The sequence below is a fragment of the Perna viridis genome, chromosome 11, assembly GCF_037379345.1.
Source record: "Perna viridis isolate PV_CMFRI_1.1 ecotype Kerala chromosome 11, ASM3737934v1, whole genome shotgun sequence".
Taxonomy (NCBI): Eukaryota; Metazoa; Mollusca; class Bivalvia; order Mytilida; family Mytilidae; genus Perna; species Perna viridis.
The window spans coordinates 21,388,367-21,518,615 of NC_142455.1; the positions used below are offsets into that span (position 1 = coordinate 21,388,367).

The 130,249-nt window shown below is 33.5% G+C and overlaps 4 protein-coding genes and 1 pseudogene across 5 annotated transcripts; 3 read left to right on the plus strand and 2 right to left on the minus strand.

The window, feature by feature from the left end:
• Positions 1 to 7,081: 7,081 nt before the first annotated feature.
• On the minus strand, positions 7,082 to 13,018 carry LOC148603331 (uncharacterized). Its single transcript, XM_088552329.1, has 7 exons — positions 12,860 to 13,018; positions 11,827 to 11,910; positions 11,082 to 11,163; positions 9,830 to 10,041; positions 9,153 to 9,239; positions 8,833 to 8,869; positions 7,082 to 8,101 (listed from the first exon to the last, which is right to left on the minus strand). The coding sequence occupies exons 2-7, from the start codon at positions 11,873 to 11,875 to the stop codon at positions 7,966 to 7,968; spliced, it is 603 nt and encodes a 200-aa protein (XP_088408455.1). The 5' UTR covers positions 11,876 to 11,910; positions 12,860 to 13,018; the 3' UTR covers positions 7,082 to 7,965.
• Positions 13,019 to 21,162: 8,144 nt separating this feature from the next.
• LOC148603332 (F-box/LRR-repeat protein 4-like) lies at positions 21,163 to 42,495 on the plus strand. The gene is made up of 15 exons (XM_088551926.1): positions 21,163 to 21,435; positions 22,191 to 22,281; positions 24,043 to 24,172; positions 25,577 to 25,669; positions 26,116 to 26,476; positions 26,992 to 27,062; positions 31,911 to 31,980; positions 33,095 to 33,207; positions 34,061 to 34,170; positions 35,584 to 35,713; positions 36,956 to 37,048; positions 38,424 to 38,531; positions 39,527 to 39,613; positions 40,033 to 40,137; positions 42,226 to 42,495. Exons 1-15 carry the CDS (start codon positions 21,196 to 21,198, stop codon positions 42,353 to 42,355), a joined length of 1,932 nt encoding a protein of 643 aa, XP_088408052.1. The 5' UTR covers positions 21,163 to 21,195; the 3' UTR covers positions 42,356 to 42,495.
• An 11,263-nt stretch (positions 42,496 to 53,758) lies between these two features.
• Positions 53,759 to 69,750, plus strand: LOC148603333 (uncharacterized; annotated as a pseudogene). Its single transcript, XR_015916666.1, has 6 exons — positions 53,759 to 54,274; positions 57,679 to 57,858; positions 60,722 to 60,987; positions 61,473 to 61,720; positions 64,580 to 64,836; positions 67,216 to 69,750. The product of XR_015916666.1 is annotated as an uncharacterized LOC148603333 (transcript).
• A 3,108-nt stretch (positions 69,751 to 72,858) lies between these two features.
• On the minus strand, positions 72,859 to 108,614 carry LOC148603334 (NACHT and WD repeat domain-containing protein 2-like). The gene is made up of 7 exons (XM_088552118.1): positions 107,823 to 108,614; positions 98,856 to 98,944; positions 84,760 to 84,876; positions 83,170 to 83,373; positions 82,547 to 82,691; positions 79,131 to 79,687; positions 72,859 to 77,914 (listed from the first exon to the last, which is right to left on the minus strand). The coding sequence occupies exons 1-7, from the start codon at positions 107,998 to 108,000 to the stop codon at positions 74,147 to 74,149; spliced, it is 5,058 nt and encodes a 1,685-aa protein (XP_088408244.1). The 5' UTR covers positions 108,001 to 108,614; the 3' UTR covers positions 72,859 to 74,146.
• A 4,963-nt stretch (positions 108,615 to 113,577) lies between these two features.
• LOC148603335 (uncharacterized) lies at positions 113,578 to 115,239 on the plus strand. Its single transcript, XM_088551432.1, has one exon. The coding sequence runs from the start codon at positions 113,578 to 113,580 to the stop codon at positions 115,237 to 115,239; it is 1,662 nt and encodes a 553-aa protein (XP_088407558.1).
• Positions 115,240 to 130,249: the final 15,010 nt, after the last annotated feature.

Genomic DNA, 130,249 nt, shown 5'->3' on the forward strand with positions numbered 1-130,249 from the left:
AACATAATTAACTAAAAAGCTATTTTGTTTTTTTTTAAATACATGTCATATGTTATATCATTAATTTTGTGCCGTTCAGATTAGGACAAATCACACGCCTTTATAAGCGCGCTAATATTGAGCCAATGGCAAATTATCTACAACGCTACACATCTAGTGTCAAAGCAAACTGTCTTTCGCAGTTTTTCACGAATTGATATATATGTATTATCAGATTCATATTTTTGTGCATTTCTGTATAAAGTATCTTGTTAGGGAATCTTGGGAAGACACTAAAACAGAGAAAATGAATAATTTTACTTATTTCTCCTTTATGAATGAGTGTTTTTAGATATGTATCGTACTGAAATTTAATATATTAATCTTTATTTCTGTGTCCAAATCAATGTTATTAATGTCAAGGTCAAAACTTTTCAGTTCTATTAAGGGGAATAGCTACTACTCCCATTTCTTAATTCATAATTTTATAATTTATCAGTAGTTTAGCATGAGTTTTAGAAGTCGTATTTTTCAGGAGGTATTAGAGTTATGTCTATGTCAGGTCTTAGGCTTTATGAAAGTCACACATAGAGTTTGTTATGGGAATTGGGGTCAGGTCTCGATTGTTACTTGTTCGGGTTCAGGGTTATGACTTGGGTCAGTGTTAGATTTAGATAGTTAGCGTGCGGGTCAAAGAACTAGGGTTAGAGTGTCTGGTAAGGTCCAGTGTCAAGAAATTTGTTAAACGTTAGATCTAGGTTCGGGTTAGGATTAGCGGTATGGTTAAGTAAAGGGTTAGGCTAAGGTTTATGTTTAGGGTTGGGGTCAAGCCATGTTATTTGTCTAGAGTTAGGTTTAGGGCTATGGCCAATAAATGTGAGAAATAGTTTATCGATTAAGTTACGGTTTGAGAAGGAGATACACAGATCGAATAAAGTTAGTTGAAGGAAAATGGTTATGGATAGAGTTAGGGTTGAATCTTCAGAATTGCGCAATGTTACTTGTGTCTATCGCAGGTTTTGTATTGGTTAAGACAAGGTGTTAGACCTTTATGTGATGAATGTAATTGTTAAGGCAATAACTATCTAGTGTTAAACCTCATGTCATGTTAAAAGCTTAGCGTTAAAGATAGAAATAGTTTAGGTTACAGTACCAGTATGGGATAAACTTCCCATTTTACGGTGTATGGGGCAATGGGGATTGGGGATGTTGCAATGGGACATGGGAAATGGGGGATGGGGCAATGGGGAATAGGGAATGGGGTAATGGGTAATGTGGCATTGGGAATGGTGTAAATGAATAGGGAAATGGGGCATTGGGAATAATTTTGATTGGTCAATCAAACAAATTGTTTTGCCTTTTTTCGCAAGCAACGTACATATCATAATTCCATGACAGCAATTAAAATAATTTTTAAACAAGATTGTTTAAGAGTAATTTTTTAATTATTAAAGGTGTCGCAGTTCATTATTCATTGACATTTGTTTTAAATATTATCCGGGAGTACATTTGTTATTGATTGAAAGTGTTCGCGCTCATACGATTTCTAAATGTTTTTTTTTTTTTTTCAAAATTTATACTGAAATAATCTTGTGTCGGAGACACTCTTATGATTTTAATATTGACAAATTAAACACATTATAGTCGGCGTCACATAAATAACATACTGTTAAAATTTGAATAAAAATATTTTCTACGACTTTATTGACACCTACCGTCGTTTAAATTGTCTTAATTGACTTGCTCATTCGTTTAGCCAAACGGCTTCTCCCTAAACATTGAATCGTTAAATTCCGGTCAGATTTTAATTCTAGGTGGCAATATTTACATTGTAAAAAGTCGGCCATGTTTACAGTGATCGGGTTGCTAGGAGATGTTGTTTACGTTTAAATGGTTTGTCCAAAAACCGAAGAACCCAGAATGCAATTCGGCGTTATTTCGGATATCTCGGATTTATTTTACGCGAACAACGTATAATACCGAGAAGTTGATCAAGCAGACGATTGTCACCGGAGTTCGACGGGAACTTACGCACTTCGTTTGTAAACAAATCGTCCCGTAAAAACCAACATGGCGGATATTAGTATGGGATTTTCCCGTAAGGATTTGTTACGCATGATTTAAGCTAATAAGCGACTTGTTTTTGAGAAGCTGTTTGGCTAAACGAATGAGCAAGTCATTTAAGACAATTTAAACGACGGTTGGTGTCAATAAAGTCGAAGAAAATATTTTTATTCAAATTTTAACAGTATGTTATTTATGTGACGCCGAGTATAAGCAATAATAACAAGACCATTTAAAAAAATAATAATAAAATGTTTATTCCTTAGCTTTCAATTGGCAGAAATATGTCGTTCGTCGCAACTCCGAAAAAATAACAATATTGCCGTTTTTAATATTTCATACAAGAATTTTAGACCATTATTGAAATTAAAACTGTCCGCATCCTAACAATATGCAGAAATGTGTCATTTTTAAGTAATTGAACTGAAATCAATATGTCACAGCCATACATACGATGCCTATTTTGACAATTTTAACTTTTTAAACCATAATATAAGGCCATAAAGGTAATTTCAAGTATTCGCACTCATTCAATTTGCAAAGAACTATCTCATTTTCAAGAATTTGGTCTGAAATATATATATCACAGTCATCAACAACATATTAATATAGACAATTTTAACATTTTTTTACATTAATTTTAGACTTATAGGTATATTAAAGGTGTTCGCACACATACAATCTGCAGAAATATGCCATTTGTGGGAAAGTTGACTGAAATTGATGTGTCAAAGCATCACACATGATACTTTTTTGACAATTTTAACATTTTAAACAATAATATAACACCAGTAAGGAAGTTTTAAGTTGGCATTCATTCAATTTGCAAAAAAATATTTCATTTTAAAGAATTTGTTCCAAAAAAATATGTAATACAGCCATCAACATGATAATGATATAAACAATTTTAACATTTTTGCAATAATTATAGACTAATAGGTATATTAAAAGTGCTTTCACACATACACTTTGCAAAAATATGTCTTTTTGAAGATTTTTGACTGAAATGTGAGTGTCGCAACCACCAACCGGATACTAATATTGCCATTTTTAATATTTTTTAACAATAAATTTTGGACCATTATTGAAATTCAAATTGTTCGCACCCATACAATCTGCAAAAATATGCCATTTGTGGGAAAGTTGACTGAAATTGATGTGTCAAAGCATCACACATGTTACTGTTTTTGACAATTTTAACATTTTTAAACAATAATATAACACCAGTAAGGAAATTTTAAGTTGGCATTCATTCAATTTCCAAAAAAATGTCTCATTTTAAAGAATTTGGTCTAAAAATATGTATTGCAGCCATCAACATGATAATGATATAAACAATTTTAACATTTTTGCAATAATTATAGACTAATAGGTATATTAAAAGTGCTTTCACACATACACTTTGCAAAAATATGTCTTTTTGACGATTTTTGACTGAAATATGAGTGTCGCAACCACCAGGATACAAATGTTGCCCGTTTTAATATTTTTAACAATACTTTTGGACCATTTTTTTGTAATTAAAATTGTTCATACTCTTACAATTTGCAGAAATATGTCATTTTTGAGAAATTTGATTGAAATAAATGTATAATGTTTATTTTAACAATTTTAACATTATAAACAATTATTTAAGACCATTAAGGTAATTTTTAGTGTTGACACTCATTTAATTTGGAAAAATATCTCATGTTCAAGAATTTGGTTTGAAATATATGCATAACAATAATCAACAAAAACCTTATCTGGACAATTTAAAAATTTTTAAGATTAATTTTAGAAATCAAATTCATTCATAATTTATACTTATATCTATATTTTTAAGAATATTTTGCATGAGTATTTCTTATGCAGCTCGGAGTGTCGATAATACATATAAACAATGCAATATCGCATGATTTCGGTAATTCTCGAACTCGCCGGCGAGATTCTAAAATCAATATTGATTGCACAAAACTCTTTGCATCCTTATTCATTATATGTGTTTGATAAAACATTTACTTTTCTTTTTCTTTTCGGAATTGGGAAAGGTATTTGACAACGGGAAATAAGCCGATGCAATGGGGTGGAACAATGAGGAATGGGGCTATAGGAAATAAGGTAATGGGGCAATGGGTGTAGGGCAATGGGGGATGGGGCTATGGGGAATGGGGTATGGGGCAAGTGGGAAGTTTATCTTATACAGGGACTGTAGGAGGAATGACGGGGAAATTGTAGGTGATTAGAGTCAGTAGAGTAGAGACAAGTGTCGTTGGAGTAGGGAGTCGTTAGAGTCGGGGGGGGGGGAATAGTCAAAAATCGTTAGAGTCGGGAGTAAGAGTCAAGAGTCGTTAGAGTCGAGGTTACGAGTCAAAAGCCGGAGTAAAGAGTCGTTAGAGTCAAGAGGCGGAGTCAAGGGTGCACTATACAGTTACATTAAGGCGCACTATTTCGCACACCAAGTTACCCCGGTCAAATTTTGTAAAACTTAAAATTAAAAACAAATTGATTTTCAAAATTTTTGGGACTAAAATTGTGAGAGAATGAATCAAAAAGGGTCGTAAGTCCAGCGCCCTAGATTACCCAGTGTAGCGAATAGAGTCGTCACATTCTGAGACGTTGTATAATATTGATTTGTTCTGACATGCATCATTAATTTGATCCTCTATCCTACATAATAACACCTAGATGAACTGTCCCGTACTACCATACATCGTGTACTAAGTTACAACCCTAGATCGTTGGGAATTTTTCAGACCCTTATATATATATATATAGATATATAAAGACATTTTTTAACAAGTAAAGACACGATTCACCTTAAGAATGGACACTTGTTTCCTGCATTGTCATTCAAAGGTAAGATTGATAAATTCAGTATTGGTGTTTAACGCCAAAGCAGCAATATTTCAGTTATATCTGGGCGATGAACATGAAAAATGGGATAGGACACAAGGAAAATAAGGTCGACTATTTTTTTTGCCGCTGGAAATAGGGAGGTTGGGTAGGCCAGGCAGTTTAGCCTCATGTGGTTCCCACTCCTATCGAATACAAAAGCAGGATTTATCAACGTGAGAGGAACGTGGCATCTTTCCCAACACGGTGCACCTATATGGTTTACGGTCAGGTTTTCCGTATTATGACCTGACGACCCAAGCATGTCGCATGCCAGAGGTACACCATTCCAATACCTGGGGCACATAACCCAGTTTCTCTGTGAGCAGAGCGCCCCCTAACCCCAGACCAGGATACTATATAGTCGCCTTTTACGACAAGCTAAGTACTCCTGCTGGTCTATTCTTTTGACACCTGTACCAGCACGAGGCCGAAGATAAGAAGTTAAGATTTTAAATGGATATTATCAAAGGCCTGCTACGTCTGACAAGACTTGATTACGAACCTTCAATTCAAAGATGACTAAGTAAAGTTTATGAATGACTTTATTAAAGGTCAGAAAGATACAAGAATTAGAATTAATCAAGGATGTCAAACGAGTGTGGAATATTCCGCATCATTGAGTGTCCCATTCTATGAAACCAGAATAAAAGTTATAGTATTGTTCGATAGTGCGGTTAAATTAATGATGGGAGTTACAATAACAAATGCTCTGCTTCACATAACATGCTAGGAGTTGTCATGCGGTTCAGATAGGAAAAGTGCCTTTTTAGGATACATTGAACTGATGTTTTATCAAGTCAAAGTTCCGCAAAGAATAGACGTTTGTTGTGGTTTTTATGGTGTCCGGGTGGAGACTCAAAAAGTAAAGCGAAAAAAAAAATAGATTAAAAGTCAATAGTTACTGTAACAATAGCTAAATTGACAACGGATGCAAGTGTTTTACAACGCTCCGGTTCGAAACTATGTTTGGTTTTGGAATCTGGTATTGACGAATAATTTATGTGTTAATAGTGACACTTGGCATGTATTCTTTACTTTACTTTCTAAGCTAGATACCGTGGTATTAAAATTGAAATACATTGATTTCCTTTTTTTATTTTATGTTTCGCATCGTTTTTAACGATCCATCACCCCGTAAGAGTGATTGTTGACTATTATTTAGACGATTATATATATATCGTCTCAGAATGTGACAACTCTATTCGCTACACTGCTCCATCGGATCAAATTGATACAGGGAAGATATGTAAACGTATAGATAGGTCTGAAAAATTCCCAACGATGTTAGAACTGTCAACTTTGCGAAGCAAATATTTGGTCGTTCCCTCCGCGGGACTCGACCTTGTACCGCTGTGACATCTATGGCAACACCGCCTGCACTAAGTCCAGCGCCCTAGACCACTCGGCCAGCTAGGCTATATAAAAATATAGCTTTCGCTGGCCGGGTCATTCCTCCTCGTAGGATTAATCTAGGGTTGTAACTTAGTACACGATGTATGGTAGTACGGGACAGTTCATTTAGGTGTTATTATGTAGGATAGAGGATCAAATTAATGATGCATGTCACAACAAATCAATATTATACAACGTCTCAGAATGTGACGACTCTATTCGCTACACTGCTCCATCGGATCAAATTGATACAGGGAAGATATGTAAACGTATAGATAGGTCTGAAAAATTCCCAACGATGTTAGAACTGTCAAATTTGCGATGCAAATTTTTGGTCGTTCCCTCCGCGGGACTCGAACTTGTACCGCTGTGACATCTATGGCAACACCGCCTGCACAAAGTCCAGCGCCCTAGTTCTAACATCGTTGGGGAATTTTTCAGACCTATCTATATATATATTGGTTTTGTTTTGTTTTTTTTGTTTTCTTTTTGAAAGGAACTTTGTTGTTATTTTTGATTTTGGACTAATTTTTTTCTAATAAACAGAATGAGGAGGTCATTTAGTTACGACAAAGTTCGGTATCTTTATTTTGTTTAGAATCATCATGTTAATATTAACTAGATTATCTCTTTTAACTTTGTTTATAATTCGAAGTGCTATTTGTGCTGTATATTTTCCATTTATTCATTATACTATGATCAACTGGTTTTTATTTTAGGTGCTCTAGGTACATATGTACACAATGGCCCTAACAGTATAGAATCTCTATTTGTTTTTGTTTTTTGTTGTTTTTTGTTTTTGTTTTGTTTTTGTTTTGTTTTGTTTTATTTTGTTTTTGTTTTTGTTTTTGTTTTTTGTTTTTTGTTTGTTTTTGTTTTTGTTTTTTTGTTTCAATTAATATTTTTCTTCGATAAATAATACTTATAAATCTATAAGGAATCGATATAACGAAGGTGAATTTAAAATTGACAATTAACAGAGAATCGATCTTACTTCTGACTTCTTGGTACAAAAATGTATATAACTTATGTGGATTTAACTGGTTAAATATATTAGTATGCTGACAGTCTAAATGAGACAAATGCAATATCAAAGCGATATACGCCGGTATACGAAAATTATTTTTTGTCAATAAGAATAGATTAAATATGCATTTTTAATCCCATTTATATGTTTTGCACAACATTTGTATAAAAATGATGGGTCGATAACTGGGATATATCATTCATAAAAAGTACATTATTCAGGACAGCATATTTAGATTGTTGAAGTTTGTTGCTCATATGTCCGGATCGAAACACCACCTGCAAACCTTGATAAGAAATTAAAGAAAGTTGCATAGAAAGGACACCTTGTGATCTCATTTTGACGGCTAAATGTTATAAGATATCAAGTCTTTTTGTCTTGGTTTATTAATCATTTTAATACCAACATATGGCAAGGCGTATTTTAGTAGGTTACAGAATTTTTTTCAGCGAATTATAGGACCGGAAACTGATAAAAATTAATATATCCATTCGAACGTCAATGCAGTTTCCTTATAATATGGATAAATCGTTAGAGCATTTAAGCGTTAAATGAAAAATATGTAAGATATACGATGAATAATATTTGCCATAGAAGTTATATTCATAAGATATCTTGAAGTTCAACTAGCTTTGCTTATTAGTTTCACTTTTATCAACTTCATTATCCTTCTGTGTTTCATCGTTTGCATGTTGTTTCCCGTGTCGTCTGTATCTAACCGATTCTATGATGGAGTTTTCTGGCTTTTTAACTGTCTTGACACTACAATCATGAGAAATATTTTATATTCTTCAACTGTCAGAAACACAAAAAATTAACTGTGTTTAAGGATGATTTTAAACCCATCATATATCTGTTGTGTTATCATTAAATTCATAAAAACACATTCGCGATATTGATTTATTTTATCTTCGTTTTGTTTTGTTTGGTATGTTTTATTTACTGATTTGTTTATTTTTTGTTTTTCATTTTCTATTTATTTTTGTCGGGGAGGTTTGTTTTTGCTTTTGTTTTGTATTTGTTTTGTTTGCATTTCTTCAAATGATAATATTCTTTTGTAAAATAAAAGATGTTTTATGATTATCAACTTAGACTTTTTCAAATATACAGGACATGGTCCTAAAAAATGCAGATCAAAATACTGCTCAAAAGCACTATCGTTACGTACAAATATAGCATATGTAGCCAGAAAAAAAATTTATAATTCGTTTTTATACCGTGAATCACCTGTACTGTCAGCAGTGATAGAATTTCATATGAACCGGTAATTATGTTGTCAATCGGTGTTGGCTTGTGTTCATCTTCCAAGTCCTTGTAGGTTCCATTTGTGGTTGTGTTTTTTGTATTTTTATTTTTTGTTGACCCTGAATATTCATACATATTGAAACAAGTTGCTCAGAAATAAAATGTACTTTTTAATCAGCCATAAGAATAATGACTTTTAAACCGAATAATGGGGGATGTAACCCAATTATAAGAATAAACTTCAATACCTGCCGTTTACTCTTGCTTGTTTCAAATCTTCTATTTCTGGATATAATAAAAAAAACAGAAAACAAAACACATTGAATTATATTTAGTTTTTTTTCAGAAACAGAATATTTACTAAGGAACAAAATAAAACAAAATAGAGATATCGCAACTCCAAGTGCCAATAATGCATTTTTGTCGAGCTCTATATATTGTATATATGATGTGCCGTGCCATGAAGGATTCTGACCGTGTCTACTGGTGTCATTGGAATCTTATGGAGAGCAGAATGAACACTATTCTATAGTCATTTTTTCTAAAACAAACAAAAATTAAGCCTTACCTTTCTTTATGTAGATAAATAATGCTGTGGTGAATAGGATAACAGTCACCAGCACTATACCAATGATTCCAACCAATACACTTGTAACTGTTGGCAATGAACAACAGTAATTAGTTGGATAATCATAGTTTTATATATTTCATTAATGTGATCCTTTGTTATTGCATCAGCAGGAGTAATCCCCATCCAAGGTATAGACATGATTTTTAAGTGTTACCGACGCTGCTTTATGTGGTTGATTTAAGATGAATACTCATTGTACTTAACCAAAATGCGTAAAATTCTTTTTCCCTTCAAAGACGTTCGATGAATCCTAGAGATAGGTAAGAAGTGCAGCATAAGACGTGGAAAACAAGCGTATAGTACTTTAGGAGAATTTTCTTATAAGTGAGTGTTTTATCTTTTGTCACCTTTTTACACGTAATCAACAAACGTTGTATCACTCGAATTATGATTGTAATAGTCGCGGGTTTGTCAATACCTTTAACTTCAACTAGGCAAATCATGTGTATCTTATGCAATTTTTAAAAATTTGTTTTAGATTATGTTAACCACTCTCTCTCTCTCTCTCTCTCTCTCTCTCTCTCTCTCTCTCTCTCTCTCTCTCTCGCCTATACATCTATCCATTTCATCTATCTATGTTTTGTAACTAAAGCATTCTAAAGATACCAGCCCACCTGACACATGTTGTAAATCTGTGTTTGAAGAAACCTGTGCAGGCATTCCCGGTGGACCAGTTGGGCCTGGTCGTCCTGCATCACCACGTTCACCTTTCAGTCCGTTATTACCGCGCAGTCCACGTTTTCCCTCTTTTCCAACAGGTCCACTTGGACCTTCATCTCCATTATCACCGCGGTGTCCAGGTAAACCAGGTAGTCCAACCGACGGTCTAGAAAATGTATATACGGATCTTTATGGAGATAAGATCCCTTTCTATATTTCGTTAGTTATAGAATGTGGAATGTCGTCAAAAAGCAGTTTGAGTAAACCCATACCTTTATACAGAAATGTTTTACATACATATAAACTTTTACAAACCAAATCTATTTTGACCAGTAATACACAAGTAAAAAATATATGTTTATGCAAAGTTAACCTCATGACCTCGTACATGAACGTCTAAATAAATCTTAACTATCTAATTTATCTTCTTTTTATCAACAGTCACATTGAATAGCATTACTTATTATAAGGCGTGTATCTAAATCTGAAAAGTACAGTTAAGGTCAATCGTCTGAACATTTTTTTTACCGCCGATCTTGTTTTCAGTACCTGATTTTTAACCATTCATTATATTTTCTTCACTTTCCCAATCCTGTCTCTTACTTTTAAGTAACAGCCTTCGCAAAATCAGAGAGAAAGGGTTTAATGCATTTATTTTTTGTTATTCGATGGTATGACTTTTCAGATCAATTCTATATAAAGGATATAAGAATTTGGAACTGTGCAAGAGTTATCGTTGTAAATTTAGTTGATAACAGAGAGGAGTTATAGATTTCTAAAAAGTATTGCCTATGTAGACCATTAAAGAATAGTTGTTCCGGAAATCCTACATCATTTGAAAACAAACAAACCTTTGATTCATATATAGTTGGAAAGTGTTTCTATAATAATATATCGTACATTTATACATTATTTGTATTATTGCGAATTTAGTGTGCAATTTAATCGATTTATCACAGAGCACAGCCTTGTAAAAGCAAATGGTGAAACGAAATATCTTTTTTTTTAATTTGCAAAGTTTTCTTCTATCACTACTTACTTGACATTACATGGTGATTGTATTACTTTCGTCTTTGCAAATTAAAGTTTTGTATGCAGAGAAAAATCCTATTTTTTTAACACTTTAAGCCGAATTCCCGCAGTAAGTTTCGACCTGATTTACTCACGGATCTTCATCTCTGTTTGGACCTTGTGGTCCTGGCTCACCTTTGGCTCCAGGGACTTAATAGTCCCTGATATTCCTTTGGGCCACGGAACCCAGGTGGTCCTCTTTGACTCTCAACACAATCTATTAGTATACAACAATGTCAAGTAGTCAAATGATATGTACTTTTGAAAAAAAAAAAACAATAGAAAATTGAATAGCGGAGGAGTTAGGAATTGAAATTTTTAGTAACGTCTGCGGGACGAATGAATGTTTGTTTTACCCCAACAAACGTATAATGTTTATAATAACCGATCAGACTTTAACGTATACAACAGTGTATTCCAACTTGGCATGAACACGTGACGAATGAAAACTCACAAACACGCGTTCAAATTTATTGACTTGACATGAGTACCTTCAGTCGTGAGGGGTCTAAATATAAGTGTAAGCAAGTCATCAAGGATATTTATTAACTACTTAAACCTGAAGGGATGTCAATATCAACTGATTATTGTACTGTTAAAATGTTACAAAAATAAGTTAAAATGTTATTTTGTAATCTTAGCTTTCATCTGAGCATTTAAAAAGGTACTAGTGATAAAAGTATACGTTGAATTATGAAATAAGAAATAGGTATTAAGTAACTGGTTTATGATGTATTAAGAAATGCTTTTGTTCTTCATAATAGACACGTCATATGATTTCGATAAGTAAAAATGTTTCTTTGACCATTGACGTCTTCCATTGGCCAGAAATCACAATTATAAATAATGTAGTAATGTACCCAGAAGTCAAACTACTTACCAGGTAAGAGGATAGTGATGACTAATATAACTATCTTGATCATCGTCATTAATTGCCCATCCAACAACAGACTTATAACAGATTCTATATTCAGTAAATAGACTTGAGAATATTAAAATTAATGTTGAATTTGATCTGAAATCAGTTTTGCTGTCAATAACACAAGAGTTAAAAGCTTTTAAAGTAAATCTAAAGATAAAATATGATATCGTGTTGATCGAAAGATCTCTGATTTCGATGAAATCTTTCCTATCATTTGAAAACAATTTGCAATATAATCCACCTAAACAAATTGTGGACACATATGGTTTAGAAAGTTTAAAATCAAGTTCTTGGAGTTACGTATCATCTGTAGGAATACTTCAATATTGTATAAGGGGACAAAAACCAGACAAGGAAAACAGATAAGCACAACAAAGAACACAAAGCAACCAAAATAATACATACAAAGTAACAAAAGTAAATGAGCAACTTGGACTCCACTAAAAACCAGGAGCATGGACCAGTAGGTTAAGCGTCCTCTGCTTTTCTAGAAACACCCGTCGAGTTGCACATAAAAATCAAGTCCGGAGTAGACGAAAGAGAAAAGGAAAACTATGACACGTTGAACAAATCAGTTTTCATGGTGCAGATGGATATATCGTAACGATCCACGAGTTCATGATGACGACCATAAAACTTCTATAGTGATGATTTCAATCTTGTAGCAAATAACCCTTTTCCAGAAGCATAACTGTAAGAAGTCCAGCGCGATACAAAAAGTCTGTCTAGTTACAGCAGGCTCTAACAGTAGTAGTTGAATGTTGAAAGTAGTAATATCTAAATTAAAGCAATTAAGCAATTATGCAGAATATGTATAAAACGACTACGTTGTCTATTCAACCACATACGCAGTATTTTTGCCACCTAACGTGTTCATTTTCTTTTAAAGTCAATTATCCTAAACATGCCTAAATACTGTTTTTCAATCTGTTACCACTTCTCTTTTAAAATTTAGGACCACTTAAATTATGATAAAAGTAACTATACTTACTGTGATGTGTTGTATATTATAAATTCAGTGTCTATTGTACACATATAAGTAATATAAGTCGTAGATTTCACACTCATCATAGATGTACTTTTGACATAATAGTGGTGTAAAAAGTTAATTAGATTAAAGATCGTCGTGACAAGTATTACTTGTGAATTTGAAGAGTCCAAATTTAAAATATACTTATATACAACTTTTGAAATTATACAGTGAACAATGTTTTTGTGAGCAAGGAGATTCTCAACTATTTCGACAATAATATATATTAATGTGTTCTAGATGAATATTTTAATTGCTCTTTATTATATAGATTGCAGTGATATACTAAATGTACTTTGTATTAAAAAAATCGATAATTCACTGTAATATAAATTCGGTAATTTCAGTCTCGAACTTTCTCCCGCCACAACGTCACAATATGTGTTAGTATGTGATTTTTTTCACATAATTGATTGCCTTGTGATATCAAAGTCAAATTCGAGCGGTTTTAAAAAATGTTAATTTTCATTTTATAGTGAGTTTCATCAATATCAGATATGATTTCCACTACGTCCATGTTATTTACTATGTTAACAGCATGGTACTTAGTTGGAATCAATTACTCCGCACTAATATGAATTGGGTTTGACACGTGTCGGGGTCCGGGAGTTTCATTATTGTTGCTAAATTTTCTACCTGGTTAAACTCACTTGCAATATCGCGGATGCCTCTGGTGGAGCAACATATGCTTATTCTTCCGGCGCACCTGATGCCACTTTTGTTTTTTATTTGAGAGGGGGGAGTTCATATTCTTAGAGCTTTAGTTTTGCTCGTGACGTCTTGTTTCCCTTATGTTTAATCTTTATGTGAAATCATTCTTTTTTATTCGGTTCGCTACATTCTGTATGTAGATCGTCTCTGTTTTATGTTCATGGAAGGGTTTAAGTCTGATTTTTTTTACTTAAAATTAGACTTTTGCTTATATAAGATAATGCGTTTTCTTCCAAACACGTCAAAAACAAAGTAGTGATGCATTTTGATGTAAAAAGTGAATATGTGCAAAAATGTTTATGATTATGATTTTAGTATCAAGAATGTTTGACCATAATGTTTGACCATCCCCTCATTGTTCAACTATACATTGTTTCTATCATTTCGTCAAATACAATACACGTCTCATACTGTATTCCTATGCCTGCTCAGTGTACCAAATAATAACATTACAGTGGAATATGTTTTAATTACACACAATTTATCCCTTGGAAGCACTTCAGTCAAATCAGTATTGATATAACATATTATTTAGTTGAAAATGTGCTTATTGTGCCAACAAAACCATTATTTTTTAAGTATATCCACTAAATGGAAATTGTAATTCTGTTTTTGTTTCTTTATTTTGTTTTGTTTTGTTTTTGTTTTTGTTTTTGTTTTGTTTTTGCTTTTTGTTTTTGCTTTTTTTTCACAGAAATGTCAGAAGGAAAGGAAAACATAGCTTAATTTTATTGTTGAAGTAGATCCATGCCTGTTTTTTAACTTGTCTGTTTCACAAAGTAGTTCACTATTTATTTAGTAATTCAGAAATAGAATATATTTGAAGGAAAAATGGAAATAATAGATATGTACATTCGTAATTTAAAGTATCAATAATGCATTTTGTCAAACGTCGAGTTGAATATACATTTCATACGATGAGGACATAACTTTCCGTATGCTTAAACTGGTCTGCAGCTGGCATGTCAGTTAACTGCTAGTAATAATTTGTCTGTGCATTTGTGTAACGTATAATCAGTTTCTTTAGTTACGTTTAACAAGGGACTGACCTTTTGGAACTTTTTTTTCTACAGTGGCCAGTTTTATAAAGGGGTGGGTTGTGATCAGACCAAACTACTTTAAACCCACCCCATTTTTTGCGTCTGTCCCAGGCCTGAAATTGCTGGCCTCTGTATGTCTTGTTTCGTTTTCTCTTTCTGTTTACTTTGATATTACTTGAGTATATACAGGCAACTTTTTGGGGCCAGCTGCAGCCTGCCCAATGGTTTGAAGGTTTCTTCGTCGTTCATTGAATATGCACTAATTGTCTTGAGCTAGCATTTTTCATCCAGGTGGGATTGTTGTTTCTTTGACATATCAACATATCCAGTCTCATTATTTTGCAGTAACAGGGGGTAGCGAAGATTCAGAACTTGTCTATTGGTGGAATGAAACCTTAAGGAGAAAATTATTATGTTTTATTTTTTCTATTTTCCTAACAGAATTGAATTGAAATTCACTTATTTCATTGACAACCGGACTTTTACTCATATCAGATTTTTCTGATTGTGTCAGTCGAAAACAATGGCCTTTTGAACTACTTGTTTTTGGGAAATTACTCGGTTTTTTTCTGTTTTTACGTTTTGTATTTAAGGCAGTTTACGGTATCACCCCACCTGTCACATGAGGTAAATTTGTCTTCGAAGGAACCAGTGCTGACAATCCCGGTAGACCAGTTGAAACTGATCGTCCTGGTTCGCCACTTTTTGGTCCGACATTAAAGTTTTCTCCAGATTTTCCTTCTCTTCCTATAGGACCTACATTACCTATACGTCTACGTAGTTCATTTGGACCAGTTCGTCCAGGCCGCGCTCTGCAAATATGAATGCAAGGACCATTTTGGTTTATATTCCCACCCACGTTATATATTATATGAGCCGTAGAATGCAATATGCCGTCAAATTGCTGTTCAATTACTGTAAATCTGTAAATTATCTTTTCCGCGATTTCTGTAATAAATCTACTTTCACAAAATTTAAAATATGCTTAATTTCTCCAAACTGTGCCATATTGTTATTCTTCGAAAACAAAATTCACTTCAGTGTTATTTTTGCGCTACAGCTCTTATCGTTAAAGGCGGAAATAAAACTACCGCGAAAATTTCACGGTTTACAGTTACCCGTACCTCTATATGTCAATATCAATCATAACCGTTGTACACGTAGTCCATCCTTTATTGTTGGTATACATTTTTTCACCGATGCTGCAACCGTAATTATTAATAGGATGATTAATTGGAATGAGTGAATAACCAAAATGTGATCACGAGTGAATAACCAAAATGTGATCACGAGTGCCGAAGAACGCCTAGATTTAATGCGTGTGCAGAACTTGTTTCGCGCACAAGTTATGGCAGGTTTCATGCACCCTACATTTAGAACATTATATCATATTTACCATAGAAACCAATGCTTTTTAAGTATGTTATAATCAAATGTGTAAGAAATTATAGCTTGTGTTAATATACTGCTTTAATCAGTGTGGGGAAGTCCTTAGCAACCAAATATGCTGATTTTGATCATGTGAGATGCGACGTCATGAAAGTTCCCTTAGTGTGAACCGGTATTTATCGGTACATGTAGTGTCAAATTTCAAAAATCACCAATTTGTTTTCACTTATCAATAAGTTAGTCAACCGAACAACCATTTAATTTTACGTCAGCAATATAGTGGAAAACGAAATTAAAGAATATAATGAAAAAAATGTTCTTTTTTTTCTTTTTTTTTTGTGTTTGCCTGTTTGTTTGTTTGTTTGTTTGTTTTTTGGGGGTTTTTTTTGGATAAGAACACCTACAGTTCAGCCTCGCAGGACAAATAAAATGTCGATCAACAATTTCAAGGATTTGAACAAAATCTTCTTTGATATATTTAAAAGACAATTCTAACTAATTAAAACGAAAATCATTCACTTCATCAAACATATGGTTTTACGTTGACGTCATTACGGGAGAATAGAAAGGAAGTTCTTCGTAAAGTCCTCGCTAAAGGTCCTAAATACCGCGAACCACGCACCAGATTTAATTACAACTTTAACATTCTTTTGAATATAAAACGAGAATATGAAGAGCTTGATTTACTGGGTGAAAACTGAGAGGTATTTAATCTTGAAACGAATGGGAGGTCAATGTGTCAATACTACATCAGTTTCCAAAGATCCTAATGTAGCCAAAACATTGTCTTCTATATATGATAAGTATGTTGATGTACCAGCAGATAAAGCCCAAACAACATTGTTTCTGTATGCAAGATCAAATGTTTACATAATTCTCGGAGCGCGATGTAGACAATTATAGTAGGAGTACGACTTATACTGCTACCAAACTCTCTAAAGAAAAAATGGTTGAAATCACAAGTCCGTTTTATCCTCATCTGGTCTCTTTACTAAAGACGATGATTGACATCTTCCGCCCATGAATTGAATTCCAAAAATCAACAAGAACAAATACAAACAACGCTTCATACCTGCTGTCGTATAGAGGGTATTCAGTCACGTTACTTGTTACTTCCATAGTGGTATCAATTCAATGTGGATCCTGAAGAATTCGAAAGATCTTCTAGAAACCCTTTATTCAAGATCAGAATACAATAGGATTGAAACCTATGATGTGTCAACTCCTTATACTTCTATACTAAAAAAACCAACTCAAACACATTATAAATAGTTGTTACTCTAAAAAAAATACGCCAAGATACAGATATGAAGAATAAATTGTGTTTCCTCTAATCGCGGACCTATTCTTTCACTCTTATGAGGCTGAGGATGACATTATAGCTGACATGTTCCAAAAGAAGGAACGATCCGTTCATCTCAGTTTTCCCTATATGGATAGCGTATTATCGTTAAACTATATTAGTTTAGGGGATTTTGTGCATCGCATCTACCCCCAAACAACTTGTGATAAGGGATACAACAGACATGGTGAAGTCAGCCTGAATATCTTGACCTACACTCAGAGATTAATGGTAAAGAAAAACTACTGAACAAACTAAAAGGCAAACGCGATAGCTTCACTCCAACTTTCAACGTTCCTTTCGTCTGCGGCAACATCCTTTCAGCACTTGCAAATGGAGTTTTCTATTTCAACTAATACGTTAGCAGTCTTTTTGTACCGCACTAGATTTCTTTCAACTCATCATGAATTCGTTTGTTTGTTTGTTTGTTTGTTGGGAATTACCACCCCAGCAGCAATATTTCAGCTATATTCAGGCGATGAACATGAAGTGGATGATAAAATGAACATGAAATGATGATGAAATGAAAAATGGGATGGGGCTAGGCGCTCTGCCCACAGAGCAACTGGGATGTGTGCCCCAGGTGGTGGAATGGGGTGCCCCTAGCGTGTTACATGCTGGGGTTGTCGGGCTATAATACGGAAAACCTGACCGCAAACCATAGTGGTGCACAGTGTTGGGAAAGATGCCACGTTCCTCGCACGTTAAAGAACCCTGCTGTGGTATTCAATAGGAGTAGGAACCTTTGCGCTCCGCCACAAGAGGCTGGATTGCCCGACCCTACCAGCCCCTTTTTATCTTGTGGCAGTCAAGATTTTTCGACCCTATTGTTCTTGTGTCCCATCCCTTTTTTCATTTCATCATCATCATTTCATGTTCATTTTACCATCCCTTTCATGTTCATCGCCTGAATATAGCTGAAATATTGCTGCTCGGGTGTTAAAACCCAACAATCAATCAATCATAGATTTCAGACATAATAGAGCACCATAGAACGATTCTGCTCCGGCGAAAGGCCGAGAAATGAACCCTACCCTCTAACAAAATCTCACTTTTTGGGGGCAGCGGAAACTCATGACCTCTTTTTTTCCAGCTCTCCCATCATTATTTTTTTTTAAACTCTGTAACAGAGAGTCTCATTTTAAAAGCACAGTCACGCTACTTGCAGATGGAAACAAATTGAGCTTTCCAAACTATGATTAACACTCCCGGAATCAATAAAGCGGAAACAGGACCAATCCCGGACAAGTTCGGATGCAGCACGACAAGTGATTAGGGAGATAACTATGTATATGACACTAGACTACAATAGAAACTATTGGATTAAGCAACTTAATAACAAAAATAAAAATATGCTGCCTTTTTTAGGTATATCATATTTTACAGAATTTGCATGATTATTACAAAGACCACTATTTAACATGTTGGTAGGTAATAGAACAATAGTACATTATTTATTGTTGTTGTTGTCGTTGTTGTAAAGATTTTTGTTCTAAATCCGATAAGTTTGTTATCAATTTAGGTGATGTTTTCAGGCATAAGGATCGAGGAATTGTATATGGACGGAGTATGAGCGACGTCGAATTGTAAGACCAGAACAATGAATGGCTAAAAAAATTCTGGCGGAATGACGACAATTGTCGACACGAAAGTAGAGGATTGAGCAAGGGCGCGGCGCTTTTTTGTCTTTTGATACGTCGATGGATACAAATTTATATTTATTAACTTATTTAATAATGATTTAGAAATTATTGGCTGTGCAGAAATGTATTAAGCTTTCCCAGAAGAAAATCTTACACGTTCTCCTCACAGAATGGGACTTCGCTTATTAATGGAGTCCGAGTTGCTCTTTTGCTTTTGTTACTTAGCATGTATCATTTTAGTTACTTTATGTTCCTTGTTGTGTTTGTTTTCCATGTCTGGTCTTAATTTTGTCCCTGGATTACATTTTTTTATTACACCGCTAGAACCTTGGTTCCTTTGATTACGCTCTCAAAGTGCTTGTTGTGCTCAACAGGCTGTCCACAACAGGTAAATACAAAAGAGATTTAAAGATGATAGATTCACAGCAGATTTTGTTTCTATATTACTGATACGTTTGCTACTGATAAGATAAAAAGAGCGCGGGCATGATTTACGTGTCAACAATGTTGATAAAACTATTGAAACACAAATACAAATCAATATGGAGTTGATTTACCACTCCCGCTTTGTGTGTATGACCCTATGTACGTAGTACGAACTGCGTGTAAATATCAATGGGTTTTATCAAAGAAATACCTAGAAAATTTGAACATGGACAGGCAGGGGCGGATTCAGGCGGGGGCGTGGCGGGAGTGCGCCCCCCCCCCCCAAAAAAAAAAAAATTTGCAAAGCATGTATTGTCAGGGGTAGATTTAGGCGGTTTTAGGTTGAAACTTTAATTTCTCGCTAATTTTACCACAAAGATATCTACATGTACATTGCATCCACTCTAGAAGAATACTTAAAAAAAATTATCCTCAAAAATTTTAACTTTGCGCCCCCTAATCTAAAATCCTGGATCCGCCCCTGGTCCGTTAGATCGGGTTGCAGCGTCAGTTAAGTCCATGGCTGTTTTACGAACTGCGTAAATATATCACTGAGTTTAGTAAGAAAAGTGAACAGAAGATCAGTTAAGTGCTTAAAATCATTCAATACAACATTTTTTTCAGAAAAGTTTGCATAGAAACAAACAAAGCTGTCAGTTAGTAACTGCTATCAGTTATAGTGTTATTTAATAATAATACTAGGTTCTCTGCTTTATTTCATACGCAAGACAATTGGTAGTTAAGTGAGTGAGTAAATTATTTATTTAAAAATGGGTAACTCAACTTGAGAAAGTCTAGTTGCCATTATGAGTCCCTGATTAAACAAAAGACATGATATATAACAATTGATCAAATATTTGGATTAAAGTATACGTTTTTTGAAGGCGCCTTATAAGTAATTGTTTACATCCCATATTTTTTGCCCTATATTGAATAACCTATATCAATCTGTACTTGCGACACACTTGAAGTATTGTTAACTGTATCACATACCGTATCAACTCTCTCCGTTGGCCCATTGGGTGATATAGGAGTCTCGGGTATATAGGTATTGCATGCAATACAGATGTTGGCATGCATATGTAATATTCAGTATATAAACATAGTGATGGTTACCAAATCATATCATTAAAAAATGCTCACAACTATTTTTTTTCTAAAACAAATTTGACGACAGAAAACTAAAGAAAATTTCTTGAGAAAAGTTGCACTAGGCCTTTTCAATCAATTAATAATTGTAATCCAGTTGCCTCACCCCACCCACCCCACCCCCGCCCCATAGAAATTTATAGTATTATTACAACAAAGAGAATGTAACGAAGCAATAAATATTCGGATGTGACAGTGAGTAAGAATATCAAAAATATAATATCCCCTAGAACTATCCAGATCAAATAGACCTAGTCACTGAAGTATGAATTTAATTTAACATTTTACTATATAGTTACTTACATGTGTATCTATTAGAACTATTTTTCGAACCATTCTCTGTTATAAGACTTTTTAATCTATTATATTTTCTTTAGAATGAAAATACGTGTATTTTCAATACAACTACAATTTGGTGCATTTCAATATTGAAAATGATGTTTTAGATAACTGAAACGATTTTGAACTTCAGATTATTATACACGTGACGATTCCTTGAGGGGGCGACTTGAGTATCGATCGGGAATTTCCGGAATAATTCTATAATACTTCGTACATGTCCGCTACTTTCACTTTCATGTTTACAAAGTGCTGAAAATGGCTGAAACAGTAACCGAATCCCCTGCCGAATCCAATGGTATCAAAGATAATACAAACACGAAATCAAGTGACATAAAGGCGCAGAGGCCTGTATTAGTTGCTAGATTTTCAAAAGAAGTTACTGATTTTAGTTCCCAATACGGCAGTGAGACAAGTATTTCATACACAGCGAGCAACTTAGCCGGAAGAAGCAACATATTCCCATCTTACGGCGATTTTACTCAAGCTTGTGTATTTGTAAGATATTTGAAAATTTCAGATTTTCTTGAACATGGAGTGAAGAATATACTGGTCAATGAGTAGTTCTCGCCAACAAGTGATTCTTGCAAACCAATGTTTTGTCCACTCATATTAAACAAGTTGAAGTTCATTCCCAAAAATTATGAGAAATCATCTGATATTTTACACTAAAAAATGAGCTACTATGCAACTATTTTCATTGAGGAATAATATTTTGGTGAGCGGATTGGCGCGAACTACTTCTGTCTTGAAAACAGTGAGATCTACTCTCTGACCAGTATGTATTAGTATTGTAGAGGAAGGGTTAACAATTTAAAGAAAAGTAAACATTATCATTATTCATCTAATATCTACACCTCCAACTGGAACATCAGTGAATTTACATTCACATACAAGTTAAGTTATGTACGTAGTTTTAAACTTTGTGTTTAAAACTTAAAATCTACATGAATGTGACTCTACAGTATTGACCATATTGACAGTACATATGTTGAAAATTAAATATAAATAAATATTGATAGCATTGATTAATCTTGTACTGAGTAAGAGTATACATGTATCTGTCATGTATCTATATAAATTAATGTATTATCTATTATCAATAATGCATAATTTCAGAGGACCAGTATGACATTTAGCAATAGATGGTACCAGGGTATACGTGAGTACCTTTACATGTATCTGTCATAGCTATGTAAAGTATATTCTGTACATTATAATACATATACATGTATGTCATGCATCTATTTCAGAGGACCTATGGGCCATGGTGGAAGTATGTACCATCAGCACCAAGAAGATTTAAAAGGACTCCTTCCAGTTTTGTCAGTGAAGATTATGTTGGTAATTTCAAAACCACTGATTGATTGCATATACTTATCTACTTCAAATCCATGCTACACTCAATATCATAGCCTGAGTTGATGTTGGAATATCTTGTCTAATTATTACAAAATTCAAAATAAATACAAATATTTGTTCGTTCAAACACATTTACAATAAATGGTTATGACACAATACACAAATCCAAACATACAAGAAATGACAGTTCTAACAATAACCATATTGAAAAACTGGAGCGGAGGTGCCTTAAACTATACTTTAATTAATTGACAAGACTAAATATGAATATTAAAGTTGCATTAGCTGCCAAATTTGTTCAGTTTTGATTCTACTGAATTTTGCTGATAAAATGAAATAAGTTTGTAGTAATGCAATTGAAGCAAAGAAGATCGATAGCTCAGATCTAATCATTTTTTGCCATTACTTCCGAAGATTGCAGACAGTACATTAACCCGGGTTAAAAACACTTTAACCATGGTAAAAAAAAAAGAACAATAACGGATACACAGGTAAGCAGGTAACCACTTTCGCTTTGCAATCAGATTTGTTTTTAAAAAAGCGACTCTTACAGCACATGCGTGGATTAAGGTCACCAGAAGTCACATGCATACAGATTTATCTAGGTCGATTTTTTGTTCTGCAAGACAATAAATATATATAGACACCTATTTCATGTATTTAACATATTTTATTTGTGGATATTGAATGAAATTATATAGGAAAAGTCAATTTAGTAGAATTAAGGCATATTTCAACCACAAAAATTTTTACAAAAATGACAGCTAATGTAGCTTTAACATATCAATACAAGAAATTAAAATTAAATGATAAAACATATATAACGAATTTTGTCAAACTTTGTATTCAGTTCTGTTATATACAATCATATCATATTTTCATAAATTAGTTTGAGTTTAGCACAATCCCAATTAAACCATAGAAAAATAAATGTCTGTTTACATTGGCATACTTAAAAAAAAAGGGTGGTAGACATTTTTATTTTATTTTATTTTTCCATTTTATTTATTTGGTACAGATTTCACCTTTACTTCAACGTTATTAAAATTTTATGGTTTACCTCCCTGTTGCACTGTTCACATGCATGTTCATTTGTGTTTATTATCCCATGGGGCCATGTGAGCTATTGCCATCACTTGGTATCCGTTAGTCATGGTCTTTAAATTCTGAAATGAATAAAAGCATTTAACATGGTGAGATCTATTAATGGTCTATTTTTCGTGTAAATCTGTTAAGCAATTTTAGAGTTGTAGCCCTTGAAAGGCAAAAAAATATGTTTCATCAGTTTTCAGCTGATATCTTAAAAATTATAAGAATATTATTATTGAAAGAATTGTATTCAACTTTGCACAAATCTTCTCTAATTATAGAAGGTAAAAATCCCTCTTGCATTAAGGCACATACAATATGCAGAGGTCGGTCAATTTCTGCTCATAAGTAAATTATTTATTGTGCATATATTAAATGGCACAGAGGCATAATTATTGATTCAATATTGTCATGGACATTTTGAGTTGTAGCCAATCATATTGTTTACCTGGATGTAAGGGACCATTCAAATAGACCGGAAGACACTGGGGTTACTCTGCTTGAAATATCAGGGGACAAAGTGTGATTAGTTTTTTTGCTTTTGTCCAAACACTCAGTTAATGCCATAATGTCTTCCAGAAAATCAAAATAATCATTGAAATTACAAAGTTTGCTTTCATAAAATATCCTTATCAGTATTTTATTTTAATATAGAACTAAATTTTGAGTTGGAAGTATATCCATGTAAAATAGAGGTATGGGAGACATACAACCCTGGGGCTATTGTACGAGTTCTGGCTTGTGACACAGGATCAGGAACTGATGTGGACAGTGGCAGAGTTAGGTCTGTATAGTATAATAAGAAATGTTTTGCTAGTTTGAATTCTAAGGACAACTTCCTTTACAACTACTATCCTGTTTTTATATGACGGTCTCGTTATAAAGACAGGACATACATTTTGTATTATGGTACATGAATACTAGTATGACAGTTGATCCACCATTCACACTTTCCACATTAACTAAAAAATAATGCCACAAATTTTAGTGAACTTTGGTGAATTGTTTCTTTCTATTGATATATACTCCTTTCAAATTTCGAAAATTTCCACTTTTTTGTTTTGAATTATGGGACTTTATTTGTAAAAAAAATGAAACTTTGGTGAATTGTTTATTTATATGAAAGTAAGCTCCCTTACAATTTCTGTAAATTTCTGATTTTATGATTCAGTGGTACATGTATATAGGTCTTTGTTCATAAAAAAAGGAGGTGATTGTCAGTTTTCAAACTATAACTCAGTAGTGGATGTACCTATTTTCATGAGATTATGGAAAATAGTTTATTACTATAGATGTTAGTTCCTTCTTATTTCTTATGAATTTCTGCTGTTGCAGTTTGTAGTTTTTGGACTTTGTTCTTTAGAAAAGAGAATTTCCCATAATTGTACAATAACTTCAAAATTCAAGCAATTTTCATGAAAAATTTTTGAATTTTATTTTTTTTTAAATGTAAGCTTGATTTTTTATTTTTGTATTTATAGTCTCAATCGAATTCACAGCTGTATCAATCTTGAATTTTGTGTCCATATTTGCCTCATCTGTTCATGGTTTGGCCTTTGCAGGCATATCTAGCTGCACTCAGCAGAGTATTTTATTTAATTTTTATCCAACTGACAAAACAAAGAACTATTTCAGCTTTGATTTTAATGCATTTTATAATTATGGAAAAATAGTGTTTAAACCTTATGATTTCAATCACATCAAATCTTAAATGTATTTATTGTTGAACTTCCAAGTGATCTTCGTTCAGTGAATTTAACCATGCAAATGGTAGCATCTAACCATCAATGTGACAGGGTTGTCAATTACATTATTGTAAATTAATAAGGATCATGGATGTCACATATCTTTAAAAATCTTGTTCTGGATATGTTATGTCAAAAAATGAATTGATTAAAGCAAAAAATGACGCTTAGTGCCTTCAATCAGCTCATCATTTGTCAGTGTAAGTAGCTGTGATGTTTATTTACGATAGCTACTACATTTACATGATATCTACACAGCTGGAAGAACTTTCACTTCAGAGGCTGTAGTGTATGAGAAAGACATATGCTAGTTCCATTGAAATTACAATTGTATGAATGAACATACAGGTATGTATATTTCTAACTTCAGTTGAAAATAGCAGACTTGCACAATACTCTTTTTTAATAATTTGATGCATATATTGTAAATATTTCTTTTTCAGATGGCAGACATTATGGGAAGGTGTTCCTGAGAAGTGCCCAGACAAATCCAGAATATTTTCACCACCTCTTCGGGAACCTCTGTTCAAAACAAGGTACATGCATACATATGAGGCCTCTTCCTTTTTGACAGTGCCTTCCAACTCATTTCTGGGTAGATGATTTTTGAAATCATAAATTTTGAAAAATTTTAACAAGTTTATCATTTTTTTTATAAGTATTGAGGTATGGTTGTAACTTCAAATGTTAGATTTTTAGCATGATTTTAACAAATGTATCCTTGATAATGCAAAAAAAATGAGAGCACTAGATAATATCTGAAATAAAAATCTTTGAATTTATTTTGTTTGTACAGTAAAACATGTCTAAAACAAATACTGCTTGGATTTTAAAACAGGTTTTGTTTAGACAGGTGTATGATTTACCAATGTTCAAAATATACTTAATTGATGTAACACGACTTAAAAATGTGACTGGTTCAGACAAGTTTTCCAATTATCCAGGGTTCATTTTAAACGGGTTTCACTGTCTATTTTTTTAGTTTAATCAGATTAGAGGTATGCTCTGAACTCTGTCATTATTATACGGAACTAGACTGTGTCTGTATGTACGGAACTTTAAACCCCTGCTCAGACATGTCAGCCATTCTACAGCAAGCTCAATGCTTTGAAGTAAAAGACTGTGCAGATGCAGATGAAATAGTTTCACAAACTATGAGACATATAAATGGCCTCTCCTTATCATCTTCACCTAGTTTAGAGGAAAACTTAGGTGAAAAGACAGATTATATGGAATCAAAAGAGGAGGCAAATAGAGGAAATGAAGGCGACTTAACCCTACCTCAAACTGAAGATTCGGCTAGTCATGAAGAATTGTGCAATGGTTACTTTGACAATTTACCAGTAAGCATTATAAAATGTGTGGTTTACTTGGACACTGTGATGTAAAAATTGTCATTGATGGAAAATGCAAAGTAATTATTTGGGCAAATTTCTGCTGGCAAATTTCTGCTGGCAAATATCTGCTGGCAAATTTCTGCTGGCAAATATCTGCTGGCTTTCTACTTGTTTTGCAGCTAGTTCAGATAAAATGTTTTATATTCATTGTTATTTTGATTAGGTCCATTTTTGTCTTTAATGAATAGTTTTACTTCATTTATTTTGGCACCTTTTACAGCTTGCTTTATGGTATGGGTTTTGCCCATCATTGGAAACCATGTGGCTTTTGGTGGATAATTGTCTCTTTGGTAATCATACCACATCTCCTATTTTCATATTAGACAATGCCTCTGTCTTTTCCTTATCCTTGCAGTTAAATAGCTGTATTATAAGCTTATAATATTGAAAGTTGACACATGATTTAATGGTAATTATTTCACCACTAAATCAAGCTCATTTCAGTGCGCTCTATTTTATAGGATGAAGTTATACAGTTGATATTAAGTTACCTAGATATTCCAGCATTGTGTATAGCCAGCAGAACTTGCAGGTACTGTAAAAAATTATAGTGTTTTAAAAGTGTTTGTAAGAGTAGTTCAACAATATGCTTCAAAAGGTATCTTCAAAACTATCCAAATCAGCTCAAATTGTTCAAGAAGCTTCAGTTAATTATACAAAAATTCATAAGATCAAATAAAAAATATGTGTGGTTCTGGTCACCTCTTAGAGAAAAACTGGGTCAGAGGTAGGGATTTCTTTTTTTCATTTTAAGTTCAACAAGTTGTAGCTATCAATTTCATTAATTAATACAGCCTTTAACTTCAATATGAATTCAAATTCTGTTTTTCAAAACCTTAATCCACCTATTACCATGATGACTGAACCAAGTAATGGTAGAAATAGCTCCAAGTTTTAAAAAAGACGAAGTAAATATAAAATTATGGTTGATACGACAATAGGTTTATCTTTTTCTTTCATTTTGTCAAAAAAAGGTCTACGGTCGAAGGATGCTGACTGCTTTATTTAAGAATAACAAGAATTTCAAATAGTTATAAAGTAGAACAATATAAGAAGAAAAAAAAACATGGGTCAGTGTGGTTGTTTTTGAGGTATGATATTTGAGATTTTGGCGGGAAAAGGATTTCTGTGGATTTTCCATAGATTTTGTCTTCATAGGATTTATCTATCAAAAACACTGAAGATATAACAAGGATTCCATAAAAACTTTCTGAATAACATTTTAAGTTCTGTTTAAGGAAGTAGACATAGGGTAAGCGACATAACTCTTGAAATCAGTGGTATGTTGGCATCATTTTCCATTTCACCAAAGCATTCAAGCTTTGGTTTGAAACAGAATGAAATCCTTCCAAGTTACTTTGATGTTTACATGAGATTGAAGTAAAATGCTAAATACAAACATTCCAAATGATTTGTAAGAGTTGTGTCCCTTACCCTAGGTCTACCTCCTTATTGATTGTTTGTTGGGGTTTAACGTCCGAGCAGCAATATTTCAGCTATATTCAGACAATGAACATGAAATGGATGATAAAATGAACATGAAATGAAAAAAAAAAGGATGGGTCACAAGGACAATAGGGTCGACAAATTTGATTGCCACTGGAAAAGGGGGATGGGTAAGGTCGGGCAATTTAGCCTCCTGTGGCGGAGCGCAAAGGTTCCTACTCCTATCGAATACCACAGCAGGGTTCTTTAACGTGCGAGGAACGTGGCATTTTTCCCAACACGGTGCACCACTATGGTTTGCGGTCAGGTTTTCCGTATTATAGCCTGACAACCCCAGCATGTAACACGCCAGGGGTACCCCATTCCACCACCTGGGGCACACATCCCAGTTGCTCTGTGGGCAGAGCGTCTAGCCCCCGGCTAGGTTTCTGAGCACTATTTAGTCGCCTTAAACGACAAGCTTAGCGCTGCTGCAGGCCTATTCTTTTAACACCTGGACCTGCACGGGGCCCTCCTTATTGAAATTATAAAAAGAAAAGTGGGGGGAACTGGGCAAAAAATTTTAATGCTTTGAAGTGTATAAAACCAGAAGAGTCTGAAAATCGGACAAAAAATGGCTGAACATGACCAAGGAACGTCCTACTTGCAAATTATTGAATTTTCTAATAAAACAGAATATTAGAAAAATCCCTGCTGTCTGTATAATACTACTAGGTATTTGACCCCAAATTATTATTATCTACTTTTTATCCTTTTAAGATATTAGTTCAATATTTATACACTGTATAGCAGGTAATTTTCATGGGTGCAAAATTGCTCTATGGATAGGAGTTACAAATGTAATTTTAGTGGCTTTTCATTTTTTCATCCATAGATACAATGATTATTGTGAAATATCTGGACTTGAATTTGGCAAGCTTTAATTTTTACAATTCCTTGAATCTCAAGAATATACAAAAAGTTCCCCCTATTATGTATATGTTAAAATGTGATGCATTAGATTCATTTCATTGGTTCCCATTTATCAGTAATACTAGCATTTTCCTTCTTGGAAAGTAAAATGGAAATTGACATATTTAATTATTTATTGTACATGGGGATTTTTAATTTCTACTATTGACCTGAAAATAATGAGCAATTTTTAAAGTGTCCAACACAAACTTAAATGTTAAGGCTAAAAACCACTAATTCCACTTCCCATAGGCTTCTATGCTAATTTCACAATATTCAATGGCTTCTCTGGACTTTACCTTAACTTTAACCTGCAGAGGACTATATATCAGCATGATTCTACATATGTCAGCTCACAATCCTCAGAATGGCATGTGGGGTTAGCAGACTTGCAGTGAAGTACTGGTCACCGGAAGTGAAGGGTCTATAAATAGCATGGGAAATCCCAGTGTTTTCACAAGATAGGGGTATATTTAAAAATCATTGTGGAGATTAGGCTTCACATCACAAGAAGCAAAATGCACCTATAAAATGTACAGAAATGTTTTTCCTGTCAGAAACTGTTTAAATTTTTTAAATAAGATGAGAACTTTTTTCACAGCACTATGAGGAACAGGGGTAATTTCTGCGTAGGACTATTTTTGCGTACGTTCCAAATGCTCATTGGTTGAATTGGTGGTCTGTAACCTAAAGAGTCACTTTTTGTCTTAGAAAAAATAAATCACTATACAGGTATCTTTCTACACACATACTGAATGCATTTGCAAAGTTTCAGTGAAATGTGACAAGCACTTTTTTAAATATTTGATTTTTAAATATAGGGTAACCAACTTGTGCGAGCAAAAAAGTGACAATATTTTACCATACTCAAATGCATTAAATATTTGCAAAGAACTTTTTCTGACTTTTCAAATAAAAAATATCAATCACAACTTGTTTTTTAACAATATTAATGAAGAAATAGTTTTAACAGTAATCATTTTCTGAGAAATTGGTCTATTTTTAAAAATTTATTTCTGACATGCCTCCCCCTTTTTCTTGATCACATGTCAAAAATCCTAAATCTTTAAATTTTCACAAAAGGTGATATATTTGGCTTTAAATTTGTAAATACAGTGTTTTTACATTACAACATGACCAGTAAAGGGCACCTAAAGCAAAAAAAGTGCTCAATAATGGATTTTTCATGTTGCCATAGGGGAATGCTTATATGGCCTTAACCGCAGTAATGAAAGTGAGTTTTTCCTCATTTCTAACCTAATTTTTGCTCAAATCTACACAAAACTTGATTTCAAGTGCTTATTACCACCATATTTAGGTAAATATAGCCCTCAAAGTTTAATATTTGATATTTTTACTAAATTTTCTACACTTTTTACAAGATAGGACATAAAAATCAGGCAAAAAGACCAATTTTCCATAATTTGGACCTATAACTTAAAAAAATGCATATTTTGAAGGATTTTTGTAGTGTATTCCTCTCATGGCAAAGTTAACAAGATCTTCAAGTAGTTTAAAGCTATTTCAAGAAACTTTTCATTTTGCCATGGCTTCAGCTTAAGGCTAAAAACCACTAATTCCACTTCCCATAGGCTTCTATGCTAATTTCACAATATTCAATGGCTTCTCTGGACTTTACCTTAACTTTAACCTGCAGAGGACTATATATCAGCATGATTCTACATATGTCAGCTCACAATCCTCAGAATGGCATGTGGGGTTAGCAGACTTGCAGTGAAGTACTGGTCACCGGAAGTGAAGGGTCTATAAATAGCATGGGAAATCCCAGTGTTTTCACAAGATAGGGGTATATTTAAAAATCATTGTGGAGATTAGGCTTCACATCACAAGAAGCAAAATGCACCTATAAAATGTACAGAAATGTTTTTCCTGTCAGAAACTGTTTAAATTTTTTAAATAAGATAAGAACTTTTTTCACAGCACTATGAGGAACAGGGGTAATTTCTGCGTAGGACTATTTTTGCGTACGTTCCAAATGCTCATTGGTTGAATTGGTGGTCTGTAACCTAAATATAGAGAAAATAACACCAAGCACTTTTAAGCTCACCAGGCCAAAGGCCATGTGAGCTATTGCCGTCACTTGGCGTCTGTCGTCGTTGTCATTATCATTAACAATTATACAAAACTCTCTCCTCTGAAACTACTTGACTGATTAGAACCAAACTTGGTAAAAATATTTCTTGGGGTATCCTGCATAGAACTGATGTGGGGACTTTTGATTCATCGAAAAACATGGCTGCTTACTAAAAATAGAACATAGGTGTCAGACAGTAGTTTTTCACATATATCTCCAAAGCCATTAGGTTTAGCTAAATCCTGACACAGGTAGAAGTGTTTAGCATGATGAGATCGATCTTTGGTCAAAATTTTGGTTTTAATCCATTAAGCCATGTTGGAGTTATTGCCCTTTTTCAACGATTTTTGCTTTTTTTAATGTTATTTCTTTTAAAAACCTTCTCCTCTGATACTACTAAACCAATTGAAACCAAACTTGATATGAATGTTCCTTGGGGTATCCTGCATAGAACTGATGTGGGGATTTTTGATCCATCAAAAAACATGCTACTAAAAATAGAACATAGTGGTCAGACAGTAGTTTTTTGCAAATATCTCCAAAACCGTTAGGTTTAGCCAAATTCTTTCAATAGCTGAAATGATCATTATTCTTAGGACTACAAAAGTCGTCAGGGATAAAAGTTGTCAGATGACTCCTTGTAAGAGTTATTGCCCTTGAAAGGAGAAAAATGACTTTTTTTAAACAGTTTTCAGTCAATATCTTGAAAACTATGATAGATTAAAAGAAACTTTCAGTTGTTGAAATGATCCTTATAAGCCCTACCAAAGACTTCTGGAGTCAAAATTGTTGGACAACTTCTTGTTAAATTTATTTCCTTTGAAAGGCAAAATTCAACCAGGTGGGCACTTTAGGCTCCTGGGAGCCTCTTGTTTTTTTATTTTGTAGGCTATTAAAGAAACATTGTTATGATAGCTTACAATACACAGAGCTCAATCTACAGCCCCACTGGACACAGGTGAGTACTTGTTATATACAACTATTTTCGGTTGTTCATGCATGTACAAACAGAGCTCTCCACTCCCAAATAATGCATGAATGGCCTTTTGCTTTATTGAGATTGGGAGCTCCGAGATCCATTCATACATGCATGAACGACCAAAAATAGCTGTTTAATCCTATAATATGTCAAAAAGAATTTGTTAATAATGATTACTCCTGTATACCTGTTAACCCTCCCACAAAATCAATGAAAAAATTATAAATCTCCCAGATAAAAAAGTAAGATTTGTGGGAGGTTTTTGGTTAAAATTACTGTGAAAAATACTAAATAATTGAATTTTAACATCAGCAATTTGCTTTTACATAGAAATCTCCAACATGAACTGTTCCAAAGGTTAACAGGTATGCCCCTGTCACAACCTTTAATAAAAAAATGTTACCTGTTATGTGAATGAGCTGATAATGGAGAGGGGCAAAAAATTATGATTTAACTTCACTTATTAACCAACTACCCAAAATATGTTAAAATATGTCAAAGACAGACCAATTGATATGAATTCAAACTGGGCATCTATACGGGGCCAATATGGATCAAACCAGGGCCAATACGGCATTATAAATACCAGTCATTTGACATCACCATTTTGAGTTAGAGTTGGATTTAATGAACTTTTATCACCAGAACTCAAATCTGCAGAAACAACAAAAAGTCTTCAATTTTATACAAAAAGGATATTTAAGACTGAATAGTGCAAATAAAGCTACATGTTCTTGGTAGAACAGGAAGACAACTGTTCTACAAATCATCTAGTTGAGTTGGTTAATAAGATTGTCATATGATATGTAATTTCATATTGACCCTGTTATAGGTTTCGGTGATGCCTCGTAACCAATACGACCACCTCAATCAATATGACAGATTATGAAATTACATATGTATTAACATATATAACAGGTAGATCTTACTGTACCAATGAATTTATTTGTATTACAGGTGAATGATTTTACCTCGAGATGTTTGGAGAGTAGATGTCTGTACCAATGACTTTATTTGTATTACAGGTGAATGATTTTATCTAGAGATGTTTGGAGAGTAGATGTCTGTATCAATGACTTTATTTGTATTACAGGTGAATGATTTTACCTTGAGATGTTTGGAGAGTAGATGTCACCATCTGCAGGCACTGAACCTGTCATGGTGTGGAGGAAACAGAGGAATCATTTACAATATCATGTTTGAAGAGTAAGAATTAGATAAAGGGAAACCTGCCAGAACTTAACACCTTTTAGACTAAGATTTTTTTTCCAGTCTAGAAAGGCATTTGATTAACCAATGTTTAATATAATTTATAGGAGACCATAATTTGCCTCACAAAATGATATAATAAGTATTGAAATGTGTTCAGTTTAGACAGGCATTTGATTAACCAAGGTTTAATTTACATTGGAACTCATGTGACAAGACTTCAATGAAAACTTGTCTGGTTCAAACAGGTTTTCAGTTTATTCAGGATAAGGTTTTACCGTAGATGATTTCATGTGTTAATTTTTTCATAAAATCTTAAAGCAGTGAGACATGTCTGTTAAATAATAAGTGACTGAATTCAAAGCAGAAGATTTTTCGTAGCATTGTATTATAGGAGAAGATTCATAGTTCATGTCTACCAAAAATTATACTTTATGTTTTAACATTTTTAGGAATATAAAGGGCAAAAGGTAGATTTTGCATTCATCAGCATATTTAGAAAATTTGATATCTAACTTATCAAGGCATCATAGGTTTGATTTGCTTTTAAACTTCATTTTAACACTATCATTATCTTTTTTGAATAACAAAATTGCTTTTTTTCTTTTTTATTCTTCAAACATTAAGATACAAAACATGTTTTTGATTCACTATTTGAATGTTAATTTAAGACCAGATTGAGGGGGATTCTAGAAGGTAATGAATTATAGAAATGAAAATGTGGGACTTGGACATTTCCAGCAAAATGCACCTTTTCTCTCATCCATCTTCACAAGGAGGTCTTGAGCACTTATGATATCTGAAAGATCATAGTCTGGTTACTAAGACCATCAGTGTTGCATTGTTTCAGGTTTCTGCAGTCATGTGGTAGTGGATTGACTTGTTTATACCTTGCAAACTGTAAATTTGTCAACACAGAAGTCATGAGAATTATAGCACAATGTTGTCCTAAAATGGCAGGTATGTATATCCTGAAAATTGCAAAAATAGAAGTCATGCGCACATGTACAAGGTACAGTACCTATCCTAATCCATGTAACAGAATCTGAATTTCATATTTTATATTCAAAGCAAATTGCGGCTAGAATTATATTTGATTTGTTCCTATGAAAATTTGGAAATTTACATGAATCAACCATCCGTTATTTTACGTAACAAAACATGATCAGTTCGGTCACTGGACATCGGTTATTAATCCATCAGCAATCAATCTATAATTGGTCATCCATCTGTTAAACTGTAGCGCTGATTGGTTCAGGTGCTGTGTCAGGCAGCTCTACCGTGAAACTGTTAACCAAAACTACAGCTAAAGATGTGTACCAGGTAACTCAACAACAACAACAAAATGTTTGGGTTTTTTTATATAATGAATTTGATTCTGTACATATACATGTTCAATTGTTATTTGGATTTTGAACCCTGTTTTGTAATTCAATCAAAATATAGATCCAAAGAGTCCAAAATGAAATCTGGTTGATTTAAACAGAAATGGAATTCTTAAGGTTCTTTAATTTGTTAACTCCATAACCACATATTAAAATTTTTATTTTGACCCTGTTTTTAGTTGGTCTTAGTCAGGTTGTCAAATTTTTAATTACAGATCAAATTAATAGATACTTTAAGCTTGAATGTAGTGTCTATACTTTCCAAAATTGTTCAAGGGTTCCACATTTACAGTTGCATTAAGCTGCCTCCTGAGGAGCATTTTGTAATACATTTGTATTACTTTGTCTCTTATATTTGCAATGAAGTAACCAAAACCTGTCAAAAATTGATTTTTATAATAAGGAATTCAAAGACTAGAGCTGTTGTAAACATTGATAAACATATGTCCAAATAAAAGTCTAGTTTCCAAAAACATTGATAAGTTTAAACCATATTTTACCGACATCAGAGTAGAACTTTGCTCTACAGCAGCCATTTCATGCAACACCTAGCCTATATCTTTTCATAAACATGTAGAAACTAGTCCTATTATGATTGAAAAAAATCCACGAGTCTCCAATTATCATTATTTTACTATGGGCTGGTCATTTATGTTGTTATTTTACCCCAAGTGAAAAACCTGTGGTAATATAAGGCCAGCCCATTGCAAAAATGATGAAGTGGAGTCTCTGTGAATTATTTCTTAATTTTCAAATATTTTTATCAATCATTTAGCTGAATAACATAACTAGTTGATGTGATGTCAATTTAATGAAAAGTAAATTTTAAAACGATACCTGTACATTTATATAAATGTATCTAATTAAGGTAATCTGACATTGCATCTTTTTCTTTGCCTTCATAGGACCATGATTTGTTTAATAGATAATCTTCTTTTCCTTTTTGTTTCTGTATATTGAAATAACAGCATGTGATAATTATGTTTAGATTTAGACCTACAGAGTTGTATGGGATTAGACGGGTCAGGATTACACCATTTAACAAAACTAAAGACACTGAAGAAATTAAACCTCTATAGAACGCATGTGGATATACATAACCTTATAGACGTTATCAAGTAAGGAAAAAAAAACTTATAATACCGGTAGTTATATCTTAAACATTTTAATTTCAGAAGTAACATGCTTTTTTGATTTGAGAAAACATTTTGTCTGTCATCTCATGGATAATTTCTTGTTATGTGACTGACTTCATCAACCTTTATTGATGATCTACTACATGTAGTTACGTCTTGATACTAAAATTGAATTATAAGGAATGACTATGATATTTGTTTAAACCTCAATGCTGATAGAACTGAGGTTATTTCTTCATAGGCATAAAAGAATTTACATACAAAACAAATTATTGGTCAAATTTCACATGTGAAAATTGGGTTATTGTATTGTGAATGTTAGTTGGACGGGCGTGCGGTAGGCAGTGGGCAAGTGGAGAAATTATTTTTGTAACACTTTTCTCAGCAATTACTAATCACAGCCTCTTTATATTTGGTATCCAGCATTGGGTACAGGTCCCATATCATGGGATCTGATTTTAAGCCTGTTTGACGTCTACTTCCTGTTTAAGGAATATTGGCTATTTCTATCTTTAACCCATTTTTACATTATGAAATGCTAATCATTTTTCAAGACCACAAAAATTGGTACCCATGAATATGTTAACATGATAGATTCAGGAAAAATAAGCAACCATTAAAAATAATGTATTTACATTAATATTTCATCATTTGCGTGTACTGTGAAACCTGCATTTACTGAACTGAAATGGTGGTTTTTCCTTCAGGCAAGTATTCATTTAAGACAGGTGAAAATATTAAACCTGATTCAAGGCAAATACAGAAGTTGTTTTGATAGTGAGATTTCAGGAATTATTATATTGGTAGCAGTGATTTACCGATTGTTCCCAGTGTAAAAATTTTCAATACTTCACACTGGTAACTAAAGTCTGTAATTTCACTCTCAGGCTTTCTCCCACCAAAACGTCACAACACAAATATCAAACCTTTGTTCACAAAATTTAAAATTTATGTTGAAAATAGCAACGAATAATGGAGGAAATCTATGTAATAAATAGGATAATCAATCGGTTGTCGTGAAAGCAGTTAGATTTAACTCGTGCACAGAAAAAGTTCTGTGCACTCAATAATTCTAGGCGTTCTTTGGCACTCGTGATCATATTTTGGTCATTCAATCTTTCCAATTAATTATGGTATTAGTATCTTACCATTGATTACAGGTATAGTCTCTTCATATATACATTTCAGTTTTAGTTGTCAATCAATACCTGATTTTGTTCACAGGGCTTCACCCCATTTGATGGGACTAAATCTAGGATCGTGTGGAAGAATTAATAATTTTGATGAAGTTGCTTTTGAACTGGGGAAAAATTGCAAGTAAGTTTAATTGCTACTAATTTAATTCAGTGACAGATCTAAGATAGTTAAAGCAAGTATCTAGGTGCTTATCAGAAGTACCTAGATACTTTTGAAAAGACGAGAAATTTCTATGTAGAAAATATCATCTAGATAAAAATAATGCTATTTTGACATGAACGGCTATTTATAAATGGCCATCTACACTACATAAAATAAACTGATAATGTTTTAAGGGATTTTAACAGATTTACAAATATTCACTTACATCATACAACATAGTAAAATGCTACTGAATAACATACTTCATACTTGAATACTGCATACTCATATTACACATACATGTACTCACATACAACATATTCTCATACTTCATATTAAAATACTGCATACTCATATTATACATTTTCACAAACTACATAATAACATATTTCATACTTAAAAATACTGCATGCTCATGTTATACATACATGTACTCACATACTTCATATTCAAATAAGGCATACTCATATTATACATACTCACATACTAAATACTGAAATGCTGCATACTCATATTATACATACATGTACTCACATACTACATACATACTTCATATTCAAATAAGGTGTACTCACATACTAAACACTGAAATTTTGCATACTCATATTATACATATATACTCACATACTATATACTCACATACTATATACTTCATACTTAAATACTGTATACTCATATACATATATACTCACATATTATATACTAACATACTTCATACTTAAATACTGTATACTCATATTATACATCCATGTACTTACATACTACATACTTGCATACTGCACACAAAAATACTACATACTAACATAATTCATTCTAACATACTTCATACTTAGATACTGTATACTCATATTATACATGTATTTACTCGTATACCACATAATCAAATATGACATACTCACGTACAACATACTCACATAATTTATATTCAAATGCTGCATATACTCATATTATACATACTGCATACATTTGTACTTCATAATCACCTAATACATACTCACATAATACATACTTCCATACTGCATAGTCAGATACAATATTCTCACATAATACATACTTCCATACTGCATAGTCAGGTACTATATACTCACATAATACATACTTCCATACTGCATAGTCAGATACTATATACTCGCATAATAAATACTCTCATACTGCATTGTCAGATACTATACTCACATACTACATACTCTCATACTGCATAGTCAGATACTATATACTCACATAATACATACCTCCATACTGCATAGTCAGATACTATATACTCACATACTACATACTCTCATACTGCATTCCTACATATGGCTTACTCGGATATAGAACATATTAGATGTAGGCATTAACCATATGTTTTCAGGAACTTGAGATGTTTAGACTTATGGAGATCTAGAACTATCACTGAGGCAGGTCTGATGGCAATAGCTGACAACTGTCCTAATATAGAGGAACTTGACTTGGGATGGTGGTAAGAAATACATTTTTGGTATAGAGTGTGGAGGAAATGTTAAGTTTACATTATAATGGCAGTTATAAATTCTAGACAGAAAAGAATGAGCCTGATATGGCAAGATGTGATGTTATGTTGCCAGGTTCGAACTTGCATTATTGTTTTTATTGGCAACATCATACTTAATGTGATGTTATATTGTCATTGGAATTTGCCATTTTTTTAGTATGGGGCTATAGCCTCATGTGGAGAATGTCAGGTAGGAAGAACAATTGAAAAATGATAAGTTGCTGATAACAAAGCATAACAGCTGTTTTTTCATAGAGTCAAAAAAGGATTACCAGTAATGTAGACAGTTGTTGTCTGTCAATATCTTTCAATAAGTGTTGTTGCTTTCATAGGTGACATGTACTGGTAGTGATGACTTTGTGTTTTCATTGGAAAAAGATGAGATTTTTTTTTAAATGTAAGCTATGTCAGACCGATTAAACATATGATGACATTTTGAACCCTTTAACTTATCATATCACTATTTTGTTATATTTTTTGGTTAATATGTAATGTGAAAAATTAACACACACACACATACAGACAACTAAGTTACATCATTATGACAGCCTATGAAATCTTGTGATTGGCATTTACATATTGTACAGTTAAAATACTTAGACAGAAGAAATTTTAAAAAATCAGGTTTTTTTTTCAAAGCTTTTGGAGTTATGAATAAGTGTCATATTATTATACTGAATTTTTGTCACAATTATCTCCACTCCCAATGGGTGGATTAGTTTCAAATTTGGTATTTGGCTTTATGTTGATGGGGCATGCAATGTTTGTGATTTTAGTTGCTGCCCTCTTTCAACTTTCTGTATGAGTGGGGTTATATGCAGCACAACAATTAATGTAACAAAGCATGCAACTTCTTGTTATTTTTTTTATAATAAAAACAAGAGCTTTTGAATGTGTTTGAAATGATTATTTACCTTAAATTATTTTTGTACTTTATATTTCAGTCCAGAATTGAAGTCAGGAAATGACTGCTATATCTATTTAGTGTCCAGATGCCATAAAATTAAGAAGTTATACCTGACAGCTAACAGGTAATGAATTCAAAATATGTTGGTAATGGTAACACAGTTTTCCTTTTTGTTATTTTTTAAATTGTATACATTTCAAAGTTCTCATAAAATTATTAGCCGTAAGTTAGAAATATGAATAGTATGGGTAGATCAAAGATTGCATAGCTGCCATACCAATAATTTAAGTAAGGCATGCTGTACCCAAATTAACATTATTTTTTTTAAATGTTCATTGACAAACAATCATACTGATCCCTTCCTTTAAGCAATTCCACCAACTTGCTCTACAAAGACAAATTCCAGTACTAGAAAATTTATACCCCTATTATATATATAGATTTAAGACACACAAAAAATATTGTTTTTTGCTCCATCTGTTTAAAGAATTGATGCTAATAATAAGTTGATAGTAATAATCATTTATAAAGCTGTTTTTGTAGAACTGTATGTGATGCTGATTTAAATGCCATCTCAGAAAATTGTCCAGATTTAGAACAGCTTGATATATTAGGAACTAGGCAAGTCAGTGAACAAACAGGTCTCAGGTAAGTTAGATTAACTGTGTACTTAGCAAATCAGCAAAGTTAACATTTTCAGGTAAATGAGTTAGAATAACTATACATGCTATATTAATTGAATCCAAGGCAAATCAGTGAACAATTAGTTCTTAGGTAAATGGTACAGTAAAGCTATATCAGCTAGGTAACAGGCAAGTTGGCAAACATTCTTGTTTTCAGATAGGTTTGGTTGAACAGCTAGATAATGTTGCAATCATTGCTCATGTAATTTTTGAATTAGATACAGAATCAAAACAATTACAGTCGAATCTTGTTAAGTTGAAGTCGATTGGACCATGCAAAAATGTTTGAGTAATACAAGGTGGAGGATAAATTGGAAATACTAGTAGTTTGGTCCATGATTGTTTCTGTATTTACATCATTTGTTGTGCTTGTATATGTACATGTACTTCACTTTACAAGGTACTTTGTTATGTCATTTGTTTCATATCAGAAGATATTTTTTTGTATGTTGTATATCATGTTTGAAATACTGAACGGCACCGAGTGTTTTAGTGAAATTTCCTTTTTATTTTTTCTATATCAAAAATGTCATAGTTCATAACATGCTGCTTTGTTTGATTCACAATCAGGAGTATCATCAAACCATGTGCTCTTCAATATTATGATAAAATTTCAAATTCACTAGCGAAACGAATGTAGTTGTTGAAATACCCTTATTATCGTCTGTTTGATATTTAATTAGATAGATGCCTTTACAATTCAACTGTATTTTTTTTTTTAATTTTCAAAATATCAAAATATCCAATATCACTGTCAGAGTAAATTCCAACGTGTTATTAATAAAATTCGTTTCTTTTAACAACACTCACAATTTTAAATTAATTAAATAAACAAATCAAACCATAAAGAGTGTCAACAAATTAATTTTAAAAGCCACATTAATTGTTATTAAAACACACTTCGATCATGGTTTGTAATTAACCAATCAGTTTTTCGGCTAATTAAATGACTTTGAGACATCAGGGTTAATTAACCTTGAAGTCCTATCGAGGGGACTGATTGATTACCTTGAGTTATCTGAGGTTTCGATTCATCGGAGTTCGCGTCATCCGAGGTAAAATTGTATTGGAGTAAGGGGATTTTTGCTGGGACTTTGTAATTAGTTCAAGTTATCCGAAATTTCGACTAATTCCGAGTGCGACACATCGAGGTTTGACTGTATGTGCCAAACAGTCAAAAATTTATTCACACAATTTTCATTTTACTTTCATGCACAATGTATATTTTACAATGAAGTTTACATGAAGCATGTTAAATGAGTTTGTGAAATTATAGTATTAAAATTACATTTTAATGTAAAGCTCACAGAGAAGATAATGTAGAAAATTATTTGTATGTTTATAGCTTGAAGGCACTACTGCTATACTTCCTTTTAATGTTTAGGGTTAACAAGACTAAGTATGTAAGCATTAGGCTCCTTAGATCACTGATAACATATTTTATGGACTTGTGGGTAAATGACAGTATTGATTGTTGAAGGGCTGATGCCCCTCTTGTATTTTCAGTGTTTACATATAGACATTAGTATTATTACATGATTGTATTTTTCAAGGTCGATTGATCAAATTTAACATAAGAGGATGTGAGTACCTGTGATACTAACCAAAGTCATTAGCAAAAATGCATTCATGGTCAAGATAAAAAAAAAATATTGAAAGTGGCAGGTTACTCAGAATGTATTGCAAAAAACTTTGTTTAAAAAATGTCAGTGAATCAGTGAAGGTTGGAACACCCCTCCCCTTCTGTAGGAAAAAATTGTTGATTACATGCAAATTAAAGTAAGAGTAAGCAAATAATAGCATGAAACCTCCCTTTTTTTCTGGACCCCTCTTTTAAAAAATACCTGGATCCTACCCTGATTTCACAAACTTACATTGATGCCAGTGTTTCATGGAATTCAATTTATCAACCCTCATTATTGTTATAGTCACCTTGGGTATGGCTCAGTCAAATATCCACTTTGTCAGGCTGATAAATTGCAATATCAGCTTACTTTAAATCCAAAAAATGTATAGGCTTATTGATCAAATTATGATATTCTATGTATTATAGGGTACTAGAATCCTGTCCAAAGATGGTCATGTTTGATGTTTCCTTCTGTTTTTCCATTGAGCATGAGGTTGTTGACCGGTGGAGTAAAATGTTTCCAAACTGTAGTATCAAGAAAAGTTTCCAGCAATAGATTATACAGGAAGATAATTCATGTTATAAAAGTATAGTGAATTTTGATTTCTTCCACAGACCTAATACATTTTGTACATGTAGCTATATAAAAATAGGAGATGTGGTACAATTGTCAATGAGACAGTCGTCCACCAAAAGCCAAGCAGCAAACAATTAACCACACGGTTTTCAATGATGTGCAAAACACATACCATAAGCTGTAAAAGCAAAACAAATGAAGTGAAACTATTGATAAGAGATAAAAATCGGTCTTATCTGTAAAAAAAAATGTAAAATGATGTCTTTGTTAACTATTTTTTTTTCCATTCTGGTTCATGCCATTTTAAGTATTGATTTTTTACAAATGATGTGTAAGGAGGTAGACCTAGGGTACGGCTCCTAGGAATCATTGGAACGTTTGTATTCATTATTTTGCATCAATCTCATGTAAGCATCCAAGTGACTTGGAGTGGTTTCATACTGTTTCAGAGAAAAGCTTGAAAGATTTTGCTGAAATTGAATATGATACAAACATATCACTGATTTCAAGAGTTATATTCTTTACCCTAGGTCTACTTTCTTAAACATGCCAAAAGTAGAATTAGTAAATGTCTGTTTGTACCAGTGAACAGAGAATTTGCTTTGTATTACTCCACAAAGTTACTATCCTGAATAGGAAATTTATACTATATATATAATCTCTGCAAAGCTTCTTTCATTGAACTTCGCTATTTTATATAAAGTTTTAATAGGGTTTAATACTGATAATGACAAATGCCTAAAAACCTTGAAATAGCTCATAATGGATCTAAGAAGAGAAAGGGCCTGTCCCCTCCTTATGCTTGGGTAGTTAAGTTGATTATAAAATAAAATGAAATCAGTGACGAGTCAGTGGACCCATCCTTTTTCTTTTTGAGAAGGGGGGGGGGGCACTCTAGTACTTCTTAGATGGGGGGGGGGTGCTGCTGGGATTCTGTAACCCCACCCTATTCATATATTTGACAAGGATGGTTTTGACTATCTGTATAATTTGTAATGTAAACTTTATTGACTTATCATATGTTCATGTTTTTTTCCCACCTATTCACATAATTTGCAGGCTTGAAAATGGTACCTATTATATTACAGCCACACATTCTGTCACCTTATATATATAGGAAGTGGGTCTCTGATGATAAAGTAAAACTTACTGTGATACAAGTCTGCTGTATTAGGAAAAGAAGATTGTTTTGATATACCATGTTGTGGGTTATTTTGGCAATTTTAAGGCAAAAATGAAGACAAAAATGTCTACATTTCCATGTTTGCAGATGTTAAGTAGCGGTCTTTCTGAAAATCAGACAGAAGGTGATTCATGCATGTCAAAAACCCACCAAATTCAGTTTTGTTTCTTGTTCAGAGAAAGTTACTGATCAAATAACCAGTCTTACTTTTTCATTAGCTTGTTGTACTTTTGATATAAAAATTATATAGATTGTACATGAAATTTGCACTTTGCAAGAGTTATCGTTCTTGATTTGGCTTCATTTGGTTGATTCTAGTTGGAGATGAATGTATGATTTTCTAAAAAGTGCAGATTTTAATGCAGAAAAGATTATCATTACGTGAAAGTAAAGCATATGTAGACTTGAAAAGCATCATTAGTTTGGTGGTTTTTTCTACACCATGAATCAATTAACCATTAGGAGTATCTGAATTTTATGTGGACAAGTACTTAAGTGGTGCATTAAGTACCTAAGCCCTGAGTTCACATTTTGCGAAATTTATTTTTGATGTTTTTAGGCAGACTGATTAGGACTCTGCTAAAATTATCTGCTTTGTGGTGATACAGGAGCTCAAAATGCTACAAACATAAAAAGATTTAAAGGGAAATACATGGGTATGCAAATGTTAGGTGAGAAATCAGACATAGGTGGGGTTGTTCACGTATTCACCATTTATATTCTTGTTTAGTATTTAACTCTTAATGATATATATTGAAATAGTGATTTGGAGGAAAATTCAGTTACACCTCATACAATGTATACAAGTCAGACTGGTCTGAATGAACAATCCCTATATCATTTTTGTAGGTGTTCATTCAGAATTGCAGCCATACACTATTTAAATATGTATTGATTTTCTAGTCTCAGGAAAATATATTCAAATTCTACTATTATTCATTCTGAAATGTGAAAAATGTGCTTGGTTAAGCAAAAACCAGCATCATATATTTTTTTTTAACATGCCACTTAATGTAAAAAAGAATGTAGTGTGCACTAAATTGAAGAAACACAATAATAAATGATAAAATTTAATTAACAGTTGTTCAAAGCATTCTATATCAATTTTATTTCAATATTATACAGAATATATTTATTTACTTTCTGTAGTGCACATTTACTTCTTACTTTTTGCTGAACAGGTATTTTTATTATGAACAGTTTAATTTTCCATGTACAGAGTCACTGGAAATTTAAGCTTTGGCTACTGATCAGTAAATCTACAAAATGTTAGGCTTAAAATGTCTGTTTTTGTTTTTGTTTTTCTCTCTGTACTAAAGGAATTACTGTTCTTTCGGAAGTAGCCCCGTGCTGGTCCGGATATTAAAAGAATAGGCCTGCAGCAGTGCTAAGCTTGTCGTAAAAGGCGACTAAATAGTGCTCTGAACCCTAGCCAGGGGCTAGGGCGCTCTGCCCACAGAGCAATTGGGATGTGTGCCCCAGGTGGTTGAATGGGGTACCCCTGGCGTGTTACATGCTGGGGTTGTCAGGCTATAATACGGAAAACCTGACCGCAAGCCATAGTGGTGCACCGTGTTGGGAAAGATGCCACGTTCCTCGCACGTTAAAGAACCCTACTGTGGTATTCTCCCGGAGTAGGAACCGTAGGGCTCCGCCACAGGAGGCTAAATTGCCCAACCCTACCCACCTCTCCCCATTTCCAGTGGCAATCAAAATTTGTTGACCCCATTGTCCTTGTGTCCCATCCCTTTTTCATTTCATCATCGTTTCATGTTCATTTTGTCATCAATTTCATGTTCATCGTCTGAATATAGCTGAAATATTGCTGCTTGGACGTTAAACCCCAACAAACAAACAAACAATAATCTAAATGCTCCTGGTGCACACTTAAAAATAACCTGCTATGATTAAGGTTATTTAGTGTGCACCAGGTGATTGATATTATTTCTTAATAGACAAATAACAAATAACAGTCATTCCTTAATTGTGCCTCACCAGCATTGAGGTTATTTCAAATAAACTGAAAAGATATGTCATACCTTGTATGTTAAATTTAGTATCAAAATTCAGTAAGTAAATCATTTAAGAAGGTTAATAAAAATTGGTCCATGAGATGATGGACACAATTTTTTTTCCAATCAGAAAGTGTTACTTCTGAATTTAAATTATATCAGAATTAATCATTTATACAATGACTGTTTTATAGAGCATCTGCTAGGCAATGTGGATATTGTATGTATTTATTTGTTTATAAAATATTATTTATATAAAATGGTATTACAGATTCATGTTCTTTACTTATACATGTACATGTACTTTACTTGTGTATGATATTTCTACATTGTGTAGCTTTTTACTTACCTCTTAGGATACGCTATTATTATATTTATCACAGTAAATTGTGTATTTATTGCATTATAGCTGTTTTCCAGGTGCACTGTGTCTGTCCATCTGTCAGTCCATTAGTCCATATCACTTTTCCACACCTTTTTCCATCAGATTTTCATTTGTTTTTTGGTATATTGCTTTACCATAGCAAGTTTTTGATCAAGTTGGAAAATTGTCCTGGTCTCTTGATTTGTTGCTGAGCTTATATTATAGATAATTTTTTTTATGTAGACTTGAAGTTTTCCACACATTTTTTGTTAACAAATTTTGCATGAAGTTTGCTTTCTCTTCTACAGAAATTTCTTTTGGTAGGGGACTTTCTGTTGCCATGCAATACTGTCAGGGTGTTTTATCATTATTGTACAGTGAGAAGCTTTATCAGTTTATTTTTCCTTTCATCTTTTACTATATCCGCACCTTTCCTTTATTATCTCCCCTTGTCTGACCCTCCGTTTTCTGTCACTCTTTTTTCACAACAATGTTCTCTGCAGCTACTTCATTGGACTTGTGGTATGCAGTCGCGTGCCCTTTTGACACGCTTTATATGGGTGTGCCTTATCTTGGGATATGATTCCGAGCTGGAGAAAATTTCGTTTAACAATTCAGTTTATTTTTTAACCATTTACTTAAGTTTGAGTGTAGGAGTATCACTATACTCAGGAAAATATTTTCAATGTGAAATTCATGTTAATCAAGCTTCACATGAAATTAACATGATTTTCACATGAAATTTACTGAACACGAATTTCGTGTGAGCAATTAACGTGAATTTCATGTGGAGGCTTGATTCACCCCAATTTCATGTGAATTCTGTCACAAAGTTTATTTGCTCAATTCAGTTGAATATTGTGTCAAAGTTGTGTGAAAATCAGTTGAAACAATTTTGCTGTGTATATACAGTGGCATAGGTTCACTGATTTCTTGTTATTGCACTTCAAATGCCAGGGCCTGGCACCACAAAAGTTAAAAGATTCTTAAGTCTAAGAATATTCTTAACTTCCATGGTAACATCATTCAAAGTCTTTGAAATTGATGACGTCACAAACAGTTTAGAATTTTCTCCAACAAGTATTTTTTTTAAGCTTTGTGGCACTGGGGCCTGAAATGGGGAGATCTTTTGCTTGTGCTTTGATCAGTTGTTCTACACTTTTGAAATTTCATTATCAGATATTTTTTTTTAAATAGAGAATTATCTGATCTGAATAATATATATCTGTTGTAATGTACAATATTGAAGGTATATTAAATGGTTTTGTACTAAGGGGCATTTTATAAAATATTGTATAGACCCATTAGTCTGAACTGAGGAGTAGTCTTTGTGTGTGCACAATGTATTCTTCCATGACAAATTTTTTTTGTTCTACCCCATTCTCTACCCCGAAGTATATGTATATGTCATGCTTGCCCTTCCACTATATCTCAGTTACAACAGAAGAATCTATTGTTTGAGTTAAGTGAGGTTTCTTTTCTAAGACTTTACTTCATGTAAATCTATTAAAATACTGAAAGACATAAAAATGTGAGGATAATAAATGTCCTACAGTCATAGGCTTCTATGCTTAGTGTTGTATTTTTTATTGTTATTGAAACAAAATGATTTTCTTGTATTTATAAATATGATTTTTTTGTACATGGTCATTTTGATTTTTTTCTTTGAATTTTTATTTCAATTCTGTCATTAATACAAACTTTTATGTGATAAAAAACAGAAACTAGTGGTGTAGTATTTAAGATATCTATACTCCATTAGGTCATTATATAAAAATTCCTAGATTCTCATCCAACATATTTCAATTTAAGGGGTAGGTGGGCGAATATATATATTTTTTTTTTTTAATTTTGTAAAAAAATTCTATCAATTTGCAAAGAAATTGACCTTAAATGGGAAAAAAATTGGGCATTTTCTTTTTGTGCCAGATAGGAGGCCTTTTGTGCCACAACTCTTTTGTACCAGTTTACTTTTAGATTTTCGTAGTTAAATTGGGCCAGTAGATTAATGATCGTTTTGCACCAGAATACAGGTCAATTTATATTTGATATTGTTTTAGTACAACATTAGATGCATGGTTTGGTTATTATATGTTATTCACTGTTTGTTTTTTTTTTTTCAATCTCTTGATAATTGGTTGTTCATCTCTTTGCCAAAGTATGATTATAAAAATATAAGAAATATAAGACTTTTATTTTAGTTAAATATTGTAAATATAGACCCTCCTTTTTTTAGGCTTGGGACCCTCAGGTTTCCCTGGCGGAGTTAATGTTTATTTTTAAAAAGTTATTTTAATATAGCATGCAGATGAAAGGTAAAACTATAAACACTGTTCTGTAAGTATTAATTATATCACTATTACTTTTAATATCAATTTTCACTTCATCAATGTAACTGAGAGTATGCACAAATTGTCGCCTATTGAGTTCTTTGGACATCAAGAGATTGTATTTCTCAATGAGGAAAGCTTCCTTCTCAGCATATATTCTCGTATGAACGCCATGTGCACTAGTACTTGTCAGCTTCACATTTGTTTGTACTCCAGCAATGCTAGAAGTTGTCTGGCAAGCTATTTTCTGACTTGGTGCCATGGAGGAACAGAATTCCAACCACTTACATTGTAGGAGTACCCATATTGTAGGCGGAAATATGTGTGTGTGTGTGTGTGTGTGTGTATTTTATGTTTCTTATCTTTGATTTATTCATTTCTATCTCATTTTCTTTATGTTTATGATGGGTTTACTTTAGATTTTTACCTTTTTGATATGGAATTTCCTTGTGGATTAGGTGCAGAAGGTACTCTTTTTCTGGCGGAAAAGGACTACACAGAAATATGTTTTTCACAATTTTACTACGTTTTTTTTTGTCCAATTGGCACAAAAAGGACGATGCCCAAAAAATCTAAATAAAATTTTTATGGGAGGGTTAAAAATTGGGTCGGGGGGGGGGGGGAATGAGGGTGTATTTTGTTTTAATTTGGCCTTATGTTAGCATTGTTCATCCCAGATTCTACCATGCAATATAATGAAAATTTTAAATGAAAAAATAATAAATCTAGCCTTATAGCATTTGAAAATACTTTTTTTATTCAGATATATTTACAAGTTAATAATTTTGTCCTGACCAAAAATATTTGAGGCAAAAAGACCAAATTGAGAAAAATTATATGCACCCATTTCCCTATTCTTGCACAGAATGGTACATAAATACTTTTTTCTTAGCGTTAAGATGTTGTGTTTCAATGTAGTTTTGTTTACCAATGTTTATAAATCATGCTTGTTATAAATTATTGTTAAAGATGTTTTGTTATTGAAAGACTTTCTGTGATCACATGTCAGTGCTTAAATAAATCCTGATTTCTAATGCTTTGTTCTTTTAACGTGGAGCTTTTATGGCATGAGAACGAAATTTGGGCCAAATTAAGTAGGTCGACCTAGGGTAAGGGACACAACTCTTACTAATCATTGGAACGTATGTATTCAGCATTTTACACCAATCTCATGTAAGCATCAAAATAACGTGGACTGATTTCATTCTATTTCAAAATGAAAGCTTGATGGGCTTTGGTGAAATTGAATACGATACAAACATATAACTGATTTCAAGAGTTATGTCCCTTACCCTATGTCTACCTTCTTAAATTGACCTTCATGTTGGATTATACTTTTTTCCTTGAAAAATTGTTTCATTTATGATGAAATTTGGCATGCACACGTGACAAAAGCTTATGTTTATATGGGTCATAAGTGTATTGATGTCATTTATAGCGAATAAAACAGTTAACTTCAGGGGATATAGTTGGTCTTACTTTGGCAACATTACCCTTAACAATGTAGCTTCTCAAACAAATATTGAAAAAAGCTGCTGAGAAAAAAAAATCTCGCTCGGCAATAATTCTTGACCCTCTCCCCATTAACAAATTTTATTGTCTGCTAAATATAAACTGAAAACGAATCTGAATATTACACTAGCTTACCCGCTTCTACGATGCCACATATACATGTATAAATTAGGTGTGATTTGAATACGACCACAAAAAATTGCAGCCCTATCATGGCATCATGCTACATGTAACTTTGCATCGTTGTCGTTGCCGTCACCGCGTCTTCCGTATCAGTTGGGTATTAGTGTAAAGATCTTAATGAAATTGTACCACAAGGTGTCATACTACAAAAGGAAGCCTTAGATAGATTTGTTGGGGGTAGCGACTTAAGTTAACAGTTAAGAAATAAGGGACCAGAAACAAGCATTTTCGATATGTTCGGACGAAAGAGAGTAAATGTTGTGCCCACACTTGCCTGATCATGAACTGTTTATGGGTCTGTGATCTACCAAGCTGTGCTCTGGGAAACATTTTATTTTAAGATAATGTCATTTCGTAATCAGAAGTGCAATTTTATGTCCAGAGACGCGCCCTCCATTTGTTTTATTTATTAAAAAAAAATGGTTTAAACAATGGAAAATTACTGTTCAAAAAAGTAATCAAGGGAACCAAGGTTATAGCGGTAATCAAAAGAATGTAATCCAGGGACAAAGACCAGACATGGAAAACAGACATACACAACAAAGAACATAAAGTAACTAAAATCATACATATAAAATAATAAAAGCAAAATGAGCAACTCGGACTCCACTAAAAACTGGGATCATGGACCAGGTCCACCGGTAGGGTAAGCGTCCTCTGCTTTTTCTAGGAACACCCGCTGAGTTGCTCATAAAAAGTCAAGTCCAGGGTAGACGAAGGAGGAAAGGAAAACTATGACACGTTGAACAAATCAGTTTTCATGGCGCAGATACACCGTAACGATCCACGAGTTCATGATCACGACCTTAAAATTTCTGTAGTGATGACTTCAATCTTGTGGCAACATAACCTTGTCCCAGAAGCCTATTTGTTAGCGCGATATAAAAGTCTGCGTAGTTTCGGCAAGCTCTGGCATAACGTTTGAGTTGTGATATGAACACTCCATACGCAGGTGCTGAAGGGATGTTGCCACAGATGAAAAGAAAGTTAAAAATTCAGAATGAAAAAGTATCACGTTTGTCGTAAAGTTTGGTCAATAGTTTTCCTTTACCATCGATTTCTGTATCTTCTGTATATTTGGAAGATAATTTGGAATTATTTTTTAAAAAGTATGTGGAATCTCTACCAAGACCTATGTATTTGTATCTGGTGTACCAACTTTTTTGGAAAAACAACGATGTATAATGTTTTTAAGTCTGGATTTTAAGTACACAGAGTTGAAAAATCATAGATTTTAATGCTATTATATTCTGGTTATAGTCTTGAACTGATTGTCTCCAAAAGATATTTCGAATTTTTCAGGATCCACATTGAAGTTATACCACTACGGGAGTAACAAGTGTTGTGGTAGGACTGCAAACCATCTTTGACAAAGCGTGACGGTACACGCCCCCTCTTTGGTCAGTCAGTGCCCTCCGGTTTTTCAACTCCTGTGCCATGTTAATATTTGCACCAACAAGCTTAATATGTTTGGAGTATTAGTTGCTTCCCGTTCTTTCCCTTTTTTATACGACCGAAAAAAATTATAATCGTATATTGGTATGGCGCTGTCGTCGTCGTCGTCGTTCGTATACACTTGGAACTTAAGTTGTGGTTGACCATCAATTGTTATGAAATTTTGTTATGATTTTACTAACCACTGACGGAAGGTTCCTATTTGTTTTGGAGTTTGTGGCCTGTACCATTTTATAATAACGGGCCAAAAGAGTTAAAATAAGTGTTTTATTATAACCAATGTAGAGTGTTGGTTTTTTTCCTCCTATTTTAATTATTTCTTTTTTATTGTGCTCCTTATTTAATTACAGTAAACAAATGTATCAACAGATTTGATACGTTTTGGATTGTTTTCGAGTTATAAGTGGTCAAAGGGGTCACATCCACAAAAAATCTACTTCTTTAATTTTGGTTTGATTTCAAATATTTTTAAATTGGATTCCTTATGAGAATTTCTGCCTGCATGCATTTACATGTATCAATCAGATTTCAGATAAATCTTATGGTTTTCGAGTAATAAGGGGACAAAGGCACCACATTCCAAAAAAAAAATGATGATTTTTTATTTAATTTTTGGTCTGATTTTGAAAATTTTTATTTGAATTTCAAATTTTGTGCAATATAGTGTCCTAGCCAGTTGTTGTGCCCGTGTAATTAACTGCATAAATTCCATATTATAATTTATAGTTTTGGAACTTTTTTTTTCAAAAAATATGATATGCGCACTTTCATGTTTTCTGGACTATATATTATAATAAATTAAGAAAAACCTCGGATCGATTTTCAAGGAACTTTGAGAAACAGTTTTATTGATGTAAGCTGAATTTTCGTTTTAAACTGAGTTATGAGATTTTATTCACAAAATAAGGGCGGCTTTTCCGTATTGTCCGTCAATTTTTTTGTCTGTATAGGGCTGGATCCAAACAATTTGAAAAGGAAGGGTGGCAGCCAAGGTTCCCCTGAAAAGGGGGGTGCTTGGACTTTTTTGCCATTTTTTTTGTCAATTTCACACATGAAAATGACATTTTTTTCCAATAAAAAGGGGGCGTCAACCCCCTGCACCCGCCACTGCTGTCCACGTAATATTGCTATGCTTTGAGTCTCATCGCAAATATTTAGGTTATATTTCACTAGTTCAATGCATTCTTGACAAAAACTCTGTATCAAACATTAAATCCCAAAACAAAGTTAGAGGTAAATTAAACTAATATTAAGATCCATGTATACTTATCCAATTTTTTCAAAGTATCTCTATTATTTCGTTAAGCAACAGCCAAGGAAACATTTTATTATTAAATTGTTTGTATCAAGGCTTTTCGTCCGGGTTGCACACCAACCATTTGTTTGGCAAAAGATTTTGTTTCGTTTTCATATTTTCTTATTTCAGTTTGTCACTACTTCAATGTACTAAAATGAAATTGGGTGTGCAACTTTCTAGATCTTGATAACTTTTACTGTGTTTATAGGTATGCTATTTGGTTCAACTTTCTGTATGCGGTCGAGAATTATATCGATTTTGTTCCTATTCATGGGTTCCATAAATTTTCATCGCAAAAAAATACTCTTCATGAGAATTTTAAGTTGGGTATGCACCTTCATTGTGATGGCACACGTCCAAGCGTATGTAAGCTTAAAATAGGTACCCGAAACCATTTTGTAGTATATATTTTGGGATCTTGTTAATTTTCGCCACAAAAATCCTTCATTTGAAATTTGTTGTGCGGCTTCACGCAGTTTGATGGCTAAACCGCATTTCTGCTCTTTCCATATTTACGATTTTATCCTGAACCTTGTATATTTGAAAGATAAATAGAGTTGTCTACAATAAACGACGTAATTTCAAATGATAGAAGAATAGTAATAATCTGTAATATATACAATGCGAATTTGACTCGAGAGTTGCTGGTGCTATACTGTCGGTGTATGAAGGTGGAATACCAACAATTGGGACATGCACATGCTAAAGCAAAGCTTGCAATTGTGAATATCAGTGGCGTAGCTAGAGTTAATTAATTTGTAGGCGAGGGGTCTGGGGCCGCTTAAGGCTCCAAGTGGGTTCAGATGGGCGACGAGATTACAGTTCTAGTCAGTCTAATAAATGAGGGCCATCTTCCTGTTTTTGCGTGATGCAAAACTGTCCATGACTTTTTCTACATTTATATATGGCTAGCCAAAGTGGACAAAAATGAGTATTTTCTAATATTAAAAAATGATTTTCTAATATTACAAAATGTTGATTTTTGTCCACTTTGGCTTGCTATAGGCCACATTAGATGCGTCATCTTCTTCCTCCCCAGATAGCAATCTGGGCGAATTCGATCGAGATAGGAAAAGAGAGGATTCTTGAACTTTTCACAAAAAGACGGTTTTCGTTGTGGTACATCTGCAGAAAGTACACCGCATTCTAGAGGTTCTTGTGGGGAAGGACTAAATCCAATAGATTCTAAAAGCTGTAAGAGAGATGCTTCACAGACAAGCGATAATGATTCAGACAGTGACTCTTTACCAGACCCTGGTTTTAATCAACCAAGCAGATGCAAAGTTCCAAGATTCTGTAAACCTACCCGACACCACAAAACAAATACATGTAAATTTAATTTTTCAGGTAGTAATAGTAGCAGTGATTCAAAAAATGAAACGTCAATACAGAAGAATAATTATGAAGAAAGTAAATATAATTTTACAAAGAAACCTGCAAAGGAATCGAGCGCATATACAGTAAAGTTGAAACCGACGCAAAACATACAACAAAGCAAAGAGCGAGTGATACTGTGTCATCACACGCCAGAAGTAGAAATAGTGAAAATTCAAGACTTCAAGGTAATTCAGTGTCCCCAACATGAGCCCCATACCCTTTTCGGACTACACCAGCTTTTATCGACTATGTCTTCATGATCAGCTGCATCAGCTGTTAAATTTGGCGGGAAATAATTTATTATCATGCCATTGATATTGCTGAAAAGAGAGATTTGGTACTTCAATCAGTTGTACAGGTCAATGGTAGTACTGTATTTACATCGTTCTGTCGTTTCTTAATCCAACAAAACTTTTGTAATGTATCTATTTACAATCGGACTGTTACAGTGTTAGTGTTACTGACACCTCTATCTATTCATTTATAATATGGGGAAGGCATTGCCTAAATCAGCGAGCACCCTGAGCTTTACCATACATGCACCATCTGTGTGAGACCCGTAAAAATGATAAAGGACTTTACAAAGAGGGGGAATCAACACGGATGAAAATTTTTGCTTTGCAAGTGCAATAATACATTTATTTTTATTTATTTATTAGTATTTAATTTTAAGCAGCAAGCAAAATCAATGGTGGGAATAATTTACACATATCATGTGACGTAAACAAGACTCAGACGACAGCTGCAAATTCCAAAACAAGAAAGTGATTGCCTTACCTATCTTAGAAAAGCTATGCCTCGATTTTGAAAATATAATCAGAGTTATATTTTTTTCCAAGGCGGGTTAGGTTCTTGACAACAGCAACAGTGAACCAGCGGAGATACACATATGTACACCCACATGTTATCCGAACTTTTTAAAAACATCATATTCACTTCTTTTAATAAGTAAAACAAAATAAAGACTCGAAAACTATCAGAAAATATGAATTTATTTTTACTGAAACATAATCCTTACCTATGTATATTTATTTGTCTGGTTTAAGGAAGCAATGAATTTTCTCCGTTAGGACAGTCACTTTTTGTTACTTCCGGGACATTACTTTTTTTTCGTTAGTATATTGGGGAACCTTAATGGAAATTTAGATAGTACTTGTAATAACCGTAAAGCTCACACCGCTTCGCGGTGCTCACTACTATGAACAGTTAAATCTCAGTGACATAACTCAGGCCAGATGTAAACAGTTTTGAAAATGGAATTTGAAATATTCCTAAATACATTTTTATTCCTTTCCATTTTATTCCATGTGAGAAGATACTTGTGGGGGGGGGGGTCACTCTGAACAATACTTCTTTGATGATGGTTTGTCATTGGGATTCCCCACCCTATTCATACATCCACATTTTGCTTTTGAAAAAATGTAGACATTTTCATGTACTTTGTCAGAAGGAGACCAAACCCCATAGAAAAAAGGAGTGTTTCCTTGATTATAATACACTGAACTTGGTGTCACATAAATATCATATCATTAAAATTTGAAATAAAAATTGGTCTACAGTTTTCATTGACACCTACCAATATTTAAAATGTGTTAAATAACTTGCTCATTCATATCACAAAACTGCTTCTCTTTAAAATTGGAAATTGTTCAAATCCAATGACATTTTAAATCCAGATCACAATGTTTACGTCGTCAAATCGGCAGTAATTTTGTAACCAAGACGATTTTTAGTTGTTGGTAGTTTGAAGAAAACAAAGATTTACAGCCTTATTTTATGTCAAAAATTCTTCTGCGAGTTATCATTCTTACTAAATAATTGTTTATTTTCAAATTCGTGAGAAATTACATTTTTGTCAACATAGAAATTAAAAAATAAAATTATCAGTATTTTGTCAAAAATCTGCACCTAACATCATAGTGGCGGAATTACAATGGGATTTCTCCTAAGGAATTAAAAAAAAAATTTTGATTGTGCATATCAATCGTAAGTAGTTATGTTTGGTTTTTATGAACTTAGAAACATGTAATAAATAAAATGAAAGACAACTCTGCCTTGAGAAAGGGATGGCTGAAGAAAATTATGATTAAGTCAAAAATGGGCTTGAACCGACTTTGAGTATAGGACATTCGATAAGATAACAACATTCATCATGCATTTATTCTACAAAATACAAAAATAATTATAATAGATGATGGGACAAGGATGTCTTTGAATATCCATATAATTTGTATAAATGTAAACTTTCTCGGCATACAACACTGTATATACATGTAATAATGTTTCTTTTCCTGACTATTCACATACATTGTATTTGCAAACTGTAAAATGGTACCTATTCCAGCAGCACATCCTATCACCTTCTGAATTGGAAGTTGGCCCCTTATCACTTGGACAACATCAATCAATCAATCATGCATGACAACATCTTGTAAGGCCTGAAATATTTCTTTGTACCTGAAGAAAACTCGAGCTTATTACACATTTAAATGTGTTAGGAATTGAAAATTTATTGGTTATAGACTGTATGTTAGAGAACATGTACTATTAAAAAAAAAGTTAAAACTCCTAATTTTCTATCAACCAAAATATTTCCTCAGATTAATCAGCAACTTGCATTGCATGCATGTAGTGATGTACTCCAGCAATACTACAGGTTGTCTGGAAAGCCTTTTTCTGACTTTCTGTTGTCCTATGGATGTTAATATGCTTTAATGCCTTTCCCAAAATTCTTTCCTTCATGTATTTTATAATGACCCTCCTTGAACTCGTATTATAACATATGAACGTTTTGTGTTGTTTGAGTAACAGGAAGCTGCGAGTTGAGACGCATGACAAAAAAATTCTGCAATTATCAGAATAATTCATATACATGTTGAAGTACTCCTGAAAATTAATTTTCAATATGCACATTGTCAAAGCTAGGGGCAGGTCCAGGATTTCGGGTAAAGGAGGAAAAGAAAACTTGTACATTTAAAGGCAGAGCAGAGTCTTAGGCTAGAGAATATTTGGGGATAGAATTTGTGAAAAACCAAGATTTTATTTTTTTTTCACTTTTAGGGGGTGTACACTTGACATGCCTGAAATTACATTGCTGCAGTTCTTTAAAGGTATTTTTCATGCTTTAATATAAACATTGTATCAAATGTTATGAGCAAAGAAAAGGGGCTCAAAAACAGGGATTGAATTTAAGAAATTTTCCACTACGAATGTAACTATAAAGCTGCATTATATATGCTTGTGTTTGTTTAAACCCTGTATCACATGTGGTATCAACCCTCGACCTATATCACCCTGTGGGCCAGTGGTCCTTACGGTGATATATAGGATTTTCGAGTTGATACTGTATGTGATACAGATTTTGACCTGTAATATTCAGTATATATAATATTTCATGGGATAATCAGTGCCTCACATTCTGTATCACCCTTGATCAATATCGGCCCTCTGCTGATATAGATATCTCGGGATGATACAGCATGTGATACACATTTTGCAATGTATTATTCTCTATATATAATAACAGACATTGGCATTACTTAATTCTCCATGAAGCCTTCGGTACGTAAATGTTCTAAATTTATTTTAGTGAAGAAAATGGCTGTTGATTTGTCCACATCAGCTCACTGGAGAGAACAAGGAAACCATGTATATGTTACAGCACACAGCAACTTCAGTCCAGTCATCAGGAAAGACAGACTACGACAAGCTACTAATGCATATCAAAAAGCTTACAATTTTAGCAAAAATGAGGAGGATAAGGTTTCAGGTACACATGTTATACGTTCAGAAGTAGGACCCAGTTATGGAATTATAGCATACAGTCATTCAAAATCTATTTGACGATTTCATTTGTGTACCAGTAAACAAATATTGCCAAAGGGATGGTCAAGTGCTTTTATTTGTAGATAATAGGTGACAATTCAGTGATTTTTTTTACCCTTTTATTGCAGCCAAATTTCGACTGTTTCCCTAAGAGGTTTTTCCCAAAATGTTAGAAAGATTTTCCCAAAGAGAGAAAAATTCCCAATTGTGAAGCGTAGTTTATTCAAAATCAGGTAAATAAGCCTGTAAAATGTTCCTCAATATGTTAATTCCTCGTCCTGATACATTGTTTACTTCAATTCAGGAAGTAGAAAAAGAGGACGTAAATGTCGAATTGTAAATGCCGGATAGGCGTTGGTGCATTTCTTCGTGTTTCTTTCCCTTTACAAATTTCCTTTTTGTTTACTTTGGAAATGTTGCATAACTCGAAATATTTTACCAAAAAACTTAAAGAGAAAGATGCCAAAGGTGTCCGAAAGATTGGTACCTTGTTCAAAAGGATGGCCAGCATGACTAGTGAAAGCACTACTAGGGAAACTACTGATATTGAAACATCAAGTGATGATAATAATTGATATAGAATTAGAAAATGATGTGAAATAAAATCATTAAACAACTTGTCACTTGCTCTTTAATAGTTAAAACAAAATTAGTTTGGTTTCAATCTTCATTCAAAATATTTTCCCAATTTGTTATTTTTAAGGCGAAAAATTTTCCAAAAAAAAGGGGTTGGGGCTGCTCTGAAAAAAGGAAACAAAATCACTGCAATTTTCGCCTACTACATTGAGTTTTGCCATCTGCATGTACATTGTCCAAAGTTTGCATTGAAGTACATTTATATGGAGTTTATTGCCGGCTACCCCCTTATCTTTTGAAGCTGCTGGTCTTAAAATCACATTACGATATGAGGCCCTTACGGAAGTCAAATTGTCTTGACATACTTCTATCTAAGGTGGTTACTATAGCCCCATTCCGGCATAAAGGTTACAGGGGATATAGATTTCAGTCAGTCTAGTTTCAGTCTGTTAGATACAATATCTACTCTGATGGATATATTTTTAAGTTTTTACTAGAAACATGTGAAAAACATGGCTAAGAACTTCCGCTTTTTCACCTAACTGCATACCTGCCAACTTTTGAATATCCCCATGGGGTTTTTCAGGCGAGGCGGTTGAAAGGACAATTTCGCGACTTTTTTAACAGCTGTAATGTATGAATAAGACAACCACTCTAGAAATACAGGGCCTTTTTCAGTTGAACAGCATGTGCATGCAATGTAATGAATTGATGTCTGTAAGCCCTTTTTATGGTGAATTCCTCCAAACCTAAATGAAATACTGAAGTTAAAATTCTTAGAATTAAATGAGGAAACATGTTACATATCTCTAGATCTACTATCATGAAATGCATTGTGTACATTACTTCCCTACACATTCTTCTTCAGGAACCGCAGTTTGCAAGTAGTGTAATGGTTGATTTTGGACATAGTCACACAACCATATTTATAACATTTTTATGCTCTTTTAGGATGCCTTGGAATTTGATTCTCACTAATTAAAACTTGGGACATTTTTTTTTTCATTAAGTGCATACTATGAGGTGCAGTGTATGAGGAAATGTAACAAAAATTCAATGATACAGATTATACATACAATAATACAAATTTCAAAAATCAGCACATTTTACAATAAATAGTATTTTTTTTAACTATTGCAAACAAAACTGTCGGGAAATATACTGTACTTTTGAAATACAAAAAAAAATTGTAGGGGAGGTAACTCATTTTGTGTAAACACTGGTAAATTTATAATTTGTTTATATGGTTCTTCAAATTTTTAGACCTATTAATTAAATTGACAGTATTTGACACATTAATTGTGCAATAGAAAATATTCTTAAGAAAGTGGTTGGCTGTTCATAAAATAGTGGTAGAATCCAATCCAGATTCGTTTTCTAGGCCTAATTGTCAATCATAATCGATAACCCTGATCAGCTGATCTGGAATTATTTACTGGTCATTAACCACTCCTTTCCCTGTTTAGACAGCAAGTAACACCTTTTGTCAGATTTATGACTCTTATACAAAGAAATGTGATTGAAACACAAATTTAGGGGTTTGAAATAGGATTTTTCGAGGTATTTTTTAAAATTTTTATTTTTAAATCATTGGAGTTTAGTGTTTTTTGTCACTAAAAATGGATGTTTAAAAATATCCTTCCATTCTTGATCATTAATATCCAGTATGTCCCCCCATTTTTGTTGTCCACAAGGCACACAATTATTTTTTATCAACACTGAATACACATCTTTTGTGCTTAGGTATTTTTGACAAAATCAGGTTCTGGGACATATTTGACCTGAAAAATCGTGGTAGCGGGACAAATGGTCAAAATCTTGAATAACACGCTTAAATGGTGTAAGTTGGCAGGTATGTAACTGTCACACGTACATGTACATGTAACATGTTGCCCAACTCCTCCTTTATCCCTGGATGGGTTCTCATGGAATTCTGTTGTAAGATCAGTATGAGGAAATATGAATGTACTTGTAACATGACAGTAATTTTGGCTTATACGTGTTTTTTTTTTGTTTAATTTATGCATACACATGTAGTTATGGACTAAAGACATCACACATGATGCAGCAGGCATTTATTGCATTAACATTAGTTACAGCCCTACTAGTTGATGAACATTTTGTACCAAATGTATTGCATGATTATTAAATAATTTTTTAGACTGATTACATTTTACAACATTCCTTTTTGTTAAAAAAAAAAGAAAAAATTTTGATGGTATCTTTTCTAGCTGCAAAAAATCTTGGTATGGCAGCATTCAGGATGGCTGAGGTTGAGGAGAAATGCTTAGAGCGTCTGTCCTTGCTAGTCCATTGGTACAAAGAAACCTTCAAGTTCTTCTCATTGTCATACAGAGACTCTGCTGACATCAAGGATGACAAATGGCGAGATGGAGTTCTAGCTTCTGCAAAGAACTGTGTTGAAGTGATGAAGTCTGGAAGAATAGATGAAATGGTTGTAGATGATAGGAAACTAGTTTATTACGATATTGTGAAGGTAAGTTAATAAAATCAAAGTATTATATCCATTTTAGGCATTACCCTATTAGGGATAAAGCAATCATACCAAGGGTAAGGTAGGTTGTATAGTCCATAATCAACGTTTCATTACCATTCATCGATTCAATGTTAGATAGCTTCTTGTGAAGAAAAGTTTTCAAATGATTTTAAATGTTGAGTGTGTTTTCTTTTACATGTATTAACTTCTTGCTTACAGTGTGTGCATAATGTTACATTCAGTTCATTAGAAACAACAAGTGATTAAATAAAACTGGTTTCATATTGTCCCTGAAGTGACTGACAAAATATTTTCCATCTGCAGAAATTGCAAAGTTTGTCACTCCAAATAACTAATAACTTGTCTGAATTGGGAGCAACAAGTGGAACTATGATGTTACTGTTCAAAATATTGCTCTGTCTGATTACCTGTAAGAAGTAACAGTTGGCCTCTATGTACAGCTCTATATACATATATTGTTTCAGGCGGTAACAATACCATGTGTGAAGGCTGAACTCTATGTTTGTCTCGCCAGCCAACATTTCCATAGTGGTATAGACAGTCTACAGCAAGGGAATTATAAAAAAGCCTTATATGAGTTCAAAGAATGTCATACATGAAGGAAAGAATTATGGGAAAGACATTATAGCTATTGAGGGTGAAGTCAGAGTACTGGAAGAGGACCTGATCATGCACTCCTGTATGGTAGAGTCTATACAAGCTAGAGAAATTGGTCTGGAATAATTGAATAGAAATAAGGCCAGTGAAAAAAAATGTCTATTTAAGGTTAATCTACCCACCCTAGTACATTTTATTGGTATTTTTTTCATGAAATGCCACTGTACTATCATTTTTTAGTTGAGTACTATTCAAGTCCAGAAATTCTCCCATAAGTGTTTATATAACATAATTTTACCTACCTCACCTACCCTATTTCTTAATTCAATATAACCTTTAAACAGACATATTTTCCTCTTGGGAGTAAATAAGTGTAGAAATATGTATAAAGAGTGGTTCATCTGCAGATTTATTGGCCTTAACAATTCAGTGAACACACAGATTATCTTTATGGAATATCGATTGATTTCAGTATGAGAAACTAAATTGTCTAGCCCTCTTGAAATTTGAATTACCATTGACTACGATGTTTGGGGTAATGAAATATCAACCCTTGTTAACTTGCTACATGTATACATGTACTGTGAAAGTACTGTTGTTCGTGGAGTACCAATTTTCATGGTTTTTGTTAGTAGGCCAAACCTTGAAATTTGGAGATTTCCATTGATGTGTATACTAAACAGCTCAAAACCACAGATTCAAGAATCCACGAATATGTGTTTCCTCCCTAATCCATTAAAATTGGTATCCATGAATTAAAATACTTTCACAGTAAATGATTCTTTTCATTCCTAAGCTTTGTTAACTATACAAGGACATAGTTAAATTTCACATGTTCAAAATACTAATAGGATAATTAATTGGAAAGAGTGAATATGACAATATGATCACGATTGCGGAAGAACACCTGATTTAATTAGTGTTAAATCTAAATGTGGTCTTAGGACTTACCAATTGATCGTCATTTTTATTATGGAGATTTTCTCGATTATTGGTTGCTATTTTCAACTTTAATTTTTAGATTTTGTTAACGGCAGATTGATGTTCGTGTTACGACAATTTTAGATGTTTTGGTGGGAGAAAGTCCAAGAGTGAAATTACCAAATTTATTTCACAGTGTGAATTATTGATAATTTTTACACAGGTGACATCCGGTATATAGAAAAACATGGCCACCATTTCTAAAAATAGAACATAGGGATCAGACAATAGTTTTTTGCATATATCTCCAAAACCGTTAGGTTTAACCAATTTTGACATAGGTAAAAGTGTTCAGCATCATGAGATCTATCTGTGGTCAAATTTTCATTTTGATATGTTAAGCCACGTCAGAGTTATTGCCCTTTTTTGATGTTTTCTTGCTATTTTGAATGTTATTTCTTTCAAACATCTTCTCGTCTTACACCACCTTACCAATTGAAACCAAAATTTGTTATGAATGTTCCTTGGGGTGTCATGCATAGAACTGTTGTGGGTATTTTTTGATCCGTTGAAAAACATGGCCGCCGTTTCTAAAAATTGTACATAGGGGTCAGACAGTAGTTTTTCGCATATATCTCCAAAACCGTTAGGTTTAACCAATTCTGATATAGGGTAAAAGTGTTCAGCATGATGAGATCTATCTGTGGTCAAATTTTCATTTTGATATGTTAAGCCACGTCAGAATTATTGCCCTTTTTCGATGTTTTCTTGCTATTTTGAATGTCATTTCTTTCAAAAATTTTCTCGTTTTACACCACCTTACCAATTGGTACCAAATTTGTTATGAATGTTCCTTGGGGTGTCATGCATAGAACTGTTGTGGGTATTTTTGATCCGTTGAAAAACATGGCCGCCATTTCTAAAAATTGTACATAGGGGTCAGACAGTAGTTTTTCGCATATATCTCCAAAACCGTTAGGTTTAACCAATTCTGACATGGGGTAAAAGTGTTCAGCATGATGAGATCTATCTGTGGTCAAATTTTCATTTTGACATGTTAAGCCACGTCAGAGTTATTGCCCTTTTTCAATGTTTTTTTGCTATTTTGAATGTTATTTCTTTCAAAATTCCTCTCGTCTGACACCACCTGACCAATTGAAACCAAATTTGGTATGAATGTTCCTTGGGGTATCATGCATAGAACTGTTGTGGGTATTTTTGATCCGTTGAAAAACATGGCCGTCGTTTCTAAAAATTGTACATAGGGGTCAGACAGTAGTTTTTCGCATATATCTCCAAAACCGTTAGGTTTAACCAATTCTGACATGGGGTAAAAGTGTTCAGCATGATGAGATCTATCTGTGGTCAAATTTTCATTTTGATATGTTTAAGCCATGTTGGAGTTATTGCCCTTTTTCACGATTTTTTTGCTATTTTGAATGTTATTTCTTTCAAAAACCTGCTCTTCTGACACCACCTAACCAATTGCAACCAAACTTGGTATGAACGTTCCTTTGGGTATTGTGCATAGAGCTGATGTGGGGATTTTTGATCCGTGGAAAAACATGGCTGCTGTTACTAAAAATAGAAGAAAAGGGTCAGACAATAGTTTTTCACGAGTACAATGTATCTCCAAAGCCGTTAGGTTTTGCAAAATTATTTCTGTAGCTGAAATGGCCCTTATTATAAGGCCTTCAAAAGTCGTCAAGGGATCAAAGTTGTCAGGTGACTCCTGTAAGAGTTTTTGCCCTTGAAATATGAAAAATGACAGCTTTTTTCACAGTTTTCAGCCAATATCTTTAAAACTAAAAGAGAGAAACTTTCTATCGCTGAAATGATCCTAATGATAGTCCTACCAAAGTCTTCTTGAGTCAAAATGGTTGGACAACTCCTTGTCATATTTATTGCTCTTGAAAGACAAACTTTAATCAGGTGAGCAATTCAGGCTTCTGGGAGCCTTTTGTTTTCATTCAGGTGGTTATTTAATTATTGATTGAAATAAACCCTCAAGTATTTTAACTTATTGCTTTATCTTCATCTTTCTTTTCTAAAGGTGATAGTTTATTTAGGAAAGTAACGCTTGATGAAGAGAATATCAACATGACATGGTGTATGATATGATAGACCGGTATAAACAGGCAGTTCTGCGGACTCGAGAGGTGACAGAAGTGGAGCTAAAAGCTATTGCTCTGAGTCGTATGGGACGGGTGTATGACAAAATACTGAAGCTTAAGTATAAAGCCAAGGAGTACCTAATGAGGTCTATACAGTTAGCACACTCCATGCACCCTAGGTCTTTCCATAGTGAAGGTAATAATTCTATTTAGGCCTGAAAAAGATTTCTGTGTTTCTGGTAACCCTCCTGACCCTAATTTTTTTATAGTGTGAAAATTTTATTTTTTACTGAAATCACCTCGCTCTCTGATGTGGAAGTTCAAAATTTCTTAGAAGGCAGCAATGCTACAGTATTTTAATTAATCTGATGTAGAAAATACTTGCAAGTTGTACATGAAAATACATATTACAGTGGTGTCATAATTGAGGCAGCAAAACCAGGAGATTTTGATGTCCTGCAAATCTATAATTTTTTTCAAAAAAAAAAAAAAAACCCTACCCGCCAGCCCTAATTTTGAAAATGTTACCAGAATTACAGAATTTTTTTTAGGCCTTGGGTGATACTTGTCTGAAAAAAAAAAAGACCTTTAACTGACCAGGCCTTTCATTAGGAGGCGGTACCAGGTACTTTTACCCTTCTAAATTACTGAAAGGTACCTCCAGAATTTTTAAAATTTTATGCAGTTTTATTAAACAAAATTATGAAAAGTACCTCCTACAAAACCAAAGGTACCTACATTGCAAAAAAAATAATGAAACCCCTGACTGACATGCGTTTAATTACTGCTATAGGGTGAATGTAATGGATTTTTGATATAAAGCAATGGTGGGTTTTACACCTTTTCTGTTAAAAAGGATACTTACTACTTTGGCTCTTTAAATATAAGCAGATTGGGATCGCTTATCATTTATTGTGCGTTTACACATCTTTTTGCTCTCATTTAAACGCGTGATAGTAGCATTCGTGTAAGTGCTTGCTGGGAGGCGCAATAAAATCTAAGCTTTTGTTTAAATGCATGATAGTGGCATTTGTTCAAACTCTCAATACGAGTGTACATTTAAACACAAGGTAGAAGCATGTGTTTAGTTTTGTACATTCATTATTTCCTTAATTCAACTGTTATAATACCTCACGCAACGAAGTTGCAAAGGGTAAAATGTTTTTGAGCCGTCCGTCTATCAGCCCGTCAGTCCATCTTTAGTTTTCTAAACGCTGTAGACATTGACATGATTTTTGGTATATAAGTTGACCATGATAAATTAAAGGTCAAGTTTAACTTTCTTTCCACTGGGATGATTTTTACCGAAATTACTGGCCTTGAACTTTACAAAATTCACAGAAATAACAGTTTTCCTGACTTTTTTAATAAACGCTTGTAGATATTGACATGATTTTTAGTAATTAAATTCATCATGAGAAGTTACAGGTCAAGGCTGTAGTTGGTTTTGCTCCAACGATTTTTACCAAAATTACGGGCCTTGGACTTAGGTAAATTCACCGAAATAACAGTTTTTCTTACATTTTTTTAAACGCTTGCAGGTTATGACATGATTTTTGGTATATAAATTCACTATCATAAGTTATAAGTCAAGTGTATGTTTTGTTCCGCTACAATGATGTTTACTTCGGATTAACTAAAACTGCATGATTCTGAGTAACAGAAATTAGTTAGAAGATAAAGGTCTAAAGCCCAAAAAACACTCTTATTCTTTTTTTTATCAGGGTCCTTCTACATGTATTTCTCTTATGAAAAAATTTACTTAAGTATCCAACATGGGGATGCATGAGGTATGTGAGCATGCTCACTAAGGTTCTTTAATTTTTATATTTTTTGCAGTCGTTATTTTTTTTTAAATGCATGTTAGTTGCTTTGTCTGTCATGCGTTTAAACGCATGCTAAGAGCATTCATTAATCATGCATTTAAATGCACACTGGGAGCATTTGTTTATCGTGCATTTAAATGCATGATACATTTGTATAAGCATTCATTTATTGTGTGTTTAGTGAGTGTTTAGCATGTGTTTAGGTATCATGCTTGTGGGAAACCTAAAAGTCTCAAGGAGTGTAGGAGTGTAATGCAAGTCATGAAAAACTCTCAGCTTTATGTTAGCTTTTGCCATCACTCATCTAAAATTACGTGAAAATTTTAGGATTATTTACAGCAATTATCTGTTTGAACAATCCATTTTTGGTATGAACTTTTAACAGATTGTGTGCATTATTAATGCAATATCATTTTTGATGATTTTATAGTTGTATGACAGAGTGGTGTGGTTAATATCACTTTAAGTGTAAACACTTGGTTTAACACAATAACTTACTCAGACTACTCATTAGATTTCTCTCAATTTTTATACAATTCACAATTGTTGTAGAGGGAGTTTTAAAAACTTGCCCTATTTTGAAGGAGAAAAGTGAAACCTTGGCATTAGTTTTCAAATATCTGCATTGAGAAAAAAAATGAGAATATAGGAAATATTTGAGATATGAAGACCGACAGCAATGGTTTCAAGCTGTTTAAATTACTCAAAACAAACAAGAAACTATGAGACTTTTTTATTTCATTTTTTAGACTGGTTTAAGGAGTGTAGTGGTATCTTAGAAAGGTATCAGCAGGAAACAGTAGCTGAAGAGGAGGCAAAGTGGCAGAAAGAACGAGCTGAAATTCTGAAAGAACTAACAAAAGAAATGAATGAGATTGTAAAGCATGACAAGAAGGGAAGTGAAAAATTTCTTAAGTTCATTTATCACGTTCATCCTCCAAAAAATCCAGACCATAAACTTGTTGGTGTGCCAAGAAAGAAAGGCATGTACATGGAACACTCCGTAAAGAAAAAGACTTTACAAAAGGCGATTGTTCATTATCACCCTGATAGAGTCAATGCAGACAAGCATGGGAAGACATGGAAAGTATTATCTGAAGACATGACAAAATGTTTAACCGACGGATCAAAAATCCCCATATCAGCTCTATGCACGATACCCTAAGGAACATTCATACCAAGTTTGGTTCCAATTGGTCAGGTGGTGTCAGAAGAGAAGAGAAGGTTTTTGAAAGAATGTATGAAATAAGCTTGATGATATGAAGAGGACTTTCATGTTACAGCCAAATGCTTATGTGGAGAAATTGTCCTGATCAAGCCTGTGGTCAATTTAGGCTAACCCACTTCTTAAATGCTGAACCAGAAATAAGACAGTTGTTTGTTGTAATTCGGTCAAATAACTTTTATCAAAAACTTTCATCTTAGGTCCATACTTTACTTATAAAGGAAATAAGACCAATCTTTTACTACTGTTATACATAGTTCTCCAACCAAGATGTTGTTATGTTTTAGTTGTTTCATATCCATTTTAACCCCCCTTTTTCAGTTGTGGATCATTTTGTTTGAATTTTACATGTAATGACCACACTAATGGAGGAACAATTTCTAGATGAATTTGAAAAGACCTTCATGTACCATTATTGTAAGAAATTGAGAAATCAAGAGAAAAAGTAGAAGGTAGACAATTTTGGAAATTTGCATGATTTTAAAAGCATGCAATCATATTTAAAAATGTTCATCTTGATTTAATGAATGGTAGAGAAATCATAGCATTTCAAAGACAACAGTAAAATTCATAGTTGACTTTTTAAAAAGGCAGTTAAATCTGTTGGGATAGAAAAATCAGGGAACAAATATTTCAATCTGCCTCTGGAGTTTCAATGAAATTAATAGAAACACATACAAATAAATGTGGCTTTTTTTCTTCCTTGTGTGTGGGGGTTGGGGTTGAAGTTTCTTATCATGACCCTGTTTAGTCAACTTTGCAAGTACTCTTAATGATTTATCTAGTTGTATTTTCATACAATCATAAGACAAGTACATGTGTCTACTGTTATCTTTTAATTTTGACGGGTTAAACTTTTCTACTTTAATAAGAAAAATGATAAATATTTGCCTTCTCACTGGAAATCAATCTTGCATGTAAGATTTTTATGCTTGAGGAGATTTAACTTTATAGTAGTTGATTTATGGAACCAGGAGAAGTTTCTTATGTGTTTTGGTTTTCATAAATAGATGTATGTTAATTTTTTTTAAATCTATTTTTTAGTAGAAATAAGTACAAGAGAACCTATTTTTTTTTCTTTTATAGTGAGTTATTTATGAGTGGTGAATCTATAATGGTTTGCATGGTTGTCATTAGCTCCAGGTTGTATCTACTAAATTCAGTGTTAAACTTCTAAGTTTTTTTTTCTTTTATTCATTTTCTTGAAGTACTGGTTGTTTACATTGTGTTTAAGACAAAAACTTAGAAATGGCCTTCTGAGCATTTTATATATACACGTTGACATGTTTCTTAAAATGGTTTCATTGTGAATTTTATCTGATGTGAAAAGAATATTTGAATGTACAGTGTATGTAAAGAGCATATTCAATGTAGGACTCCTGACTTCTAGTCATCTTTTATAGCATGCAGTTCAGGAAGTTCAGAAAAGACTTACTGTGCAATATAGCCTGTTTGAATTCGCTTCTGAATTAATAGATATTACTGTATTATGAGTATAACTGTTGCTACCATATCCACATGTAATTAGTATTTGTACGGTACAATGGAATTTGATACTAGTCACACTTGGATTCTGTGAAACAAATATTGCTTGTTATCAGATTTCAAACTCTTAGCACACCTATAGAAACACCAGCAGCATAAACTGTCATCAACAGATTTGCTAAGTACACTGTAGTCATTTTAAAGACACTGTGTTAAAATTTTGATATATTCAACTTGCTTTAGGTTACCATGGTTTTATTGCACATTGTTTGTTTGTAGCCATAGATAACAAAAGGAAATATAGGTATGAACATGTTTGAACATACAACTCATGTAATATGGGCATTATTTATCATCCATCTAGGCTCTGATACAAACCATTAAGGAGAAATTTTTTTTTCTTAGTTATATGTATGTAGTGCTTCTTCTCTGTTCGTGCTGACATTTTATTTTCGTTATTGATATATATTGTAAAAATCTTGCGTGTAACAAGACATGTTTTTTTTTCTACAGCAATTTGACCTTGTATTGTAATGTTTCAATAAATCAAGGAGATAAATATAGATTTAAGAAGCTGTTATGTTGTCTTATATTTTAGTCTTTGTGGGGTTTCCAAGATAATGATCATGATGTTTGTGAAAAAAAAATCGGATCTTGTTGGCAATAATTTCGATCATTTTAATTTGGTATATCAAAATCACATTATGACATGATATTTTGACCAAGAAGCCAAAACTTACTACATGTATTGTAGCTTCATTTTTCTCTGGTTAATAAAAATATCTTTGATAATCACAATATTTCCCTGTATAAATCAGTGAAGAGAAAATGCTTAAAATTTTGGCACAGATGGACGGTCATTTGATGTTTTTACTAATTAAATGGTAATTTCCTACCCAAAGTGTGTCCCATTAAACAAGTCAGTGGTATATTGGAACATCTTGCATTGTCTGTCCATCCGAATTCCATCGCAATTACCTCTTGATCCAATGAATGGAGGATGTCGGATGTGTGTGTGGCTTTATATGGATGGGGCATATGTTGTAAACGAGTTTGATTTGTGTCCAACATCAACTTTCTGTTGTTAAGAATATCATTATTTGGTTGTAGCCCAAAACATCTAACTCCAGAGTGTCTAAAGGTAAATTCTACCTAATTAGACCTTTAATTCCCATAATGTCTAATAAGAAAGTTAGGGTAATTCCCAATATGTGTAAACTTAAGGTAAATTTTTAACCTGATTTAATATAAATCCTATAGAATTTATTACTTTAATTGTGAAAGACTGTTTTTACAACTATCTTTTCCCATGTGTTTTATTCTTCAATTCAACTTTATTTTATTATTAAAAAGCAAATGGTGTCAATTCGGAAGACCAACTTCGAAACCTTATCAGGGGCGTAGCTGCCTGTACGCAAATACGCAGTTGCGTACTTTCGGAAAAAGTAACAAAAATAAAAACACATTTTAAAGATGAAATAAAGGTTATTTATCACATATGCATACCATGAACGTAGTATAGGCTCTGAAAAACTGGCTCCAAAATCGTTAAAATTCAGGAGTTTCCCTCAGGGCTTTGCCTTGCCGGACTCACTGGGGACCTTGAGCGACCCCTCGCCGTAATTTTGCATACAACTAAAACAGGCCTAGCTACGCCCCTGCTTATAAAAACAAATTGTAATGGTGTTCGTCTAAAATGATAAAAATATAAATAAAAATTCATATTTTCAATGAATATTACATTTTTTTTTCTTTTTATTACTAATTTTTCCTTTTTAGACATTTTAAGAATAAAAGTATTTTTTTCATTAGACATTCTTGGCACAATTTAATTAGCCATTCTGGGATAAGACATAATGAGAACATTCCCTTCGTGTTTTTCTAGTCAGCTATTGCCGTTATTAACGTATAGTTGTATTAACATCCAAGCAGAAAGATAAAGTCAGTGGCCAGGGGCGTAGCTAGGCCTGTTTTATTTGTACGCAAAATTACGGCGAGGGGTCTTGGGGGGGGGGGGGTCGCTCAAGGCCCCCAGTGAGTCATTGCATAAAACCTTTATTTCATCTTTAAAATGTGTGTTTTTATTTTTGTTAGTTTTTCCGAAAGTACGCCACTGCGTATTTGCGTATAGGCAGCTACGCCCCTGGCGGCAGATCAAGACATATTATAAAAGGAGACAAGGCACACCCAAGATTACAAATTTCCTTAAAAATGATTAAAAAATGGTAAATGCTTTTTGAACAGATTCAGTGTTTTCCCATAAACATGATAACATTTTAATTATTTCAATTTTTTTAGGGGCCGAGACTTAATCCCATTGAATTCGTGTTTGAATATTTACGAAATTTTTGTGCATGTGCATGCACCATATCTACCTTCATATTTCAACACTCCGTCATTATACAGACTATTACGTGCCATTTGCATGCGTGGCTACCACATAAATTTAAAAAGAACTTTACTATAAGTGACGGCAAAATATTATATACGGTGAAAATATTTTTTTACAATCAAAAATGATTGTTATAACTATGTACATGTCTTGCTGTTTAGAAAATTAGTGACAGAGCAGATGTGGTCATTTGCTCTTTAAAACTGTAGTACACAAAACTGCAGATGTTGATAGCATGCTCCACCGTACGATGGCACACAATGTATGTGGATAATATGAAAATTTATAAGCGTCTTTCTTAGTATGAATTTGTTTATAATGGCAGGGATGTTTATTTCTGATTCTATTGTCAGATGGATCAAGTAGGTTTGTTGGGTATATTGCTAGTTGAAGGTGAATGATCTTATAAAAAAAACTACTAGTCTCGTCTGAATACGCCTGAGCTGTAATGTTGGCCATTGTAGATGTTATAGCATGTCTGAGGCAGAACTGGTGTTATATCTGTTACAAGTGAACTTCTGCGTTGGACCATCTTTATTGGGTTGATTTGTTTTGTTTTATTTTCATTGATGAATGAATTCTCCCCGTTTAGATTATTGCGTGCTTACACAATTGGAATAACTTTAAAATGTTTTTTTTTCACGGCTACTGTGACCGATTAGAAATTATATTATGTGTGTGGTTTTATACATATCAAAAGGGCATATGTTGTAAACGAGTTTGATTGGAGTTGGAAAATAACCTTGGATTTTGTCGAATATGCAGCAGTTTTGACAATTTACATTTAAAAGATTGAGAAGATTGTTCAGAACAGCAAAAGTAAGGTGGATGCCAATCGAGTACTCCCTCTTTGTTATAAAATTAAGTATAAGTATTTGTAAGAATCGTGCAAAATGGGAAATATGCATTTAAAAAAAACCGAACATTTCAACCAAGGATGCTTTCTATCTGAATAGACATTTTGACCACTGGATTTGCTCAGAATTTTTTCATTAGTAAAATTAGATTTTTGGCATAGTTATGTGTCCTTGAAATGTTCATTTCCAGTGCATTTCAATTAATTATAACTCTATTTACCAATGTGAAATGAAAAATAAATTTTCTTGATGCTGATGGTGAAAATAGTTAAATTACACTTTCAAAATGATTGATTTTTTAATACAATGTTTTACCACCTGCTTTTTTCTTACACAGACTGACACTTTAAATATTTTTTCATCTCAACTTTAATTATTTCCGAAGTTAACTGTCGCAGGCCAACTTTTTAACCATTAACTTTTAAAATTAAGAGACCAAGATATTAAATTTTATTATTCATAAACAACAATGAACAAACAAATATTGCATGTTATTAGAATCCAGACTAATATTAGCAACATAAAAACACCAGCGGCAAAAATAATCAATATAATTTGGATAACAGTATCAAAACAATGTGCATACGGATACACATGCACGAAGCTTGTCCGTTGATGGGTGCTTTTAAAGGAGTAGGTATATTCATACGTGGATGCATTTTCTTCGTAAATCCTGTTGCAAGCACAATGAAACGGATAGAGCTATAAAAGTTTTTTGCCAATTGAATTGGTTAAGAACTTGGAAATAAAGTTTTTTGAAATGACAGGCGACCAACTTATTTTTCTAGATTCAACTACTATCCTAATTTAGTACAATAAAGAAACAAAACTTGAAAGGCCTTTACCATATCCCAATATAGGAAAATTATGTACCCTTTTTAACACCAGAATCATATGAAATGAAACAGTATTTAAGATACAAACGGACGACCTCCTTTCTAAGGTTTTACTAAGTGTAAAAAAATCTGTTAGTAATTAAAATTCTGTTGAGGGCAAAACGTATCGGGGGGGGGGGGGCATAAAGTTACTTTTACTGCACCAAAAACTGCATTACCGATACAAACATAAACTATCCGAATCATAACGAACTAAGGCATGACATGTACACAAAAATGTTAACCTTGAAATTTACTACTTTAAATGGCACATTATGATTAAAGCACTAAATCTGACACCCATTAATATTTGGAGTCACCCTTTTAATGAAGCACACATGTACTCCCTCTCTCACACAATAATATTCGTACTACTGGATCATGTAGTACATGAATATATAATACACTTGCTTTACTGAACTAGTGCTTTTAATGACTGGATTGTCGTTAGAACGTTACTTTAACATTATTAACAGAAAGCAGACATCTTCAGGTCTACGTAAAACCTCACTAAATGTATGGCAAAAAAAGCCTTCACAAATAATGATATAATTCTTTAGGGACGGGAGTGTATAAGTGGACGGACGTCATTTGACTAAAACACTAAATGTAAAGGCTTACACCATTAAGACTACTTCTAATTGATTCTGTATATGATACCTTACCATCATTTATACCTTGAAGTTTTGCACTTACAAGCATAAATATACGAATACTTATACCTATGATTTTTACAAGTAATTTAATTAATACCGCATGCATTAATATACCAACTTCTGAGACAGTTTTGAACATATTTGATTGTTATTTCTTCTCGAAAAATGTAAGTTCTATCAAGTAAATATTCTATGATATACAACATGCTCTCGATTTTTGCGCAGCTCTGGCCTTGGCAACAAACCTAGCTACTTGTAAAGCAGTTCCCATACTGTTTTTACCAGAAATAATGTCACCGTTTGTTGCACGATAGCCATTGTGTTGTCCACCTTGTGTACTTCTACTCGGTAAGCATTGTAGCAGTTCAACACTCTCCTCATATTCTGGATCTGCAATTGTCAAAACAGTGAAGCTTCCATCAACTGCACCTATTACTAAAGTACCACCTTCCGGTGTACATGCCATTACTTTGACCTCCGCATGCGCTTTATAGTTCGCAATGCGTTTTCCGTCAGACACTCGGAACACTCGAATTGTTCGATGACCCGAATGATAATAGACAACATGACGATCGTTCTCCGTAAACATAACATCAATACTAAATACACCCTCAGCAACCCGAGGAATGAATGTTCTGATTGTCTTTCCGGATTTAAGTTCTATTAGCTCTAAACCACCACGACTAGGTGCGTATAGTCCTTGTTTTCCTGTCCTAAGTGCCATTCCGTTCCATCTATTGGTTGACCTAATTAGCGTTTTGCGTTTGAGGTCCAATATATTGCCCTTGAACTCATCAACTACTACAATTTGATTGGGATCATGAGGCATAGCTCTTAGACAAGTCAGCTCTTTGTAATCACTGTATTTCAACTGTAAATTGTACAAGTGTGTACCCGTTTTGGCGTGGTAGACACCAAGAACATCTCCGCTCTTGTCGTTTGCAGGGACTGCAAGAAATGATCCATCCATCGTCAAAACTCCCTTTTTAAATTTCTTAATATTGAACTCGAATGAGTAAACAGACTCCCCTTCGGGGAAAGAGTACGCTACACAATTTCCTTTATTGAATGCAATTGTTCCTATTGCAATAACACGAGTATCATCTTCATTCAACAGCAGTTGTTTGATGTCCTTTTGCATTATTGATTTGCTCGGTGTCTCTTGCCCAACCTCCCAAATTACAAGTTTAGCCGTTTCAGCAGCGGCAACATAGCGCGCGTCTTTATTTACAACTGCTAATGTAACTACAGATTTTGTTTCCAAGGCGTGCTCCAACTTCCCTGTCGCTAAATTCCATACGCCAACACAATTTCTGCTAGTGGTTACTCCGAAATGGATTTCGCGTGCTAAATGTATATGCTCGATTGGTTTCTCAAGCCTGTCGATCGAGTACACTTCTTCTAAAATGTTATCAAAGTTCCATACTTTGATTGTTTTGTCAATTGACGAAGAGATCAGTTTGTTAGTGCCAGCAGTGAGTACAGTAAGAGCTATGATTCTTCCAAAGTGAGCATCAAGCACTTTTACCATGTTGCCTTGTTTCGAATCCCATACGTAAAGATTTTTTCTCACAGCTGCGACAACGAAGTGATTACTTTTCGTGAATACCACAGAACTTTGCAATGGGTTTCGGTTAGGAATATTCCTTGTTCCCGACGGCAACTTTAATTCGACTAGAGTATCAGATTTCAAATTCCACAGTTTGAACCCTAACGCTATTGTAGCAACCAAACAGTTTTCATCCTCAGAAAGAGTCAAACAGAACACCAAATCCTTATTATCACCTAAGGTACGATCGTAGTGCCACCCACCATCGGATTTTTTGTACACGGCTATATTGTTATCACTTATCTCAATACATGCATACACGATGTTTTTGTCCTTTGCTATTGCTATGGCACTGTGAAACTCAAACGGTTCAATGGATTGGTCTTGGACTTCTAACGCCATATCAGTATCACCGTCCATTCCACTTTTCACAATAAGGTATGTCTTTTCATCGACGCCAAAATCTACCGATATGAGCGGCATTTTCAATGGAATGGTAAACGATGACACGAATTTGCCGCTTATAGTGTAGAGATACCACTCTTTGTTTGTCCATGCTGCCACATGCGTGTTTGAAACTTGCGTTCCAATAATTGACTCAGTTTTGCCATTCGTTGTAGGAGAGATCAGAGTGAAATCTCCAGTCATAATGCTTGCAACTATGACTTGGTTGTTGTTTGTGTAGCTAACGGCGTGAATGTCGTTTGGTGATATTGCTAGATTTTGCATAATGCCCTCTATCCCTGGAATAATTTGTCTAAATACGTCACCTGTTATCAAGTCCCAAATAATAAATTTATTTGAAACCGAAACTAGATATCTTCCATTCGACGTACACCCTATTCCAAATGGCGCGAAAGGATGACCTTCTAATGAATACTGTAAAGGGCCACCAGGTGTGTGTAAATGATGATGGGCTGGAACTAATGCACAGTTGACCAGTCCATCTGAGTCACATTGCTGAATCAAGTTGCGAATGTTCATGTTGGACTGAAAGTATGGCAACAGTCTACCTGTGATTTGAGGACCAAGCATACCTGGATAATGATTCAAAATTGAACTTGATAATCGAATTGCATCAGCAATTAATTTCACATCCTTTTGATAGACATGTTCGAGCAAATCTTCGAAGTCAGCTACAACAGATTGCAAAGGCATAGAGCTCAGTTTAGCATGGATCCAGTTATAATTAAACAAACAGGTATTATAAAGTTCTTCGTATTGGTGAGATCGTACAAGATGATAGGGTAGTTCACTCAACTTCCTGCCGTTATACCGTGTTATTTTACCATCAGCATCGTGAAAAGCCAGTGGCTGAAGTGGAACTTTCCGATCGCTTTCTCCTTTCAAGTCACTAAGATGAAACATTCTTCGTTGATGCTCAGAGTATTCAAACGGTTTAGGAATACCTCCTCCCCAAACACCCATAAAATATTCCGCAATTTGTGCATGCATTTGCGCAACGAAATTTAGATTTCGAAAGTACCGTTCTCGGGCGGCTTCGATAAATTGTCGATGGTACCAATTGACGACACTGACGCCATTTGCCTCTCTTTCGGATAAATAACTTGGGAGATCACTTCTTATTCTAGTCCACAACAACGGCGGGATTCTCCTTACTGGCGGTAAATGGTACTGGTAAACGTCATTCAAAACTTTTTCGTCCAGAGACAGTAGGTCTTCTAGCTCGCTTTCTGAAACACCGCTTTTAGCAGCTGTAATGTAACCTAAGGCATGTGCCACTAATGTTTTACCATGCTGATTTTCTATTCTTTCGAATAGTTTCATAATGCTGTCATGAATCGAATGATCTAGAACTGTTTGTTGAGGTTTGGTATAAGATTTCCAACGACAAACTTGGTCAAAAACAAGTTTAACAAATAAAGGTAAATTGCACTTAGTAAATGCCTCGTTGACAACGTTCCATTGCTCCTCGCTTATTGTCCGATTTCCATTCTTGAGCCAAAATTTCAAGATTGTCGCACTAAGACCCTCGCCTAATGGTAGCACTTGAACGTAATTGTTCGGTTCTTCTACCATGATACGTAAATTGTCAAGTATGCCATACATATTAGGAAGAGTTGATACGATACACTTAACATGGCGCGGTAGGACTGCCGGTAACCATGCCAACTGATGAGCGCCATCTGCACCAGACAACTGGTCAAGGGAGTCAAATATCAGCATTATAGGTTTCTCTTCTGTGGCATATGTCAATAGATTCTTAAAATGACCAACAAGGGGGGATAACTCGTCCGGTATGTTGTCTATTGGTTGGTCGAACATGATTGATATCTGTTGTATAACACTAGTTAAGAGTGGGATAATCGTTGAACTGTTTGGAGTTGTTCCTAAAAACCGCAGTACAAGTGTAGGTTCGTTGTCTTTTTTTTGCAACCATTCTCTTGCCTAAAAAAATCAAAGTTAAAAATTCAATTTAAGCTAGATTTTACATTTTGTGTATCAACATATTTTCTCTTTGGCGACCTACAACTCAACATTCACAATACAATAGTTAAAAATGACACTTTCAGGATAGGTATTGCTATCAAAGCGGGTGGAATTATCTCAGTCTAATAGATTAATTAAGAAAATTTCTTGTCGCTTTTAGATTTCTGATATAAAGCGTGGGAGAACTAGCTTTCGGGTCGCATTTTTTACACTGATATTGTTAAATTTTCAAACAGATAAAGGCTTTTGTTATAAGAAAGAATACTGGAAGCCCAATTTGTTGTAGAATTCCTTTACTTTTGTGATTTACACCATCAAGTAATTTGACTTCTGCGAGACACATACATGTACCAAAATAAAGCTAAATATATGTGACCCCATAAGAAGTGATTTCCATTGATTTTCGATGAAATATACGTAAACACGAGGGCGTTAATTCATATTTAATAATTACAGATAAATGTGCAATATACTGATATCGTATTGATTTATCATGCGAGTTTTGGGTAAATTTAAACGCTCAACAATGAAGATTAATACGGCGCCTATATTTGGTCTATTTTAGCCATCGCAAATATAACATACGGACTAAATTAGATATCACACGGGATCAATCTGTTTAACAAATGGACCACGAAAGCTTTGATTAATGCGGAGGTTTTTCCAATAGCGTTACCAGAATGCACTGTAAAATACTGTAAATATATTTTTTTCATTTCCACAGGTGCACATTTTGTTCGTAGAATATGAAGCTGAGAAAGGACTCAAACTGGCAAAAGATTTCAATTTGAATTTTGAAACAATTTCGTTCAAAAGACAGTTAAGAATGGACCATTAAATGGTACATTACAACATAGGAATCCGTCCATATAAAAATGTTCACAGTACGAGCAGATTAATTTTCCTTTTTGTTTATTTAGTATCTGAAAATATTAAAATTTGTTTTATGATATAGCCAGTCAGGTTAATTGTTTCTAATTAAAGCAAACTTAGAAGCAATAGTTTCATAAAGAACCAAGAACGAACATCAAGTCAAGTAAACTGACAATTATTCTCAAAACTTTCCATACATTTGTAGCAACTAAAAACAAGATCAATTCATCAAAAGTATGGTTCGGATCCCATCATCATTTCGAGCGTTGAGGAAAAATAATTGGTACAAATAAGTACTTACATAACTTGAACCTTTAGCTGTAAGAGACGTCTTTCCACAGCCACTTTCACCGTGTAATATGAAAGGCACGTTGGACTCTCCGGTGACATAGGCTTTCATTTTGTCAATTATATCTTCTCTCCCTTGAAACACTTTGCAAAAGTTTACACATGCGTGAGAGTGCTGAAGTACTTCGGTGTATACTGGATCCTGGGAGAGTTTTTCGTGCTGTGCCATTGCGCGCTCTACCAAACCAATGATAGACCTATGGAAATGCGACGTGAACTCTTTGATGTATTCCGAATGGGATTCCATGTCAATGCCTTCCTTTCCTGACCACTCAACAGTGAAACGAGCAATATTACCATCCGGAAGTTTCTTTGGTAGTTTTTCGTCACGTAATGTTTTAAGAAGCTTTTGTGCTTCACCGTCTACATTACGTGCAGCAAAGTCAACAAATTTGGCGGCAAATCGTAGCAGTCCGACATTGATATTGCTTATTTCCCTTATGTAGGCCAACGTATGATCTATAACACCATCTGCTTTTAGTATTCCATGAATTACTTCTCGCTCTGTCACTAAAAAAAAACAGAGAAAAGATTATATTAAATCTCCTTCAGGGCTTCATTTTATGATTTTGGTTTGTTTTCATTTGGATTTCAGATGAATATAACGATAAAAGTATACGTCACATAACAGTTTTTGTAGGTTGAGACATGCAAATAATGAAACGGTGACATAATGAGTCATTAACATTGACCGATACGAAGACATTTAAAAATAACTTAATTTTAGATGTAACAAGCCTTCTGATTCAATAAAAAAATTGTCCATCATCTCATAGACCAAATATTGCAATGAGGCTGTGACGTCGACAACCTTATTGCTGATTTACTCTTAAAATTTTGATCTAGTGTGCACCGCGTAATTGAGGTTATTTCTCAAAGACCGAAAATATATAAAAATCTATCCTTAAGTAAATCAAAATTTGTATTTCCCATGGTATAAACTTTGGTTCCTATTTTGATATTTTTGGTTTAAGTACTTCCTGTTTTTGATTTAGATCTTCTATTTAATACTGCTGATGAGAAGTGTGTACAACAATCAACATTTGCGATACTTTGTTTTTTTATTTTACAACAAATTTGATGTGAAATCCCCCACAAAAACGAATACAATACTTCAAGTCGTTAGTTTTTTCCCTTTTTAGAAGGAACGCTTATCATAACGGTCCATCCGATTTACCAACACGTTCTTCAAGGAGTGAAAGTTTTGATTTTGTTTTTATTTGCTATTATTTTGTTTATTTCTTGTTTTAATATTCCTGATCATGTCGTTTTCTACCACTAACATTGTAAACTTGAGGACGCTCACCCTACCGGTGCACCTGGTCCATGCTCCCAGTTTTTAGTGGAGTCCGAGTTGCTCATTTACTTTTGTTACTTTGTATGTATGATTTTAGTTACTTTATGTTCTCTGTTGTGTGTGTCTGTTTTCCATGTCTGGTCTTTGTCCCTGGATTAAATTCTTTTGATTACCGCTATAATCTTGGTTCCCTTGATTACTCTTTGTCTTTGTCATTGAAGATTGCAATTTCTGTCAATTTCTACGCAAACGCGACAAACGAAAATATGTCAAATTAATATAGATTTTCTCACTAAACGTGAAATCCGTAGCATTTAATATAACCAATCATATGAAAAGGACAAACTGTTATTCTTAACAAAAAAAAAAACGAATTTTGATCTTTACCTTGCAGCCGATAGTATTTGTACTCTAATATGATTGATACTTTTGTATTTAATATTTACTAGGTCGATACCACTGCTGGAGGACTAAATGTCTCCAAGGTTATTCACTATCCAAGTATTCAGACTTGTCTGAACCCACATTACGTCATATATCATTTCTCAAAATTTGCAGTATTACAAATTTCAAAATCCCCACAATAATGAGGCTTCATTCCTTGTATCGTACGTGGTAGAACATCTCGGTGGTGTATTTGGCTTCCAATTTCCAGTTTTGATTTTGAGTACATTGTTTTTCAGGTATACAAGTAATTTCTGGAGAAAGATCTTCTTATGTATTTGATTCTAATGCTGCTGATTGAAACACGTGTATGATGTGAAGGCAAAATACATTACAAACAAAAAAAGGACGTTTTGTCAACATCTTTTACTTGAAAGTTATCACAAATTATCAAAAATCAAGAAAGATTCCATCTATTCTAAAATTTGAGTTAGTTTTGCGATCGCACTTAACAGAATATTACACCGACATTTTAAAAACAAATGTTGAAAACCTTGGCTATTCAGATAACCTGGCTTTTCTCTTCAATTTTTGAGACAAATCAGCACATTAATACAATCAAGTGCCAGGCAACCTGTCCTAAACTGAAGTAATGTCTTCAGTAAGAAAGGATTAATCTAATATTTGTTAACTAGAATACGAAAAAAAAACATACATCATCCATACCGGTGCACCTGGTCCATGCTCCCAGTTTTTAGTGGAGTCCGAGTTGCTCATTTGCTTTTGTTACTTTGTATGATTTTAGTTACTCTGTGTTCCTTGTTGTGTATGTCTGTTTTCCATGTGTGGTCTTTGTCCCTCGATTACATTTTTTTGATTGCCGCTATAACCTTGGTTCCCTTGATTACTCTTCCATGTCTTGTCTTTGTCCCTGGATTACATTCTTGTGATTTCCGCTATAACCTTGGTTTCCTTGATTACTCTTCCATGTCTGGTCTTTGTCCCTGGATTACGTTTTTTTATCTTGTTTCCCTTGATTACTCTTTGATTATAGCTATAACCTTGGTTCCCTTGATTACTCTTTGATTACCGCTACAACCTTGGTTCCCTTGATTACTCTTTGATTACCGCTACAACCTTGGTTCCCTTGATTACTCTGATTACCGCTATAACCTTGATTACTCTCTCGATGATGTAGAGGGAGAATCAGAGGAGAGGATTATTGACTGGATATCAGGCAATATGAGTAGAAACACTACGTTAAAATCTCATCATTGTTGGTTTTTTGTTTAATTTTGGAGTGACCAGAAAAAGTTCAAGTGAGGACCTTCACAGAGAAGCGAATTCAACAGACATGCAAATCATACTAACGAAATCCAGATAGCCATTGACAGGGCATTTCCTTAAAAAGATATTCTAATAACTTAGCAAGCGTGTGAAAGTCATGAGAAGGAAAATATACCTATATTACAAACAAATGGGTAGAACTAGAATAAAATAAGTGAAAGAGAACATTGGAAATATAGCCCTAGACCTATGTGCCTCGGAGTCATTTAAGAGCTTACTAAAGGTGTGCTTTCAGTGATCTCTGAAAGTATTTACTATTTTGTATTAAGATTATACGTCGATTCCTTCGTTGCGTTTCACCACATTCCTTCCCTTTTCTCTTCCATGATACTGAGACCCACCTGACATAAAGTAGTTATGCATTTGATCTCTGTCAATCCGTTTCGCTATAAATAACACTTGAGCAGCTTTTCGACAGATTCGTTGAAGTTTTGTAAATGTCTCCCACCAAGTGTTCTGATCCTGTTCCTGTAGTCTTTGGTGCCTCTGTAAGGAATGAAATATGAAGAGATGTAAATGAAATCCAGTTGAACTAAAGTTGCATTTGATTAGTGGGACCATAATCATATTTGAAAAGTGGAACCATAAGTATAGTTATCCAGTGGGACCATAATTATATGTATATCTATTGACGATCAGTAGATTGGATCGTTGGTAGTGTTTTCTTTCACGCACTTTTTAATTGTAACATTTTAATAATTAACATAGTTTTTTTTGTTGAATTTCTTTTGATAAATCGATAAATTTACCAATTCATAAAAGAACAATATATTATAATGTTTCACATTAATTACCACTCTTAGAGACGTTTGTTGGAGTGCAAGAATCATAAAGTATTTTATAAACAACTAATTTTCTAACCAACAATTATGTCAAAAGTGTACAAAAATAAAATGTTCAATAAATCACTCATTTTATCAGTTGCTGTCACTTGAATACTCCTTATTACACACTTTCATCCTACCTTGTTGTTAAAATTCGTAAGGATGGAGCTGATTGGCTGGAGAATGTAAACAGGCGGGACAGCGTTGTCATCTCTGATATACCATTTGTCCATCAGATTAAGTTCTTCCGGTTCCGTTTTTATACAATCCCTGATCATTTCAAATTCTTTGGCATCAATGTGTGTTGGAATTGGACGGTATCCATATTTTTGACCAAGGAACACCTGTAAAATTATTTACAATTTTTTCTAGAAAGGTCGACATTACACAAAAGGGAAGAAAATAAAGAAGTGAAAAAGCAACATTTCAGTGAAAGTCTTTGATGCTCATTTCTTTTTTTTACTTTATTTTTAAATTTTTTACCAAGTTATATGCAATAACCAATTGTAACGTTGGGACAGTTTATGATTCGTGCACTGAATGGAAATAAACTGATACATGGATGAGGATTAAAACTGATTGAAATGTAAAGCTAGGCCGTACAAGTTTTTTCTCAAGTCCGTGCATTGTAATTGTTTTATTCCGCAACAAAAATTGAAGAATGTTTAATTTCGAAGCGGGAGCTAGAGAACCTTTTACCTTCAAATCTATGTCACGTACGTTGCCCATTTTGACTGATGAAATAAAACGAATCCAGCATATATTATAACACTTAACTTGATATTGACAATATTATACAATTATTGAATGTGTTACGGAAATTAAGGATACTTGATTTGTTTTAAACTTTGAAAGTAGCTGACAAACCCCAAACTCTTTTCATTACCAAATTGTGAGTACTTGCCCATCTAAAACCGTTAAACATTTTGTTTCAACTTCCGTTTTGAAATTAAAGTTGTATTTCTAATTTCTAGGAAACATAAATAAATCAAACAACACATTTCACCTATCTCAAAACACAGAAAAAAAAACAACCAAGTTCAAACCTATATAACATTAACATTAAGGTCTGACCTGGGAAACGATTGAACGGGATTTTAAATGCCATTGAACTTCATACTAGAAGTTTTGCAGACATGAATTCCACCTTTTTTTTTTATATTTCACGCACACATGCGAATTTGACTAGAATTCAGATAACAACTTCAAAGCCGACTTATCGAATTTCAATTCAAACCTACAAGTGTGAATTTCTGATCAAATTGAGGATAATTAAATTATGGAAATGACACTTCTAATTATCGAAAATGACAACACTAATGTTTTCCAATTTGCATGTAATCTTCGTTCTTTTTCTTGTGAATATTTCATGAATAAAGGTACCATTAAATAATTGAAAGGTAGGTTAGTCAGATACAACTTGTGACCAAAATCAATAATGACTTATTTAAGTATTTTTGCGGATTGTCGATCACAAAAATATGAAATACGTCCAGCGTTTCTAGAAAAAAACCTCATTTGATGAATCTGCTCTGGATATTTGGTCTGTCTATATTACCATCTTGGATAGTTGACTTATTCTTATGATTTTAAATTTTGATAAGACTTTTAATAACTGATGACAAACATATTATATCGTAACCTACAAACTGAAACAGAGAACTATCTTAATTTTTTTTTTTTTTTTGGAAAAGGGGGGGGGGTGGGCAAGTTGATAATCGACTACTTACGACAAAATTAGGACCAATGGAGAGCCGCTGACAATTGTGGATTTCCTGCATACACAAAGATGTGGTCATGTGATCGTCCGTGGCCTCATCTCGTACACCCCATCTCATGTCAACAACCTAAAACACAACAATCCGTATTATTAAGTTACACAGTATGCAAACTTCAAATTGAAAACACACTGTGAAGCAGAGCTGCGTGGTATATCGAAAGGTTGCTTAATAACTAATCCATTTAAAATTCAGACAATGCCAATGGCAGATCAGATACACCACTGTACGAACGATACTACGACAACCATGAACGATAACTCCTATATATTGCCAATTCCACACACAACTGGATCTACATCATTTTCATCTCCGAGTTACAAAACAACCGAATAACAAACTACAAAGGTTTACGTGGTTTGTAACTGTTTCTAAATTAAAACCGAAGTGAATTTGATTGGTTTTTGACATGCATTAATCACATCCTATCTGATTTTTGAAAAGGCAGCAGCAACTTAATTTAATAAAAGTAAAACTAAGCAACCGATACAATAAAATTAAAGTGCCGATGGCGTTGACCCTCGGAAGTCATGAGAAATCTACATGTATTTTAAAAACTTTATAATCCGCTGATGGTAATTTGTTCTATCTGCATTTTCAAAAAAAGATAAGTTATTAACAATGGCATCAGCGCTTTTACCACTTACTAGAACTACACATCCACACAATTTTGATGATTCAAAATTTCAATTTAAATTTCGTTTTTTATTCCTTTCTTTTTTTACGACGCGGTCGGTATAGTTTCGCTTTTTACCATTTGACCTTAAAGATGCTCTTCCATGGAAACGCAAGTCACCTGATCAAAATTCTGTTTCCAGATTGGCCTAATACTGATAACTTAATGGGGTTCGAAAAAGGAAATTGAAATTGCGTGCCATGCGTTATTTCCTAATAAAAATTATAAGTAGAAAAAAAAAACACAATTTTACTGCGTCGGCTATCATTTTAAAGATAGTACTTGTTTCTGTTTCGTTTCATTTCGTTTTTGTTTTCTTACTCAATGTAACCTTGACAACCTATTTTTATAGTTAAAACGTAGCCAATCACGTGGAATCCATATATGGATATCAAAGGCATTAATAAAACAGTTCAAACTTCTGTATATGTATTTGAATTTTTCTTTGACACTCATTCATGTAAAATATAATTTCAATATTGTACTATAAAACAGGCAAATTGATGTATTTATATGAAATAATCAAGTTGATGCTTTTTTAATATTCACCCGCCAGATCTCTTTCGCGGAGGAAGTACTTTTAATGCGCTTATTAACAGGAAGTCATTTTGATTGACATCAGATGGTTTTAAGACTCAGAAGTCACATGACTTCCGACCAAAAATCAGAAACAAGCACAATAATAATAATAATGATAATAATAATAATAATAATAATAATAAAAACAAGTTAGAAAAATGGGACGCCTTTCAACCTTTACAACGAACAATTTCTTGATTTAAGGTAAATAGCTACTATAGATATATTTAGTTTCACAATATATCATGTGATAGTATATTGAAATTATGTGCCCCTGCCGAATGATATGCCACGAGCAAGCGATTTTAGAAAATATTTCATTCTGACTAGTTTGACCTTAAGTGGACATGCCTCAATATAAGCGTACTCATCTTAATTGCAGATATATAAAAATATTAATGAACCCTTTCAATCAGTTCATCAAGGATTATTTATCCACAAATATTCTAAAATATCTATATTCCATTTCACTTAAAGGATAAAAAAACTTACAAAGTTCAAAATCAACACTCAGAAGGCAATTTTTTTGACAGACAATACAAACAAAATAAAACAAACAAAAAGACAAGACAAGTAATCTAAATCGTAACCGAGTTAAGTTTACGTGAGAGATTTTCTCTCTCTGACACTGAACATGTCTAACCACCGGAAGTAAGAATTGATCATTTTATATCCAATGAAAAAAAATAATCAATGGTAAAAATTTATGACCAATCCAAAAGCAGTAATTGAAAGTCATAAATGATTTATTGTTAAATACGAACACTTTCCCTTCATTATTTTATTATCATCGCACTCAATTATGTGTCATTTGATAAGAAACATTGTTTTGTCGTTGCCGTAAATGAAAACGCTACTTCCGGTCTAGAAATGTCGTACCATTATCTATTGAATCTAATTATTTGATAACCTTTGATGGCAACATTAGGGTTGAACCAGGCGATAATAGGCTTACATGATATGTTGGTCAAGTTTCAGTTTAATGATGCTTAATTATTGTCATGAAACCGATGTAAAACATTTTATATTCAACGTTGCATAGTTTATTGCAAAATGTGCAATTTAGTGTTATATCATGTTTTCTGAAAATAATGACGTTTTGGAAATTATAAAGAAACAAAATGTCATTTACATTTATAACCAATCATCATGAATAAAACTGTTGCTTTGTTATCGGATTTTGACTAATAATAAACAATTAGAAAGTATCATGAACTACCTTATGAAAAGTGTATGACTTAGGTAAATTTAATTATGGGATCGCCATGTCATCACGTTTAACGAAGAGACATATCATAGTACATGTGGACTATCGAGCCTAAGACTCATTTTAATTGGTTATAGTTGTTGTTATCTTAAAATGACAATAAACAAGCAAACAAAACCTATTTTTTAAAAACAAAAAATTAAAATAATAAGATGGTCCGAAATTGAATACAACGAGTCTTAACTTGTTAAATTTTACTATTTTAATTGAACAAAATGCTTCTTGTACATTTCACATCTGCTTCATATTATTAATTAATAGCGGCTTGTCGAGCAAAATTAATATATCACAAAATTCTAACTATTGATGTATTTTAGCGGGTATTTTCTCGTGTTTTTTTTTGTTTTCTTTTGTTCTTGTTCTTTTGCTTTTGTTTTGCTTTTGTTATAGTATTTTACAAAAACACTTTATTGATTTTCGTTGTCGTCAATTTTGTGTGACCGCAGCCAGAACATGAAAAGGCGAGGCATGTAAATTAACTGGGTAAAGCATTAGAGAATGCAAATTGAATACCCAAATATTGCCTCCTCAATTTAAAGCAGATGCCTGTATCAATCTATAATGGAAAAATAAGTTATCTTAATTTTGTTTTTATGTATAAGTATAACGTCGTCATTCAATGTTATAATTTACATAGTACATGAGTTCTGTGAATTCTCGAAGACGGCACCAACAGATTTATGCCACTGAAAACACATTCATGACGATTTTATATCCAGAAATCACTTTATAATTAAAACAAAATTACAATTAAACTTCTACAGGACACCATGAGGTCTTCAATGATGGGCAAAACCCATACCATAAAGTAAGCTGTGAAAAGTCACAAAACAAATGAAATGAAACTATTCATAAAAGACGAAAAACGTCTGAATTTATATTGTAAATATGCAAAACGAATAATAAAGAACATAAAAAAAACGACAACCACTGGATTGCAGGTTCCTGGATTTACGATACTTAGAACTTGCATGTTATGGTAGTAGATTGAACACTGAAACCAATAAAATGAGTTTCCATGTATCTGTATAATACACTTCGTTGATTTACATGTCAAGTAAACTAAATTCGATGACTTTACTGTTGATTCGTAAATGTAGGTATTGTATTGATACTAATGCTGACGTATTTTATACTAATCTTACATAATAAGCTTTTATTGACCGTCCGCCATTAACTTCTATTTCCGCGACAAAGCATTTGTTATGTACCGATTAGGTGCCAATGGATAGATTAACCCATAAATACATCCGTTATTGAACTAGAAGTCGAGGTAGTTTTCTATTATTTTTTATCTTTTGGCTATTCTACTTTTGCATTAAATAAAAAGGCTTTAAAACCTCGTGAATTCCAGTTGTTTTCGCGTGGCAGGTCTTTCCGGTTGACATTTATTGCTCCCAATAAAGCACTCAAATGACGCTGCTTTACTGCTCAAGTTTTCCAATCACACCGATTTCAGCTTCGAAAGATTGCAATTAGAACTTCCGGTTTTTCTATTACCAAAATCAATGCAGATTAGACATTATTGTATTCCAATTAAAGTTTATTTTCCATGTGTGCATTACATTCAAGACTTTAAACATCGTTAGTCTTTTTTTTAATTAGAAAACAGCAGTCATTTTCACAAAATGCTTCAGAAACAATACAACTTATCAATGCATGTAAATGAAAAAGCAGTTCGAAAGTAATATCATGAGCCGTAAACAAATGGAAAACAAACTAGACGGAGATAATGCAATGCAAATTGAGACAAGAAAATAAGTATATAAGATTGAAAGAAACTTCAGTACATGAAATAGAGCATGTTTTAGAGCTTCGTTAAATTGATATTAAATAAATGATAATAAGCAGATTTTAGCTGAGTCACTGAATGGACAACCCATGTGATAAAGATAACGACAAAGCCATTATTACTGTCATATTTCATTCATATATTAAATGAAAATAATTGAGCGTGTCATATTTGTTATTACAAGGTCTTTTCGGTTTGTGTGTTTTTCTTTGTGTAGTCGTTATCCTTGAAAATATTCTGTTGACTACCACTCGAATCCTGGTTCCCTTGATTACTCTCTTAAACACAGGGTAGCCAGATTAATCAAACACGATCCAGATTCTGATCGAATTAATACGAAAGCAAAGAATTAGTCTATGATATTCAGATGACAACAATGTCCATGGGCCCAACATGACAAAAATTTAGCGGGTCGTGTTACTCGAAACTTGAGGTCAAATGTAAAGGTTAAACTAATGTTATCATGACACCTTGGGTTAGCTGACTATATACAAAATATCAAAGGCAAACAGAAAATCGCGTCTCTTGTCGAAGGGTCGTAACTCACTGCCAGAACAAACACAAAATTGAAAATTGTTCTGAACAAAGGCTGCACTACATACAAAACGACATTGTGGGAAAAGGTAATTAAACATAAAGCGGTTATAAATATATATGTGAATGTAAGTTTTAAGATAAATATTTAAATATTTATCACACTGCAATTATTACCGTTCCATAAACTTTCAATATCAATAGTGCGAGTAATTCAATATCAATTTTAATTAAAATGAAACATATGTAATGGTTGGCCATTTAAAAAAAATATTATGCATGAGAAATCAATAAGTCTATCTTACTTACTTTTCTATATTGCATAGAAACATCAAATGATAACACATACACACTTCAGTAAATCAAAAGTTTAAACTAGAGAAAACTGAACTCAGTCTGATGATCATAAAATACATGTACCCTAAGCATTTCAAATGAAAGGAATGTACGTGTATTTCAAACGATTAATGTTATAGACATCTTCCCTGTTTTTGTTGCCCATGACAATTGTTAAGTTTGATAAGTGATTGGGTTGTTTTTTTTTTAAATCAAGAACACGAAAAATAAAGGACGAACAGACATATGATCACTATAGAACTCCGATTCAGTGAGCGGGAGTAATCAAAGCAAAATTATACGTCCTGATATGTCTTACAAAGAAAAATGTAAAGCCTAGAAGTGATGTTGCAGCGCCGTTATTTTAATGTTCCTGTTGATAATATATAGAAAAACATAACAGAATATGAAAGAGTAATCAAGGGAACAAAGATTCCAGCGGAAAACAAAAGAATGTAATCTAAGGACAAAGACCAGACATGGAAAACAGACATACACAAAAAAGAATATAAATAACCAAAATAATACATACAAAGTAACAAAAGTAAATGAACAGTGACAATATTTTTGGGTTCAAGTTTTTTTCTCTCAAAAAGTCATAAGACGGATTAATTTGCCAGGTGGAAAATACCTAGATGTTCGTAAAGACATGGAGAGCCGCTTTCTGTGCTCATCGTGTTGTTCTTGCTGGTCCTTTACATAATTACACTCCCCCAACCTACAAAGTGGGGTGTATAGTAATTTGGCTATCCATCCATCCGTCCGTCCTTCCTTCCTTGTTAATTCTTTCTTTCCTGCCTTCCCTTACACAGAGAGGTGTCCATCTTTTATCCGTTATTCCTCCTACATCCCCGAATGGAAGTAAATGAAAATTTAATAGAATCTTCATTATATATTCTCATTGTGCATTACCTATTTTAAATTTCAATCCAAATTAATTTTGAGGTTTCACATTAGCAAGACATGGAGTTAGTCACTAATGAATACAGGCTAACAAGAATTTTTAGTGAGGTTCGAAATAAGGGGCGTTGACAAAATTTCCCTGACTTTAAATAAGATATAATAGTGCTCAGCCAATTTAAAGCTCTCTTTAAACAATTTTAAACATTTTTATGGGAGCTTCAAAAAGGTGACCACTTCCCCCCAAAAAAACCTCTTGATACGGTGCGGACAAGTCATTGACCGGGTTCGTTAATCATTCTTGTGTAAACGTATTAATAACTGGCGTTTTGAATCCTATTATTCATTCTTCGTGACGATTTTATAAACGTACATAATTATACTCTGTACTTCTTAAAAAATACAAGTATCTTATTACAAATACATTTTTGAAAAATTTGAAATTTGCTTAAATATGATTTATTGTATAAATTAATCCATCGTTACAACAACACAAACCGTATTTATGATGTCAAGGCCTGTGTCGTAAAGTCTTGCAAATGAATGTTTTACATGTACAACTTTTATACGATGTGAAAGAGTTTTATCAAATTCTGACCTCGACCCACAATTCAAAATATAATACATTTAACTTTAAAACCCACACTGATCACTCAATCGCTGGTTATAAATTACAGTTCTATTATACCAACGCTTTAATGAAAGGAATCACTCCTTTAACGGTTTGTTCAAGCAAAGTACAAAATAAAATGTCAATCTTTGAATACGCTGAAAAAAAGGCCATGCGATCCCGGTCATTTATCATAGCAAGACTGTGTTTATAAGTTTAAATTTCACTTTGAATTGTCATAAAAGTACTTAGGATGTTTGGTGTATGTTAAATTTATGACCAACTTGTTATAAATATACTTAGCTTAAGAACTCAATATGAAAATATTACGATTTATTTAATCATTATAGAGAGAATTTTAGTCAAATATTTATACCTTCCAATACAAGTTTTCGTAAACTTTCTCTGTTTACTTAAAACTAATAAATAAATATCTCCAGCTCAATGATTACCTTCCTAACAATCCTCTGTTTGAAACAGAGAAATACATGTAGGCATAGGCTGTGAGGATAGAGTCCATGAGAGGTGTTCATAAGGAAGAGAGACATTAACCTACGGACACACAGAAGAGTGGCATTAACCTACGGACACACGGAAGAGTGGCATTAACCTACTGACACAAGGAAGAGCGGCATTAATCTACTGACTCAAGAAAGAGTGGCATTAACGTACTGACACAAGGAAGAGCGGCATTAACCTACTGACACAAGAAAGAGTGGCATTAACGTACTGACACAAGGAAGAGCGGCATAAACCTACTGACACAAGAATGAGTGGCATTAACCTACTGACACAGAGAAAGAGCGGCATTAACTTACGGACACAAGAAAGAACGGCTTCAACGTACTGACACAGGGAAGAGCGGCATTAACCCACTGACACAAGAAAGAGAGGCATTAACCTACGGACACAAGGAAGAGCGGCATTAACCTACTGACACAAGAAAGAGAGGCATTAACCTACTGACACAAGGTAGAACAGCATTAGCCTACGCAAAGAAGGAAGAGTAGTATTAATCTAGGGACACAGGGAATGGACTTGTATAAATATATATTATATTGCCAAATTTGTAAAACATATATTTTATTTACGTCTGTGTCATCTGTCCCCTGACATTCCAGAGGAATACATGCAACCAATATCCTTCATTTCGTTTATCCTTGAATTATGGCATGTATAACTTTGTAGTAGATGTACATGTAACTACAATGTACATGTAGCTTATAAAGAAGTTCAATATATTTATGTTTTACAACGCTATTGTAGGGAAGAGCTGTTTCTGTTTTTAAATTTAAACCGGGAATGCTTGGTACAAATTTTCGATATAAATTAATGGTTTTCACAGCAAGGTCTGTCCCAGGTAGGGAAAGACCTTAAAACAGGTAAGATAGCCAATGACAGAAATCCCATATATTTCGATCAAAACGAATCCAATAAATTGCGATCAATCGCCAACAGTCAGTAACACAATTACTATGAAAGACATCACAACAAAACTAGACATCATTAATAAACGAATTATTTTCACACCTGAACATTCTGGAGAAAGGAGACCAACACCAAACTCTTGAGATTGAGATACAAATCGTGTCGATAATGTCGTCTAAAGTATTTTACTTGTTGGTTTAGAGAAAACGAGTCATTACAAGCATTAAGTCCAGGATTTAAGGACCTCTTGCAGGGCAGGTGATAAAGAGTTTAATTAGTTATCATAATTGTCAATTTGAATGAGATACTGTGGTTAATAAAGACAGAACACGAACTCGTTTTCCAGAAATTTCTACCAGGACAAATATTTGAATTACTTCTTTTATGTGATAGTATATAAGCTCATAAACTAAGTAGAAAATCTTTTGTTAAAAGATAGTGAAAGGTTGTTATGGAAAAATTATTGTCGGCGCATTATAACTAGAAACAATATTGAAGTAGTTTATCATAAGACTTAAATAATGAGAATAATAACTCTTAATGCCCCACTAATTAACATTGCCTAAAAATATGGTCTATAATTGCAATATGATTTTTTATAAATAACACCAGTCGTTAAATTGAAGGTCAAGACACATTCCAAACCTGTAACAGGTTGTGTAAAAAATGGAATACGAGCTTATGCATACCGGGAAATACATCTAGCATTTCAATGCACATTTACTTGTGGCAAAATGGCGTGAATCCAATGTAGGAATTACATGTATGTGTGAATCCATGGAGGGGGAATCTTCGTGAATCCATGGGATTGGGGCACTATTTAAATCACGAAAATTAGAGGACAAGTACATGTAAGAGTGTAGAAAACTAATAAAAGAAAAAAATAACAAATAATCACATATTTGTAAAGCAAGTGCATGACTGTATAATCCCACTTACATGTATAAAAATTACATGTATGAGATAAAATTTCGAACCAGTACAAGACTATGCGGTAATAAAACGACCTATTTATTTTATGTAGTATAATAATGCAAACAATATATGTTTCTATCAACGTCACTGCGTGTCGGGCTGTATCGCTGAGAAAGAAAAGGCTTCATCAGCGATTCAACTCTACAACCCTCCTTCAGATGTTCATACCACATTAAATTCCGCAAAAATGGTAAATTAGAAGATTCTAAGTCCGTTAAAATTTCCATCCCGCTGTTGCTGCTGATTAAAATTCCTAGACGGAAATCGTTTGACAAGTGATTTTAGTATTCAAACAAAGCAAAAATGACGGCGTTATCGAGTGCACCTTCCGTTTATTCACCATCAATTAATAACTAGTTTCATAACAGGCTAGTGCTTTAATTGAATACTGTCACGAATTAAGGCATTTTTCATTTGATCAAATTTAATAAAGATTGATTTGTCTTTCATCTTTTACCTGTAGATCAGGTATTATAGTGAAGATCAAAAGAATGTAAGCCAGATGACAGTGTATAGACATGGTCAAACACGTTCTCCTCGTTTGGAGACGATCGTAATGAATTATTTAGATATTTGACGGATGAAAATACTATCTCGTTGTCAACAGATATCCAATATATAATTTAAGAGTGAAAACCGTTTCTAATTATATACCGTGGTTGTGAAGTGAGGAGGCGGTAATACTTTGGTATACATGTAATTTTCAAGAATTTTGTGATTGTTCTTTCTTTTCTTTTCGTTTATTTTTTTTTTAAATTTTTTTTTGCAAAATATCTTATCACAATGTAATAACCAAAGTAAATAATGGTAATGATTATTTTTTTTACAAAACAAATACAACGGAATACAACGACCCTTGACATACCAAACTCAGTGGGTGTTTCGAGAAAAGCAGAAGACTCTTCTCACACCAATGAGAAAACATCTATGCTCATTAGAATTGGGTGTAATCGATACGACACTGTCTAATTCATTTACAACATATAAGAAGACTGTATGTATTTAATTCGTACTGATACAGTCAACTTTAGTTGAAGTGTAATCAGTTCAACAGTAACAACTTTTAAAAACTAACAAGGCAGAAACTGAATTGAATAATAACTTCTTTCATACCAATGGTATCATTGCAGTGCATGGGATAATTTTTCAGAGATGGCAGAAATAGCTTTAAACATTGATTTTGATGAACCAGTCCTGTTGTTTTCAATCATTTCTGCACAAATGCAAAATTACTCGACCAGAATGGTGGGAATAGACGGTTAATCCGAGATAAAGGGGAAATTTATTGGATTTCATTTTTAACTATATAGAAGATAATGCTTCATCGTTAAAAAAAAATACCAGGCTAGTCATTAATTGATTTCAGCAGTTGCGTATACATCAGTTTGAGTAATATTGAAAGTTTAGCTCGGTTAGGTTTAAATCCGAAGGATTGAGTTTTGGATTATTTATCAATAAAGACTTGCTAGAAACCAACACAAACCAGTAGGGGGCTTTAATGGATATCAATTCGAAAAGAAGTCGGTAAATACCGGTTACTGACCAACTTAGTAATTTCTATGAACAGTGAAGCATCGTACAGCTGACATTTTTCATCCTGGTTGGTGTGTTGTCTCCCTGACATACAGCTGTATTCACCATTTCCATTCTCGTTATATGAACGAGCAAGACATTACTACTCTATTTCTGACGATCTTAACGTGACTAGCACAATATGCCCTAAAGAAAATGTTAAACACAAAGTTTCCAAAGTTTGTTAAGAGCCCAATTATCAGGTCACATCGAATACATGCACAATGTACGACCTGCCACCAACACATTTACATATTACGGCGGGATATATAATATTGTTTACTGCTAGTGCATGACGGCACATTAGGGCATGGAAGTTTTATAATATTACTTTTGTATCATTCATTAATTTCACACTTGTATTCATTGTCAAAATACATATGATATGTATCATGTATTCTAAATCGTTTTTACTGTAAACATTTGAACGAACATTTATCTATTTATTGAAATCGTTTCTATAATTCAAGCTTATATATCTCTTTAAAAAAAACAGAAAAAAAAACACCATATAATGTCATTCACTAGCTCCTATAAGGGTGCTTAGGTAGATTTACATTGTATATCAGGTCTTCTAACTTTGTGTTAACGAAATGTAATACATTGAGAATTAGAAATGTGATATAGACTGGTTTACCAAATGGAGTTGCGGTGAAATGGCAAAAATTGATTCAAAGAGTTAAGTAATGTGAACTAATCGATTCTATCAGATTATTTTGGAAACAAAATCATATGGATGGTGACAGAATGTCTATGAAGCTATGGCACGAAATCAATTAAAACGCTGAAAAAAGCTTGTAAAAATTTTGAATTACTATTTTTTTTTAATCAGAATAAAAAAACAACCACTTACATACATAAATATGTGTTGACATCCAAGATAAATAATAAGTAAAACAATTAAATAAAAACCAAAAACAACCAAGTAAACAGTAAGAACAAGCAAAACAAAGCTAAACAAAACAAGAAATACAAACAAACAAAGAAGTAAATGTGGTATATTTTGAAAACTTTTTTTTCATAATGCATATTCACCGAATTACTAAATTCCTAAAATTCTACTTCACATTGAATTTCGTTGAAAACGTCTTTTTATCGTATTTAACGAACTAGATGAACTGAAATTATCCCACCCATTCAATAAGGTGTCACAAAGTTAGTAGCATTGGAATGATATCAGAGATAAAAACATTAAAGTGTGTCGAAATTTCAAGCTGTGAAGTTTTAAGTCCTCGTTTCAAAGTTCAAAATTTCGATTAAACTTTAATCATGTCGACTACTTAAGAAAAAAAATACATTGATTGTGAATTATAATGTCTTCAATTCAATCATAATGCATTGACAAATTAAAATTTTATGAGCTTTGTGTATGCGGCTTCTCTTGGGACAGAGTTAAGTTCTATAGCTAATCACAAAAAAAGTATTAAAACTGACACTTTCAATACATATTCAAATGATTGGTTTTCCCTAGTGAATTACAAGGTCTTTTTGTAACAGTTTCAATAACATGGAAGTCGAAACAACTGTTTAAAACGGCCTTGCTGTGTGTAAGGATAAACGAAATATGCGTACTGACTTAACTAGGTACACGTGCAATGAGCACGTATATGCAGTTAATACATACAGATTCTTCTTCAGTCCCGAAGGGATGACAAGATTTCTCCATTCGAGACAGGTAAATTTTAGAATTCAATCCACTTGCTTCAGCGAGTGGGTTAAATGTTTGTATTTAACTATCGAGGGTGGAGAAATCATGTAATCTCCGATAGTAATGGAGCATCTGTTTATCCCATAAAATCTGTACAAACATCGGAAATGTGTAATGTCGGGAAAACTCTCGCAGAAATTTAATCATTGCCGGGTGTACTTAAAAAAATCACTTGCATTTTTAATTATCGGCTTAGTTAAACACCAACTACATGTACAATGTATCATAGAATGGGAGAAAAAAACATCTGCGATTTTAAGCTTTGCCTGTAAGTGATCGAGTTTTTTTGCAAAGTACCCAAGAAAAAAACTAATGCACGTAATAACAGTCGTTGTTGATAGAAATATTATTATATGGATTTTCATAAACCTTTATCGAGACACATTTTGTTTTGAAGTTGTCATACTAAATAACAAAGAAGATAACGAGCTAGAAGTGGTATCTTGGAAAGCAGGGGTATCCGAGACTTCAGTCTGAGACGCTGCATTTTGAACACAGCCTTAAACTTTGTAATTACTTTTATATATGTACATGTATGCATGTAATTTAATATCCCTGTATATTAATACTGCTTTGTCTTCTGCATCTGCGTTAGGAAGTAAAACAATCACTTTGTCTCCTTTACGACAACAGGATTAATATGTATTTTGAAAGGGGTCCAGGCTACCATATGCTCACTGCAGTCAAAATTTTACACGGAATTTTCAGCAAAATGTGAGGGGACGGTTCCAACCATCAGAACCAGCTTACTGCCACTATTCCAAACTATAAAGCAAGCTTTCTGGTAAGTATGTGTCGTTTGTGGTTGTTATAATGGTGCATGATTTGCACATCCGATATCTTTAATTTGATGGTCAGTATCGTGTTTTTCATTCGGATGTGCTATATACATGACACAGTTTATCTTCGACAAAATCTTACATTGACATTGTCACAGTAGTTGGTCAATACGAAGACGTGGATATTTGCACTGTACTTCTCAAATAGGAAAAAAAGCAACCCTCTCAAATCCCGAATAAAAAGTTTAATTGATGTCGCTTTTATGTGGGTGGGAATAAAATATTAATAACGAGTAACTATTGCTCTCCTATATTTATTCTGCACAGAGCAGTCAGTTTTGTTTATTGAGTAGACGTTTTCTCGTACATTTCTTCTCGTGTTACTCAACGCCGTCAGGAATTTGAAATTAAATTTCTATTTAATATGACAGTTAATATTGTGTCATGGATTTAAATGGATTCGCATAGGCTCTTAATGCTTTAATTTATGACACTTATCTTTTCTTAATAAAAATGATGAATTATTTCTTTGTATACATATAATATGATCTTATATTAACAGTACTTTGATTGTGTTTAAAGTTTAGGTACGGTCTCTTACAAAATTGCCACCGACGAATTTACCTATCGGTCGTAATGTGACTTAAATGTCACCACAGAAAAATACATGTAACATGGAGTTTTATTTGAATTCACAAAGTTGATATGGAACTGATATTTATCTTTTCCTGCTAAACTGTGCACATTGTATTATCTCTTGATGCATACTAAAATCTTTAATCAAATCGGGATCAGAGAAAATTGGTTCAATCCTTGCTGGGCCACATACGATACCGGATGTCTGTGTGCAACGTTATACGTCTGAGACGTGCGTAATGGTACATGTACTCACTTGAAACTCGAGACCGTAATTCTCTCGGAGGTATTCTTTCAGTTTTGGGTACACATTTTCCATCAAAGCATTTCTTTCTAATGTAGTATCTGAAACATTTAAGGAACATTCACTATTAGAATGTTTATTTTCAAATCTGCAAACCGTGCATACAAAATGCCGAGCTGACTTATTTCTGGGTTTATAAAGAAACAACTTTTCAGTTACAAATTCATTTTAGATCTTAATTCTAGCCTTTTTCGAAAACAAGTAAAAGGGTTAATATATAAACATTGATAAAGTCATGGAAAATGAATGGTTCGATTAATCAGACCATTTGGAATGCAGCAAAGTATCTTCTTTACCTATTGTTAGATTGCTCTACTCTCTGGAGAAATTAAGTTGATACATAGGCGTACAGAAACATATTAAGTGTCAGTTTCAGTAAGAATCAGACAGTGGGTGAAACATGGTATGAGAAAAACCCACCATTTTGATAGTTTAATTTGACCATTTTCACAATCAGAATCAAGAACAAACAAGATGTTCCACATCATGCTGGACCATTCAGTTACATTTTCATTTAAATGGACTGAAAATGAACATTTCAAGGGCAGATAACTCTGTCAAATACCTAAGATTCTATTGAAAAATTTCTGAGCAATTCCAATGGTGTAGAGATCAAATAATGGTCTTTCCAAACAGGGAAAGTATCCTTGAGTGATATTATATTGTCAGATCAATGGGGTTTTGACATGTTTCCGATTTTTTTCCCATTTTGCCTGATTCTTACAAACACTTACACTTAATAATCATCGAAAATTTTACAGTTGTTGGGGTTACGAGTTTGTAATCCTGAAGTATTCTAAAACACTTCGCACGTGACTAGCAAACTTATAAATCCCCTTTTAATTATATACAGTCAGAGTAGAAATGCCACATTTGTTTTCAGACATATGTTTAGGTTGGTGTATGGCATGTTTAGAAATATGTTATATCTTAAACATAACATTACATTCAAATATGTTATTTCTAAATAAAATGAATGATTGATTTATTGATTGATTGTTGGGGTTTAACGTCCGAGCAGCAATATTTCAGTTATATTCAGACGATGAACATGAAGTGGATGACAAAATGAACATGAAATGATGATGATATAAAAAAGGGATGGGACACAAGGGCAACAAGGTCGACAAATTTAGATTGACACTAGAAAAAGGGAGGGATGGGTATGGCCGGGCAATTTAGCCTCCTGTGGCGGAGCGCAAAGGTTCCTACTCCTATCGAATACCACAGCAGGGTTCTTTAACGTGCGAGGAACGTGGCATCTTTCCCAACACAGTGCACCGCTATGGTTTGCGGTCAGGTTTTCCGTATTATAGCCTAACCCCAGCATGTAACACGCCAGGGATACCCCATTCCACCACCTGGGGCACACATCCCAGTTGCTCTGTGGGCAGAGCGCCTAGCCCCCGGATAGGTTTCTGAGCACTATTTAGTCGCCTTTTACGACAAGCTTAGTGCTGCTGCAGGCCTATTCTTTTCGAGAGAAACAGTGCTAAATACTTGAATATTAGTTACAATTTATAGAATTGAAAGAACTAAAAAAGACGAATTTCAGTACATTACATATATTCAGACTTCCCCAAGGGAACTGTGCACACTTACAGTAAGATGTGAAATGCAATGCACTCGCGCATAGCAATGATTACAAATTAGATCAAAGCCATGGTTTTCATAAGATAAACCAACGTTGAACAGCGTTCAATCTTCTAGCTTTGTGAACCAATGATGCAGTCACCGTGAAATGACGCGTATTGTTGAAACATTATTAAATAATTTATATTTAAAACTATATTTGTTCGTTTGTTCAAAATAATAAATAAAATATGTTATTAAAAAACAAACGTGTAAGAATAAATGAAGCTTAATGACATTTAATGAACGGTTACATTTCATAGAAGTCTAAATGCAACTAAAACTGACTTCAAAGAGCAGACTGTAAGGAGAGAAAGTGAAAAAAGTTACTAAGTTCAAAGAAAACAAACTGACATCATATTTGATATGGCTACAGAACAACGCAACAATATTTTGAATAATTACCCTAAAATGGATTGTTCTAAAGCTTTCATTTAAATTGTTACCATTCGGAGACAATTATATATAGCTTTCAAATCATAAAAAAATCACAGAAGTTATTATGGAGTTATAATTATATTACCCAAAATGATCTACAGATATAAACCCTGGACAACAGTCAAAGGGAGGAAAGTTCATATAGCAAATGAAAATGATGAGGAAAAAAAACAAAGTTGGAACACTTCTGATAGAAAGGATGGCTTAACCCAGATTTTATAGCGTGCATGCTAATTATATACACTTCCCATTTCCACTTGTTGCTGGTAAATTGCAATAGAAACAGGAAGCACAAATTTGGCATCAGACAAAGTTGCTGAAATTGTAACGACACTGACTGTCATCATTTGTGTTTGTTAGTTTTATAAACAAAAATCAGAAATGTTTTGACGTGATTTTAAAAAAATTCCATCTGAAGTTGATAATTATAAACAATCATGAAAATCCGTTACCAAATCGGGCATGAGCTGACTATCGCATACCGCATTAGCAGTTGCCAGGGAGTATCTCTCATTATTTTACATATCTTGAAACGTTTAAAGGGTGAAAAGCATTTTATCCGAATTTGAGTAAAAAACACAAGCCTGTTCGACATGATATAAAATATGTGGTGTGTTCGTTGTATTCAGTAACTCATTCTTTTTTAAAAAATTTTAAAAATTCTACATCGCCAGCTGATATCAATCGATTCACATCCAGATAACATATTACAGAACAAATGCTTCTAAACTTGCATGCCTACTTATTATCGTTTTAACAAGATTTCTTGAGAAGAATACATACTAGGTACATTGTACTTAAATGTTTCAGACCACATGCAATTGTATTCATTTTGTATTACACGTATGCAAAGAAACAGTATAATATGGAAGAACATCAAGCCTGTTTGGTTATTGAACCATGTTTGCCACTAACACAAGGAAGTCCAGAGTAACAGGAGGATTACAACCTTGTAGTCTGTTTTCAGCATGGATAATTGATTTACCACTAGTGAATTACAGTGGAAGACAACATGTACACGGAATGACATGGGTCTGGTGACATTTATAGAAAATGCTAAGTACACTGTTGCATGATAGAGGACATATATATGAAAACAAAGGGATTTAATTGGTGGAAATATGTCCGTTTTAATTCATTGGCAAAGCTGTGATCGAAACAACACAAACTTTTAGCATACGGGTATGTAGTTTTGTATGAAATTGATTGCTATTTGAGTTACATTTATACTGCAACATGTAGGGTCAATAGGCAATACAATTTACATTCAAACACCATGCGACTATTTTCTTCGTGAAGCATGTGTGAAAAGTAGGCCCCAACAGTACCAGTTACTGTAGTGTTCAGCAAGAACCAATTGATGCAGAATCGTCACGTCTTAATTCATTACATGTTCCAAATCATGATATAGTAAATATTTAACAAACATGTTGTATTTGTTAGAATGTTTTGTGAATGACAAAATCTGCTTGTATAAGACTTTTATTAAACAATTTATAGACATGCGGATCTATATCAAATATGCCGACATCGACCTGAAAACTTAAATATTTACTCTTGGAAAAGAATGTTTGTATTCAGGGTGGCCATTCAGAGACTATAAGATATTTTTAATATATATTGACACCAGTCCTACTGCTGCAGCCTCTGTTGTCATGTTAGAGGGCACAAGTGCCAGGTGTAGAGTCGTTGGTTGCATACAAAAACAAGCTCCTCGCACGTGTTCACTGTTAGTCACTAATATTATTGATCCAACTAGTGAGATTACGAAAGTCAAAAACCAAATGTTTCCCGGAGCTTGGAAAACAACTAATGTTCTCTCGCTAAAAATAGCATTTTCACGAAAGTAACCGCGTTTACCCTAACTAACAGATTTGTACCGGTTAGATCTGGTGACAAGTAACATTTTAAGTGTCAGTCCCTGTAAGAATCAGACAGTCGGTAACACGGTATAAACGAAAACATCATTTTGATAGTGTAATTTAACTATTTGCACCATCAGCATCAAGGAAAACATACAAGATTTTCCATATCATGCTTGACCATTGAGTTACAATTTCATTGAAATGTACTGAAAATGAATATTTCAAGGGCAGATAACTCTTCCAATACTTCACTTTTCTAAGATTCTATAGAAAAGTTTTGAGCAAATCCAATGATGCAGAGATCAAATGATGTTTTTTTTTTCAAATAGAGAAAGCATCCTTGAGTGATATTTCATTGTCCGGTCGGTGGGATTTTGACATGCATATTTCTGATTTTTCCCATTTTGCCTGATTCTTACAAGCACTTACACTTAACAACAAATTTCATGCATCATTTATGGCAGGAAGAGATGAGACGTCGGTTGATGTGTATGTACAAAAAAAAAAAAGAAAAAAAAAAAAAAAAAAAAAAAAAAAAAATATCATTCTTTTGTATGTACAAAAAGTTCCTAAACAGACATACTGAAAAGTTCCTATATGTATTTAGACGTTCGCATCAAGGATAGTCAATCAAAGCCATGAATATACATTTTAACTTTATTTTACCGTCAAATTATAGAGGACGAAGTCCTCATAGTGGTATTCAGTACTGGTTTACTTACGTAACCTAAGAACTTAGAAGCACTGCAGTTAACCTGCAATGTTGAGTGAGGGTCTTTACTACATGTACTTTCGTATCTTTAACAAAACGCAATGTTCATGCATAACTGACATCTTCAACCCTATATTTAACATAAAACTGTAAAAGACATACAATTAAAAGGCAAATGAGATAATTATATATCGGTATATTCAACTTCGTCTTTCTACATATGACATCTGCCTCATATTGGACCCCCCCCCCCATTTGATGGGAAATCTTTTTTTTTATTTCGTGCATTTTTTGTGGGAGGTGAAGGGCACAATTCACGAAATAACTGGGAAATCCCCCTTTTCTGTAATCGCCTTATTCAATCTTGTAAAGTGTCCCTTATATGCAAAATATCTGAACGAATGTCGTTCGTATCTGACACGTTTGGTTTCCTTTTCCAAACCATAATGCCAAATATCAAGCTCCACTAGATCGATATTTCTAATAGAACGAAGCTCCAATCCATGCTCAAAGTAAATTTGTAGAGAACGGCTTTTTAAATCACTTTAAGTTTTTTTTTGTATTTGCGTATCAGTTATACTTTGTTTCTTGTCCTTCACACTCACTTGATATCACGTAAACTGTGGCATTCTGTCCTTTATTTTAATTTGTAGTTTAAAGTGCTCATTTGCTGTCTGATGAAATGAAAGTGGTTTGAGTTTATGTTTTCTACTAAATGACATGGGTGATTTGTGATTGTAATCATGTATTGTAGCTCTTTATCTTTACAAGAGTCCATTTGTTATTTCAGGTACATTCTGCATTTGCCAGACCCAAAGTCATACATGAATTTTTAGAGGGCTTCAACCAGCTGCATCAACAGTCCTTATCTTTTTGTTGTGCTTTATTTAAAGTGAAAAAGTTAACTTTAAAAGTCTGGTTGTAATTTATAAAACGCCGACTTCGACAGTGTCTGTTTGTAATTAGCGGGGTAAGTGTCGTACCGACCCTTTTTGGTTATAGGCGTGGGAACACTAAATACTGTTCTAAAATGTTCATCTGGAGCAGAAAAAGTACGTTTGCATCAACAGAAAAGATCACACAATCAGATCTTAGGTAGCCCCAAAATGTTAGTTTTTAGTCACATGTATTGAATTGATAAGGAAACATGTAATGGTATAAATTTAACCTTCAGTTTTACCAATTTTGACTTCTGTGTACACAACACTAATTACACCATAACTCTTATGGTCACTATTGAAGCGGAAGGTTTGGGTAGTTATAAAACCTGGTTTAACCTGTACCAAGCCAAGGAAATGGTGATTATTTTCATTTTCCCGTTTATTCTTGACTTTACCAGTTCTTAAATATGTCCCTCCGATTTGTGCTTGAATATGAGTTCGGTAATTTTGTTATTATCTCTATATCTACCTATTAGTAAGATATAATTTAAAATTGATGCATAAATAACAAGAGTACGTGTCCAAAAAAGAAAATGCTGTATCCCTTCTCCACACATATTCAAAATTAAGTAATTCTTCATCCGCACATTAACTTGGCATAGCGTATCATAGAAAGGAGGGAGTGCAATTGTAATTTCACAAAGTTATTTCTAGTATATGAAATTTCCATAAAGCATTGTCCCCCTAAATAAAAGTACTGTTAGCTCATTAGACACCACAAATAGAGGGAATTGTGTTGTGGACGGTTTTAGATCAAATTTTAATGTTTTTTAAATTCCTCTATTTCAATTCGATCATCACATTCAACAAAATTGAATATACGTTACACGACCCGTTAAATTTACCATTCATTACACTTTAAATCAAACTTCTGCCAAGGTTTACTATGTTATGCAGTAATGCAGTACTGATAATGATATTGAATTTATTTAAATGTCACTTTAAAATGTACTTATGAATTGTTGAAGGAGGATGAAAAGTGAAAAAAGTCAACTAACATAATGTAGTTGAAGTAAAAACTATAACTGGTTAAAATTCTATTTTTTTCTTTTTTGCCCGGCCCAGTGTCAGTGTACTAGGGTAACTTTATTAAATTGAAGTTTCTGGGGGTGTAGTTTAGAGAAGTAGATTTTAGAAAGTTTGCTAAAACCAAACTAAAAAGGCTGATTTTCAATATCTTATTTTGCCTTTGCAGATATAACTTTGTTAACTAATCTCGGAGAATACACACTTTGATTTTATGGAAAGTGTGTCGAGAAGGGAAAATTATAGCTAAATACAACGAATTCTAAGACACACGATATTGTGGATCCTTAAGAGAAAGTCTCCTATATAAATGACATCGACCAGTGGTATCTCCCTAATACATGTAAGTCTATGAGGCCATAAAATATGTACATATATCATTCCTACCTTTTTGTGTCTACCCTTAATATTGTATGACCATTTTAAGCACCGTTAAAGTCTAGATTTTTCCAATTAAGTCAACTTTAATGTTTTTGAAAAAAAATATCTTTTATTTTCTAGTTGGTATAAAAAAAATAAAACTTGTTTGTCTAATCTTAAGTTACATCTTTACATGTTACTGTCAAACGATAGATGTTTAGTAGGTCTTGGCGTTCGTGCAATCGTTAGTCTTACACCAATATTGGACTGCTATGAGAGTGTTTGGAGAGTAATCACATTTGTCAGGCAATATTATTAAAATCATAAATCTTAAAACAGTATGTGATTTGGCAATACATGTACATTAAGTAAAAGTAGGAAGAAAAGATATATATGCATGAGAAAAATTTATTAGGGACAAAAAAACAAAACAAAACACAAAAACAAAAACAAAACAACACAAACGAGGGAACTAGAAAAAAAGTGATTGTATAGGAAGAAGTATAAACTTGTATCAAGCCTTTAAAAGATTGTGGAAAGAGCGTCAATAGGATTTTATCAATAGCACAAGATATATTCCTTAGTTTATTCCGACATTATTTAGAGATCGTTACTCTGTAATATATGTTTTCTATGGTGGGTAGTTATGAAATACAAAGCCTTGTGGATAAAAAAATATACTTTCAATAGTTTGTTAAATTGACAGGGCTCAAAAAGGTTTAGTGCTTACGATTATCGCGCAGTGGCAGAACCAAGAGTGGGAGTATGGGGATTTGGACTTCACATTGAAGGTTTTTGTTAATTTCTTACAAAATTTGAGTCGAGGGATTGGGGTCCCATCTTCCAGAACATTTGTTAATTTTATGAAAATTTTGGCAAATGATAGCCTAGACCCCTATTTTAAATTTTGTAGACCAGAACCTCCCCTTTGTTTAAAATACATAAATGTATTTACAATTCCTACAACACATCGAAATCCCCTTACAGCCCAGGGTAGCTGAATAAAGGGTTCCCTGTTTTTACACCTGTCATATCCAGGGAATATATGAGAGTGAAATCATTCCCGTTTCTTAATGTTTCTTTTTGTACACAGTAAAATCTGAATGTTTTTTATTGTAGAACCCCTTTTAATAAGATTCTTGATCCGCTCATGGTAACAGTATGTTCAAATGATGGGATACATACATGTACGTGTAATTTGCCGCACTATGTATAAACAGAAAAGGAGGTTTCGGTAAAAAAAAACCTTTAGACGGCCTTTTCTCATGGAATTTATTTTTTTAACTAACTTTGGGCAATATCCGACTACAACTGTGTGTCTAATGAAGCATACACTGGGAAAAGTTACATCAATATTACAAGAAAAGGCCACCAGTCGTATTTGTACCAATGTATACAATCTGTAGAAAGATTAATCCCTATTTGATAAGTAAATGGATAAAATCAAATCGGGATTTATTTTTTGATTTGTTTAAATGGCATTGATCAGCTGATTATACATATGGAATTTTACACATAGGAATTTAAGGTCATTTTGTGCGTACATATACTAACATACATGTATTGAACTGAGTTACATGTGTGTGCTAACATGTGGTATATCATACTGAATAGCCTTTTCTGTTCTAAATTCTAAATACTTTTGTAACTTTACATCTGCAAATTGATGAGCGGATTAGTTTTAATAATTGACAAAAAATAGAAAAGACGCTAAAAAGAACTGATTTAATGAATAAGTTATGTACATTTAGTGACTGTTTACGAAACAGTTTCACGCAGAGAAAATATTTCTGTAGCGTTTTCCCAACCTCTGTTTACCCTATTATTCTTATGGTTTGGTATGAATACAAAATTTCGGTCGAATTGAAGAGGATTTTATCAAAGGAGACAAGATAAAGAAAAGATTTTATTTGTCAGTCAAGAGATTTTTACATTAAATTCTTACCTGTAAATGTCGAACTAGTAAAAATCCGAACAATTTTTGAACTTTGGGCTGGTAAATTATCCAAACACCCAGTTAGAACCTTTTTTAACTTTTCTTCATCCTCTGTAGAAAAGTGACCATTTTCCTGAATGGGCTCCGGAGCTTGTCCGTCCGCGTTGACGTCCGTCTTTTCTGACATTTTCACTGATTGTTATGTAACACTAGTTCCACATGTCATAAAATTATTCATGATGCTGCAACAGTGAATTCACTACCTATTTTCCTCGATTCACATGGCTTCGCTTAATCAATCTCCAATACAGAATCACTTGAGTAATTTGACCCGACTAGGTACACCAATCTTATTAAATTTTCACCCGTTCTTTAACTTGGCGTTTACGGATTAAAGTTCTTGTTATTATCAGTGAGAATATTAGAACAACATTTATCGTTAGAGTTCGTTGCTACGCCATTTATTTGGACAATAAATATAAACATTTAACACAAACTTGTTTTGTGTGGTAAATTAGACAGTGAATTGATAATCACACATGAATACCAATAAACGTTTTAAAGACTGTAAGTTCGATTTTAACTTTTTGTATTCCGAATGTGTAGTTCCATGTTCCGGGTGAATAGTTTCACGAATTATTGATAAAACCAGAGAGAGATAGAGAGTGGCAGAGTTTCCTGAATTTTCAATTTAGTGGTTCCTACGACTTCTGTCAGTATTTATCGACTAACGTTTTCAATAGTAAGACATGGTATGAAATTTAAACTTCCTACCAACTTGTGGCCCGAGTTTGAATTGACGCGTTCATCACTTCGATCATATAGAGTAATTACACAATTGATCGATACCAGCAGTTTATAGAAAATTTATCAGTTATCGGCTTTTTACCTGTTTCCATTCATTGGTTAGCTTTAGTCATTTGTTGCTTATCAAAAGCCTAAGACTTTTACATAAAACCAAATGTATTCAGTAAAACCTATGGAGAATAATCGCTATTGTGTCCTTAACTGAATTAAAAAGGAACAGCGACAGTGGAATAAGACGGTGATAATTTAAGAATAAAATGGCCAAATTAACGCACTTTTTAATTCTAGCTAGAACATGACGAAGCGAGAAATAACGTTCTCTGTGAATTGCTTATAATAAGCAATTTAACAGTAGATACAACTATTTTTTTATTAATTTAGTTGCATTCCATCCACTTTTGTGTGGTGAGGTTTTTACCTCACTTACGCATGCGCTATAATTCTACAGATTTCTGAACTAACACAGGCTTTTTATAACTATTCATACTTGACAAACAGTAGCTGTTTTTGTGTAGTAAAATATTTTTTTCCTTCCAGTGCATGCACCGTTTGGTAGAATCTCACGCAACTTTGTACACATATATGGTAACACCTGAAGTTGTGTCTAATGATATCTTATGATATGTTTCCTGTTGCAATTGTAACCGACTCCCCCCCCCCAAAAAAAAAATAAATAAATAAATAAATAAAATTCTCTGATTTTAATGAAATTTGGTTCTAATGATAAAAATGCCATGGCGAGTGAAAATTTTCATGTTTCGAAGATTCAAAAGTCGCAAATGCCAATAGGAGCGATTTTCCCACCAAAATTGTAATATCCCACGATTTGGTTGGATTTTGGTTGTTAAGGTAAAAATGACATGACGAGAGCTTGCAATTTATATATTTTGAGAAAATTCATAAGTCGCTGTGGCCATGACAACTGATTTTTCCACCAAAAATTCAAAATGCTCCAATTTTTGGATGACATTTGGTTTTTAGTTGGAAAATATTATGTGGAATCCAAATATTTAGTTTTATAGTTTGGAGTTACAGATGAGGCCTGTTTTGGGAGCCCTTTATGATCCTTCTGCTTTATAATCATCTCTTGTTGTTTTTGGTTTTCTGTGTGTTTTCTTCCTTTTTGTACTTTTTTCCTTGACTTGAACGAATGTAATTACAGTATCCTTTAATTATACTTTCATTTATTTGCGAAAGTATTCAAGATTTTAAAAAGAACAGTTGTTATATTCGAAGAAAAAAAAAAGAAAAAAATAGTTATAAAAGATGTCGTACATTTATGACAGATTTTATAAAGGAGGAGCTATAGGCCAGGGGCACTTTGAATAGGAAGGGCTCCTAAAAAAAAGAGGGAGGTGCTACGACATTATTTTCTATTTTTTTTCTATCAATTTTACACGTGAATATGACAAATGTTCCCATAAAAAGGGTGTGACAATTCCCTTCACCCCCTCTGGATCCGCGTCTGTAGGCACGAATTTACCACCTATTTGTTTGGATAACTTTACCGTCAGTTTCATTTTTATGAACCTGATTATTAAGCGAACAAATATATGATAAATTTTATTATACGTCAAATATCTTCATTGTATGAGTAGAGCACAATAGACGTGTAAGCTGTATTACTAGGTTAATAAAACGAACGACATCTTAGTTTGAAGGAATTCATAGGTCCGCTCTACTGCTGACACAATATTTTCCTAGTTTAGTTTAAACATATTTTATTGTTCATAAACAAGGATGGACGAGATACAAGTTTCACAACTTAGATACACCTCCTCCATATTTTCCTACTGTGACGGAGCCTTAGTTTACTGCACATGATCGATGAGCTCTGTGAAAGTTACAAATGACAACCTGCTTTAAATTTACCTGTAAGATATCACGAAATGAAGAGGTATGAGACAACGTGAAAACCGCTACCTCTTTGTTTTGAAAAAAATCGACTCGTTAATAACTGTAATAAAAACTATCAATCAAGAAAATTGTCTTCAGAAAGTCGCATTTTTACAGTAAACTATGATGCAAGGTCACAAAGCTTAAGCTTGTGTCAGAGGTTCTATTCGAACGACAGACAGACATTAAATATGATAATTTTTTAGAAGTCTAAGTAATGAAATTGGTTATCAGTCTACGTTTTTAGAAAATGGAAGCAATGAAAATTAGACATCTTTGGCAGTAGAAATGTTTGCTGACCTGAGAACCTTAACAATTATTCCTGCACAAATTTGATCGATGGCCAAAGAGTGACCCATATGTCTCTGAGGAAATAGAAAAAGCAAAGTGTTAAGGCACTGAATCAATGAAGACCTAGAAAATTATTCATGTAATCAAATTGGAAGCTAAATAAACCGATCAAAAACTTATTCACTTTAAAAGAAGAACCATTTGTTTTAATGTAATGCATATTTATAGTGCCTGTTTATTAATGTATGTTTAGATCATATTTGTAATATTGCTTTTGGTATTCCTGGCTGTGTACGTTCATGTGCTAAAATATCTTGACACTTCACTCTTAAATCAGCATTTCTTCAAAAATATAAAATCCACTGGGAATCACTTACTATCAATATTAAGTGAATTTTCAAAGTAAGAACGGATCCATACTTTGAAATTTCGGTTTGGAGATGCATTAAGTAAAAATGAATCCTGGGGACTGGATGATACTGAACAAGGATCTCATCTAAAGGGAGAAATGAGAAAAAAAACTTCTTGTTTATGCTTACTTTGACAGTGACTTTTTTATGTGACAGATTAAATGAACAAATGTTCCTAGCTTTGGCCCTGGGTTGAACTGGTCGAAAATGTGAACGTTTTTACAATAAATGATTTATTCTAGGAATTTTTCAATTCAAACAAGGATACAAATTCTAGTTGTAAAAACTACTATGCAGTTTAAAGATCTGTCAATTAAAAACAACTTTGTATCTCATAGATTTGAGCAATTTAAGATTCCAATCAAGTTGGAAAGTCAATGATATAGAGATGTGGTGAATACAGGAAATATGATGTCCTTATCACATATGCACTTTGAGTATAAATCCATCCTTTTCTCTCCAAAACAAAAGGTTACTTGTGATACCATACCCCATGCGTACACTTTTTATGATAAATCACTATTGCGCTTAAGCTGATTGTTTTATATCTGTTTTTTTTCAAATAATGTATGTGCATTTCTTACATTTTTTTCTGCATGTTTGTTTCATACATATGTATAAAATAATACAAGTAACTCTTCTATTTTGCAAATAATTTAGTGCTAAGAAATTAGGCTTCATGTTTGTATGGTTTTCATTAAGAGATGTTGACATATACATTATATATGTACACATTTACAGCTACTTCATGCTACCCACATTTGTACCAGAACTTAAGAATCGTGAACTTTGTTTCATGCTTAAATCCCAGCACAAAAATGGTCCGCTTTGCTTTTGCTTTCTTCTCACTACATAGTGAAACTTGTAAATGATAACCACTGAAAAGAAATCAAGGAAAAAATCACGACAGTGTCCCTGATAAATGTAATATTTTACAATGTAAATTCATAAAAATATACAAGAATTTTAACCAAATGATATGAATGTACATGTCCTCTTGTTGAATAATATTGTTACATGTGCATATAAATTCGTGCAGAATTAGGCAAAAATAAAAATTGAGAGGTTATAACTGTCCCAGGTTTTTACTAGTTTTTAAGTCATCCGGTCAATATTACCACACTGGTCAATACTGGTCGATTGAAATTTTACAAACAATATATCTGGCATTACTCACAATGTTTGTTCTACATCAAAAATGTTACTATAATAAAGATCTAGTACTATATTTCAGTGTTTTTAAGTTTTATTCATAAAATATCTATATCAACAGTATTGTTTAACAAAAAAAATTAATATTTCTATCTTTCTTTACTTATAACACACAAAATGTATAACAGCTTCGGAAATTTGTCATTTTAAGCTCCTCAATAACAGAATCAGATTGGCAAAAACTTCGCGATTGAGTTTTCCTCTCTTCTTATCTCACGCGCTTGTGAATGTTTGATTAGTTGATATCACATAATCATTGAAATATTGCAGTTCAACGTATATTAAATTGCTTTAATATCATTATACGCCCATGTCTTACAGAAAGAAAATATTATACATGAAATTGAGTATGATCGGTGGCGGAGCGATATCTTTACGCGCAAACTTTGCAAGGAGAATAACCCGCGGAATGTTGTCAATATTTCGTTTTAAAGGGCATTCCAAGAATTTAAATTTTCTTTGTTATTACTGCGCAATTTTGCACAATTACAGAGTGACGAACTTTGATAAAGCGGATACACTGCCAAATATGGTAATAATGCATAAAAAAATTGCCAAAACCGTACATGTTTATCTGGATCTGAAAAAAATCGTTGGAAAACCAGGGGTCTGTTGTTCAACTTGTCATTAACCTCAAGTAATTATACACTGTATCTTAATAAGGTGATTAAAATTAATTATGTAATTAACTTTTCGTTCAACATGTCATTAATATTAAGGAATCATTTAAAATGCTAATCATGTATTGGATAATGTATCAAACTTAAAATCATGTTTTTGTTTATGAAACCCGGGGAAAGAGTTATCTCCTATTGACCTTGATACAATGTTAAAATGTTTGAAAGTTTTACTTTCAGTAAGCTAAAATGAATATATTCCTACTTACATGTACTTAGTTACCACAATATAAAATACTATTGAGAGACTGCGCATGCCCAACAAAATGGCAGGAATTTTGAACAGCTCCTGATATTTGTCGATATTTTTCACATTTCTAAATCCTAAATTGATTACAAAATTGTAGTGGTCAGTGGGTAAGGTTGCATTACACAAACATCACACAGAGAAACACATCTTGAAGGCCATCATACAGAATTTTTACCCAGTAGTTGTCACCGTCAGATTTACTGATGGGACCGTAAACAATAATGGCGTCTATGACACCAAAACTGATCTTAGTCATCTTAATACAAGGCTTCATCATCCGATACATATCTATCCATCTGAGAGATGAAGTTCACCCATTTATTATCGTAAACAACCATACCTGTTCAACAGATTACGACTGTGTTGTTATTAGAGTGATTACTAATCAGAACAATAGGAGGGATATGCATGCATGTCCAAAACATCGACGTAGTACCATCTTAGCATACCTGTCCATGTTCCTTGTCACAATGGCTAATGATGTAAACATCAATCCTGGACCATCAATATCTGGATCAATTTACCCAATCGGTACTTGTGACAAGCCAGTTACATGGGATGATAAAGGCATTTTATGCGATACATGCAACCAATGGTATCATGCAAATTGCCAGTCCATGAAATCTAGCCTATATTTAGAACATGTCAACGACTCTGCTGTCGCTTGGGATTGCCTTGCCTGTAATTGCACAAACTATACATCATTTTGCTTCTCCATAGTTTTCAGTACATCAAACCAGTTTAGTGTGTTATCAGACACCTCCTTTGCCAGTCGAGTTCCATCTAACCAAATTAAACCAGTGCATACGTCAACACCAACGAGAACAACGTCAACATCAAAGCGAGTAAAACAACAACCACTAAGAATAGTAAATTTAAATTTCCAGTCCATTAAAACAAAGCAACATCTGATCGAAAACATGATTAGCAGTACAAACCCAGATATAATATTTGGCACAGAAACTTGGGTTGATAGCAGTATAAAAGACCCACAGATTTTTCCATCAGGCTATACCATTTTCAGAAATGATCGCAATCTATCAGGTGGTGGTGTCCTTATAGCAGTAAAAAACAACTACATTGCTACAGCTACACCGGAACTACAAACTGACTGTGAAATAGTTTGGTGCAAGTTAGAGCTGGTCGGCCACAAAGCTATATACCTTTGCACTTACTACAACCCTAGAACATCCAATGAAGAGAGTATGAACCAATTTGGCAAGAGTTTGGAAAGAGCTTCCAGAATAAAAAATGCTTCCGTAGTGGTAGCTGGAGACTTTAATCTTCCTGGCTGGGACCGGAAAGGAATCACACTAAAGGCGAACACTCAGTATGCAAAAATTCATCATAATTTTACAGACATATTAAACATTCATGGTCTTACACAAATAGTAGAAGAACCAACTAGAGCTACCAATACCTTAGATCTCGTCATCACAAACCACCCTTCTAGTTTCCGTAGGACAGAGATCATTCCAGGAATATCCGACCATGACATTGTTTACACTGAAATAGATATCATTCCAACTAGACAACAACAGAAACCACGACAGATTCCACTGTATAGCAAAGCAAAATGGGAAAATGTTGTCAATGATGTCAAATCCATCCATGAAGAAATCATCAATATGAAGAGCAATGGGGAATCAGTGAACTCTATGTGGAACCTTTTTCAGTCTAAATTAGAAGACGGCATAAAAAGAAACATACCACACAAAACAGCAAAAAATAAAGATGGATGTCCGTGGATAAACAGAGACTTAAAGAGATGGAGCCGTAAGAGAGACCGATGCTATAAACGAAAGAAGAAATCTGGCAACAAAGCGGATAAGGAGAAATATAAAAAGTTAAAACGGGAAACACAGAGACAACTTAGGAAATGATATTGGCAGTATATAGAGGGCATAGTGACACCAGACACAGATGTCCGTGCTGGAAGTGGAAACGGTATGAAACGCTTCTGGACCTATATAAAGCATAAAAGATCAGATAACAACAATATACCACCATTGAAAGCAGATGGAACGTTACATCCAGATTCCAAAGATAAAGCTAACATCTTAAATAAACAATTCCAGAAGGCATTTTCAACCAAGTCCGAAGTATCAGTTGAATCTTTTACTGGCACCTGTAGTATGAAAGGTACATACGATACCATGCCAGATATCCAGATTATAGAAGTGGGTGCTACTAAACTATTGAAAAACCTGAACCCTCACAAGGCACCTGGACCGGACAATATTACACCAAGAGTCCTGAAAGAACTGGCCATTCATCTATCACCGATACTTACCATCATATACAGAGAGTCCTATAACACCGGAGAAATACCCAGTATCTGGAAAACAGCCTTCGTTTGTCCCATCTTCAAGAAAGTCAAGAAGCGTGGGGCTATAAACTATCGTCCAGTGTCTCTGACTTGTATCGCCTGCAAAATAATGGAACATATCATCACCAGCAACATCATGGCACATGCTGACAGACATGATATATTACATCCACTACAGCATGGGTTCCGGAAAGGTCTGTCCTGTGACACTCAGCCTGTTGAGTTTGTTGATGATATAACCAGAAACCTTGACAACGGTAAACAAACGGACTGTCTGATTATGGATTTTAGTAAAGCTTTTGACAAAGTGTGCCACAGCTTATTGACCCACATATTACATCATTATGGGATAAGAGGTAACACCAACAGATGGATAAAAAGCTTTCTTAATAATCGAAATCAGGCAGCAGTCGTAGAAGGAGAAACATCCCAATACATACAGGTGGAATCTGGTGTTCCTAAGGGATCGGTTTTGGGACCCAGCTTGTTCTTATACTACATCAACGACATGCAGGAAAACATCATATCAAAAACCAGATTGTTTGCAGACGACACTATTGTATATCTTACAATAACATTTGATATCGATAGGATAAGTCTACAAGATGACCTAAATAAATTGGCAGAATGGGAACAAAGATGGAAAATGAGCTTCCATCCCGAGAAATGCAATGATCTGTCAATCTCAAGAAAGAAACAGCCTATTCAGAACAGCTATTTCCTCCATGGTTATGAACTGGAGCACGTAACAACTGCGAAATATCCAGGTGTTTCTATATCATCAGATATGACGTGGAACCAGCACATATTAAACATCTGCAAGAAAGAAAACAACACCTTAAGCTTCTTGAGACGAAATCTTAACACCAGGAATGCCAACATTAAGGAGAAAGCTTACCAGTCATTAGTTAGACCAACCATGGAATACGCATGCACAACCTGGGACCCATACTTGAAAGAGGACAAACACCGGATTGAAATGGTCCAGCGTAGAGCGGCCAGATATGTATCGAACAGATACCACAACACTTCTTCAGTTACCAACATGCTAGAAGATCTAAAATGGCCAACACTAGAAGAACGTAGGAGGAGAGCTAGACTCGTACTAATATACAAACTGGCAAATGGTCTGGTGAAAATCGACGCGACCAACAGATTGAGCAGTCCAGCAAGACTCAGTCGAAATATGGGCCTACACTCCTACCAATTACCATCATGTAACACAGTACTGAGGAAAGAGTCATTCTACCCAAGAACCACCCGGGACTGGAATGCCCTGCCCACTGACATTGCCTCTGCCAAGAGTCTTGAATCTTTCAAGGCTCATTTACTTGATTAAATTAATCAAGTTGTTTTTACTTACACAGTTAATTGTACAGCACACTTTGTTAATTTTTCTTTTAATGGCTACTAAAAGTAAAATAGGGCATTGCGCACTAAAAGTGACAGTGACAGTATCATCAGTAATTGATGGCGGTCGCGAACTGGTAGAAGTAGAAGTACTATGTGTTGAATGCAAGACTATGAAAATTGGTAAGTTTTTACAAAACCTTTCATAATTGACAAAAATGACTTTTGGTACATTTTTAACGTTATTTTTTGCCACATGAATATGCAACATTTAAGAAGGATATGCTACATTATCAACATATGGTTTTGTTTAAATAACAGGAAGTTCCAGAAGTTGATATTTAAAGTGCATTATGGGATGCACTTGCATTTTAATAATACAATTAAAATTTAAAACGATAATTAACAAATGCAATTATGATTAAATTAATAACGAAATTTAATCATGTCATAAACTAATCACTCAATTAAGTTTTCATGACTCATTCATGAAAACTATTTACACAATAATTTTAATGACAAGTTGAATAACAAACCCCAGACTTTTAGACTTTTAATTGTGAAGGCAGGTTTAAAAAAAACGTTAATAGAGAGAATGACCAATCATTCCGTATTTTTTTTTATTGTGTGTGAGAAAAAAAAAGAACACGTGTATGCTCATCGTTCTCGAAATTCTGATCGTCCTCCCTATTCAAAATCCCCACCCCATACACAATAACCTTTCCCCACCCCCATCCACCCAGATACCATACAATGGGAAGGTTACTCAATACAAGTACTGTAACAAACAGATGATTATTATAAAAATGAAATTATTGTAATATATAACTTTGTCTATAAATTTGATCTAATTGTACAAAAAAATTCTTAATTTCAATCGAAACCCAAGGACAGAACAAATGATAAGAATCGTAATATGTGTGAACGATATAATATAGGAAAATATTGAGAATATGCAGTGCATTATCTGTTTATAATCATTAATAATATATGGCCTTGTTTGATTTGATTAAAGCATTACTTCATTTATTTTTAGAAATTGACACTTTTATTCTCATTAGAAAACCATGCCCAAAGTTCCTAATTATCTGAAATTCAATCTTTAAGTTATAAAACTGGATACACATGTAAATTTTGGTTCAAGTTCATTGTGAATGCAAAGTCAATGACATGGCATTACCCACCCGAAGAGAGGATTGATCCAGCCGAAATTCGCTTCATTACAGTTTTGCAGTATGTATATGACATACTAGTAATACTTGTATCATTAAAAAAATTAAAAAAACAAAATCAAATAAAATACATGCACTGAAATAAACAAACGAAACAAAACACCATACTCAGAATATCCCCCAATGACAGGAACAAAAACAAACAAACGAAACGAAACACCATACTTAGAATATCTCCCAGTGCCAGGAACAAAACACAAACAAACAAAACACCATACTCAGAATATCCCCTAATGCCAGGAACAAAAAAACAAACGAAACGAAACACCATACTCAGAATATCCCCCAATGCCAGGAACGAAAACAAACGAAACGAAACACCATACTCAGAATATCTCCCAATGCCAGGAACAAAGAACAAACAAAACACCATACTCAGAATATCTCCCAATGCCAGGAACAAAAAAACAACCAAACAAACAAAACACTTTAATGCATACATGATATTGATGTAAAATGGTAAATACAAACGTTGCAATGATTTTTAAGAGTTACGTCCCTTACCCTAGGTCTACCTCCTTAATATTGATAAAACGTAAGGCTGGGCCAAGGTCAAAGATCCAGTGTGTTACCACTAATTATGTGTTGAATTCATTAAATAATATTGCTCTAATCAGACATTTAAATCACTTTGACAATACTGCGAAGGATATCAAAGCTTTACAGGAAATGTTAAAAAAGTCTTGGTAGGAACAAAGTCTTTAAAAGCATTACATGGTCATTTTAACTATCTAAATGAAAGCCATTTAGAGCAAGAATATTTTGATTTTGAATTATATCTCAAATGGTGTTGAATTGTTTTTGAATGGTCCAGATGAAATGAAAAGAAAATTGTCTTAAATTCAAATAAAATAATAAGGCTTCAGGTCGCGACAATGTGATAAATGAATATATCAAAAAACCTCAATCTAATCTCATGCACATCTATTTAAACTTTTTAATTTCTAATTTTGGACACTTGTCATATATCAGAAAGCTGACATATTGGTATTATGATAACAATTGTCAACAATAAAGGATCAAAGATCATGACATGGCCCTGACATGTATAGGTGACTTACACTTTGGTTTCAGCAAAACTATTTCTGCTATTTTGAATAATTAATTAAATTATTATGCACGTTGACCTTATACAACCTGTTTTTAGGAAAGGGGTTTCTACGATTGATATACACGCATTCATAACATTAACTTTTGTCTTGAAAAAAAGAGCGTTTTTGCACATATAAAGATTTTAAAAGTGCACTCGTCAGTATGGAGGTTAGGACCATGGAGTAGGAACCATAGGGCTCCGCCACAGGAGGCTAAATTGCCCGACCCTACACACCTCTCCCTATTTCCAGTGGCAATCAAAATTTCTCGACCCCATTATTCTTTTGTCCCATCCCATTTTTCATTTCATCATCATTTCATGTTCATTTTATCATCCATTTCATGTTCATCGCCTGAATATAGCTGAAATATTGCTGCTCGGGCGTTAAACCCCAACAAACAAACAAACTAAATAAATTAATTTGAGATAAATACTGTAATCGGATTGGATAACATAATTTTGTATATTTCATTGGATAAAAAATATTGATACGCCCCTATTCAGTTAAATTCAGAGCTACTTTTCTCATGTTTACAGATAAAAAATATAAATTTAAATTAATTCATAAGAATTGGCTGTGATAAAAATTTTGTCTATTGAAAAAATTTCCATGTGCATATCGTGTTTATTGCACTTCGCGCAATAAACAGTATGCATATGGAAAATGTATATTTTTTTGCAATATACAAAATTTTTATTATTGCCAATTCTTAATTAATGTGAGTCAAGTTTCAAGATAGTTACATGTACTTGTCGTAGCAAATTTTTTTCTTTTGCTATTTTGACAGCAATGTTATGTTTGTAATTAATAATTATTATTTAAGAGGCAATTTTATTGAGTCTTACTCTATAATGATATATATTACACCTCCAAGGCTTATTGATACAGCCTGAACCCGGTAACATTAAGTTTTTTTTTAATCATTCTATATGCTGATGACACAATTGTATTATCTGAAACTACAGAGTGTTTGTCACGAACCCTGGAATCCTTTCAACAAAATTGTGAGATATGGAAACTAAGAATAATACAAAGAAAACCAAAATTGTAATTTTGAACAGAATGAAGTTCAAACGTGTTCATAATTTAGAGAAAAAAAATTACCATCCTACGAACAGTCCCGTTCTAAGTAAAAACTATCGTAGGGAAAGAGAAGAGTACTGGATACGCAGGCTAGGTACTGCAATACCTTACGAATGCAATGACAACATCAAAAGTATAGGAAACCTTTCAAGCCAATATAACAATAGCATGAATGTGGTGAATTTATTTGACAAAAATCCAAGACGGGAAAGGAGTCATGGCCATCGCCACTATACGTCACCTAAGTTACCTGATGTCTCCATAGATGGTCTCCTTCCTTTCATACAAAAACGTCTTGAACTTCATCACATTAAAACCAAACTTTATTCTATACCTCTCATTCTACTACACTCCCTTTACGAAACAAGTCTTGGCACTCCTTTTTCTGACCCCACCTCATCATTATACAGACTTGTTGCCATCATTTTGGATATTGGTTTCCACAGACTCTTTAAACCAGTTTGTGTGAAAAGTAAAGATGAAGAAAAACGATCATTTCTTCTACTACCTTTGTCAACAAAGGTATAGATGCAATTAATTTGGCTAACATCCTCCATCACAAAAACGTTACCAACAAAATTCCCCCATATTTCAAAGACAAATCCATACCAATTATTTCATATTCCTATACTTCACCCAATGCATCCAAAATTTTCAATTATTGTAGAACCTCGAGATTGAGGACTTCAAGGCTTAACCACCTGACTGTTCTTGCAAAAGCTCTCCATTCAAATATGGTCCTTCTGGTCACGTCGTTACGGGAGATTTAACCATTATCGAAAACGAATCTCTACGTAATATCCTTTCTAAAGGTCCCAAGTAATGTGAACCACGCTCCATAAATTGGAATTATAACTTTAAAGTTCTTTTGGATGCCGTCGAGGACTATGCAAGAAAATGGATAAAACGATAACAAGAAGACATTGATTCTCTGTCAGAGTGGTTAAAGGCCGTGAGGTCTTTAATTTTGAAACGAATGAAAGTTTTAAGTAGGTCAATGAGTGCCAAGCTACATCAGTTTTCAAAGACCCCGATGTAGCAAAAACATTGTCTACTATACATGACAAATATGTTGTCTAACCAGCAGACAAAGCCCAAAACAACATTGTTTTTGTCTACACAACGTTTTATATACAATGTTTATTATCAGAGGTAGACATAGAAAATAATAGCAGTAATAAGACCTATACTGCTACCACTCTCTCCAAAGAAGAGATTGTGGAAAACCATAAATCTATGCTATCCTATTTTGGTCTCTCTACCAAGGACGATGATTGTGATTTACCGTCTGTGTACTGGATTGCTAAACTTCACAAGAATCCATTCAAACAACGTCTCATAGCTGAATTTGCAAAATGTACTACCAAACCTCTTTCCGGAACTTTTAACTTCTATACTCACAACTGTCAAAGAGGGTCTGCAGTCCTACCACAACACTTGTCACTCCCGTAGTGGTATTAATTCAATGTGGATCCTGAAAAATTCGAAAGATCTTTTGGAGACAATCAGTTCAAGACTATTATCTGAATATAATAGCATTAAAACCTATGATTTTTCAACACTGTATACTTCTATTCCCCATATTCAGTTAAAATCCCGACTTAAAAACATTATACATCGTTGTTTTTTTCCAAAAAAGATGGTACACCTAGATACAAATATATAGTTCTTGGTAGAGATTCCTCATACTTTGTAAGAAATAATTCCAAATCATCTTCCAAATATACAGAGGAAGATGTTTACAAAATGCTGGAATTTTTAATCGACAACATATTTGTCCATTGTGGTGGACGTGTTTTTCAACAAAAGGTCGGCATTCCAATGGGAACAAATTGTGCTCCTTTACTTGCTGACCTATTTCTTCACTCTTATGAGGCTGACTTTATAGCAGATTTGATCAGAAAGAAAGAATATCGTTTGGCTAGATCCTTCAATCTCAGTTTCCGCTATATAGATGACGTATTATCTGTAAACAATCCTAATTTCGGGGATTTGATACATCGCATCTACCCAAAAGAACTTGAGATAAAGGATACTACAGACACTGTGAAGTCAGCCTCATATCTTGACCTACACTTAGAAATCGATGGTAAAGGAAAACTATTGACCACACTTTACGACAAACGTGATGACTTTTCATTCTTAATTGTCAACTTTCCTTTCATCTGTGGCAACTTCCCTTCGGCTCCTGCGTATGGAGTGTTCATATCACAACTCATACGTTATGCCAGGGCTTGCCGAAACTACGCAGACTTTTTGTTTCGCGCTAGAAGTCTAACAAATAGGCTTCTGGAACAGGGTTATGTTGCTACATGATTGAAGTCTTCACTGCAGAAGTTTTATGGTCGTCATCATGAACTCGTGGATCGTTATGATGTATCCATCAGCACCATGATAACTGATTTATTCAACGGGTCATAGTTTGCCTTTCCTCGTTTGTCTACCCCGGACTTGACTTTTTATGGGCAACTCGGCGGGTGTTTCTAGAAAAACAGAGGACGCTTACCCTACCGGTGCACCTAGTCCATGCTCCCAGTTTTTAGTGGAGTCCGAGTTGCTCATTTACTTTTGTTACTTTGTATGTTTGGTTTTAGTTACTTTATGTTCTTTGTTGTGTGTGTCTGTTTTCCATGTCCGGTCTTTGTCCCTGGATTACATTCTTTTGATTACCGCTATAACCTTGGTTCCCTTGATTACTCTTTAAGACTATGTGGAAACACCGTGAATTGTATTGACGTAGCGTACGGTGTTGGTGTCATTTTTGGTAACGTCGAAATCGGCAAAACTCGACGTCTTTTTTGTGTTGCGACGTACATCGTTCTATAATTGTTGCGTGTAAAAAGAAGTGTGCTTAATTAATTTTTTACATGAAATAACACATACGACATCTTTTATTATTTAATTATCCGATTTGATATTAATTTTTTCGCACGTTTTGGTCAATTGATACGATCAGATTACATCCAGATATGGTAAATAGTTCGGCATCAACCATTTAAAAATGATTTGAAGGAAATATAATTCTATGAGAAAGACGTTAGGAATTATGAAAATAAATTTCGTGATGCGAAAAAAATTAAAACACCCTCACTAAACAGAAAGCCAACAAACCTACAAGCAAAAAGTCAGTAGCACCAAAAAGTGTGAAAATACATAATATATTAAAACCCATATAGTTTTTTTCTATCTTAAATAGTCTATTTTAATGTGCTCTTTATTTTTGGCTTTCTTTTTCCTGTTTTCTTTTCAACATTTCATTCATTATTTTATCAGATTCGCTAAAATCGTCTTTTTTATTCATTACGTCCTCAGTCGTAATAATTTAATCTAGTATCGTAACTTTTCAATACTTTTTGTTGTTTTTAAAATTGACGTTAAAAGAGTTTTTACGTCGCAAAACAGAACGTTACTTTGGAAACGTCAAAAATGCGCTTTGTGACATTTTTGTTAGACACGGTTTTACATATAGATATATATACCCCATTTGTTAAGCCAAAGAAACAAAAATGAAATGATAAAACCATAGAGGAGGATGAATACATTTTTAAATATATGAAGAAATCGACTCAACACTATTTGCCTTTTTGAACAATTCGATCGAATTTCGCATGGTGTTGTGTGAATAAATAAAATATACAAATTTTAGATGTTGTGATATTTTGGTTAGACACAGACAAAATGCTGCGCTTATATACATGTTCAACCAACTACCATTATATTTAGAATATACTATCTACAGTATTTAGAATATACTATCTGCAGTATATATACATGTAAAATTCAAAATTTCATAGTTGTTAGTTCACTCAAAGCTAAGGAAAAAAGTTTTTGGTAGAGACTGGGTAGCACGCAACATGTAGAAAACGTCGGGAAAAAGACAACGTGACATCACAACATACGTGCGTATTTATCTACTATTAGACAATAAAACTCATTATTTTTTTAGAATAAACAAGATATTCTGAATATTTATACAGTCCTTTAAGCGTGAATATATTTTGGTAAAAATACTATTCGTTGTTATATTTTACAACCGTAAGCAAGAAGGTAGCCAATGGCCAACGTCGAAAAAAATAAGATTTGTGACATAATTGAAATACGGACAAAAAGGTTTTTAACAAAAAGACTGACTGAACATTTTATATATAATTTCATTGGGGTTATGTAATAAATTGTCAATATAGTTAATAAAAGTCCCGATTAAAAAAAGCTGTTCGCATAACTTTAAAAAAAAACTCTAACATTTTGTCTTCAAATCGGTTTCTTTCCATTTTTACAATGTCCACATCAAAGGGGGATATTTAAGATATTGTAATACGCTTTAATCTAATCATTACGTCATGAAAAATATCGTCTGCTGCACAAACTGCTCTTTGAAAAAAAGTTTGTTTTATTAAAATACGCCAAGAAACAACTTAGATATATTGGTGAAATGGGAAGCAAGCATTTCTTAATGTTTCCCGTCCACATATAAAAATGGACGTTCTTGTGATCGAATAATGCTTTCTCTCCACAATTAACGGCATCTTTCAATGATTTATGATTGTAATCCTAAAACAACGACCATTTTCGAACATTTTCATGTCTATATTGTCTTTGATAACTCCGCATTCTAATAGCAATATTTCGGTTTTCGTAACCAGCCCCGGTTCAATCGAATGTGACACCAACAACGTACGCATAAGAATTCTTATCTCGGCATTGTACATGTATTTAATTATAACGGAAATTTTTACATTGCAAGAAAAAAAAAACAACTTTCTGATCAATCACAACAGTTTGTATATGCATTATATAGATAAATACATAACATCAACATCGCGGTTGATCTGCAAATTACGCTTTTTGACACATATTTTATTAAATGCCACTTGAAATCAAAGATAAAATCCATTTCTAGGAGAATTTTAAAGTAGGCAACAGTACACTAAATTTCATGGTATACGGCGAGTTAGGAAGATTTACTATGGAAATTATTGTAAAGTATAAAATGATCATGTTCTGGAATAAATTGTTAAATGTTGATGACAAATTGTCATTTTGATGTTTAAACTTCATATATGGAATTCGTTGCAATTTTAATGGATCTCATATATAACATCTATACTTGACGATGGTGCATGGTTTTAGTTTCGTTAGGAATGATCAAATACCGATGGTCAGATAGTTATTAAAAAGATAGTCAGATAGTCATTAAAAGGATAGTCAGAGAGTTGTATCAAGCAAAATCATAATAACCAATTTATGCAGAACTGGTTTCCCAAAATGAGTTATTCTTGGAGGGGAAAATTCTATTCCTTTTTAATAAGAAGAATTTAAACTGGAACCTTATTTACATGTACTTAGGCTTAACATGACTGACCGAATTAAATTTTCGATTGAAACTGGACGGTGGTCAGGAATACAGAGACAAAATAGATTCTGCCATTATATTTTTAACAATGGTATGGGAAATGAATTTCACTACCGAGGTAGACCAAGGGTAAGGGACACAACTCATAAAAATCATTGGAACGTTTGTATTCAGCATTTTACATCAATCTAATGAAAGCATCTAATTAACTCATTTTATTCTGCTTCAAACGAAAGCTTGAGAGGCTTTGGTGAAATTGACTATGATACAAATATATCATTGATTTCATGAGTTATATTCCTTACTCTAGGTCTACCTCCTGAAATACCTTCGTATACCCCGAAAGAATATAAACTAAAGGGAATGTTGTCATTCTGTAATGTGCAAATGTATAGAAACTTACACACATCTTTATCAGCTACGATTTCTTTGAAAAATATATACTGTACCTGTATGTTTACTTTATGTTACTAAGTGACATTGATATCTTGTCGTTCTGTATATATTGATTGAATACATTTTTGTGTTTTGTCCTCTTGTACACGCATGTATCAGAGGTTAAATAAAGTATTTTTCATGTCTATACGATATTCTGTAATTATATTCATTTTTGCGGTGTACTAATTTTAGCTCTTTTTGCAGGTGGAAAGTATAGCACGAAAAGTTGTACCCTTGAAATTGTTTTTTTTTAACTCTACACAACGCTTGTAGGTTTTCGAAACCACGAAAATTGTTATCCGAGAATATTTTCACTTTCTGCAAGTTAGCAACCGTGGACATTAATACGTTTACTTGACAGTATTGATATAGTGGTAAAAGATGCTGATTGGGGGCAATGATGGCTCGATTAATTGTAATTGTACTTAAACATTTTAATAGGAAATGTATTATTGACCAGTTGAACTTACAATGCCAATTACTAGTCCAACACCCATAGTCGTATCTGTAATACGTTACATACATGTAGCAACTTACTCAAACACATTAATTTGACTCCGAACCAACCAGTCTTCTAAAGACAGCATGCGAAGCGAAGAAGCTGTAACAACTATTGTCAGTCTCCCACACTCGAGAGGAGCACGCTACCGCTAGACATCATACGCGATTGGGACCAGATATATATATTTTGACCAAACATTTTAGTTATGTAGGTAGTTTATCCATATTTTATTAAACAATATCACATTCTGTTATTCGATCAGATACTCACTATATCTTCACGTACACCATCAGGGAGTGTTTATTAGTCTGATATAAGGTCCCTCATCTCATGTATTTTTGGGTTCTTTTTTTTTCCAAATCTTTGAACAAGAACTCCAAATTCGGAAGTTAAGAAAAAAATGTGTCTATGAAAGACATAGCGTAAGTTAAGAAGATTATCTCCCAAATATATTAAATTTTAAACACCACACGCTATTAAAGATAGTCATGACTTGATTTAGCACACATTATCTATAGAACTGAGCACAATCACTTTAATGGTATCTGTTTTGAATCAGTTTAGGCTCTGTTTAATTATATTATTTACTTTTCCAACAACTATTCTGAAAACTTTGAAGCTTTCATGAAGGACGAATTGTTTCGCAATTAAATACTTAAACAAAATAATTGAAAGTTTTAAGGAGGAAGAAAGACAACTCTAAATGCTCCATCAACCAATGAAGACAATGTAATACCTTATCAGGTTATCTCCCATTCCACAATTTTACCGCTTTGGCAAAATTCGCATGCCTGTTTGTCATGATCTGATGCAGATTGGGCATATTACATAAAAGGAAGGTACCATTATTTCAGAATTTGTTTAAATCAATTGACAATTGAAATAGTCTAATTCGATTGCATTGTTGTTGTGAATTTTTAATGAGGTGATTGTCTTTTTTTTTAAAAGTATTTCGGACCTCTTGCAGATCACCCTAATACATCGACTCCATTTTCTTTTGTGAATGACATATTCAAATCTGAAATTAAAATGCATTAGTCTGCAACTCATTTTGGACTTGGTGACCACCAACCGCATTTGATAATATAAATTACGAAGGATCGATGAGTCGTACCGGAATATAATAGCTTTTTTTATTCATTCATTTATTAATTTATTATTTTTTTGAACGACTTAGGCGTATGAGAACATATTTTGTATGAATTTGTTCATTTTTCTGTGCACAGATTTGTTCTTATCTATATCTTTGGGCTTTTTAATTTCATGGATGGTGGATTTGTTTTGGGCCTCCTTCAATTTCATTTTATATCATGTTGAGTGGAACACGGAACTCTAGGCAATTATTTCCTTTTAGATGATAAATGTGGGATCGCCTTTTTTTCCACAATCGTGAAAGCTGCAGTTTGTTTTGCTGACGAGAAAGGTCATCTGAATAGAAAAAAAAATGGGTAAGGTACATGTATTAGATCATCCATGCAGTGACGTAATGGAATAATTGGAATGTCTTTTTAAAAATTAGATTTTCTTTTTTCCATAAATGGGTCTATTCATGTATTCCCGCCATGTATTCCTGCTCTGTATATTAATTGAGCATATAGGGGCCACTTTTTGCTGTATCTGTATATAAAGATGTTTTGGGACCAGCTGCAGCCTGTCCTGTGGTGTTAGGGTTTCCTCGTCATTCTTTGATGACCAATTGGTGGTCGGGCTGACATTTTCATCCCGGTGGGGTTATTGTCTCTTTGACATGTTTTCCATACCTTTTCTCGTTATATTTTGTAAAAATGGATGTTCTCATATTCTTGCATCTTTCAAAAATAACAACAAATAAACTGACTTCAACTCATCGAACGTATTTCCCATGATTAAGCACAACTTATGCGGTTGGTTGTTTTCAAAACCAAAATAAAGTTATTTAAGTTCTGCAGATCAACACACTTATTTCAATTTCGGATTTGAACAGGTCATTCATCAATTAAATGGTCTTTGTTAAAACATTTGATGTATCACGTGAACTTCAAAGGGTCAGACATACTCGCCCAAAGCAAAATGAACAATCAACTCGTCAGAAATTAAAAAAAAAAAAAACATCAAAAAAGTTCTCAATAAAAGTCCGAAAAGTGGTACCTACTGATAAGGCAATATGCAAATTTACATAAAATTATCTAAGATACTTCTAATATATACATCGGAAGTTCGGACAGGCTTATAACATACATGTACCCCACCAATTGCTTGTCTTTCAATGGAATGATGAGGCGTGGGGTGAGTAATTACTTTATCAATGTGGAATACTAAATTTCTAGTTTTTAGTGGTGTCCTGATTGGTCAATTCGTGTCTTTGTTGTGCGTTTCTGTTTTCCATGTCTGGTATTTGTTCTTTGAGTAAACTTTATTGATTTTCGCTCGAATCATGTTTCCCGTGATCTTTTCCGAACATGTCTAATTTTTATGTACATGTAGGCCCTCATATAACAACAAATATACATATGAAAATATAAATGATTTAGTAACTGACTACTATATTATCGCATTCTGTGATTACGATTGAGAACAACACCAGTATTGTAAAACATTGGTTAGCGATGTACGTATTTGAAAACATTTTTTTTAAAGATAGGGATAACCAAACGTTTACGAAATTGACGTAATCAACTTGTCAATATCGGATGATTCGGCCCAAATACATTTCGAACCATGATCAAAGTGGAATTCAAACCACATTTCAAGACGATTTATACAGTTTTTGAAGGTTACTAGAATAACATAACAGGCTGCCAAAATGAAAGATGATATGAATTTATGTTTTTTCCGAGAGCGTCTCAAGTTTCACCTGGCTCATATTATCATGTGTTAAAACAAGTAGTGAAACTGAAGGCGCAATTGAGGTAAAATCTACAGTTATCATCAAAAAGAACAACACAATAATTGAAAAAAAAGTAAACACAGAAAATAACCGCACTCCACCATTAAATATGGTGTACGGACGACAAGATGGTGTCTTCTAGCTATTCCAACATTTTGAAATTACATATTCTACCTATTCCAACATGCAGAGAACAATAGATGTTGTTATAGCCTAATATGTTGTTACAATAATTAGTAATTAATTAGTTTTACAGGTAAAATTTACCTGAGAATTAAATATGAAAAATTACTGTTTATAAATTTTCCTACAAAATAAATTTTGAGTGAAAATGAATTAAATTCTAATAATATAAGAAAATGAGGAATATGTTTTATTAAAATAAAAATAAAAATTATATTAAACTTTTTAAAACCATTTTAACTTTCTACCATTTAACATGCCAATAATTGACAATGCCAAGCTGGTTTTGGTTGATGAAGCTAAGCTTATTACTTTTTAATTTATTTTAATGATTTATGAATAGTATTCACTTTTATCTTGATGCCAAATGTCAGTTCAAAGCTGAACATCCCAAGCTTTAAAATGAGCTTAAATAGTAAGGGTCAGCCAGTCTGTAGTCATTCATAGTAAAACATGGCAAATG

Bases quoted from the DNA above. Each gene is read 5' to 3' on its own strand.
- LOC148603331 (XM_088552329.1), bottom strand. From the start codon at position 11,875: ATGACGATGATCAAGATAGTTATATTAGTCATCACTATCCTCTTACCT. The intron at 10,042-11,081 runs GTGAGCCAGGAC...TACATTTTCTAG, and splicing joins TTAAGTCCCTGGAGCCAAAG to ACCGTCGGTTGGACTACCTG. The intron at 9,240-9,829 runs GTGGGCTGGTAT...CATTGCCAACAG, and splicing joins AGATTTACAACATGTGTCAG to TTACAAGTGTATTGGTTGGA.
- LOC148603335 (XM_088551432.1), top strand. From the start codon at position 113,578: ATGGCGTCTATGACACCAAAACTGATCTTAGTCATCTTAATACAAGGC.
- LOC148603332 (XM_088551926.1), top strand. From the start codon at position 21,196: ATGGCTGAAACAGTAACCGAATCCCCTGCCGAATCCAATGGTATCAAA. The intron at 25,670-26,115 runs GTACATGCATAC...CTATTTTTTTAG, and splicing joins GAACCTCTGTTCAAAACAAG to TTTAATCAGATTAGAGGTAT. The intron at 31,981-33,094 runs GTGAGTACTTGT...TTTGTATTACAG, and splicing joins TACAGCCCCACTGGACACAG to GTGAATGATTTTACCTTGAG.
- LOC148603334 (XM_088552118.1), bottom strand. From the start codon at position 108,000: ATGTCAGAAAAGACGGACGTCAACGCGGACGGACAAGCTCCGGAGCCC. The intron at 83,374-84,759 runs GTAAGTAGTCGA...ATAATTTTACAG, and splicing joins CCATTGGTCCTAATTTTGTC to GTGTTCCTTGGTCAAAAATA. The intron at 77,915-79,130 runs GTAAGTACTTAT...TGATTTTTTTAG, and splicing joins CAGCTAAAGGTTCAAGTTAT to GCAAGAGAATGGTTGCAAAA.